Source organism: Dendrobates tinctorius, unplaced genomic scaffold (genome assembly GCF_039654945.1).
Source record: "Dendrobates tinctorius isolate UK_male_01 unplaced genomic scaffold, ASM3965494v1 ptg000197l, whole genome shotgun sequence".
Taxonomy (NCBI): Eukaryota; Metazoa; Chordata; class Amphibia; order Anura; family Dendrobatidae; genus Dendrobates; species Dendrobates tinctorius.
Genome location: NW_027361864.1, coordinates 4,246,016 through 4,352,520, shown reverse-complemented (window position 1 = coordinate 4,352,520; position 106,505 = coordinate 4,246,016). Strand labels below are relative to the sequence as shown.

General features: G+C 45.1%; 1 protein-coding gene across 1 annotated transcript; it reads right to left on the bottom strand.

Moving 5' to 3' along the window:
• Positions 1–12,701: 12,701 nt before the first annotated feature.
• On the bottom strand, positions 12,702–73,718 carry ATOSB (atos homolog B). Its single transcript, XM_073553144.1, has 9 exons — positions 73,472–73,718; positions 34,968–35,159; positions 32,745–34,053; positions 25,228–25,280; positions 25,014–25,113; positions 24,110–24,268; positions 23,776–23,844; positions 17,454–17,671; positions 12,702–16,156 (listed from the first exon to the last, which is right to left on the bottom strand). Exons 2-9 carry the CDS (start codon positions 35,039–35,041, stop codon positions 16,003–16,005), a joined length of 2,136 nt encoding a protein of 711 aa, XP_073409245.1. The 5' UTR covers positions 35,042–35,159; positions 73,472–73,718; the 3' UTR covers positions 12,702–16,002.
• Positions 73,719–106,505: the final 32,787 nt, after the last annotated feature.

The following is a 106,505-nucleotide window of genomic DNA, read 5'->3' as shown; positions in this document are numbered from 1 at the left end:
TAATACAGGATGTAACTCAGGATCAGTAATGTAATGTATGTACACAGCGACTGCACCAGCAGAATAGTGAGTGCAGCTCTGGAGTATAATACAGGATGTAACTCAGGATCAGTAATGTAATGTATGTACACAGTGACTGCACCAGCAGAATAGTGAGTGCAGCTCTGGGGTATAATACAGGATGTAACTCAGGATCAGTAATGTAATGTATGTACACAGCGACTGCACCAGCAGAATAGTGAGTGCAGCTCTGGGGTATAATACAGGATGTAACTCAGGATCAGTACAGGATCAGTAATGTAATGTATGCACAGAGTGACTGCACCAGTAGAATAGTGAGCGCAGCTCTGGAGTATAATACAGAATGTAACTCAGGATCAGTAATGTAATGTATGTACACAGTGACTGCACCAGCAGAATAGTGAGTGCAGCTCTGGAGTATAATACAGGATGTAAGTCAGGATCAGTAATGTAATGTATGTACACAGTGACTGCACCAGTAGAATAGTGAGTGCAGCTCTGGAGTATAATACAGGATGTAAGTCAGGATCAGTAATGTAATGTATGTACACAGTGACTGCACCAGCAGAATAGTGAGTGCAGCTCTGGAGTATAATACAGGATGTAACTCAGGATCAGTAATGTATGTACACAGTGACTGCACCAGCAGAATAGTGAGTGCAGCTCTGGGGTATAATACAGGATGTAACTCAGGATCAGTAATGTAATGTATGTACACAGCGACTGCACCAGCAGAATAGTGAGTGCAGCTCTGGAGTATAATACAGGATGTAACTCAGGATCAGTAATGTATGTACACAGTGACTGCACCAGCAGAATAGTGAGTGCAGCTCTGGGGTATAATACAGGATGTAACTCAGGATCAGTAATGTAATGTATGTACACAGTGACTGCACCAGCAGAATAGTGAGTGCAGCTCTGGAGTATAATGCAGGATGTAACTCAGGAGCAGTAATGTATGTACACAGCGACTGCACCAGCAGAATAGTGAGTGCAGGTCTGGGGTATAATACAGGATGTAACTCAGGATCAGTAATGTATGTACACAGCGACTGCACCAGCAGAATAGTGAGTGCAGCTCTGGGGTATAATACAGGATGTAACTCAGGATCAGTAATGTAATGTATGTACACAGTTACTGCACCAGCAGAATAGTGAGTGCAGCTCTGGAGTATAATGCAGGATGTAACTCAGGAGCAGTAATGTATGTACACAGCGACTGCACCAGCAGTATAGTGAGTGCAGCTCTGGAGTATAATACAGGATGTAACTCAGGATCAGTAATGTATGTACACAGTGACTGCACCAGCAGAATAGTGAGTGCAGCTCTGGAGTATAATGCAGGATGTAACTCAGGATCAGTAATGTAATGTATGTACACAGTGACTGCACCAGCAGTATAGTGAGTGCAGCTCTGGAGTATAATACAGGATGTAACTCAGGATCAGTAATGTAATGTATGTACACAGTGACTGCACCAGCAGAATAGTGAGTGCAGCTCTGGGGTATAATACAGGATGTAACTCAGGATCAGTAATGTAATGTATGTACACAGTGACTGCACCAGCAGTATAGTGAGTGCAGCTCTGGAGTATATACAGGATGTAACTCAGGATCAGTAATGTAATGTACAGTATGTACACAGTGACTGCACCAGCAGAATAGTGAGTGCAGCTCTGGAGTATAATGCAGGATGTAACTCAGGATCAGTAATGTAATGTATGTACACAGTGACTGCACCAGCAGTATAGTGAGTGCAGCTCTGGAGTATAATACAGGATGTAACTCAGGATCAGTAATGTAATGTATGTACACAGTGACTGCACCAGCAGAATAGTGAGTGCAGCTCTGGGGTATAATACAGGATGTAACTCAGGATCAGTAATGTAATGTATGTACACAGTGACTGCACCAGCAGTATAGTGAGTGCAGCTCTGGAGTATATACAGGATGTAACTCAGGATCAGTAATGTAATGTACAGTATGTACACAGTGACTACACCAGCAGTATAGTGAGTGCAGCTCTGGAGTATATACAGGATGTAACTCAGGATCAGTAATGTAATGTACAGTATGTACACAGTGACTGCACCAGCAGAATAGTGAGTGCAGCTCTGGAGTATAATGCAGGATGTAACTCAGGAGCAGTAATGTAATGTATGCACACAGTGACTGCACCAGCAGAATAGTGAGTGCAGCTCTGGAGTATAATACAGGATGTAACTCAGGATCAGTAATGTAATGTATGTACACAGTGACTGCACCAGCAGTATAGTGAGTGCAGCTCTGGAGTATATACAGGATGTAACTCAGGATCAGTAATGTATGTACACAGTGACTGCACCAGCAGAATAGTGAGTGCAGCTCTGGGGTATAATACAGGATGTAACTCAGGATCAGTAATGTAATGTATGTACACAGTGACTGCACCAGCAGAATAGTGAGTGCAGCTCTGGAGTATAATACAGGATGTAACTCAGGATCAGTAATGTAATGTATGTACACAGTGACTGCACCAGCAGAATAGTGAGTGCAGCTCTGGGGTATAATACAGGATGTAACTCAGGAGCAGTAATGTATGTACACAGCGACTGCACCAGCAGAATAGTGAGTGCAGCTCTGGAGTATAATGCAGGATGTAACTCAGGAGCAGTAATGTATGTACACAGCGACTGCACCAGCAGTATAGTGAGTGCAGCTCTGGAGTATAATACAGGATGTAACTCAGGATCAGTAATGTATGTACACAGCGACTGCACCAGCAGAATAGTGAGTGCAGCTCTGGAGTATAATGCAGGATGTAACTCAGGATCAGTAATGTAATGTATGTACACAGTGACTGCACCAGCAGTATAGTGAGTGCAGCTCTGGGGTATAATACAGGATGTAACTCAGGATCAGTAATGTATGTTACACAGCGACTGCACCAGCAGAATAGTGAGTGCAGCTCTGGAGTATAATACAGGATGTAACTCAGGATCAGTAATGTAATGTATGTACACAGTGACTGCACCAGCAGAATAGTGAGTGCAGCTCTGGAGTATAATGCAGGATGTAACTCAGGAGCAGTAATGTATGTACACAGCGACTGCACCAGCAGTATAGTGAGTGCAGCTCTGGAGTATAATACAGGATGTAACTCAGGATCAGTAATGTATGTACACAGCGACTGCACCAGCAGAATAGTGAGTGCAGCTCTGGAGTATAATGCAGGATGTAACTCAGGATCAGTAATGTAATGTATGTACACAGTGACTGCACCAGCAGTATAGTGAGTGCAGCTCTGGAGTATAATACAGGATGTAACTCAGGATCAGTAATGTAATGTATGTACACAGTGACTGCACCAGCAGAATAGTGAGTGCAGCTCTGGGGTATAATACAGGATGTAACTCAGGATCAGTAATGTAATGTATGTACACAGTGACTGCACCAGCAGTATAGTGAGTGCAGCTCTGGAGTATATACAGGATGTAACTCAGGATCAGTAATGTAATGTACAGTATGTACACAGTGACTACACCAGCAGAATAGTGAGTGCAGCTCTGGAGTATAATGCAGGATGTAACTCAGGAGCAGTAATGTAATGTATGTACACAGTGACTGCACCAGCAGAATAGTGAGTGCAGCTCTGGAGTATAATACAGGATGTAACTCAGGATCAGTAATGTAATGTATGTACACAGTGACTGCACCAGCAGTATAGTGAGTGCAGCTCTGGAGTATATACAGGATGTAACTCAGGATCAGTAATGTAATGTATGTACACAGTGACTGCACCAGCAGAATAGTGAGTGCAGCTCTGGGGTATAATACAGGATGTAACTCAGGATCAGTAATGTAATGTATGTACACAGTGACTGCACCAGCAGAATAGTGAGTGCAGCTCTGGAGTATAATACAGGATGTAACTCAGGATCAGTAATGTAATGTATGTACACAGTGACTGCACCAGCAGAATAGTGAGTGCAGCTCTGGAGTATAATGCAGGATGTAACTCAGGAGCAGTAATGTATGTACACAGCGACTGCACCAGCAGTATAGTGAGTGCAGCTCTGGAGTATAATACAGGATGTAACTCAGGATCAGTAATGTATGTACACAGCGACTGCACCAGCAGAATAGTGAGTGCAGCTCTGGAGTATAATGCAGGATGTAACTCAGGATCAGTAATGTAATGTATGTACACAGTGACTGCACCAGCAGTATAGTGAGTGCAGCTCTGGGGTATAATACAGGATGTAACTCAGGATCAGTAATGTATGTACACAGCGACTGCACCAGCAGAATAGTGAGTGCAGCTCTGGAGTATAATACAGGATGTAACTCAGGGTCAGTAATGTAATGTATGTACACAGCGACTGCACCAGCAGAATAGTGAGTGCAGCTCTGGAGTATAATACAGGATGTAACTCAGGATCAGTAATGTAATGTATGTACACAGTGACTGCACCAGCAGAATAGTGAGTGCAGCTCTGGAGTATAATGCAGGATGTAACTCAGGAGCAGTAATGTATGTACACAGCGACTGCACCAGCAGTATACTGAGTGCAGCTCTGGAGTATAATACAGGATGTAACTCAGGATCAGTAATGTATGTACACAGCGACTGCACCAGCAGAATAGTGAGTGCAGCTCTGGAGTATAATGCAGGATGTAACTCAGGATCAGTAATGTAATGTATGTACACAGTGACTGCACCAGCAGTATAGTGAGTGCAGCTCTGGAGTATAATACAGGATGTAACTCAGGATCAGTAATGTAATGTATGTACACAGTGACTGCACCAGCAGAATAGTGAGTGCAGCTCTGGGGTATAATACAGGATGTAACTCAGGATCAGTAATGTAATGTATGTACACAGTGACTGCACCAGCAGTATAGTGAGTGCAGCTCTGGAGTATATACAGGATGTAACTCAGGATCAATAATGTAATGTACAGTATGTACACAGTGACTACACCAGCAGAATAGTGAGTGCAGCTCTGGAGTATAATGCAGGATGTAACTCAGGAGCAGTAATGTAATGTATGTACACAGTGACTGCACCAGCAGAATAGTGAGTGCAGCTCTGGAGTATAATACAGGATGTAACTCAGGATCAGTAATGTAATGTATGTACACAGTGACTGCACCAGCAGTATAGTGAGTGCAGCTCTGGAGTATATACAGGATGTAACTCAGGATCAGTAATGTAATGTATGTACACAGTGACTGCACCAGCAGAATAGTGAGTGCAGCTCTGGGGTATAATACAGGATGTAACTCAGGATCAGTAATGTAATGTATGTACACAGTGACTGCACCAGCAGAATAGTGAGTGCAGCTCTGGAGTATAATACAGGATGTAACTCAGGATCAGTAATGTAATGTATGTACACAGTGACTGCACCAGCAGAATAGTGAGTGCAGCTCTGGGGTATAATACAGGATGTAACTCAGGAGCAGTAATGTATGTACACAGCGACTGCACCAGCAGAATAGTGAGTGCAGCTCTGGAGTATAATGCAGGATGTAACTCAGGAGCAGTAATGTATGTACACAGCGACTGCACCAGCAGTATAGTGAGTGCAGCTCTGGAGTATAATACAGGATGTAACTCAGGATCAGTAATGTATGTACACAGCGACTGCACCAGCAGAATAGTGAGTGCAGCTCTGGAGTATAATGCAGGATGTAACTCAGGATCAGTAATGTAATGTATGTACACAGTGACTGCACCAGCAGTATAGTGAGTGCAGCTCTGGAGTATAATACAGGATGTAACTCAGGATCAGTAATGTAATGTATGTACACAGTGACTGCACCAGCAGAATAGTGAGTGCAGCTCTGGGGTATAATACAGGATGTAACTCAGGATCAGTAATGTAATGTATGTACACAGTGACTGCACCAGCAGTATAGTGAGTGCAGCTCTGGAGTATATACAGGATGTAACTCAGGATCAGTAATGTAATGTATGTACACAGTGACTGCACCAGCAGAATAGTGAGTGCAGCTCTGGGGTATAATACAGGATGTAACTCAGGATCAGTAATGTTATGTATGTACACAGTGACTGCACCAGCAGTATAGTGAGTGCAGCTCTGGAGTATATACAGGATGTAACTCAGGATCAGTAATGTAATGTATGTACACAGTGACTGCACCAGCAGAATAGTGAGTGCAGCTCTGGGGTATAATACAGGATGTAACTCAGGATCAGTAATGTAATGTATGTACACAGTGACTGCACCAGCAGAATAGTGAGTGCAGCTCTGGAGTATAATACAGGATGTAACTCAGGATCATTAATGTAATGTATGTACACAGTGACTGCACCAGCAGAATAGTGAGTGCAGCTCTGGAGTATAATACAGGATGTAACTCAGGATCAGTAATGTAATGTATGTACACAGTGACTGCACCAGCAGAATAGTGAGTGCAGCTCTGGAGTATAATACAGGATGTAACTCAGGATCAGTAATGTAATGTATGTCCACAGCGACTGCACCAGCAGAATAGTGAGTGCAGCTCTGGAGTATAATACAGGATGTAACTCAGGATCAGTAATGTAATGTATGTACACAGTGACTGCACCAGCAGAATAGTGAGTGCAGCTCTGGGGTATAATACAGGATGTAACTCAGGATCAGTAATGTATGTCCACAGCGACTGCACCAGCAGAATAGTGAGTGCAGCTCTGGAGTATAATACAGGATGTAACTCAGGATCAGTAATGTAATGTATGTACACAGTGACTGCACCAGCAGAATAGTGAGTGCAGCTCTGGGGTATAATACAGGATGTAACTCAGGATCAGTAATGTAATGTATGTACTGTTGTGAGCTCATCTGTTCATTCATTTTTTGTGTCCAAGGATCTCCCTCTTCTGGTGAAGGAAGGTAGTGAGGCTGATTTGGATGAAAGAAACCAAACACCTGATCAGGTGGATGGTGACTGGGTAACGGGAACTTCAGACTGGATATAAGGCAGCCGACGCCCTTCTGAGTCGCTGGTGATTTCTCTGCTGGATTCTTCAAGACCAGTCTGATTCCTGCTTCCCAAAGATAAGTTTTTGCTCTGCTATTGAACTTGTTAGTTTTGGTTTTGTTTCCTTGTTTTCTGAGTTCAGCCATCCCCGGCTGGCGGTGTGCTGGATTCTTTTTCCTTGATCAGTGTTCTCTTTTGCTCTGCTTCCAGAATATTCTGAGTGCTGATATAGGGTTTGAAGTCTAGTGACTTCAGTGTCCTTTTTGCTTATCAGTTGTGTTGGTAATATTTTTAGCAGGGTTTTCTCGGAGCAGCTTTTCTATCCTGTCCTTTTTAGTTAGCTTGGGCCCCATCGTTTGCTCAACCTATCTTTCTATCTGTGTTAGTGTTTTCATCTTGCTTCACCGTCATTATATGTTGGGGGCTGCCTATTGCTTTGGGGTCTGCTCTGGGGCCAGGGGCGTATCTAGGGGGGGGCAGCCGGGGAAGTTGCCCCGGGCGCAGCCGGCAGGGGGCGCAGTCCGGGCAGCCTAATGCAGCGGTCCGCAGTGTCCTCCCTGGCGGCTGCGTTCTGCCACCCCACCTGGCCTCAGAGTCGGCGGTTCTCTGTGTCAGCTGTCCAGCTGATAGCTGGCGCAGAGAAGGTGCGCGTGCCGGCTCCCAGGGAGCAATTGTACTGGCGTCTGTATAGACGCCAGTACAATTGCAGCTCTGACCGCCGGGCCAGAGCGACGTCAGCAGCGTGACATGTCATGTGATCACGCTGCTGACGTCACTCCCCGGCGCCCAGAGTGCTCAGTGAACGCTCAGCGCTGGTGGTAAGTGTGCTCCAATGTGGAGCTGAAGAAACCACCGAAGATGGGGGGTGTTAATGTGCGGCGATGGGGTTAATGTGTAGTGGGGTTAATGAGTGGCGATGGGGTTAATGTGTAGTGGGGTTAATGATTGGGGATGGGGTTAATGCGTGGGGGGTTAATGAGTGGAGATGAGGTTAATGTGGGGATGGGGATTAATGTGTGGGGGGGTTAAAGAGTGGGGATGGGGTTAATGTGTGGGGGGTTAATGAGTGGGGATGGGGGTTAATGTGTGGGGGGTTAATGAGTGGGGATGGGGGTTATTGAGTGGGGGGTTAATGAGTGGGGATGGGGGTTATTGAGTGGGGATGGAATTAATTTGTGGAGGGTTAATGAGTGGGGATGGAATTAATGTCTGGGGGGTTAATGAGTGGGGATGGGGGTTAATGTGTGGGGGATTTGGAGTGTGGGGGTACATAATGTGTTGGGGGATTTGGGAGTATGGATGGGGGGTTAATGAATGGGGATGGAATTAATGAGTGGGGATGGGGGTTATTGTTTGGGGGGGTTAATGAGTAGGGATGGGGTTAATATGTGGGGGATTTGGAGTGGGGGGTACATAATGTGTGGGGGGGATTTGGGAGTGAGGATGGGGGTTATTTAATGTGTGGGGGTTTTGGAGTGGGAATGGGGGTTAATGTGTGGGGGATTTGGAGTGGGGGGTACATAATGTGTGGGGGGGATTTAGGAGTGGGGATGGGGGGGTTATTTAATGTGTGGGGGGGATTTAGGAGTGGGGATGGGGGGGTTATTTAATGTGTGTGAGGGATTTGGAGTGTGGATGGGGGGTTATTTAATGTGTGTGAGGGATTTGGAGTGTGGATGCGGGGTTATTTAATGTGTGTGAGGGATTTGGAGTCGGGATGGGGGGGTATTTAATGTGTGTGGGGAGATTTGAGGACACAGTATGTATGAGGAAACAGTATGGGGGTTGGGTGCAGACATTATGGGGAGCGAACGGGTTAATGTATGTGGACACAGTATGGGTAATCAGGGGTATGTGTGAGCAGACAGTATAGAGAGTGAGGGGGTAAATATATGATGAGACAGTATGGTGAACAGAGGGAAGTTAGAGGAGGGAGGGGGAATAGTGTGAGGAGACAGTATATTGCAGATATTTGTATTTAGGGGCATTATAATGACACTTCTATCTTTAAGGGCGTCGTGTGGAGATTTGCTGCAGAAGACCGGAGAAGATGGAAGTCTGCAGAGGCCGCTGTGGATGAGAAAACTCATCATGGGGTCTGGACAAGAAGAAGTAAAGGAGAACGACTCCAGAGATGACGACATCTATAAGGTACTTGGATGTAAATGTTATTTGTGACACTGACTTGTTCTCATGTTTTTATTTGTTAGGAACATTAAATGGGTTGTCCAGGTTTGTGCTGAGTCTGCAGACATTCTATGTGACTGCAGATTTCTGAATTCTCACAGTGCTCACTGCACACTGTCAGGATTCTCTCATGCCGGTAATTTACATACATGTGGTCACATGCTGACTAGACGTGTGTGGCCTCACTCAATGAAAATGAACGGAGCGAGGCCGGGCACGTCTAGTCGGAATGTGGCCTGACGTATATAAATCACATACTTGTGCTGACATGACTGTACATCAGCAAGGGAGAATCCTAAATGTGTGCAGTGCATTAGCTGTGAGAATTCAGAAGCTGCAATGCCAGGACTCAGCTCTGCAGGTTCCAGTAGTCATCACACAGACACTTCACTCATATGCGATTTTCATACTTGACAACGAGCTTCTCTTCCTGCTTACAGTTTTTTACTGAACATTGAGAGCATTAGGGAGAGCAGCTTGTGGGTACATGGCTAAGTGTGCAAGTTGCATATGTACTTGGTGTGTGGAGGGGGCGCCGAACCAAATTCTTGCCCCGGGTGCCAGGAAGCCTAGATACGCCTCTGTCTGGGGCAGTCAGTTTTTCCCTTTTCTCTCTTTAGGCTTATGTAGATCTCCGGCTGTGACGAGGTGTCTAGGATCACCGTAGGAACACTCCACGGCTACTGCTAGTTGTGTGATAGGATTAGGGGTCTGCAATCTGCTAGTTTCCAACCTCTCTGATTTTCTGGGCTGAGCTTGTGTTTTGTTTTTTCCTCCTCGGTGGCTCAATCATAACAGAATCACCAGACATACCGCAGATTCTAGGGTACTCAAAGCAGGAAGGAATTGTTAAAAGGGAAAAAAAAAAGTGTCAGATTTTTTTTTTTTTTTGTGTGTGTGTATATTTTTTCCTCTTTTTCTCTGAGGCCGAAGGAGGAATATTTTTTCTGATGGAGTTTAAACAATTGTCTGATCGTGTGGAGCAGCTCGCTGCTGAAGTGTGAGGAATTTCCGCCTATCTTGCTCATTCACACGCTGCTGAACCAAAAATCCCCACTCCTGATGTGTTTTTTGGGGATCGGTCTAAATTTTTGAATTTTAAGAATAATTGTAAATTATTTCTTGCCTTGAAGCCTAACTCATCGGGGAGCTCTGCGCAGCAGGTTAAAATTGTCATCTCCTTGCTGCGCAGTGATCCCCAGGATTGGGCGTTTTCTTTAGTACCAGATGATCCTATTCTAACAAATGTGGACGCATTTTTTCAGGCCTTGGGGTTGTTGTATGATGAACCTAATGCGATCAAGCTGAAAAGACCCTGTTGGCATTGAGCCAGGGTCAAAATTCTGCAGAACTGTACTGTCAAAAATTCCAAAAGTGTATGTACACAGTGACTGCACCAGCAGAATAGTGAGTGCAGCTCTGGAGTATAATACAGGATGTAACTTAGGATCAGTAATGCAATGTATGTACACAGTGACTGCACCAGCAGAATAGTGCGTGCAGCTCTGGAGTATAATACAGGATGTAACTCAGGATCAGTAATGTAATGTATGTACACAGTGACTCCACCAGCAGAATAGTGAGTGCAGCTCTGGGGTAAACTTACCTATATCTCTATATAACAATAAACTGGGTAGTTTGGTTACTGAATTATGAGATGCTGCTTTTTTCTGTACAGAGTGAATCAAGTGAATTATGCCAAGTACTGCCCATACAGTGGGGAGGGGTCCAGATCTGCACTGTGGCCCACTGGGGGATTCCCCTACGGGCCAGTCCAAGCCTGAGCTCTGGGGTATAATACAAGATCAATAATGTATGCACACAGTGACTGCAGCCGCAGAATAGTGAGCGCAGCTCTGTAGTATAATACAGGATGTAACTAAGGATCAGTAATGCAATGTATGTACACAGTGACTGCACCAGCAGAATAGTGAGTGCAGCCAAATTTCTTGCTAATGTGAACACTGTCATGTGGTAATAGAAGGGCACAGTGTTCATTAATATGTCAACACTGATTAACAGGTGTACGTGTCCATAATAAAGCCACTGAGATTAACTTTTTGGACACCATCATTAAGCTAAAGAACAATGAAATAGACATCCCTGTATCAGAAGCCAATCAACCATCCAACATACCTTAAATGGGACAGTTTCCATCCAAAACACAAAGAACTCTATTATCTATAGCCAAGCCAACAGATACAATCGTATATGTTCCAACCCCATGGATAGAGATGAACACCTTGGTCGCCTCAAAAAGACCTTTTTGAATCAGGGTTACCATTCAAGAACAATTCAAAACCAAATTACAAGAGCCACCAGAATGTCAAGGAATCACCTGCTACATTGCAAAGCTAAAGAAGAAAATAACCGGGTGCCTCTAGTAGTCACCTACAATGCAAATCTGGAGGTGATAAGGGGAGCTGCACGGAAATTACAACCTTTACTACAAAAAGATGCCCGATTACAGTCCATATTTCCAGACCCCCCCCACTGCTGTGTTTTAGGCAGCCCCCAAATCTAAGAAGCAGCATTGTCAGAAGCTCTCTGTCCTTCCCAACATCTGCAGGAACCTTTCCTTGCAACCAGAAAAAATGTAAAACCTGTCCATATGTAACGACCGCGGACAAGATAAAGATCCCCCAACTCACATCAGGACTACAAGGTCCCAGGTACTTTCAGCTTCATCACATCTAATGTGGTGTACTTAATTATTTGTACTACATGTCCAACTGGGGGTCTGTATGTGAGGGACACAGGGCAAAAACTGAGAACAAGGATGAATTCTCATCATCACACAATGAGAAAAAAAAATGGATCTACCTGTGGCAAAATTTGTTTGTATGCCTGATCATAACTCCATGGACATGAAATTACTGGTATTGAAAGGTAACTTCACAGCTCAGAGAGAGAGGAGTCTGTGAGTTCAAATTCATGATGACCTTTGACACACTCAATGCAGGAATTAATGTGTCGCATGGATTTATCTCTTTTTACATTAATTAAGGAATTTGCTCCTAAGACCTTGTGGGGAGCATCACAACACATTAGGAGACTCCAATCAGAGGACAATAAAACATCCAGACTCCTTATCTATGAACTGGACCAATATTTAGGTCTATCCCTCTCCCATAATGATAATTCTGCTTCACGTCACTTGTCTCATCTATTGCATTTTTTCTGTGCTGTGTTGTGTATATATATGTGATTCTTCAGATTTTGTATTAGTCTATGCCTGATGAAGAGACCTGAGTAGTCTCGAAAGCTTGCAATGTGTTACCATCTTTTCAGTTAGCCATTAAAAGGTATCAACTACTGAGGACTCTCAATTCTGAATATTTTTCATGGTAAAGCAGCATTATGTAAGCCCGGTGGGGAGTAACAAATGTAATTCTCCGCTTCTGACTATTGCTCATTATCATACTGTATCTTGAAAGCCCATTCTTGATTTATCGATAATTCTCCACTTATTCCACAAAATACCCAAAAATAATTCACAAAGAATTAGTCATTCACAGGTATTCAGGTATTGTATATGTCCATTTTATTTTCAAGGGAGCGTGACGGCAACATCTAGGTATAAGTTGGTGACATTTGGCACATACTTTAACCCCCTTTGTGCTGCAGAGTTCAAATATAACATCTTTCCTATAGAGAAAAAAAACCTTTCAGTTTTCTACAGATAAAATTAGATTAAATATACATGGCAAGGCCTTTAAAATAATAAATAGAAAAAAAAAAAATGGTTTAGTGAACGGTTATCCTGTTAGGCAGACCAAAGGGGAGCGGTGCTTGTGGACACGGCGACTTCAGTAACCAATTAGATTGTTTCTCTTCCGTAGAATTGAGGAACAGTTTGGTTACCGTGGGAACATCAACAGACGCCAACTGTTGTAATTAAAAAAATAAATAAATAGAAGTTAACTGTCAAATAGAACCATGATCGGGACAACCACGCGATCATGACCGGGCCCATCCCGTGATCATGACCGGGCCCACCACGTGATCATGACCGGGGACCACTGAATTACGTCACAAATCTCCAGCCACCGGCTCCTCAGGAATTACTTATTGAGAATATGACATGTTGGGTGACAACCATAGGAAAAGTAATGTCCAAACTCCAGAAACATCTAGGAATCACATGAATGATCTAATAAGCAGAAGGATCAAGAACGTTACCTAAAATTATTAGAAAAAAAACATTTGACAAAACGTGGTACGCTGCCTTTTGACTTTTCTGCCACACAAAGACTCGTCACTTGTCTCCAACGTGTAATTCTTTCACTCGGCCTAAATGCCGCTGTTCTCCTGAATCCGGCAATGTTTTTCTTTTGTTTCTGCTCCCCTCCATTCATGAGATATGACCCCATCTTCACTATATGACTAGACAAGGGGGCGTGGTCGTCAAATATACTCTCAGAGAGGAGTTGTGGACCACTCCCACTTGGCTACCAAGTCTAAATTTATAGAAAGAAAAGTAGGAGTCATATGTCAGGAACGGAAGGGAGCAGGAAGAAAAGAAAGACATCGCCAGATTTAGCAGAACAGCGGCATTTTCACCAGGTAAAGAAAATTACATATTTATGGCAAGTAGCAGAGTCTTATTGAGTTTTATTAAAAAAAAAAAAAAAAATAATTCTCAGAACTCAGAGTTGTGCTCTTCCTCTTGAAAATAGTTCAATGCTTGCTCAGATATACATTTTCAGTAGGAGTAGTAGAGAAACGCAATAATTTGAAGATCTACGCAAAGATACTCCAGAAGTTTTATTTCATAGGAACTTAAGGGTTAGATCGATGGTGGCATCAGATCTTTCTAGTCAGTTGTCGATCTATTGGCCTTTGCACATGGGAGTGATTTAGTCGCATGTGATCAGCCACACGTGTAGTCTCACTTTTAGTATTTAGTTAAAGGGAACGTGCAAGGTCCCCAAATGCTGTTAACCTGCAGATATGGGGTTAATTGGTAGGTTAACAGCATTCCAAAGCTGTGCGGCCACTGTACTGAAAAGCCCGGCTACCAGCAGGAAGAGAGCTTTATTCATCCCTGCAGCCTCCGGCTTTCAGTCATAGTGGCACGGCTGCTGTCACTGCTCAGTACATAGTGAGCAGCGCCTGCAAGCACGCCCCGGTATTGACTGACAGCCATCCATGCTCTCTGTCAACCTGATAGCTGCAAGTTAATAGCATTCCAAAGCTGTACTGAAAGCCTGGCTAAGTGGAGGAAAGGAGCTTTATTCCTCCCTGCAGCCTCTGGCTTTCAGTCATAGTGGCGTCACTACCGCCACTGCTCAGTACTTAGTATGCAGTGCCCGGCAATGACTGACAGCCATCCATGCTCTCAGTCAATCCCATGTCTGCAGGTTAATAGCATTGGAGGATATGACAAGTTCCCTTTAAATAGTCAAAAGAGCAGGTCATTCTTAAACTTGATTAGGAAATGTAAAAACCAAACTTTTTCTTAAATCTAAATGTGGCGCCTGCCTTGTGGTCAAGTCACATGGAAGACAGAGAAAATCTAAAAAAAAAAAAAAAAAAAGCCTCACCTACACAACACAAGTGATCATTGTAAACTCACATATGACAAATAATAAAAATTTGAAATAAATAAAAAATAATTATGTGTAGCTGTGAAGTTATCATAAGGGATCAGGAGAGGGCTTGATCTCTGGGCCCCTAAACAGCCATTTATGCAAGGCCACATAGTTGAGCTTATGGTAGAAAAAAAATATAATATTTCAGGCAGTTGTTCCTATGTGGTTCCTGTTCTTCCAGGCAATGTAATCCCATTTGATAGATGTGATGGACATTCTGCAAATCACTTTATTAATACATTAAAAAAAACTGCAACGTTTCGGCCACTAGGGGGTCTCGTTTCTGTCTACGCCCTGGTGTCAAGTGTAATCCGTCCGTCTCTAGCAGCAAAGACATAGAGATGGATTGCAGGAGGCGAGGGTGAGGATGGAAGTTCTCGGCTTTCTATCTGTCACACAGTGCACGGGGGTGGCTTTCAGTTCAGAGCATGCAAGCCACTGAAGAATGGCAGAAGCCTTGATGGGAAGCATTAAAAAGGAAGTTCCAGCACCTATAGTGCTGGAAGAATGTTGATAAAGGGAAACCACCCCAAAAAAAGTAGATTGGGACAGCTCCTGGGCAGGTAAGTGCAGAATTGACTTGTAGTAGGGATGAGGGCAGAAAGACTAATGTTTTCCGTGAAAGGACGGGTGCTGTTCGAAATGCTAAAACAACCATGGAGGGTAACTTTGCAGACCGTCATAAAACTTTGTATCTGAGACAAAGAAGTCTTATAAAAATAAGAAGGTCAGCCTTACATCAGGATTCTATCATAGATATTGGGGGGGTTGGAGCGGTTTTCTTTTCTTTTTCCTTTTTAACATATTGATAGATTTGTCCCATTACTCCCAATTTTCTCTCTACCCACCAGCTCTGCAGACATAGGGGGCAACAAGTGACGTCAGGATTGACTACATTACCCGACGGTGTGCCGCAGCGTGGAGCGCCAGTGTTACCTGTGCCGCACTTTGCTATAATTTAACATTTTTAAAAATAAAAGCATTAAATAAAAAAATAAAATAAAACAAAACCCTAGACTTGAAATTTTCGGCTGAAAGGTTTTTAGTGGAGTCCAGATGACCGTGGGGCTGGACTATAATTCACCACCCCATGAGGGGCACAGGGGCGAGGGTGGCAATTAGGACGAGCGTTTTATCGGGTTGTGCGGTTAATAAATAAAAGGTGTGCGGAATCGGCAGGGGGGTGAGGCGAGCATGTTTTAGCACCTCGTGTCTTAGGGCTCAGTCTTTATACCCTTGGGGAATATTTAGGGTTCTTAGGGGCTTCGGTGAAGGATTTCAGTTCATAGGGAATGCCAGTGTCCATCTCTATAGATTTCCGGGAGAATAGTAAGCGAATGTCTTCGTTGAGGTATATCTTTCCAGATTTTGAGCGCTGAAACCTGAAAAAAAACAAAGACTATTGTTTAGGACATTAAAAAAAAAAAAAAATTCTAAGTAGTTTTCCAATAATCATTTGTTTATATATTTACTAGCTATTGGACGCTATTGGATGCAAGCCCCTCTCCACAGGAAGCGTGGGCGGGTCCTCGCCCCCCCCTCCACAGGAAGCGTGGGCGGGTCCTCGCCCCCCCCCTCTCTACAGGAAGCGTGGGTGGGTCCTCGCCCCCTCCCTCTCTACAGGAAGCGTGGGCGGGTCCTCGCCCCCTCCCTCTCTACAGGAAGCGTGGGCGGGTCCTCGCCCCCTCCCTCTCTACAGGAAGCGTGGGCGGGTCCTCGCCCCCTCCCTCTCTACAGGAAGCGTGGGCGGGTCCTCGCCCCCTCCCTCTCTACAGGAAGCGTGGGCGGGTCCTCGCCCCCTCCCTCTCTACAGGAAGCGTGGGCGGGTCCTCGCCCCCTCCCTCTCTACAGGAAGCGTGGGCGGGTCCTCGCCCCCCCTCTCTACAGGAAGCGTGGGCGGGTCCTCGCCCCCTCCCTCTCTACAGGAAGCGTGGGCGGGTCCTCGCCCCCTCCCTCTCTACAGGAAGCGTGGGCGGGTCCTCGCCCCCTCCCTCTCTACAGGAAGCGTGGGCGGGTCCTCACCTCTTTGCTCCTGCTCTCCTATGTCAAACTTCTAAAAGCCATAACCCCCCACTGAGAGGATGCCAGGTTACAGAAATATAAGCATGAGGCCGGGGTCAGACTTGTGAGAAGATCACACGAGTCTCGTATCTTCTTACCCAGCACTGCCTCCGGCACTCGGGACCGGAGTGTGCGGCTGCACAGGAATACATGCAGCTGAGCGCTCCGATCCCGAGTGCCGGAGGCAGTGCCGGGTATTAAGATGCGAGACTTGTGCGAGGTTCTCACAAGTGTGATCCCGGCATAAGGACAGTTCTAGAACATAATAGACTGGTATGTGCGCCAACAGTTTTGTACTTGTGGTGGAAGACGAGAGCGGAAGACTAGGTTTTCGTACATGTTTGGTGTGAAAGGACAGGTACGCATGATACAGGGGCGGGGGTGTATCAGAGCATTAACAGATTTGGATTAAAATAGGGTAAGAAACCAGAAGCCATTGAAGGCCATCACCAATCACGCCACGATCCTAATGGGTAAATTTACCCATTTATGTGGCAATAAAGGAGGAAAGTAATAATAATAATAATAAAACAACGACACTTGCTATTCTGGACTCTAGAAAAGCTGGGTGACAAGCAGTGTGAAAGTGACGATCAGCCCATTGCTGTTTGGCCATACCTCAGATGCATGAGGTAGCACAGGATCCTCTTGGCTTTCTCCTTAGCAGCAGCTCCTCCGGAGGCACAGTGCGGCCCTTCATTCTCTCCATCATCCTCTTGCACGGGAACCAGGAAGATTCGGTGGCGCAGGAAAGTCACATGGTTGACGGGCATGTCCTTAAAGTCGTAGGTGACGAGGAACATCTTCACCACGGTCTTATTGGGGTTAAATAAGGTCTGAAAAGAAGAAGTCAGAAAGAGGGACTTAAAACATACAATAAACATGAAAAGGTGGGGTTATTTCATTGCAAATATATGCATTATGATAAAAACAGGGAAAAAATAGATTTATTACTTTAACATTATATTTTAACAAAAATGATGTGTCTGGTCACAGGCCTCTCCACCTGAATCCAGTATAGAGACAGGACCAAAATCAGACCGAACCACATAACTAAAAGAAAAACGGGCATGTGACACATATGCCTAAACTGAAATAAATAATGACATACACTACTATTATATAAATATCTATACACATAGATACACACACACATATATATATATATATATATATATATATATATATATATATATATATATATATATATATATATATATGTAGCAGAGCCAGGTAGGACAGGATTTTTATATCAAAACAACAGCTCAAAAACAAGTACTGCTTTTCTCCAGTACATGTGAATTACAAACAGTCCTTTCTTCAGGCACAATAAAACAAGGTAAATGTAGCAGCCTCACCAATCTCAGTATTTCAGGCAGTATCCGCTCCAGCAGTTCAAATGTGTTCACCAAACTAACACCTCATTTCAGTTATAGCCCAAACTCCGCACTGCTGAGCTAAACCAGGTGCTGTAATTCGGCTTGTAAGCCCCCGGCTGGGTTATGGGAACAGCCTTTCCCTCCCAGACTCTCTTGGTTGCTCCTATATCCCAGACTCATATACAGACATACATACACTACTCAGGGATATTTAGGTTTTGGGTGACATTCCAGGAAGTACCTAAAATGCACTGAACCTTTTCAGATGAACTTAATGTGACGTCTCTAACCTTCCACGAGTCCAACTGTTCAGAGTTTCAGTACTTTTTGCACATCTTGCTGTTCTCTAACAAGGAGCTTAATGGTGGTAAAATTCACAACAGGTGTTTGATTCATGAATCGGCCAATAAGTTTCGGGGTTCAATCAGAATTGGTAGTAAACTGTCCTCCTCATCATGCTGGTCACATTTTGACATCTTGAGACTAAAGACGACACCTAACAATTGATTAACATTGTACTTCACCATTGCGAGGTTTCAAGCAGGATGTTCTCTGACGAAAGTGACCACGGAACGTAGAGAGTCACAGAGTCATCAGCTGGGTGCAACAGAGACCGGAAGAGTCATTGAAGAGGCAGAGAAGTGGACGTCCTTTGGCCTCATCCCACACCGATGATGCTTCAGTGTGAACCAGGGCTGTGGAGTCGGTAAGCCAAACCTGCGACTCCGACTCCTCAATTTCCCTTACACCGACTCCGACTCCAACTCCGACTCCGACTCCACGACTCCGACTCCCACACATATTGCTTATATTTAAGTGAAAAATTTATTGTAGTACAATGTGAACCTCAGACATTTAATCATTTTTATGATCCAATAATCAAGATATTTAGATAGAACAGAATATATATTGGTGTACTACCCGGTTTTCATTCTTTTTGGTACAGATACGATATGGATAGACAGATATGGATAAATGGATAGATAGAGCAGATTTCTAATCTGCTTTTGCTATTGAAAACATTATCTATGAGCTCAAAAACCTTTCAGGTGATGCGGTTTTTTAAAAAGATGATCAGCTTTTGCAGCTGAAAAACGTATCCTCAAAAAACACAGGAAAAACGCTGTGTGTGAATGTAGCCTTAGATCAGGAATAGAACAGCCATTTATAGGACATTTCATAACTTTCCCAAACTCCTATGAAAAAATATTCAGCACATCCTGCATTGAACTACCCAATTTATTATATATTTTAGGAGTCGGAGTCGGTCCATTTTATACCGACTCCAACTCCGACTCCGACTCCACCAAAATGAGCACCGACTCCGACTCCACGACTCCGACTCCACAGCCCTGGTGTGAACAATGCTCTTTGGAACCGGACGATGAATGCAACACAACTCCAGGCACATGTAAGGAAGATGAGTGCCACCCAAGTGTCACGTCAGACCATTCAAAACTGTTTTCACCAGTGTGGTATGTGTGCTAGACTACCTGCAAGGGTACCTGACCACACCACCAGGCACAGAAGTCATCGTCCTGAATGGGCCACGGAACATCTGGACGAGGAACCAGTGGGCCTCAGTGCTGGTAACTGGTGAAAGTCGATTCATGCTGAGCAGAAATGATGGCCGCCAACAAAGCTAGAGGCTTCAAGGAGGGTGCTATGCAGCCGTCACAGATATCACCAGATGAGACTTTGGTGATGGTGGTGTTACAGTGTAGGCAGGTGTGTCCAGTCATTACAGAACTGCCCTACACGTTGTCAATGGTACAGCGACAAGCCCCGACTACTGAATAACATCATGAATCCAGTGAATGTGCCTCTGCATGAACAACACAGGCCTAATTTCATCTTCATGGACGACAATGTTCCCGCTCATCAAGGTTGCATCATTAGGGAAGGGCTGCTGGAGACTGGGGGACCACACATGGAGTGGCCTGCACTTTCTCCAGACCACAATCCCATAGAAAATCTATGGGATCAGCTGAGTTGCCGTGTAGAGACACAAAACTCTCTACCCCAGAACCTCAATGACCTGAGGGTCGCCCTTCAAGAAAAGTGGGATGCCATGCCTCAGCAGACAATAAATCCACTTGTGAACAGCTCAAGACATCGTCGTCAGGCCCCCATGACGAAGGCAGGACTGAAACGCGCGTCGTGGCGAGTGCATAGTCTCTGGAGACTCCTGTCATTCTTTGCTTAGGTACTATATGATTGAATATTCATTTTAAATTGTGATACTATAATTGTTTCCTATGCAGAGGTTGACTTGTGATGTTATATATATATATATATATATATATATATATATATATATATAGTAGCAGGGTATGGGGAAGGGACAATAATACGTGTCATGTACTGAACTGTACAAAACTGGGACGCACGCAATATGGGAACAACTGCATGTATCATAGAAATGCTGAGTGGCTAAATGATAAACTACGTACAGTCCCAAAAATGTTGCTCTATATATACAGTATATATATATATATATATATATATATATATATATACTGTATATATAGAGCAACATTTTTGGGACTGTACGTAGTTTATCATTTAGCCACTCAGCATTTCTATGATACATGCAGTTGTTCCCATATTGCGTGCGTCCCAGTTTTGTACAGTTCAGTACATGACACGTATTATTGTCCCTTCCCCATACCCTGCTACTAGCCCCCTTTTATCCAATAAACATATCTTTGTTCATTATATTGGACCAGCAATCATCTTTTTTCCCGCTTTGTTCTAAATAGGGAAGAAACATAACGCTGGGTGAACCGGTCACCAGCCAGAATGTGTACAGTAAACACTAACATTAACACATATGAAAAAGTGGTGAACCCCCTTCGGCTGGTTTCACATTAGCGTTTTTTTGCGCATCGCATCGTGCGCATGCGTACCTATGTTTAACATGGCGTAAACATGGTCTTGCGTTTACATGCGTTCGTCTGCGTTTTCGCGCGCATGCATTTTTTCAAGGTGTGCGTCTAGACACGCCGGACGCAACATGTTGCATTTTTGGGTCCATCCAAAAGGCGTCAAAAAAACGCATGCGTACGCTTGCGCACGGAATGCGTCAAAACAACGCATTACAGTCTATGGGAACGTTTGCGTACACGTGCGTTTTAAGAGTAAACATGGCTAGAAACTGGTTAAAACGCATGCGCATAAAAACCGCAAACGCACGCAAAAACACATGTGCGTTTTTGCATGCATTCTACTTGCGCACAATGCACTGCGCACAAAGATGCAAATGTGAAATTAGCCTTAGTAAATAGGACACCACCCTGTTATCTGGAAGTAAAAAAAAAAGAAAAAGAAAATACATCAAATTGAATCAACATTTAAGAAAAAAAATAAGTATCCAGTTATTATTGAAAATGTCTTGATTTTTTTTTTCCATTATTTGCCTGCACCTGCTGACCTACTCATTACCATATTCTAGAGGAAAAAAAAAAGCCGACAACGATGGTGCAGAAATCAGATGCTAAGAACAATGCAGCAGCACCTAGGTTATAGTGCTAGAACAACCGGGGCCATCAGCAGGTTTTGCTCCATTGATAAAATGAAGAAAAAAAAAAAAAAATCACAGAATCCATTCATAACAAATAAGGGACAATGACGGGAACTACATGGAGGCTGAATGACAGGTATACTGCTGACACCATGTGGTGAAAATGCAAACTGCAATACACTACTCAAAATTGAAAATGCAACACAAAGAAGGAAGAGTTGTGGCATTACGGCAATCACAGGATAAATATATTAATGACATGCAAATTATGACAAAATGAAAACAAATCTTTAAACCATCTTGATTTATTCAGTATGTAGTATCAGCGTGATGTACAGAAATCCCCACACTTACAGCCTCGGCTGCTATCAGTGAGGTTATTAAAGGTTGTCTGAGGAATGTTCTGCTGCACTGAATGCACTTGAGCAAATCATCAAGATCCGCTGCTGGCAGCTCCTGTGCACATTCTGACCAATTTCGAGCACATCTGGGACACCATTGATCGGCAATTACACAGGAGCTGCCAGCAGCGGATCTTGATGATTTTCCCAAGTGCATTCAGCGTGGCCGTACATTCCTCAGACGACCATTGATACACCCTCTGCTGCCATCAGTAAGTTTTAAGTGCGGGGATTTCTATGTGTGGTGCTCGTAATACTCTGTACTGAATAAAATCAAGAGATTTTGAAGAATTTTTTTCCCATTTTATTACTTTTTTATTCTCGGTGCTGCAACGTCAAAGTGGAGTGCATAACCCTGAAAGTGATCACCAAAACTTCTTTACAGACAAAACCTAAAACTATAAATAAATTATATAAACACAAATGGAGGCAGCCCTCCAAAGTCAGATGAGGATGGTAGAAGGTCGCACAGAAGGATTTAAAAAGGATTATTACAAGCCTCCAGTACAGTGGTGACCACCTTTAGCACAGCTCTGCCCGGATACTACTACTCCTTTATACATTTTTCCACTCCTTCTGGTTCTGATTATATCACACTAAGGAGTGCCTGTGTGTTTGTATCACACCAGTTTATATAGCAAGGATAGGCTGCATCCCAGTGATGTCACCAGTCTCTAGTGAACGGATAGGCTGCATCCCAGTGATGTCACCAGTCTCTAGTGAACGGATAGGCTGCATCCCAGTGATGTCACCAGTCTCTAGTGAACGGATAGGCTGCATCCCAGTGATGTCACCAGTCTCTAGTGAACGGATAGGCTGCATCCCAGTGATGTCACCAGTCTCTAGTGAACGGATAGGCTGCATCCCAGTGATGTCACCAGTCTCTAGTGAACGGATAGGCTGCATCCCAGTGATGTCACCAGTCTCTAGTGAATGGATAGGCTACATCCCAGTGATGTCACCAGTCTCTAGTGAATGGATAGGCTGCATCCCAGTGATGTCACCAGTCTCTAGTGTATGGATAGGTTACATCCCAGTGATGTCACCAGTCTCTAGTGAATGGATAGGCTACATCCCAGTGATGTCACCAGTCTCTAGTGAATGGATAGGCTGCATCCCAGTGATGTCACCAGTCTCTAGTGAATAGATAGGCTACATCCCAGTGATGTCACCAGTCTCTAGTGTATGGATAGGCTACATCCCAGTGATGTCACCAGTCTCTAGTGAATGGATAGGCTACATCCCAGTGATGTCACCAGTCTCTAGTGAATGGATAGGCTACATCCCAGTGATGTCACCAGTCTCTAGTGAATGGATAGGCTACATCCCAGTGATGTCACCAGTCTCTAGTGAATGGATAGGCTGCATCCCAGTGATGTCACCAGTCTCTAGTGTATGGATAGGTTACATCCCAGTGATGTCACCAGTCTCTAGTGAATGGATAGGCTACATCCCAGTGATGTCACCAGTCTCTAGTGTATGGATCGGCTGTATTCTCTGATGACAGGGAAAGGCAGATGAATGGCATAACTTGTGTGATGTCATTGCTCTCTAATACATGTATCAGCTGCATTCCCATGACGTTCTCCGTGGGGTTCTTGCCTTAACCCCCTGAATTGCGTGTTGATGCCACTTACCACTTGTATGGTTCCTGTGTTGGGGACACTGTATCCCTTCCTGCCGACGCCATCAAGATCAATCACTCCCTGCAGAAAATGAAGGACAGAAATTACTCTAACGACGAAGCATGACAACGGACACACAATGGAGGATGATGAGAGTCCATTGTAGCGCGGATGATTTAGAATTGAACTTCCTTCATCACCATGGACTCTACATGTTTCCATAAGACTGAAGATTTTGTGGAGTCCCCCGGCCTCCTCCACACCCCAATAATCTGCCCAAGTCTTCTCCGAACCCGGTGCAAGGAGCTATATACATCACGTCTAAAATGAAATTCACCATTCTTACCAGGAAGGGCGAGGGGGCGCTGTGCTCGGAGATATGGAAGTAAGTGACCTCAACTGGAAGCGTGACGTGCTGAGGACAGTATGAACCGCTGGCGCCAATTTCTGCTGTGAAACCTTCAATCTGACCGGATGGAGCAAATCTTCCCCGAAGGATGGACTCCTGGGTGAGAAGTGAAGCCGCGTTAACACTTCTGCCTTTCCCCACGGCACACACAACAGAAGCTGAGTCCACCCCACAGCAGCACAGAGCATTTCAGAAGAAGCACGCTGCCAGAGGTCACAGACTAAACGGTGCGTAGTGGAAAGAGTCAAAAACCCCAGCAGCGCAGAGTATTTCAGGAGAACAGCGTGCTGATCTTCTAGGTGGAGGTGACCGGTCCAATCTTATGGCCATGATGTTGTGTATATAGGGAGAGGACCAGGGTATGAGAGGTCACAGACTGAAGGTTTCATACAGAGACACCAGCAGCACAGAGTATTTCAGAAGAGAAGTGTGATCTCTTGACAGTGACAGGTCCAAAGCCACGATGATGATGATGATGGAGGACAGGGCAGTATAGGGGCAATACCAGGATATGAGAGGTCACAGACTGAATGTTACATACTAAAAAGGAGCAGAGACACCAGCAGCACAGAGTATTTAGGTGGCGCAATATGCTGATCTCAGCTCCATGTTAGGATGATATTGCTGAGGACAGGGTGGTATGGGGGGCTCCAGGATACTAGAGGTCACAGACTAAGTATTAAATAATGGAAGGCGCAGAGTCTCCAGCAGCACAGAGTATTTCAGGAGAGGAGTCTGCTGCCCATCTCTGGGCATCGACCTGTCCAAGCTTGTGATAATGGTGAGGACATGGCTGTGCAGGGCTGGTGCCATGATTTAGGAGGTCCCAGACTGGAAATACCTCAAAGGTCCCAAGCAGCGATCGACTGACACAAGGTTTTGCCCAGTTTCCAGCGCAGCTCCTTCCCGCTTGTCCTTTCCTTAAATTCCGTAACGTACGACTAAACGAAAAAACAGAAAAAGAAAAGATGAATATTCTAAATGGTTAGATAAATTAGGGAGCCGCAGAGCTGACAATCTACGGGGCCCGTCCGGAGAGAAGGCGCCCAACTTACGATTTCAGGCGCAGCTCTCGCTTCGTCCTGCGGCTCGTACAGTCCGTCGGGCTCTGATTGGGGGAAATTGGGAACATCAGACAAGAGATATCAGGCGGCGCTGCCAGCAGTCACTGACGTCAGTCCATCACTACAAATCAGTGATGTCACAATCGGAATGGTCACAACCCAGCTGTGGTCACACGGTCACCAGGTGTCTCACTCTAGTCACAGCCAAAGCTGCATTTAGACAAAGTTAAAAAAAAATTAAAATCGTAAAATAAGATTAATTTGATATCTCATAGATAAAACCACAAAGCTCATCTTCAGGGGTGTAGTCGCACCCGGGCCCTGGAGCCTTGGGCTCATCCACCTAACAGGTCACTTTGGCCCCATATGAGTAGACCAAAAGTCACAGGTCGTCCTATAAAAAGGAACAAAAAGGCATAAAATGGTTGGCAGGAGACATTTTTTGGGGCGAAAAAATTAAAATTCCTCTTGATATTAATTAGGGCAGAGGTATATTATAGGAACACATATATGGGGTCATCCCTACCATAGCCAGGTCCATAGCACCACGCTCTTCAAGTCTCTCCCCCAAGCAGCCTCTGCAGCCCCCGCACCGTCCTCGTAGACAGGGTCACATCCCAGGAGCCTTGTGTGCTCTGTGCCATGCCCCAAATCCCCCCATCCTGTGACCCCGCTGTTCTGCATTCTACGCCCTACCTGCCTGCCACACACCTGTCACTCATGGGAATATTCCAGGTGGAGAGGCACAATAAGCGGAGGCTATAAAGGGCCTCCCTCACCAGCCCAAACCCTATAAAAGGGGATTTTTATACATAGGGGATGTCTGTGGTGCCTCATGTTAGGAAGCGAGAGACGCAACGCCGGTGTCCGGACATAGACTCTCGGGGAAAGGTTAGGTCCAAACACGACGATAATATAAAATATTAAAACCATAAACTTGAAAACTAAAACCATGAAATGAATGAGACGCCCTGGATGTGAAACCAGGAACAGAAGTTCAGCCAAAAGCCAGGAGAAAACTACAACCAGATGTGACGGGGGGGGGGGATCCTGGGCTGATGAGGGGAGACGCTGGATTTGTGGGAGCGCGGTCTAGTGACCGGGAGGGAGTAAGGAAGTAATTCATTACTATAGTAAAAGGGAGAGCGACGCGGACAGGAGAGGACGATGAGGATTACACAGGATTATCCTACACCCGCAGGAGCTGAGAGGACACACTGTATCCGGGATGTGCGATCCAGCCCATGGGATGAGGAGAATGGGGCCACATGTGATACCGGCAGGGTAAAAGAGAGCAGCTTCTAGAGTCCATGCATAGGAGAGAGGGGAAAAAGAGAAAACAGGGAGGGAGACCATCACCATGCACAAGAATATAACTACTATAATACTGCCCCCTATGTGCAAGAGTATAACTACTATAATACTGCCCCTATGTACAAGAATATCACTACTATAATACTGCCCCCTATGTACAAGAATATAACTACTATATTACTGCTCCTATGTACAAGAATATAACTACTATAATACTGCCCCTATGTACAAGAATGTAACTACTATAATACTGCTCCTATGTACAAGAATGTAACTACTATAATACTGCTCCTATGTACAAGAATATAACTACTATAATACTGCCCCTATGTACAAGAATATAACTACTATAATACTGCCCCTATGTACAAGAATGTAACTACTATAATACTGCTCCTATGTACAAGAATATAACTACTATAATACTGCCCCTATGTACAAGAATATAACTACTATAATACTGCCCCTATGTACAAGAATGTAACTACTATAATACTGCTCCTATGTACAAGAATATAACTACTATAATACTGCCCCTATGTACAAGAATATAACTACTATAATACTGCCCCTATGTACAAGAATATAACGACTATAATACTGCCCCTATGTACAACAATATAATGACTATAATACTGCTCCTATGTACAAGAATATAACTATAATACTGCCCCTATGTACAAGAATATAACTACTATAATACTGCCCCTATGTACAAGAATATAACTACTATAATACTGCCCCTATGTACAACAATATAATGACTATAATACTGCTCCTATGTACAAGAATATAACTACTATAATACTGCCCCTATGTACAAGAATATCACTACTATAATACTGCCCCTATGTACAAGAATATAACTACTATAATACTGCCCCCTATTTACAAGAATATATATAACTACTATAATACTGCTCCTATGTACAAGAATATAACTACTATAATACTGCCCCTATGTACAACAATATAATGACTATAATACTGCTCCTAGGTACAAGAATATAACTACTATAATACTGCTCCTATGTACAAGAATATAACTACTATAATACTGCCCCTATGTACGAGAATATAACTACTATAATACTGCCCCCTATGTGCAAGAATATAACTACTATAATACTGCCCCCTATGTGCAAGAATATAACTACTATAATACTGCCCCTATGTACGAGAATATAACTACTATAATACTGCCCCCATGTGCAAGAATATAACTACTATAATACTGCCCCCCTATGTGCAAGAATATAACTACTATAACACTACCCCTATGTACAAGAATATCACTACTATAATACTGCTCCAATGTACGAGAATATAACTACTATAATACTGCTCCAATGTACAATATAACTACTATAATACTGCCCCCTATGTACAAGAATATAACTGCTATAATACTGCTCCTATGTACAAGAATATAACTATCATATTTGATCCATATTGGCTGCCCACGTGGCCACTATTGGGCCCATGAGTTGGGGGGGGGGGGGGGGGGGAGTAAGTAATTGTGGGGCCAATCATATGAAACGGAGGGATGGAGGAGGCCAATCATACTGAGTGGATGGTTGGTAGGGCACAATCATACCAAGTGGGCCATTGTAATGAGTGGCGGGCTGGTAGGGGACTAGTGGGGGCCACTGATGGGAATCTGTGGGAACCATAATACTGTGTGAAGGGATGTGGGGAACTGTGAGGGCCCCATACAGAGTTGGGGAACGGTGGGGGTCCTCATTCTGTGTGGGGGGCTGCGGTTGCTCTAATACTGTTTGAGGATGTGTGGTCATTCTTATGCGTAGTGGTGGGCTGTGAGGGCCATCATATTGAGTAGGGGGCTGTAGGCACCCTCATACTGTGAGGGGGCCCATGATACTGTGTATGGGAATATCATACTATAGGGGGCACACTGTTTTTGGCACAGTGGAGACTTCAGACCTTGCTGGAGGAACTGTTCTACACTGTACATGTGGTTAAATCTGACAATACAGGTCCTTCTGGTTTATAAAAGTTAGGAGATATGACACCGCCAAATACATATATTACTATATATATATATATATATATATCCATCACTATATATATATATATATATATATATATATATATATATATATATATATATATATATATATATATATATATATATATATATATACACACACACACATACACTCACTGGCCACTTTATTAGGTACACCTGTCCAACTGTGTGTTAAGACTTAATTTCTAATCAGCCAATCACATGGCGGCAACTCAGTGCATTTAGGCATGTAGACATGGTCAAGACAATCTCCTGCAGTTCAAACCGATCATCAGTATGGGGAAGAAAGGTGATTTGAGTGCCTTTGAACGTGGCATGATTGTTGGTGCCAGAAGGGCTGGTCTGAGAATTTCAGAAACTGCTGATCTACTGGGATTTTCACGCACAACCATCTCTAGGGTTTACAGAGAATGGTCCGAAAAAGAAAAAAAATCCAGTAAGCGGCAGTTCTGTGGCCAGAAATGCCATGTTGATGCCAGAGGTCAGAGGAGAATGGGCAGACTGGTTCGAGCTGATAGAACGGCAACAGTGACTCAAATTGCCACCCGTTACAACCAAGGTAGGCAGAAGAGCATCTCTGAACGCACAGTGCGTCGAACTTTGAGGCAGATGGGCTACAGCAGCAGAAGACCACACTGGGTACCACTCCTCTCAGCTAAGAACAGGAAACTGAGGCTACAATTTGCACAAGCTCATCGAAATTGGACAGTAGAAGATTGGAAAAACGTTGCCTGGTCTGATGAGTCTCGATTTCTGCTGCGACATTCGGATGGTAGGGTCAGAATTTGGCGTAAACAACATGAAAGCATGGATCCATCCTGCCTTGTATCAACGGTTCAGGCTGGTGGTGGTGGTGTCATGGTGTGGGGAATTTTTTCTGGGCACTCTTTGGGCCCCTTGGTACCAATTGAGCATCGTTGCAACGCCACAGCCTACCTGAGTATTGTTGCTGACCATGTCCATCCCTTTATGACCACAATGTACCCAACATCTGATGGCTACTTTCAGCAGGATAATGCGCCATGTCATAAAGCTCGAATCATCTCAGATTGGTTTCTTGAACATGACAATGAGTTTACTGTACTCAAATGGCCTCCTCAGTCACCAGATCTCAATCCAATAGAGCATCTTTGGGATGTGGTGGAACGGGAGATTCGCATCAGGGATGTGCAGCCGACAAATCTGCGCCAACTGTGTGATGCCATCATGTCAATATGGTCCAAAATCTCTGAGGAATGCTTCCAGCACCTTGTTGAATCTCTGCCACGAAGAATTGAGGCAGTTCTGAAGGCAAAAGGGGGTCCAACCCCTTACTAGCATGGTGTACCTAATAAAGTGGCCAGTGAGTGTATATACACACACACATACATACATACATACACACACACATCCTCTAATTGGGTGGGGTCCCAATTAGAACTGATTGTGGGGCCCTGTGATTTCTACATCCGCCCCTGATAACTACCATAATACTGCTCTTCTGTACAGGACTGGACGCCTTCCTTGGTCTTGCAGCTCCTCCTGCCATCTACAGACATAATCTAGGCCCATTTGAAAGCAAATACCAACAATGAAGGAGTTAAGAGCATGGAGCCTACGTTGTGTATGTGTACACCCCCATGACAGCAGAGGATTAGCCGACATTGTCCTCTGGTGTCCCAGAACCTCCCAGTCACAGAGTGGAGGGCATTACTGTGCGTCCTATAGCTCTCCGGCACTGACCGGTATCGGGGGATTGCTGCTGGTGTCGGTGGATTATTCAGGGGCCTGGGACAGAATGGGGACAATGGCGAGAGGGTACATCATAGGACAACTCTCACTGCGTGCTTAGGTGTATGTGCTCTTTTGGCGTTTAGGTAAGATGGGGGATCTTTTTAGTAGCTTGGCCTAGAACCATACTTTCCCAGATTCACAAAATCAGGAAGAAAAAAAAAAGCGAATAAATAGAAGCAGAAACAAAAAAAAAAAAAAAAAAACTTTTAGAAGCTTTTTTTCTTGATGCAAATGTTTCAGCTAGAAAAATCCACATTAAGCACATTAAAAAAAAAAGAAGTTTTGATTGGAGCGTTGGACAAGTTTCTGCTCTGAAAAATCAGCAAAAATAAGTGTGTGAATGTAGGAGTATGCCAGGGACAATCAGGGTCTTTCTCCTCTCTAATAAAACGGTGCATAGACTATCACAGCCACTAATGTGAACAAATTTATTTTGGTGATAGAAGTTATGTAATGTTTAGGAACAGTTAAGTGTTTGGGACCAGCCCAGCCAAAGGGAGGGGGCCAAGTTATAAAAAGAGGAACACTTCCTGCTTTAGGGAGATGAGAAGATTAGATAGAAAACGTGATAAGTATAGTACAAGTCCGGAGGGCTGAAAAAGCACAATAAGAGTACGAACTTTGGGCAGCATGCAGACAGCCGCCACTATTGCGGACCTTTCCAAAACATCCGGGGCCTAGAGCCCAAGTTAGGTACAGAGGAGCATGCCTTTATCACTTTCCAGAAGAGAAAACCGGACAGGGAACCGTATCAGAAAGGCGGGTAGGAAACCATGAGAGCTGCGGACCCGGACAGGGTATCTCAGGGGTCAGGGAAGCCAGACAAAGAAGGGATAGCTCAGGCCGAAAGAGACAGGAATGTAACATTGCACTGTGCTGCAACAGCAGAAAAAGCATAAGAAGACTTATAAAAAAAACAAAAAACAGTATCTTAATAATTCAATGGAGAATTAAAAAAAAAAAAAAAATCACAAAAAACACATCCAAAAAACCCCAACGGGAAAACATGTTCAAGAAATGACCAAAAGAAAAAAAACAAACAAAAAAAAAAAAACGTCTTCCATGAACATAAAGCTTTGCAGTTACAGCAGATTTAGGTGGATCTCGAACCCGGCAGGACTCCTTTTAACGCTCACATGACACTTTCGTAACGGAGATTTTTGGCTTCAGCCATCTTGGTAATTTACAAGGGAAATGCAAAGGTTTCATAAGAATGAAGAAATTCCCTTTATTATTGCTTTTTTATGATCGATTTCCACCCCCCTTCGTGCTCTTCCTGTTACACAAGTGTCTGTCGGGGTGTGCCGTTATCACACACTCTGCGATATAGTCACTAATGTCTTGTGTCACCCTTATGTCCCGTACGTCATGCATCTTCTTTCTTCATCACTTTGGATTTGATGCAATGTTTGCGAAAACACCAGTTTTTGTGTGAAGCCGGTGTGTGACCACAATGCCTTAAAGGGAAACTCCACACACAGGGCCTCAATCAGATATGTCCAAAAAAGAACCATAGTGCTCATAGCAACCAATCAAATCTCAGCTTTAGTTAGCCATAAACAGCGCCACCCCCTGTGCATGGTTTGTATCTGGTATTGCAGCCCAGATCTCAGAGTGAGATAGACTGTAATACCGCATACAACCTGGGGAAGGCGTGTTATTTTTCATTTTGGAAGGAAGCAACCTTGTTTTTCTAGCCCTGGAAAATTCCTAGCCCTGCCTCTGAAAATATGTCTTTTGTACAGATGTAAACTCTACATTTTCCAGTAACACATCACCGCATGCTTCATGTAGACACTGAACCAGCAGCTAGTAAGACGTTGGGTCCTGAAAACTAACAGAGGTAAGATCCTGAGAGCTAACAGGAGACCAGCAAAAGCCTGAATGTAGCTTGGAATGTGACTAAAGAATAAAACAAAATTTAACATAAAAGAGAGAAAGTATTCCCTACATTTCACACAACTGCAAGTAGATTTTATTTAGTGGAACACCCAAGAATTATAATTTTTAACAAAAATAAAGATGACCATGCTGAAGAGGTCAGGAGATCATAAAAATATCAGCTTTCAGCTACAGAGCATAGCTACACGCAGTGACCACTGGGCGATTACAAAGTATCCCCTTAGAATAATTTATATAGCTGGAAAACCCCCTCTTAAAAAAAAAAAAAAAGTTTAAAATGGACAAAATAGCTAAAGGATTAATTCTTTCCTTACCAATCCCCTGCTCTTTCTTCTGCTGACACTTCCTAGGTTCCCCACAATTGGTTGTTGGCGCCTAAACTTGTCCCCAAAACTCAGCACCCAGAGCACCTGCCCCAATACTACACACCTGAAACAACGTAGCTTCAGATTCCTGGAGGCCGTCTTACCTTCGGAGAACTCCTTGCTGTTGGCAACAAATGGTTCCAAAAAGGTGCAGCCTTGGAATCTGTGCTTCTGCAGGACCCATGGAGTGTCTGGCAGCTCTCCCCTCCCCTCCATCTTTTGATGTGTCCTTCATCTTCAGAAAAGGAGTCTTCCATTTCAGTGGAAGGGAGGAGCTTCCTCTTGACTGCTGTGCTGCAACTTGCCGGGGAGCAGAGGCGGGCATGCCCAGGAGGAGTCCTCTCTAATGAACCAGGGTATTCTACATCTGCAGTCTGTGGCTGTTGATCTTGCATACAAAGTACAGAGGTTTCCATGGATGTGTCTAAAGGTGACAGACCCGCGATGGAGTTGCCATTGGCACTGCTGTGACTGCCACCCAGGCTACCTGCCTCCATGTTTTCTGTAAATGTCTCTGGATGGGCAGTGTTGTGCAAAACATTATCAAGTATGTGCTGGTTGCTGGTGGACTCCTCAGAAGTCCTAGGGTCAATGGAGACGTTTGATCCGTTGGTTTCAGAGGCAGTGGACAATCCTTCGGAGTCCTTCAGCTGAGTCTCTTTCAGGCTCCTTTTGTGCAAATTGGTGCAGGGTGAAGGAGAAGGGGAGTAAGTCTTTCTACAAGCAATTTTAGGGTAAGACTGCATGGTTACTCGCCTTCCTTGAGGCTCCTGGGAAGAAAACCCTTCAGCTCTGTGTTCAACGACTCTCAGCCCGCTATGGGAAAAATGCTGAGCAGAACTACATGTTGGGATTTCTTCTGTAAGCAATCCGTCCTCAAAAGTGTCATCATCATCATCGGCTAGTGGGCAGCTCAGAAAGTCCCCATCAGACTGGTAATTCCCAGGTGGACACTCGCTTTTCATGTGACCCCAGAAAGCTCTCCTTGGGCTCCTTGGTGGCTCAGGAAGCTGCTCTGCTGGTCCCCTCTTCAAGGCTTGTCGGCAAATGGCTTTAGGCCCAGGGCTATCAGATGTTATGGAGACGTGATAGACTTTTTGGAGTTTGTGCTCATTCTCAGGATAGTCCACCAATACCCTGCAATCCTGACTAGCATTAAGAACACCAGTCTGGCCTGTAGAAGTTATATCCACAGATGTAGACCGGCTGTTCTCGCCACCATTCTCCTCCTGCTTGGGTGGTGGATCCATGTGGATATGCCTCATCGGTCCAGCACAATGGAGACTCCGAAGAGTTGGATAGGCTATGGAAATGGGCAACCTCCAGTGAAGTCTTCTGTGTATAGATGGGCCAAGGGAAGAGCTTTTCTCCAGTGGATTACTCAAACCCCGGTGATTCCAGACAGCTCTGCATCTAAAAAAAGAGAAGACAAGACCTCAAAACAAGGACCAATGCTCAATATTTTTGCGCTTTTGAGGCATAGGCAATAATTAAGGAGAAAAATGCTAGGTCACAGATGGTTAAGGGGTTAAAGCCACATTGCCACATTTATCACTGCCCAACTGTTGGCACATAAGAGGTACCAGGTCATTCAACATAGGAAAACACAGTAAGTCCTTATTAGTTCATGAGGATATGGTTCCAAAGTTTGGAACTTTGTTGTTTTCTTCTGAGCTCCTTTTTGCCGATTTATGACCACATCAGAGTTCAGCTGAACTTTGATGTTGTCTGTGGTCACAAAGGCATGTACAGTAATGCTATACAGATTCAAGAAAAATGCAATTTCTTAATAGATGTGTCCTTTAATTACTTAAAATGAGCAGTTTCTCTAATTGATGCTACTCTACTGATTATGGAACATTGTTTTCAGTTTCTCCTGTACCTCTCTTCTCCAAAGTTATGCACCCCAATAATAATGGAGCAAAATTTTCCCTACAACCAACTAGGGCGTGTACCACAAAACTTCCTTGTAGACATTTTACTTTTTCTCCTCGGATGCTGGCCAATCAAAACACGGCTGCACCATCAGAGAAGTTCCGTGGTATACGCCCAGTTGGCTGTAGGGAAAATTTGCTTATTTTTTATCAGAGGGTCAAAAAAAAGAAAAAGTACAACTGTTCCATAATCATTGGCGCAGCGGAAATAAAAGTGAAAGGTCCTTTTAAAAAAATTCTTGATTGTGACTTCACTGGTACATGAAAATCAATCCTTGAAAAAAATTCACCGAGAGTAAAGAAGAAAAAACAAAAAACACTTTCAGCTGCTGAAATATAAAGTATTAGTCATTTTCTTACATTTTTGGTTACAACTGGTCAACAAGCTCTTACCCCTGTGTGTCTGTGTGCTGCCTGTGGCAGGACGACCCCTCCGCTATGGCAGCCGATACTCCAAGCTGGCACATCTAGCTGGTGAGTGCGATCATACTGGCATCTAGAGCTGCGAGAGAGGTGCAGGGTGGGAGCGATACCCAACAGCATACCGGAGAGGAACTCCGCCTGGAACCAATCCTGCTCCGAGGGCTGGAAGAGAAGGAGGAAACCCCAAGATAATTATAGATTATATATGGATTTTAATTGCTAACAGTGCGTGTGTGAAGGAAAAAATATATACCTATCAGAAAACAAGGCGGCACAAGCAAAGGCAAAATGTAGGTGGCAGGACTCATATATATCCATTATATATTACATGCACACTATATGGATGTATTACTATACTATGTGTAGATATATGTGCACACGAATATATACGATACATGTATTCTTATTGTATGTGCTAAATATATAAACACAAATATATATACATACACACATATACAGTATATTACATCACATACATACACACACTATATACATACATATTACATACACACACATTATATGTACATACATACACTATACACACACACTCTATATACATTACATATACACACAAACACACAGTATATACATACACACTATATATTACACACATTATACACACACACACACTCTATATACATTACATATATACACACACACACACACACACACACACACACACACACACACACACACACAGTATATACATACATATTAAGAATCATAGAATCGTAGAGTTGGAAGGGACCTCCTGGGCCATCTGGTCCAACCCCCTGCTCAAAGCAGGATTCGCTAAATCATCCCAGTCAGATGTCTGTCCAGCCTCTGTTTGAAGACTTCCATTGAAGGAGAACTCACCACCTCTCGTGGCAGTCTGTTCCACTCATTGATCACTCTGTCAAAAAGTTTTTTCTAATATCTAATCTGTGTCTCCTCCCATTCAGTTTCATCCCATTGCTTCTAGTCTTTCCTTGTGCAAATGAGAATAAAGTTGATCCTTCTACAATGTGACAGCCCTTTAGATATTTGTAGACAGCTATTAAGTCTCCTCTCAGTCTTCTCTTTTGCAAACTAAACATTCTCAAATCCTGCAACCTTTCCTCATAAGACAGGGTTTGCAGACCGGTCACTATTCTGGTTGCTCTTTTCTGAACTTGCTCCAGTTTGTTGATGTCTTTTTTAAAATGTGGCGCACAAACCCCAACACAATATTCCAGATGAGGTCTGACCAAAGAGGAGTAGAGGGAAATAATGACTTCACGTTATCTAGACTGTATGCTTCTGTTAATACATCCTAGAATTGCATTTGCCTTTTTTGCTGCTGCATCACACTGTTGACTCATTCAGTCTGTGATCTATTAGTATACCCAAGTCTTTTTCACATGTGCTGTTGCTTAGCCCTATTCCTCCCATTCTGTATATGCTTTTTTCATTTTTATTGCCCAGATGTAGTACTTTGCATTTCTCCCTGTTAAAAAACATTCTGTTAGTTGCTGCCCACTTCTCCAGTTTATTTATATCTTTTTGAACCCTCTCTCTCTCTTCTCTAGTATTAGCTATCCCTCCTAGCTTTGTGTCATCAGCATACACACACATTATATTATATATGCACACACACATTATATATACATACATACATACATACACTATACACACACACACTCTATATATACATTACATACACAGAGTATACAGTGGGGCAAAAAAGTATTTAGTCAGTCAGCAATAGTGCAAGTTCCACCACTTAAAAAGATGAGAGGCGTCTGTAATTTACATCATAGGTAGACCTCAACTATGGGAGACAAACTGAGAAAAAAAAATCCAGAAAATCACATTGTCTGTTTTTTTTTCATTTTATTTGCATATTATGGTGGAAAATAAGTATTTGGTCAGAAACAAGCAATCAAGATTTCTGGCTCTCACAGACCTGTAACTTCTTCTTTAAGAGTCTCCTCTTTCCTCCACTCATTACCTGTAGTAATGGCACCTGTTTAAACTTGTTATCAGTATAAAAAACACCTGTGCACACCCTCAAACAGTCTGACTCCAAACTCCACTATGGTGAAGACCAAAGAGCTGTCAAAGGACACCAGAAACAAAATTGTAGCCCTGCACCAGGCTGGGAAGACTGAATCTGCAATAGCCAACCAGCTTGGAGTGAAGAAATCAACTGTGGGAGCAATAATTAGAAAATGGAAGACATACAAGACCACTGATAATCTCCCTCGATCTGGTGCTCCACGCAAAATCCCACCCCGTGGGGTCAGAATGATCACAAGAACGGTGAGCAAAAATCCCAGAACCACGCGGGGGGACCTAGTGAATGAACTGCAGAGAGCTGGGACCAATGTAACAAGGCCTACCATAAGTAACACACTACGCCACCATGGACTCAGATCCTGCAGTGCCAGACGTGTCCCACTGCTTAAGCCTGTACATGTCCGGGCCCGTCTGAAGTTTGCTAGAGAGCATTTGGATGATCCAGAGGAGTTTTGGGAGAATGTCCTATGGTCTGATGAAACCAAACTGGAACTGTTTGGTAGAAACACAACTTGTCGTGTTTGGAGGAAAAAGAATACTGAGTTGCATCCATCAAACACCATACCTACTGTAAAGCATGGTGGTGGAAACATCATGCTTTGGGGCTGTTTCTCTGCAAAGGGGCCAGGACGACTGATCCGGGTACATGAAAAAATGAATGGGGCCATGTATAGTGAGATTTTGAGTGCAAACCTCCTTCCATCAGCAAGGGCATTGAATATGAAACGTGGCTGGGTCTTTCAACATGACAATGATCCAAAGCACACCGCCAGGGCAACGAAGGAGTGGCTTCGTAAGAAGCATTTCAAGGTCCTGGAGTGGCCTAGCCAGTCTCCAGATCTCAACCCTATAGAAAACCTTTGGAGGGAGTTGAAAGTCCGTGTTGCCAAGCGAAAAGCCAAAAACATCACTGCTCTAGAGGAGATCTGCATGGAGGAATGGGCCAACATACCAACAACAGTGTGTGGCAACCTTGTGAAGACTTACAGAAAACGTTTGACCTCTGTCATTGCCAACAAAGGATATATCACAAAGTATTGAGATGAAATTTTGTTTCTGACCAAATACTTATTTTCCACCATAATATGCAAATAAAATGAAAAAAAAACAGACAATGTGATTTTCTGGATTTTTTTTTCTCAGTTTGTCTCCCATAGTTGAGGTCTACCTATGATGTAAATTACAGACGCCTCTCATCTTTTTAAGTGGTGGAACTTGCACTATTGCTGACTGACTAAATACTTTTTTGCCCCACTGTATATACACATACTACATTATATATACACACATTATACACACACACACACACACTCTATATACATTACATATACACACACACAGTATACACATACATACACGCACATACATACACACACGCTATATACATACATATTACATACACACACACATTATATATACATACATACATATATACACTATACACACTCTATATACATTACATATACACACACACAGTATACACATACATACACGCACATACATACACACACGCTATATACATACATATTACATACACACACACATTATATATACATACATACATATATACACTATACACACACACTATATACATTACATATACACACACACAGTATACACATACATACACGCACATACATACACACACGCTATATACATACATATTACATACACACACCTATTATATATGCACACACACATTATATATACATACATATATACACTATACACACACACACTCTATATACATTACATATACACACACACACGCAGTATATACATACACACTATATATATTACATACACACGCAAAATTATTAGAGCTCAGTAGACGACCTATATATTGGGCTCCAACCTGGAAGGGAACCTCTCTTCCAAGACTAAGATGGAGAGATCTGTCAGGCTCTTCGGTAAGGCGAAGTGGGGGGATGCATGGTCAGACAAGGCCTGGGGTCAGCACTTGTGCCCACAATTCAGTGGTAGTGAAAGGACCCCCCGACATTGCTACAGCTTCCCAGGCACCGCTGGCGTTAGGTTACTGGTCAGGGCCCAGATACCATTTCTGGGGGCCCATAATTCAAGCAGACTTGTCAAGCTGAGCCCCCCGGCCACCACCGGCCTGTAATGTGGCCTCATATTACCCAGGGCTGGCACAAAACCACCTGATAGAAAAATACTCCCCCTTCCTAAGACAACTATAGGGGGAGTATAGGAATGAGGGGGGCTACCACTGATTTTTCAGGGCCTTCAGGTATGAGATTAGGAATTTGCAGGCAGGAATGAAGAATATTCATGAAGAATGTAAGAAGCTGGCAGCCCGATTATTATTATCTGCAGGCTGCACAGGAGGGGCCGCTCTGCCGCTCGCATGATAGAGAATTCCCAGCTCATGAGATAACCACAGACAAGCAGCAGAAATAGCTTCATATATAAAAAGAGAGGGCGACACGCCCAGGGACTCTGCGGGTGTTACTCATTACATAGGAAGTGTCACCAGAGAGCAGCGCGACACAATGACACAGCCGCAGCACAGATAGGGCAATCCGGGGGAGTGCAAGCTCTGGGGGCAAGAAAAACAAAAAATCATAAGGAATAAAATAGGCAAAAATAAATTAAGAATTGTACTGTATTGGTACATAACATAAGCATTAAGGGAAATCGAGGACACGATGTCCCACAGATATGTGCTGGGATTACCCATCTTGTCCTAAAGGAGCTTATATTATACTCCACAGACACATTTCACCATTCTCCTCTTTGTTAATAGAGAAAGCCAGCAAGGCTGAATACAGATACCTCTCTAAATGCAGCTCTGGAGTATAATACGGGATCAGTAATGTAATGTATGTACACGGTGACTGCACCAGCAGAATAGTGAGTGCAGCTCTGGAGTACAATACAAGATGTAACTCAGGATCAGTAATGTAATGTATGTACACAGTGACTGCACCAGCAGAATAGTGAGTGCAGCTCTGGAGTATAATACAGGATGTAACTAAGGATCAGTAATGTATGTACACAGTGACTGCACCAGCAGAATAGTGAGTGCAGCTCAGGAGTATAATACAGGATGTAACTAAGGATCAGTAATATAATGTATGTACACAGTGACTGCACCAGCAGAATAGTTAGTGCAGCTCTGGGATATAATACAGGATGTAACTCAGGATCAGTAATGTATGTACACAGTGACTGCACCAGCAGAATAGTGAGTGCAGCTCTGGGATATAATACAGGATGTAACTCAGGATCAGTAATGTATGTACACAGTGACTGCACCAGCAGAATAGTGAGTGCAGCTCTGGAGTATAATACAGGATGGAACTCAGGATCAGTAATGTAATGTATGTACACAGTGACTGCACCAGCAGAATAGTGAGTGCAGCTCTGGAGTATAATACAGGATGGAACTCAGGAACAGTACAAGATCAGTAATGTATGTACACAGTGACTACACCAGCAGAATAGTGAGTGCAGCTCTGGAGTATAATACAGGATGTAACTCAGGAACAGTACAGGATCAGTAACGTATGTACACAGTGACTGCGCCAGCAGAATAGTGAGTGCAGCTCTGGAGTATAATACAGGATGTAACTCAGGATCAGTAATGTATGTACACAGTGACTGCACCAGCAGAATAGGGAGTGCAGCTCTGGAGTATAATACAGGATGTAACTAAGGATCAGTAATGTATGTACACAGTGACTGCACCAGCAGAATAGTGAGTGCAGCTCTGGAGTATAATACAGGATGTAACTCAGGATCAGCAATGTATGTACACAGTGACTGCACCAGCAGAATAGTGAGTGCAGCTCTGGAGTATAATACAGGATGTAACTAAGGATCAGTAATGTATGTACACAGTGACTCCACCAGCAGAATAGTGAGTGCAGCTCTGGAGTATAATACAGGATGTAACTCAGGATCAGTAATGTAATGTATGTCCACAGCGACTGCACCAGCAGAATAGTGAGTGCAGCTCTGGAGTATAATACAGGATGTAACTCAGGATCAGTAATGTAATGTATGTACACAGTGACTGCACCAGCAGAATAGTGAGTGCAGCTCTGGAGTATAATACAGGATGTAACTCAGGATCAGTAATGTAATGTATGTACACAGTGACTGCACCAGCAGAATAGTGAGTGCAGCTCTGGAGTATAATAAACTATCCGTGGTTACAACCATTGGGCACCTACAGTTCTGCAGCAGGAGGACTTTACTGGAGCAGTGTCCAATATACACATATGTAAACAATCGATTAATGTTGTCTCCCATGCTGACGTTTTGGAACGGACTGATCAGGGACAGAGGTTTGATCAGTAGGTGGAGGACTTAGCCGTCAGACCACGATTGATCTAACATTTATCACAAGTTCTGGTTTGTGTTAACAGCTGGAACGGCTCTAAGCATCGGCCATGATTCATAGCAGACAATGCCCACATGTATCATGTACACTTAGGAACAGAGATTCATATCTGTATACAACTTGTGTTACATGAATTTTGCAAAGACAACCCAGACAGAATGGACTAAAGACAGCAGCGGCCATTGTTAGCGGCTCCGATATCAGATTATCCGGTTATTGGCTACAGAGAAGAGACCTGACCGACAGACGGACGACTGGCCGTACAACCAAGAGTCAGATCAGACTACACGGGACGCCCATGAGGGTGACAAAAAATAATCCCAGCAGCCAATATACTGTATATCCCCATTTCAACCATGCCGCTTAGCGCTTTGTCACATTCATGAAATTCTAGCCAATAACTGCATAAGAGTCAAAACCCGACCACGATGTCTTGTACGGCACTGTTCCCCATTAACTGCTGCTGCTCCAGAGATTGTGGAACAGTTTCTATTTTTCTTCTGCCCCCCCTCCTATCCAAAATTATGATTCCCGGTAATAAAGGTGCACATTTTTCCCCCCTCCTTCAACCAACTGGGAGTGGACCACAGAACTTCGTGGGCGTTTGCTTTTGGCTCCTCTGATAATGACCAATTAAAACACAGCCACGCCCACAGAAGTTCGGTGGCACCCACCTAGTTGGCGGAAGGGGAAGATGCACACCTTTATTATCAGGGGACATAACTTCGGGAAGGAGGGGCACAGAAGACGAAAACGGTTCCAGAATCAGTAAAAAGCGGCAATTAGAAGAAGTACTTAGTTTACATTAAAAAAATAAAAAAAAGTCCAGTGAAAATGTTTATAGCTCTAGGCCAGTCAATGATGGCTTCTCTTACTGTGCAGAAGATTAATACAGTGCCTACAAGTAGTATTCAACCCCCTGCAGATTTAGCAGGTTTACACATTCGGAATTAACTTGGCATTGTGACATTTGGACTGTAGATCAGCCTAGAAGTGTGAAATGCACTGCAGCAAAAAAGAATGTTATTTCTTTGTTTAATTTTTTTTTAAATTGTGAAAAGTTTATTCAGAGGGTCATTTATTATTCAACCCCTCAAACCACCAGAATTCTGTTTGGTTCCCCTAAAGTATTAAGAAGTATTTCAGGCACAAAGAACAATGAGCTTCACATGTTTGGATTAATTATCTCTTTTTCCAGCCTTTTCTGACTATTTAAGACCCTCCCCAAACTTGTGAACAGCACTCATACATGGTCAACATGGGAAAGACAAAGGAGCATTCCAAGGCCATCAGAGACAAGATCGTGGAGGGTCACAAGGCTGGCAAGGGGTACAAAACCCTTTCCAAGGAGTTGGGCCTACCTGTTTCCACTGTTGGGAGCATCATCCGGAAGTGGAAGGCTTATGGAACTACTGCTAGCCTTCCACGGCCTGGACAGCCTTTGAAAGTTTCCTCCCGTGCCAAGGCCAGGCTTGTCCGAAGAGTCAAGGCTAACCCAAGGACAACAAGGAAGGAGCTCCGGGAAGATCTCATGGCAGTGGGGACATTGGTTTCAGTCAATACCATAAGTAACGTACTCCACCGCAATGGTCTCCGTTCCAGACGAGCCCGTAAGGTACCTTTACTTTCAAAGCGTCATGTCAAGGCTCGTCTACAGTTTGCTCATGATCACTTGGAGGACTCTGAGACAGACTGGTTCAAGGTTCTCTGGTCTGATGAGACCAAGATCGAGATCTTTGGTGCCAACCACACACGTGACGTTTGGAGACTGGATGGCACTGCATACGACCCCAAGAATACCATCCCTACAGTCAAGCATGGTGGTGGCAGCATCATGCTGTGGGGCTGTTTCTCAGCCAAGGGGCCTGGCCATTTGGTCCGCATCCATGGGAAGATGGATAGCACGGCCTACCTGGAGATTTTGGCCAAGAACCTCCGCTCCTCCATCAAGGATCTTAAGATGGGTCGTCATTTCATCTTCCAACAAGACAACGACCCAAAGCACACAGCCAAGAAAACCAAGGCCTGGTTCAAGAGGCAAAAAATCAAGGTGTTGGAGTGGCCTAGTCAGTCTCCTGACCTTAACCCAATTGAAAACTTGTGGAAGGAGCTCAAGATTAAAGTCCACATGAGACACCCAAAGAACCTAGATAACTTGGAGAAGATCTGCATGGAGGAGTGGGCCAAGATAACTCCAGAGACCTGTGCCGGCCTGATCAGGTCTTATAAAAGATGATTATTAGCTGTAATTGCAAACAAGGGTTATTCCACAAAATATTAAACCTAGGGGTTGAATAATAATTGACCCACACTTGTATGTTTAAAATTTATTAAAATTTAACTGAGCAACATAACTTTTTGGTTTGTAAGATTTATGCATCTGTTAATAAATCCTGCTCTTGTGTGAAGTTTGAAGGCTCTAACTTATTTGCATCTTATCAAACCTGCTAAATCTGCAGGGGGTTGAATACTACTTGTAGGCACTGTATATGGATCCAGGTCTGCAGGGTTTTACCATTAGGGTATGTGAACATGTTCTGCCGCAAATCCCGATGTGTTGACAGGAAAAACGATGCAGGTTTTTCACCCACTCGTTAGTGCGGGGGGAAATCTGCTGCAAAAGCGTAAGAATTGACATGCTGCAGATTTAAAAAACACAGTAAAAAAGCAGTGTGTGCACATACCCTTATCCGTCCAATCACGATTTGCACAAGGCACTGTTAAAACATTAGCAAATGCACCATATTCGGCATATAGAATAATTCCTCTCTGTAAAGTTAGAAAAAACAAGGGAGGGGGCGCTGACATAGGGCTTCACCTGGTATAAATCAATGAAAAAAGTACTCTGAAGTACTCACCCTTTGTGGGTTGTGTTGAGACACAACCACTCAACATTTTTTGCAGTTGTATAGCTGCTGCAGAGCTCGTGCAGGTGGAAACGTCCACTAAGAATCACAAGTTGAGGATCAAGAAAAGCACTTCTGAGCAACCGCGCTGCTATAGTGACACGAATTCTTCAGAAATCCATATAAATCTTTCAAGTTCTTTATTAAATGTACTACAAAAACTACGCGTTTCGAGGAGACAAACCGCACCTCTTCTTCAGATTACAGTACAGAGTTGTAATCGGTCTATACAAGTGATAGCTTTATATGCTGTGTGGTCATGGCCTCCCATCGTAAGAAAAGGGCGTCAACCCACACATGTTGCACATAAAGATATTTAAGAAGAAAAACAAAAACAGGCAAAATAACATATATATCAAAAAACATATATTCCAGATAGTGATAGTACTGTGTATCCCATTCAGACAATCAATATGATAACATAGACTTCTATAATAAAATAAAAAGAAATATAAGAAATATATAAAACATATATATACTTTTTGCACTCTTTATTTACACTAGTTATATCAAATGAGCAATTACTCTTTATTACTTTTCACCACTGGTAACTGATCACTTATGATGGCTCAGTGGTGAAATCGTCAGACAGTTGTCTCAAACTTACCACGATGAAATTGGTTCTTATCCTCTTTTGTTTCCTTTTTCTTTTCTTTTTTTTTTTTTTGTGTTTTATATATTTCTTTTTATTATAGAAGTCTATGTTATCATATTGATTGTCTGAATGGGATACACAGTACTATCACTATCTGGAATATATGTTTTTTGATATATATGTTATTTTGCCTGTTTTTGTTTTTCTTCTTAAATATCTTTATGTGCAACATGTGTGGGTTGACGCCCTTTTCTTACAACGGGGGGCCTTGACCACACAGCATATAAAGCTATCACTTATATTTGACCGATTACAACTTTGTACTGTAACCTGAAGAAGAGGTGCGGTTTGTCTCCTCGAAACGCGTAGTTTTTGTAGTACATTTAATAAAGAACTTGAAATATTTATATGGATTTCTGAAGAATTCGTGTCACTGTAGCAGCGCGGTTGCTCAGAAGTGCTTTTCTTGATCCTCAACTTGTGATTCTCTGTAAAGTTATTATCCTTCAGTTCGACAGGTCTCCTCCATTTATATACATGCAGAGCGATGTGCAGCCCAGAAACTCCTATATATAGAGATCAGGAGTTCAGCAGACGTGGGCATGAGGCTAGACTCACAAAGCAGGCGACAAGAGCGATATCCTCATCATCTAGGGGCGAGAGAGTCTGGAGAGATCTAATATATAAAGCTCAAGTGTGTGTATGTATGTGTGTATTGTGTATGTATGTGTGTGTGTGTGTGTGTGTGTGTGTGTGTATGTCCAGGATTGGCATCCGCGCCGTCGCAGCTACAGCCACAAAATTTGGCACAGTCACACGTCTGGACCCCGAGAGCGTCCTAGGCTATGTTGTGAGGCAAAATTTTAACCCCGTGCGTTCCAATTCACCAAACAATTTTGCCCCTATCTACATAATGGGGAAAGTGTGTGTGTATCAAGCCCCGCCCCTCATTATGATGTCATAATGGTTGCCATGGCGACGCTGATGTCATCATAGGTTGCAAGCCCCGCCACTCATTATGATGTTATAATGGTTGACTATGGGATGGAGGATGTGTGATGGGTATATATGGGCACTAGACTATGGGATGGAGGATATGTATGACGGGTATATGGGCACAGGACTATGGGATGGCAGATATGTATGATGGGTATATGGGCATGGAACTATGGGATGGAGGATATGTATGATGGGTATATGGGCATGGGACTATGAGATGAAGGATGTGTGATGGGTATATGGGCAATCGACTATGGGATAGCAAATATGTATAATGGGTATATGGGCATGGGACTAAGGGATGGAGGATGTGTGATGGGTATATGGGCATGGGACTATGGGATGGAGGATATGTATGATGGGTATATGGGCACGGGCCTATGGCGTAGTGTCCAGATGCATGAGGCGCTACCAGGAGACAGGCAAGTACACCAGGGGATGTGGAGAAGGCCGTAGGAGGGCAACAACCCAGCAGCAGAACGACTACCTCAGCCTTTGTGCAAGGAGGAACAGGAGGAGCACTGCCAGAGCCCTGCAAAATGACCTCCATTCTTGCCAAGGTACATGGTCCCGGCATCTTCACCATCAGAAGTAATCTGGGAAGCAGGGAAAGATATGACGCCCCTAGCGTTAGAGACAGGGCAGGAGCCCCTGGGTATTCAGACAACAGTTGTGACACAAAGCTGATGTTGTCCCATTAAATTCATTGGCCTCAGAGGTCAAGTTACCAAAAATAGGAAGTCACAATTTCTGCTCCAAATAGAAAACACCAGAGATGCCTGCACTGCAATGACTGGGGTTCCAATCTGGTACACATACAATAGCTTCATTATTTATACCATTACTTGGTACTAGAGTATTTTTTTATTTTAAACAACCCCTTTATCGATCAGTTTCTTTTCCACCAAATACCATTTCGAAACTATTCCTAGGCCAGTCCCTATTCCTAAAGCTATACACACCAAATCGCACTCACGAGCCCTGCTCATCTTTACCCAGGTCCTGACCATGAGGTCACGGTTTCTCTTCAATCCGGCTCTGTCTCCAACAGCCCAATTCCTTCTAAGATAGACTGGATTATAGGGCCCGTTCCACCTCATTAGGTAGTACAACGTCCAGAGATGACTGCAGTGCAAAACTGAACTATCCATCAGTGTTAGGGGGGAAAAAAGGTTGGTTTAAGTTCTGCCTGGGAAGACCCACATTTGAATTTGCTGGGACTGCATTTGAAAATTTGGGAAAGAACCTGCAAATTTGACAAGTATAACTACAGTTGCCTTGCTATCACAGAACCTGCTTTTTCTTATTATAGCTTCTCCCAATGTTGCACTCGGCACCGCGCACCCCTCCCAGAGAGAATTATCCCCACAGCACACTCCTCCAGATATAACGCCACCTGTACATCAATAGCGTTCTGCAAAGGACACTGAAAAACTCACGCTCCTCTGCAGTCAAGTCAATCAGCCAGCCACAGTATATACTGAATCTTACAGACTGCTCCCATGACACCGCATATCTTTCAAAGACTCACTCAAGTATGCCGAGTGACTCACCGGTGTTCCTCAATGCCACCTGGTTACCTGGCCTCAGCGAGTACTTAGAAAGCTAACCACTCTTAGCCTCCAGTTCTTCATAGTTTCCAACGTCCAAATCAGCTCTGGCTTCTACCCCACCTCAGCACCCAGCATTCCACCTGAAAATACCTTAAGCCTATCCCACAGGCCAACCACATGGCACAAAGCAACGTGACTACCAAATATATCTCCCTGGCACCCAGGGTTCTTCCTCTTGTAGTTGACAGCAAACTGATGCGCGCAGCGTGAGCATCTTTACTTGGCGCTGCTTCATAGTATTTACACCTGCCATTGGGGCAAATTATTGGGAGTATACCTGGTCTCTGCACCAAAATTTGGCCAATTTTGGGGCAAATTGTTGCAACTAGTTTATGCATTAAAACCTAATCACTTCTGCACCAGAATTCCCAGGTTAGTGGCATCTAAATACTGATGCCAATCATTTCAGACACATTTATTAATAATTTCAACACAAAGAAATACCAATTTGTTGGCTTGATAGACAATTTGTAAAATTGCCAAAATTTGGACATTAAAAAAAAAATTATGCATATATATAATAAAAAAAAAAAAAAAAAAAAAAAAAAAGCTTAGAGGTAGTGTGCAATATGCCAACAGAATCATTTTCAGACTGTCTAAAGCAGGGTTCCCCAACTCCAGTCCTCAAGGCCCACCAACAGATCATGTTTTCAGGATTTCCCTTGTATTTTACAGGTGATGCAATTATCACCTGGGCAATACTAAGGAAATCCTGAAAACATGACCTGTTGGTGGGCCTTGAGGACTGGAGTTGGGGAACCCTGGTCTAAAGGGCTTCATACACATTCGATTACAGACCCGCTCAACCAGTGGATTTCAGAAGGAACAGCAGACCAGCTATTCTGTATGGGAGCCCCACGACTCTCCCCCAGACATAATATGGATTGGTCAGCTGGAATTCAATTACCTAGTCCTTTTGTTCGGAGGCAAGGTAAGCCAATCTCATGAAAACACAGGAGTGCCGAGAGTGCCGAGTGCCTGTGTATGGTGGAGTCAGGAGAGATAGCTGAAGACCATACAATCGTTTGGCCAACAAGTATCTGATGTGTGTGGCCAGCTTTATTTTGCATTGTCCAAATACAGGTCAGAATTAATATCTCTACCCCCTGAAGTACAGATGAGAACAAATTACCAAACTATCCCTCTACACAGTTCACCATTATTACGTAGCAAATAGTCCAACACAGGGATGGAAGACCTACTGAGTCGCCCATGGACAAAACGGGTGTATTACTGAAATCCAAAAGGAGGAAGCGCCGATCACTCATGAATCAACATATGGGGCTAGACTCTGGCCGCGACAGATTGCTCTGTGCAGCTGATAATCACAGCACAATGCAGACAAATTGGGGTTACATTACGACCCCACAGAGTACTCCCGACAAGCAAGTTGCAAGGATCCAACTGGTTTGGACTTTTTGCAATTGCTTGTTGCAGTCAAGGCACCTATGGGTTACAATACCACCACCATTCACCTGCACAGATTGATCTTTCACCATGTAACCAGTGTCACGGTCGAAGTTGCCGTCTAGCCCCAATTACTAGTAAAAACAATTGGCTTAACATAACGATAATCTGCTAAACTGGTCACGAACCATGATGAGAGCATTATACTGCCTCTGTACAAATCTCTAGTTAGACCGCTCATGGAGTACTGTGTACAGTCTTGGGCACCGGTGATCAGGAAGGATATAATGGAACTAGAGCGGGTACAAAGGAGAGCAACAAAATTAATAAAGGGGATGGGGGAACTACAATACCCAGAGAGATTAGCAAAATTAGGATTATTTAGTCTAGAAAAAAAAAAAAGACGACTGAGGGGCGATCTAATAACCATGTATAAGTATATAAGGGGACAATACAAATATCTCTCCGAGGATCTGTTTATACCAAGGAAGGTGACGGTCACAAGGGAGCATTCTCTGCGTCTGGAGGAGAAAAGGTTTTTCCACCAACATAGAAGAGGATTCTTTACTGTTAGGGCAGTGAGAATCTGGAATTCCCTACCTGAGGAGGTGGTGATGGCGAACTCAGTCGAAGGGTTCAAGAGAGGCCTGGATGTCTTCCTGGAGCGTAACAATATTGTACCTTACAGTTATCGGTAGGTTCTTTAGAAGGACGTAGATCTGGGGATTTATTCTGACAGAATTTTATAGGCTGAACTGGATGGACTAATGTCTTTTTTCGGCCTTACTATGTTACTATGACCTTGAATGTTTACATCTGGGACATTTATGATAAAATGTTAAGAAAAAATACCTTTGAAAACAGAATTTAGAATATGAAAATGCTGATCAGATTGGGGGCAAATTGACACATAAATCATTAAGAATATCATCCAAAGCTTGACCAAAAAGGTATTTGCCTTCACAAGGAATAGAGCATAGCCTAGTTTTGGACTGAGCATTCCCGGCCAGCTTTTCAGCCATAGAGCTCTACGGGAAGCGTTAGAGAGGTTTGCTGATCTTGCTGCTAACCTGAGTCCGCTGAGGCATCGGCCAGAAAGGAAGCTGCTCCCTGCAACAGCGGAAGAGCTGCCAGAATCCCTTCCCTTGGGGTATTGTCTCTCAAATGGTCGTTTTTAGCTCCTGTAGCCACACCATTAATGATCTTGCCGTGCAGGTTGCTGCTATCACCGGTTTTAATGAACCCGCCAAAGACTCCCATACTTGCTTTAGGAAGGTCTCAGCCTTTTTGTCTCTTAGAGTCCCCAGGTCTTCAAAGGGCAATGTGGATTTCTTAACCGATTTAGCCACTGTGACGTCAATCTTTGGGTTTTTTCCCATATGCCTGCCTCCTCCTCTACAATAGGATATCTCCATTTCGAAGAAGATGGTAGTGGCCCTTTCCTCTCTTGCTTCTTCCATTCCTTGTTGATGAGCATTTTAATGTTCTCATTAACCTGAAAAGAACGTCTCTTCCTCTGACCCAAGCCCCCAAACAATGTCCTGATCTGACTTGGTTGACTTAGGATCTGAGATGCCCAGTTTGTCAGTATCCTCTGCTGTGAAGCAGGGCCTACCCCCTATATCCTCATCGGAGGAGGAAGAGGAGGATGACTCCAGGTCCGAACTCTCCCCAAGAGGCACTGATCCCTCACACTCTGATTACAGTGGCTCTGACATGCCCTTCCCTTTTTGCTCCATCAGGTCCTTTAAGGAATCCTGGACCTCAGATCTGATGATGGACTTAAGATCCAAATCAAACCTTGGTGCCTCCTCTGAGATTGTCTGCTGCATACACCCCGGGCAGAGCATTTTATGATAAGAGCTGGGTAGATCTCCCTTGCACAGGGCGCATTCCCTATTTTGTTTGGAACTGCGTTTCAGGGGTCTTCCCTATTAAGGAAACAGAGACAAGGGGTCTGTTTTAGTACAATGCACATTCACTTAGATCACTCACCATCCAGCTGATCAATCCACGGTAACGGAGACGGAGGCTGAGCTGATTCCGAAGAACGTCTTACCCTGGGGCAGTGGACTCATGACCTGCCTTTCTCTTCAGGCTGGTCCTGCTGCCTGTACGACTGCCATTGCGCCCTCTATGCTGCTGATGGCGCTGGAGGGGCTCCTGCGTTGCTTGCAGTAGAGAAGATGGTGGTATTGGTGGCGGCTCCTGCTGCGGAGGTGTCGGGCACCGCTACTGCTGTGGCTCCTCCAGCAGGAAATGCTACCATCTTCCTCGGCAGTCCCCTTTAAATATTGGGTGGCCCCGCCTCCTCCGTCTCTTGCCGTTTTGAATCTGGCACACTGTGTGCAGGGGATTCCCAAGCCCAGCGCACTCGCAGACCCGGATGGCCGCTGATGTCTCCGCTGCTCTAAGTCAGCAGGACGCGCCGGATCCCCTCCCCCAGCATCCCTGGCCATGCGCAGCCTGGCGCACATTGCTGGGACGCTCCTGCAATCCTCAGCACATGCATATCCGGGACCTGTGCAGGCAGGAGACATTTACCCAAGAGGTCTCCTCCTGCACGACACTGCACCAACCTCCTGGTCGACATTACCTCACCCGCGGACGGCATCCTGAATTCCTGGACACCCTCCTGGGCGAGTATACTGTCTGTTTCTGTAGGAAACCGAACTGATGCGGAGGAGAGGTAACGCCTTTTTATTCAGTAGGTTTCCTGTCCTAGTCATGGGACAAGAGAAAAAAAAAAAAAAAAGGATTCCTTCAAAAACAGAATTCAGTATATGAAAACGCTGATCAGATTGGGGGCAAATTGACACATAAATGATTAATCTATGATGGAAATAAAAGACTGAAATGTTTGCAGGATGGATAGGCCACCATGGGCAGAGAAGACTTGAAGTGCTCCTCGGAGGAGAGGGGACTTGAACGCTCAAACGTGTCAACTTTCTGGAATATCTTTGATACCTCTTGGAGTCTCGTAAGAGTCATCAATAGACTTAGGTCCCACTTTAACCTTGCAGCAGAGGAGAACAGGCACACAGGCCACTAACTGACATGGCCATGGTCCACTTTACATGAGACTAGCTACTTGCCGGATTACATCTTTCAAAAGTTGGCAAGTATGCTTGAGAAACATATTGGGAGGCAAACTTGTTTCTTGAATTGTGGGCATTCCAGTGGTCAGGCCGTCACCGATCTGCTAGTTATCACCTATCTTATGGATGGCTGATCATTTTAAAATGTTGGAATAACTCTTTAAAGCTCTTCTATCAAGGAATACGTAACATCAGATATGTAACTCAAAGCTTCTGAACCCCAATTTAGCGGATCAGCAATAGAGAAAAAACATAACTTTTAATAGTGTATATAATAAAAGCTACCAAAAGATAAAGTGGAGATAAAAAAGCACTAAATCAGTTGCCACAGACACACACAGTGTCTGTATATGTCTCAACAACAGATCACCCAGAGTATATACATGTGACTATTCTATGTCCAAAAATTAGAAAAGACTGCACAGAATAAAAATACTTGGTCCAAGACAATGTGAATGATGACCAAAGTCAAATCATCAATGGTTACCTTATCAGAGGTATAAACAGCCTCTACCCTGTTCAGGTTATCAAGGAATATGCCCATTCATATATAAAGAGGAGACATCAAAAAACAATAATCCATAAACATTATGAGAAAAGGAAAGATCTCACCCATGCGTATGGAAGATGTCCAAAATCAGATGTCCATCAGAGTCAAGCCAGGTCAGGAAGAAAAGGCATTACCCTAATCGAACCCTAAAGGGGCTAACAATACTGACACCCATGACTCCCGCCCTGACAAGGGCAGTCCACCTCTGACCCTCACAAAATTAGCCCTACAATGTCCCTGTGCATCCCAATGCGTTTCGTCATTTGTTGACTCTTCAGGGGACCTAATTGCACAAACTGGGCGCAAGAACACATTAACCAGGCTGCCTCCTAAGGTGACAATGGAGTGAGGCAGATTGAAACAAAGGGTACTGATATAACCTGCCAATCAGGATAAGATCACCCACCTGAAGTTCAATGGAAGCACGCTAACCGCCATTAGCCAACCTGGAGCGCAACACGTGATAAGTGACGCTAGACGCGGTAAATACCACGCCTCCTTCATTCCTGGCATGTATGTTAGCGTATCCCACGCGGTCTCGGCCACCATGTTTCCAGTTACTTAGTACGCCAGAAAGCAATATGGCCGCAGAGCTTCCGGTCATGCGCATACCTGTTAATTCAGACCGGCCCTGCAAACACCGCGGAGACAATCGCGATACTTCGGTTGTTAATACAACCATAACAAAACATGGCTCCCATACTTCCGGTCATGCGCACAGTCATCAAGCTGTGCATCGTTCATCATGACCGGTCAAGACGGGCTGTGCAACCACTAAACACTCCCGGAAATCACTAAATATAACAAGAATAGTTCCGGGGGGTCAAAACAAAAATAATACCCAAAAATACAACAGAAGGACCTAAATAAGGCGCAGCATATATGCCTCCCTTTGGAGACTTTAATACAGCTGTATACTTCACAAAGTGGATGATAGATAGACACTCCACACAGTAAAAATTAAAAATCAAAAGTAACCTCAAGGTGGAAAAAATTAAATCAAACCCTCAAACATAGAATAATGTGGTAGCCTAAAAATAAATTCAGTGGGTATTTTACAGTATATACAAAGGAAATATAATCACATAAGGGTTCACACACATATGTACATCCTAAATATAGCAGCTATAGTTAAGTTGGTCATTGAGCCCTCTAGGGGTCATGGTATCCAGACAAAATATCCATTTAGTCTCTTTTTGTAAGATGATCCGGTCCCAGTTGCCACCTCTTGGTGGTTTTTTCACCCTCTCAATCCCCAAAAATTGGATGGAATTAATATTTCCACCCTGACACTGATTGATATGGCGTGAAATGGGGGTGTCTCTTTTGTGGGTGATGTCCCCAATGTGTTCCCCCACCCTGCGTTTAAACTCCCTGATGGTTTTACCCACATATTCCTTGCCACATAAGCAAGTGGCTTTATAAATCACTCCCTTGCTGCTACAGTTAATAAATTCTCTAATTTGAAATTGTTGTCCTGTAACATTACTAACAAAGTCACTGCCGGGAGTAATGTGGGAACAGGCGACGCAGTGGTCACATCTATAGCAACCTTTCACATTGGTAGACAACCAAGTGGTGTTGGGGGGGGTCTAGTGAAATGACTGTTGACCAAACGATCTTTCAATGAACGGCCTTTTTTGTACGTGATTAAGGGTCGTGTAGAAAGTTCCCTTCCAATATGTCCATTAACAGAATGGGCCAGTGTTTGGTGAAAATAGCACGTACATCATTAGATCCATTGTCAAAAGTAGTGATTAGTCTCATTTCACCCTTGTTCTTCACACTAGATCTGGGTTTAAGGAGTTCTAATCTATTTTTACCTTTTGCATTTTTATAGGCCTGTTTCAAAACATCAAGGGGATAGCCCCTATCCAAAAATCTGTCTCTGAGTTCCTTCGCCTGTCTCTCAAAAGATTCCTCTGTAAAACAATTTCTGCGTATTCTGAGGTATTGGCCTTTAGGTACCCCACGTTTTAAGTGTACCGGATGACTACTATCCCACCTCAAAAGGGCATTAGTAGCCATGGGCTTTCTGTAGGTACATGTGGTAATAGTACCATCACTACCCCTCTCGGTCAAGATGTCCAGAAAAGATAGTGAAAATGGATCAATCACAGAGGTGAGAAATAAACCGCAATCATTATGGTTCAATATACCAACAAATTCATAAAAACTGTCAATAGAGCCCCTCCATAGTATCAGAATGTCCTCTATATATCGGACCCATAGTTCGATACATCCCATAACATCCAGACCACTCCTGAAGATCTTAGTCTCCTCCCACCAGCCCAGGAACAAATTAGCATAGGCTGGGGCACATGGACTCCCCATGGCAGTGCCCCTGAGGTGGTGGTAGATCTTGTGGTCGACAACCCCTATTTAAAATATGTTAACGGGCTCCATGTACCAGGCAACATCTGTAAGAACAGCATCTCCTTATGTTACAGCAGGGGCTTTGTGTCCCTGCATACATCAGGGCCTGTGTGCAAGTCATCCACCTCTACCTTTACACCATTGTCTGAAACCCTACTGATGTTCTGCATGAGAGATTGTAACAGAGGGGGATGGACTGAAAGCTTTGCAAAAGACGCCCTTGTACGAGAGGGTACAGTGGATGCTCTGCAAAAGACGCCCATGTACGAGAGGGTACAGCGGATGCTCTGCAAAAGACGCCCATGTACGAGAGGGTACAGCGGATGCTCTGCGAAAGACGCCCATGTACGAGAGGGTACAGCGGATGCTCTGCGAAAGACGCCCATGTACGAGAGGGTACAGCGGATGCTCTGCGAAAGACGCCCATGTACGAGAGGGTACAGCGGATGCTCTGCGAAAGACGCCCATGTACGAGAGGGTACAGCGGATGCTCTGCGAGAGACGCCCATGTACGAGAGGGTACAGCGGATGCTCTGCGAGACGCCAATGTACGAGAGGGAACAGCGGATGCTCTGCGAGACGCCCATGTACGAGAGGGAACAGCGGATGCTCTGCGAGACGCCCATGTACGAGAGGGAACAGCGGATGCTCTGCGAGACGCCCATGTACGAGAGGGAACAGCGGATGCTCTGCGAGACGCCCATGTACGAGAGGGAACAGCGGATGCTCTGTGAGACGCCCATGTACGAGAGGGAAAAGCGGCTATTCTGCGAGACGCCCATGTACGAGGTAGCAACGGCTATTCTGCGAGACGCCCATGTACGAGGGAACAGCGGCTATTCTGCGAGACGCCCATGTACGAGGGAACAGCGGCTATTCTGCGAGACGCCCATGTACGAGGGAACAGCGGCTATTCTGCGAGACGCCCATGTACGAGGGAACAGCGGCTATTCTGCGAGACGCCCATGTACGAGGGAACAGCGGCTATTCTGCGAGACGCCCATGTACGAGGGAACAGCGGCTATTCTGCGAGACGCCCATGTACGAGGGAACAGCGGCTATTCTGCGAGACGCCCATGTACGAGGGAACAGCGGCTATTCTGCGAGACGCCCATGTACGAGGGAACAGCGGCTATTCTGCGAGACGCCTATGTACGAGGGAACAGTGGCTATTCTGCGAGACGCCCATGTACGAGGTAGCAACGGCTATTCTGCGAGACGCCCATGTACGAGGGAACAGCGGCTATTCTGCGAGACGCCCATGTACGAGGGAACAGCGGCTATTCTGCGAGACGCCCATGTACGAGGGAACAGCGGCTATTCGGCGAGACGCCCATGTACGAGGGAACAGCGGCTATTCGGCGAGACGCCCATGTACGAGGGAACAGCGGCTATTCGGCGAGACACCCATGTACGAGGGAACAGCGGCTATTCTGCAAGAGAGGCCCATGTATGAAAACAGTGAATGCTCTGCGAGAAAGACAAGTATGAGGGAAGGCAGGTGCTCTGCAAGAATGAAGCAAGTACAAAAGAAAGATGTTCTGCAGGAGAGGTCCACATTTAGGCACATACTGCGCCATAAACCGAAATGGTGAGCTCTGCAGTCACAAACAGTGAGGACAGATCATCAGATGCAGACATGATGGAAGATACAAGCTCTGTGGTCAATAACTCGACAGCGTGTAACCCAGGGGGGGGGGGGGGTTCAGGCACAACTCATGAACACCTAATCCCCTGTTCAAGAACATACTAGCCTTCCTAATAAAGATCCACGTGTATTAATATATTAATATCCGAGACGTAATTCTGCAGACGCTGGCCTGGTGCCTTGGCATGCCTTTGCTCAGGAGACTGGTAGACAGGGATGCCATTCTGTGCCAGTGGCCATAACTTACAGATAAGACAAAGATTCTGAGCTTCCCACAACTTCATGAGTCATCACTAGACAATAACCCTTCCTAGTATCACCTCGCCAGTTCACTAGACTGTAATATGTAACATTACAGTGGCATGTAAAATATTGGACACCCCTGGTCAAAATTATAGTTGAGCAAGTTGAAGATGAAATGATCTCAAAAAGGGCTAAAGTTAAAGATGACATATTTCCTTTGTATTTTAGGCAATTTTTAGTATATTATTATTATTAGTATTATCTTCATTTTAAAAAAGTTGCAAAAAAGAAAATGGGCAATGCAAGAGTTTGGGCTTCCTTGGGATGTGTGTGCTCAGATAACTGACGAAGGTTTCAGACCTTAATTAACAAATTAGGGTTATGGCTTTTCACCATCAGCGTTAGGAAAGGCCAAGTGATGCAATTTTTCCAGCTTTATAAAAACTCAGCCTTCTCTAACCTTGTGCCAAAAAACAGAAGCCATGGGTTCTTCTAAGAAGCTGCCTACCACTCTGAAAATGAAAATGGTGGCGGCCCACAAAGCAGGAGAAGACTATAAGAAGATGGCAAAGCGTTTTCAAGTTGCCCTTTCTTCAGTTCGAAAAGTAATTAAGAAATGGCAGGTAACAGGAACAGTAGAGGTCAAGATAAGATCTGGAAGACCAAGCAAAATTTCAGTGAGAGCTGCTCGTAGGATTTCTAGAGAGGCAAATCAGAACCTCAACTTTACTGCAAAAAAAATTGGAAAGATTTAGCATACTGTTCAGAGACACCTGCAAAAATATGGCCTTCATGAAAGAGTCATTAGAAGAAAACCTATCCTGGATCCTCACCATAAAATTCAGCGTCAGAAGTATGCAAAAATACTTCTAAACAAGCCTATGCATTTTGGAATCAAGTCCTGTGGACCAATGAGGTTAAAAATATAACTCTTTGGCCACAATGATCAAAAGGTATGTGTTGAGAAAAAAAAGGACAGAATTTCAGGAAAAGAACATCTCGCCATTGAGGTTGTGTTGTAGCCAATGGCAGGAAGAACATTTGACGGGTAGAAGGAAAAATGGGTTCAATGAAATTTCAACAAATTCTTGATGAAAACATAACACTAGCCGTAAGAAAGCTGAAGTTGAAAAGAGGATGGCTTCTACAAATGGATAATGATCCTAAACAAATGTCAAGATCCACAAAAGACAACCTCAAAAGGCACAAGCTGAAGGTTTTACAATGGTCCTCACAGTCCCCTGATCTGAACATCATTGAAAATCTGTGGCTAAATCTCAAGACGACCCAGGAATCTCACAGAACTGGAAGAATTTTCCAAATTAGAATTACCAGTAATAAAAATCCCTCAAGCAAGGATTAAAAGACTCTTCACTGGCTACAAAAAGCGTATACAAGCTGTGATACCTGCAAAAGGGGGCGATACTAGGTACTAACCATGCAGGGGGCCCAAAATTTTGCATCAGCCCTGTAATGTAAAATGTCTGTAAGATCTGTATGTTAAAGTATGATGTTTCTAGAACTTTCTAGAATCTCCCATTGCTACACATCAAGGAGACGAGCCTGTCATGTAGCTGCAATCCCCCCTCCCTTACAGCCCCCTCCTTTTGCCCCTTATCAGCTCTGTGCTTGCTGGTAACCTGAAACCGTCCATTTCCTCTCGAAGAACAGCTAGGGGGAAAAGATCTCTTTGTTCTGAAAACACAGGCAGTATTGCCAGTATATGGAAAGTATTAAAACAAGTCATATTGAAAAAAACCATACACCTCAGAGATATAAAACCCACATTTCTGCAAAGGACACGAGGCCAGCTTTCTAAGTCCTAATTTTCACGGTTATAACCTCACCAGAACCTGAGATATGGATTGCTCCAAAATGAAGCGTCCTAGCTTGTGCATTCTTGATGTCTTCTTGTTGGATTCGTTAAATCACAAACAATGATGCCCTGTGTGGTGGTATGGGCTTTTCTCGTTTAGATATAGGTATTCTAAGTTTTGTAGCCAAACATAACTTGGAGAGAGGGAGGTGGAACCTACCCAGACCGCCCATTTCGTGAGGTCACAGACCCAAAAGGATAAGGGATTCCCTCCCCAAACTCAGGCAGTTCAGCTGAGGTCCTCATGCCAGAGAGACGTGCCGATGAGTGGGGACGTTTGGTTAAGCGCCCCTCCCCCCTCAGCCGCATGGGTTGCCTAACACCAACTGACCACATGTAAGTGTACTTTCTTCTTTCATCCACTTTGTTTTATATTTGTATTTGTACATATTTAATGTCTCAACTTTATAGCAACTTTTATCTGTATAATCACTGCCCATTTGGGAATATATCTTAAAATTATCAGTTTGTCTCCATGCTCTAAGAAACGAACTATGCGCCTCTTTTAGATAATCGCTACTGATTTCAGGGGTTTGCCACGGACCCTCTTAATTCAACTCTGTGAATTAAGAAAAGCGTGGATGGTGGCAGCGTGGTGTGTGCGATTGATTAGGCTAGTTGGCAGGACAGAAGGGTCTTATATTGCTAAAGGGGGGCTGCGGCCACAGCATTGATAATTCCCTTACTGCGGTAGCCTGATTGCCCGTGCACAACAAGCAGCCCGTCCGGCGACTAATTATCCTAGGTGCAGTTCCCTGACTGACCTGAGGGTAAGGGGGGCTCCGGAGAGCTGCGAGTTCCAAAGTGGAACTGAGAAAGTGGGATATAGATAAATCCCCGCAGTTCTTGGAACGTTGTTAGCAGTGGTGGGGCATCCAAAAATACCCCCCTGCGGTAAATTGTTAGAGCAAGATTAGCTTGCTGCATTTTTGCCACATGGTGCCAGTGGTGGGATAACTAAGATAAGCCCCCACTGTGCCTGTGTTAGCCGTGTGCCGGCAGTGTGTCGCGTCCCTCCGTCCGCTGATACACCCGTGTCCGTGGTGGGATTGTGACATATTGGTGACACAGGGTCCACTGTCCGTCGCGTTTTGGTGGCAGCGGGACCCCCGTTCGTCACAAGCCCATTCTCATTTTTGCAATTTTTAAAATGTAAATTGATGAAAATATCCTAAAATACAAAAGAAATGTGTCACCCTTAACTTTTTGCCTTTTATAGATCAGATCATTTGCAACTTGTTTAACTGTTCACAATAACCGTAATTTTGGCCAGGGGTGCCCAATCTTTTATATGCAACTGCATATATAAATTAATTACCGCAACTCTACAGTCACCGAGCAAGTGAGCCACAGTAGCCATCAATATTAAATGTGTTCTGCTGCGGTGACCTCCAGCGATCAGCTATAGGCTGTAAAAGAAGCTGTCAAAATATTCAGCAGCGCCACCACAGGTGTAAGGAAGCATTGCACAATTCTTGTTGAAATCAATGAGTTTACTCTATTGAAGACATTCCACTGGGTCCTCCCATTTAAATATTTTTTTTTCCTTTGTTTGTAGCACGGTAATTGCTAGCAAATAGGGATCCTGAATAGAAATCTCAATTTAATTACTAAGAATTTCCGAAAAGGGTATTTGAGAATGGTTTTCTAAACCAGACCACCCCTTCCATAAGAAATGCCGAGTCGCAGAGATCTATACATGAGCCATGAAATCCAGCCCTTGATGCTTTTATCCTCTTAGTTACACCACTGCTCGAGGAGCCAGGTGGGCGCGCACTCTGCTCTCCCCATAGGTGTGGGATAGTTGTTCGGTTACAGCTACCCTATAACAAAAGACACCTCTGGCATATCACACCTACAGCAGTTTTTGGGCCTCACAATCTATATCCACGGACATTAATGTGGAGTAGGTGCCCGTTTTGCACCAACAGCCTTCACTCTTGTGGGAAGGTTTTCTACAAGATTTTGAAGGAGTCAGTGGGAATTTGTACCCATTCACCCTAAAGAGCATTTGTGAGCTCAGACTCTGATGTGGGGGAGAGGCCGGGCTCACAGCTTCCCCTCCAGTTCATCAGCTGTAGGATGGGACTGAGGTTGGATCTCTGTGCGGCCAGTCATGTTCTTCCATTCCATCAAACTTCTCCCACCAAGTCTGTATGGACCTTGTGCACTGGGCGAAGTCATGGGGAACAGTAAAGGGTCTTCCCCAAACTGTTCATACAAAGTTCTTGAGCTAAAATTGTCCAATGTCTTGTGCTGATGGATTAAGGATTTCCCATCAAGGGGCCGACGGCTAGAATACAATCCCATAGCATTATCCCTCCTCCAAACTGTACCATGGGCACAATGCAGTCAGGCGGGCAACGTTCTCCTGGCAGTCACCAAACCCCAGACTCATCCAACAGATGTCAGATAGAGACGTGTGATCCGTCACTGCACAGAACATGTTTCCTCCAGAATTCAGAGATGGCAGCTTCACACCATTCCATCCAACGCTCGGCATTGTGCTTGGTGATGCAGCAGCTCGGCCATGAAGCTCCTGGTGGGCGCAGTGCGTTTCTTCTGGTGTTATTACCAGAGGCGGTCTGGATCCTGCAGTTATGAAGTCAGCAGAGCGTTGGTGACTTTTCTCCCCCCTGCTCTGTAACGTTATGGGGTCTCTACTTTGTGGAGGAGTTGTAGCAGTTTCTTCCACTTCACAATAATATCACCAACTGGTGAAGGTGGAAGATATGTTTGTAATGGACTTTCTACCACGGTGGCTCCCATTACAGGACCATGCTGGTATCAGTGATATCTTTACCACCAGCCATTTTGTCACGTTAGGACAGGCTGAAGGGATGGTGGCGGGCCAGACGTCATATATACCGGAGGGAGGTGGGGCTGGATGTGAGAAACTGATTGCAATTATAAAAATCTGAGTCCTGATACCTTTTATCAACATGGCACTAACTTGTATTGGCAACCTCAGCCGGTTTCCGCCATTAGATGTAATAGCACATCCTCTCTGGGGTCCCCATGATTGATGCGGGCGGCAGAACTGGCACTGTCCCCAGCTGTTGGCTGTATTACACAGCTGGCACATGCCTCTAACGGCAGCAAGCAGATCTGAGCTCTACCTGCTGGTATTGACCCCTTAAAGAGAGCCATCTTGGCCTTTGAATGTGTTGTCATGGCAGTGAGACCCATAAGAGGAGACCAAGATTCGTACTATACACAGCAATACTATCAAAAAACAGACTTGAGGTTTCAATTGCTTCTTGATGGCGTTGCAGCAACCAAAAAACTACAAGTTCCCCAAAATAGTATCAATAAAAAGGTTAGATCGGCGGACAAATAAAAAAAACTCCGTGTCAATGGAAGATTAGAAGCATAAATGGTTTTGTAAAAGACCAGGTCTGTTTATCACAAACTTGATTTTTTTTTTTTTTTTTAACCACAATTTCACCACACTTGGAATTTTTTTTCTAATTTTCCAATGCATTGAATAAGTAAATGAATACGGTAATTAAAAACTAGAATTCATCCCGCACAAAATAAAAAATACATACAAGCCTATATGGCCATGTGGATGTTAAAATGGAAGGAAAAAAAAAAAAAATCTAAAAAAAAAACCACTTGGTCGGGCAGAGACTATAGCTGTAGATTACTTTGACAACAGTCAAAAAGCCAATGAAAACAAAGCGATGGAAGATGTAATGAAGGCCTCATTCAGATGCCAGGTTTTCATGGCTGGAACTCGTACCCATTGTAGTCTATGGGGCTGTTCACACGTCCAAGTTGTGGACCAAATGGGCAACACCAAAACATGGAGACATGGCCAATCTTGATCCAAGTCAAGGATCAAAATTAAGTAAAATAAAGAAACAAAAACATCAGCTTTTGGGGTTTGCTTTTCCAGGGACCCATAAACTGCTCCATGGAGCTGAACCCTAGTTCTTCCCGGCTTAATCTTTATTGTATGGTAGTAAATCCCCCATTTAACCCACATCCAACAATCAAAGAAAGGGAGTCGTGGTTTCCACACTTGCCATGCTGCCTCCTCTTCCCCAAGGACTGCGTCTCCATGGTAAAGTCTCTGCACTAAGGTGAGGGGCTCATCCAGGGTGTAATGGGGGCTTCTGGTTTTTTTGGGGGGGGTTTTTTTAGGGGATCTCTCCACATAAAATCCCCCATGAGTTCTGATCAGCACACGAGCAGGGAGGAGGCTCCGACGATCCCTCATATTATATGGATGATGTTATCCCAGGCTCCGACACTGACTGACACCCACTTGCTGGCACGGGAAGGTGTGGGCCATGTAAATTAACCCTATCAGTGACGGATGGTTTCACATTGCGCCGTCACATGTCAGAAATAATTCTATGCCGCTCGTTCACCGTCAGAGGAGATTCCTCTATGATAGAAGAGTCAAGGGCGGCCATATAGTAACGCATAACGATGCCCGTAAGTTTAGATTTTGACAGATCAGACTTTTAGAGGGGCGACACTGAATAGGATAACTTTTTTAACTTTCAGTGGGGGATGCTAAAAAAATATATATATATATATATATATATAAAATCTTGCAAACATTTTTGGCACTTGGCGGTTTTGAACCTGCCTAATTACCAGTGTTATATACTGTAGAACTATAGCATGAAGACAACAGGGACGGTGGGGCTGGAGAAAAAAAAAGATGGAAGACTCGAATGAACATTCAGTGGCATGGCACTTAAATGCCGCTATCAAGTCTTCTTTTGCTGCTGTTAGAGGAAGATGCTGGCTATATAACACAGCTGACACCTCTCTGACTGGAGTAGGCCAACTCTGGAGTGCACGCCATTCTACCAGCAAAGGTACATCACAAAGCTAAAAGAGGTTTAAGAATACCATGGCTGCTTTCTTCTTGAAACAGTGCCACAGCTGTGCACTGGTTGTGTCTGGTATTGCAGCTCAGATCTATTGACGTGAATGTGGTTGAGCTGCAGCACCAGATGCTATCCGCGAGTATGGTAATGCGATTCTGAATGTTTTTTCTCCAATTATTTTTAAAAAGCAACATTCTATGGAATGCTACATACAACCAGTCGCCAAATGATGGCATAATAGCCATCCGCAATGGGTCAAAGATCAGGACGTCCACTTTGAATGTGACCTGACCTCATTCACACTTGCGGGAAAAAAATATATACTAAACCAGCCCTATACTTAGCTGGTCAGAAAATCTCTAGACACTTGCCTAATTTTACACAACCTCTTGTTTGACCTAGGCTAGGGCTCAGATGAGCATAGACTATGGTGCACATTAAACATTTCGTGCTCTTCTGCATAGTGGACAGGGGCAGGAGATGCTCCATAAATCGATCCAGACTAGCATAGGCACCGATTATTTTGTGCACAAACCTGAGGTCCATATGAACAATAGTCTATGTGCACGAGCACATATGCTACAATTGGTCTGTGTTCGTCTGTGTGGACATACCCTTAATAGAGCTTGTATACCCAAATTTTGGCACAATTTGTTGTACATTGTGGCGTTTTAACTTGTACCCTCTTTCCAGTTAAAAAGTTCCCAGTTTCTTTTTAGGCAAGCCATATCAAAGAGGTCGAAAACTAGATACAAAAACATGTGCAAAATTTTTTTTTCCAACCAAAGTCGCTCTGAGAATAATAAATGTACCCCATAGTATGGCATGAGGCCCTGCATTAAACAATTGTCTACACATACTGGGGCATATTTATCAGTGCTAACCCATTTTTAAGACCGCCATACACTTTAAATAGCTGTTGGCCGAACAACGGTTCAGCTCGAAGCCATCTCAGCCAAATGCTTGCGTTCTCTATGAGAGAGCAGTCACCAGACAGGTCTGGCTGCAGCCTACTTCCAGGATACAGTCAATCCAGAAGAAAACCAGACATACCCTACCACCATCCATGACTACAAATTGTATGGTCCTTTCATACACAAATCGTTGGCTAAACCTATCGATATCAACAGGTTTGTCTGTCGTTAATCTAGTGTGTATGGGGAATTTAGACGGTGCAAACCTCGGCCTCATCCAGATGTTCTGTCTTCTCGGATGTGCTCACCAGAGATAGACCATAATGGATATGTTCTTTGTGGCGGGTCACACGTCCGTAAGAAGGAGTGGACATCACTGTTGTCCATTTTAGAGAATATTTGGATAATATTTTTCTGCATATGAACAGATGCCACGCTAATAGTAAAAAAACGGACACAAGGAGCAAGGACGGATTAAAACCGGATCCAGCACACCGAAATAAAACACAACTCATTTTTTTCTCGTAAGCAAAAATAAAAACTGGCGTCTGAATGAGGCCTTGATTTATGACGGTAGTTATTAATGTCTTTTGAGAAATCTGGTGCTCATATGATGTAAATCGGCAGCACATCACTTTATTACAGAGGACAACATGCTGCAGAGAATGAGGATTTTTAGAGGGGTATTCTCAAGTTCGGAAGTTACCGCCTATAACTGGTATAGGGGCCAACTCCTGACCGCTGGGACCGCCACTGATCCTGAAAACAAAGGCTCTCAAGAGTCCAGTGGTGGATCATGTGCAGCGCCACTCCATACATTAATAATGGCCCCCTGACGAAGGCAGCCGCCGAAACGCGCGTCGGGGTCGGGAGTATCCTAGGGATCCTCCACCACACACACCAGGTAATTATGGGGTATTTTTGGTTTGTCCGGCTTTAATCTTTTGGCGCCATGTGCTTTAGAGATACATTTTGAGTGGTCATTGGGCCGTATATTTTTCAGGCTTGTATATGCTTCTTGTTAATAGATGATGTTCTATCAGTGGTACATATATATTTTTGAGGCATACAAGCCTTTATATGCTGTCTTATAGCACATATTACTATATTTGTAATATAATATTTTTTCTCTGGCGCTTTAAATGGTTATTGTGTTTTTATTTTATATGCCTATATATATTCTACCTTATAGCTACCATAGCACCTTATTAGTGGTATTTTCACTAACTCTACTTTAATCATGTATGCACTTTATGTACACATTTTTGCAAGTTATTGCTTTTTTCATATACCTGGTCAATTTAGCACTATGTAAATTTTCTTTATATTATTTATTTTACACTGCATCATTTTTTGTCATTTCTGCACTTATTATTCATTGTATTGTGGTGCTATATAGGTTTCTAGTGTTTGCCCTTTCCATTTTGTATTTATCCCCCATTCTAATTGTGTATTGTGAATTTTGTGAATAAAATATTTATTTTATTTATATTGGACGTTTGTTATTCAGGTGACTGTATAAATTGAACGATATCGGAATGCAGTACACGGACTGGTCGTGACAGTTTCATGTATTTCTACATGAATGGCGCGGTAGCGCACTTAAGCGACCATAGCTTCACCCACACAGGGCATTTTAGAGGCCAGGTTTTCAAGATCAGAGGTTGGAGTTTGTATGGTCGGAAAGTTATTCCCAATCCTATAGTTTTAAAGACACAGCATCCAGTGAACAAGCGTTCTGTTTAGACCGTTCCCCAATTACTAGCCCTTTGCACCAAAATGATGCCGCACGTTAGGCCACCCTACCTTTCCAAACTGGCTGTTTCTTCTTCATTGAAATCACCTCTTGCCAGACAAGGCACAGAGAGCGTATAAGGCTGCGTTCACACGTGGAGGTCAACAGGCGGCTTTTAGCCTCAACGGCCCTGTGCCGCTGAAGCCTTTTCACTCTTTACTTGCACAATTACTGAATCTTGCACTTGCAAGGCCGCACAGCCATTATGATCAGCTCGTCAGGTGACACAGCTGACTCCCTGAAAGATAAGGTAGCATGGAGACCGCGAAAAAAAGGCAGCTTTCATAACTGTCTCCATTGGAGCCCTCAATCTACATTCCCCATCAGTATGTCTTTGGAGTGTGGGGACGAAACAGAAGGACCTAGAGGAAACCCACGGGAACACGGGGAGAACATACAAACCCCTTACAGATGTTTTCCTTGGTGGGATTTTAACCCCTTGGCCCTGCTTTCTTCTCTCTGCCAGCGTCCTGACAGTCGCTCCATCACTGAACTCCATTGTATATGCGTCTGAAAGGTGAGAATACAATTGATGTCGGCGCCGCCCAGGGCAGGAGCTGGAACTCCGGCGCACGCAGAGGACACTGCATATCGTGACACAGTAAAGTCATCGTGCCATCTAGCGCCCACTGCTGTACCAGATGGAAGAGGAGGAGATGGAGCTGCGTTGGACAGGGAGCCTTGATTAGGAAAGTAACTTTTTTTTTTCCTTTTTATTCCAATATTTTCTTAATGAATGGAGGATATTATACCTAGGGCCTGTGGGGACATTCCAAGAGGGAGCGGTGCTGAACATACTGTATAGGGGCTGTGCGGGACATTATACTGTATATTGGGGGGCTGTGGTTGACATCATACTGCACGGGAGGCTGGATGGACAACAGTGTATATTGGGGGCTGTTGGTGGATATACTGTATGGACAGCTGTACTGACCATCGTACTGTGTAGGACAGTATGAGGAGGGGGGTACAGTTTGGAGAAGACACTGTGGTATGCAGGATGAGAAGAGTGTGAAAAAGGGCCACAGTATGACTTTGTAGAGAGGACAGCGTGAAATGGGGGCACAGTATGGAGAGAGGTTAGCATGTCGGGGGGGGGCAGTGTGGTAGTTATAGCTGATAACAGCAGACATTGTGACGGTTATACCTCATTGAGGCGGACAGTGTGGCCGGTGTAGCTCATGAGGGCAGACCGTGTGGAGGCCATACAAGATAGGACGCTTATTTAGGTCATAATATGGACAGATGTTTTTATACATTATTTTTAATGTATATGAACCTGGCTTGACATTATAATTGATTGCTGTACTAAGCTTGGTGGCATATTCCATGTACTGATGGCGGTTCTGGTGCTGTATTCATGCACTGATGGCAGTTCTGGTGCTGTATTCATGCACTGATGGCAGTTCTGGTGCTGTATTCATGCACTGATGGCAGTTCTGGTGCTGTATTCATGCACTGATGGCAGTTCTGGTGCTGTATTCATGCACTGATGGCAGTTCTGGTGCTGTATTCATGCACTGATGGCAGTTCTGGTGCTGTATTCATGCACTGATGGCAGTTCTGGTGCTGTATTCATGCACTGATGGCAGTTCTGGTGCTGTATTCATGCACTGATGGCAGTTCTGGTGCTGTATTCATGCACTGATGGCAGTTCTGGTGCTGTATTCATGCACTGATGGCAGTTCTGGTGCTGTATTCATGCACTGATGGCAGTTCTGGTGCTGTATTCATGCACTGATGGCAGTTCTGGTGCTGTATTCATGCACTGATGGCAGTTCTGGTGCTGTATTCATGCACTGATGGCAGTTCTGGTGCTGTATTCATGCACTGATGGCAGTTCTGGTGCTGTATTCATGCACTGATGGCAGTTCTGGTGCTGTATTCATGCACTGATGGCAGTTCTGGTGCTGTATTCATGCACTGATGGCAGTTCTGGTGCTGTATTCATGCACTGATGGCAGTTCTGGTGCTGTATTCATGCACTGATGGCAGTTCTGGTGCTGTATTCATGCACTGATGGCAGTTCTGGTGCTGTATTCATGCACTGATGGCAGTTCTGGTGCTGTATTCATGCACTGATGGCAGTTCTGGTGCTGTATTCATGCACTGATGGCAGTTCTGGTGCTGTATTCATGCACTGATGGCAGTTCTGGTGCTGTATTCATGCACTGATGGCAGTTCTGGTGCTGTATTCATGCACTGATGGCAGTTCTGGTGCTGTATTCATGCACTGATGGCAGTTCTGGTGCTGCATTCATGCACTGATGGCAGTTCTGGTGCTGCATTCATGCACTGATGGCAGTTCTGGTGCTGCATTCATGCACTGATGGCAGTTCTGGTGCTGCATTCATGCACTGATGGCAGTTCTGGTGCTGCATTCATGTACTGATGGCAGTTCTGGTGCTGCATTCATGTACTGATGGCAGTTCTGGTGCTGCATTCATGTACTGATGGCAGTTCTGGTGATGCATTCATGTACTGATGGCAGTTCTGGTGATGCATTCATGTACTGATGGCAGTTCTGGTGATGCATTCATGTACTGATGGCAGTTCTGGTGATGCATCTCTCTATTTATGGTGGTTCTAGTGATCCAATAATTTACTAATGATGGTTCTGCTGCCATTTTTAAGTACCGTTGATGGCTCTGGTGATGTATTCATTCACTGACGACTATTTTGGTTTTGTATTCATGTACGGATGAGGCATCTGGTGATGAATACAGCACTAGAACCACCATCACTACATGAACATATCAGAAAAGCCATCAACAGCACATGAATACAGCAAAGAACAACTATCACTGCCATGAAGATGTCAGCACAACCACAATCAGCAACATGAATACGTCACAAGAACCACTATCCATACAGGTATATCGCTCCAGAACCATCAGTTTTGTTTGAAACTATTTGCTGCATGAAAGATCTAAAAACCATCATATGTATCCCTTTATAATGGGGTATCCGCCAAATGCTGCACACTTTAATTTAAACCAAACATCCCCCATTATAGGTAACAGTTTTGTTTCCATAACTGTCCTTGGGTTTGACCATGCGGGGGGAGGGGGGAGGGGGGGTGCGCCATCGCCTTCATCTGCGTAGGGCACCAAGGTACCTTATCCAGCCTTGAGTACAAGCCATGAAAGACAGTTTGTAATGACTTCTGGTGGACACACATGCTCAGTCACTCTCCTCTCAGCTAGCGAGGCAGTGATCCTTTTTTTTGCCTTTCTTGTTAGGGAAGGAGCAGAACCTCTGCAGTAGCATGGTGATATAACTGAAAAGCTCTGCTCCTGATATATGATCTAACCTCACATGCGCAGTCAATATTTTATTTTTATTTTTTTAGCTTCTGAGAAGCTTCATACTGTGGATCTTAAAAACCTGCCGGAAAGGGTAGGAGGCCTATTCTACTCTGAAGGCACCTCCAGAAGTGGGAGCAAGAAGAGTGATAGACATGAAGAAAAGATAAAATCCCTTTACATGACCTGTCTTCACATTTTTAAAATATTTATATTTATCTCTTAACAGTTTGCCTACTGTGGATAACAAAACTGCCAGAGGGAGAAGGAGTCTGACTCTGCTCCATGCATATATCCTTAAGTAGAGAAAAAAGGGGAGGGAGACACAGGGAAGCAAAACTTATTTTTGTTACTTGCTAGAAAATACTTCAAACTACTGTATACAACAAGGCTATGCCAAACACATACTTTTAACTCATTCTACCTAAACTATATTTAACAAAAAAAGAAAAAAAAAAAAAGTGCAGAACACACTATAAATAGCAAAGAAAAATTCAGTTTCAAGGATTCTATGAGTCACCTTGTTACTCAGCTAGAAGCTCACAGATAATGAGAACCATCCAGGAGATGGAGAAGAATGTATCCACAACACTAAAGTCATGAGGTCCATCTGCTATTGAAAGAAATGGGTCTGAGCTGCAATACCTGCAGTAGCCAGTTGACTAAAGTGGCGCTCTTCCTATAAAAATAAGGGGAGCTAAGGCTGGTTTCACATTTGCGTTTTTTTTTCGCGGTATTTTAGCGCTAAATAGCGCATGCGTTTTTTTTTCCTATACTTTGCATGGGATGCGCTTATGTGCGCATACACATGCGTTTGTACGCGTTTTTCCGCGCATGCGTTTTTTTGCGGTATGCGCTCGGGCGCACAAAATGCAACCTGTTGCATTTTTTGGGCGTCCGACTTGCCTCAAAAAAACGCATGCGCGCGCAATGCGTTTTTTTACAGCAAGACACCCATTATAAGTCTATGGTGAGCATATGTGCGCATTGGCATGCTTATGTATGCGTTTTTTTGCACATGCGTTTTTTTTTTACCATTAGTTTAGACAATGGAATTTAGGGGTTTGGGTTAGAGTTAGGGTTAGTTAAGGGGGTTTAGGGTTAGGGTCAGGGTATGGTTTGGTTAAGGGTTAGGGTCAGGGTTAGGATCAGGGTATGGTTTGGTTAAGGGTCAGGGTTAGGGTCAGGGTTAGGGTATGGTTTGGTTAAGGGTTAGGGTTAGGGTTAGGGTATGGTTTGGTTAAGGGTTAGGGTCAGGGTTAGGGTATGGTTTGGTTAAGGGTTAGGGTTAGTAAAGTCATGGTTTGGGTTTGTGTGAGGGGCCACCTAATGTTGGAAAAAACGCAAACGCGGTAAAAACGCACTAAAAACGCATACAAACGCATAAAAACGCTGTGTTTTTTTCATGCATGCTCATAAAAATGCTTGAAAAAAACGCAGCATCTGTATGCGTTTGTATGCGTTTTTTCAATGCGTTTTTTTGCGGGAAAAACGCGCTGCAAAAAAAAGCAAGTGTGAAACTAGCCTAAGGCTTCCAAATCTCAATATTGGATAAGTAGGGTAAAAAAAAAAATAATGTGGAGTACAGTGCAACTCTGCACAGTAATTAATGTGTGTATATTCTATATATTCTTGAGATAAGGCAATCCGTGACAAGGAGAGCAGCAGGCGGCAGGTACAATGACATGTAGGTTAATGTCCCCTATCAGTAAGTATTTTGCAAGTCACTGTAGAAGACAATTAAGGTGGTAGTATGGCTGAAATCCAAGAGGACATATAAATATGCCAACTTTGCTCCTCTGGATTAAAAGGATGAAAACCCGACAAGCCCCATTATAGTTAATAGGGTCTTCCGGGCAGCGCATGTGCCTTGTTGTGTGACAGACCAACCCTAACATGACTTCCATTTGCAGGATGGATATTCACCATCTACAAGGGGCATCCCTACTTGGCAAGGGGAAGGGGGGCACATACTCATTGGGCATTCCTGCTTTGCAAGTGGGAGGGGGAAGTTTGTTACACTCGGGGGGCATCAATACTTTGCAAGCGGTGGGGGCACACACCAGCAAGGCATTCCTGCTTGGCAAGTGGTTGGTGGTGGTAGTGGGGGGACACTCTGGGGGCATCCCTACTTTGCAAGGTTGGGGGGTTACATTCATAGGGCATCCCTATTTTGCAAGGTGGGGGGTTACGTTCGTAGGGCTTCCTTACTTCCTATTGGGGAGGAATGGGGGGGGCACTTGTGGGGTAGCAAGGGTGGCGCATTCCTCATGTAGGGGGCCTGTGGACAAGTCTGAGGGCTCTTAGGGTGCTGTCTCAGACTTGTGGCCCTTCCTGCACCGTCCTCTGCAGTCTTTATAAGCCACTTAGGCCTCTGAAGTCCATTTTTTGTTTTATTTCCATCAGCTATATCAGAATTCCAGCAGCATTTAATGTTTTCATCATTTTTCTTATGTGCCAAAAAAAACTAAAACCAGCAATCGGCGAGAATCGTCCTGCACCGGGCCGCCATCAGGGCCAATGCCTCCGTTTTTCTGCACCGGGCCGCCATCAGGGCCAATGCCTCCGTTTTTCTGCACCGGGCCGCCATCAGGGCCAATGCCTCCGTTTTTCTGCACCGGGCCGCCATCAGGGCCAATGCCTCCGTTTTTCTGCACCGGGCCGCCATCAGGGCCAATGCCTCCGTTTTTCTGCACCGGGCCGCCATCAGGGCCAATGCCTCCGTTTTTCTGCACCGGGCCGCCATCAGTGCCAATGCCTCCGTTTTTCTGCACCGGGCCGCCATCAGTGCCAATGCCTCCGTTTTTCTGCACCGGGCCGCCATCAGTGCCAATGCCTCCGTTTTTCTGCACCGGGCCGCCATCAGTGCCAATGCCTCCGTTTTTCTGCACCGGGCCGCCATCAGTGCCAATGCCTCCGTTTTTCTGCACCGGGCCGCCATCAGTGCCAATGCCTCCGTTTTTCTGCACCGGGCCGCCATCAGTGCCAATGCCTCCGTTTTTCTGCACCGGGCCGCCATCAGTGTCAATGCCTCCGTTTTTCTGCACCGGGCCGCCATCAGTGCCAATGCCTCCGTTTTTTTGCATAGCAGTCCATGGTTCTTTATGGTTCAATATTTTAACTGCCCACATGTCATTGTCGCTGAGCGGTCAGCCATTTTTTCCCGATTCTGTGGTTTTACCCCACACCTTAAATATTCCGATGGGTCCATTGGGTCCATGGGCCTGTATGGTGCCACCTGCGAGGACTAAGCGTGTGGAGGAACACCCATATGACCTATGGGGGATAACAATCTGCGTCCTGCCCACTGCTCAGTCTGGAAGCTCCTGGTAAGGACAGGGCACATGTAGGCCTCTTCTGAGTGCCCTGTGGTGCCAGCTATGTGCCCGGGTGCCCTGCTGGGGCCAGGTCCTATTACATACACTGTATGGGAATACCATATGGCGGTGTAGTGCAGATCAGCTGTCAGACTATATGTGGATGTGCCTGACTAATGCCCCCCAGAGCGGGCAGAGCACTGCATGTCCCAGGCATCTGACCCACCGCTGCCTACAGGGGTATATAGGAGCAGTGGATGGTATATAGGGGGGATGTGACACTGTATACAGCACTGGGGATGGCGGCTTGGCAGCACAGACCTGTCACTGTACCTGGCAGGAAAAAGAGAAAAAACAAGTCCAACACAGAACCCCAGAGAGCCCAGGAGGGAGGGGTGCAAGGGGATTAGATTGCAAGCCTTTAGGTCAAGGCCCAGCAAGGAGAAGCAAGTCACAGAGCAGTGCTGCACAGTGCACTGACTCATCCAATCCCCTCCCAAACCCCAGGAGGATGGGGGGCTGCCCCAGACCACCCCCCTCCCACCCAGACGACAGCAAAACAACCAGACTTACCCCAAACTTTTCCAGGGAAGAGAAGGGAGGCAGTGAGCAGGGTGAGGAGGGGGCAGTGCAGGGAGGGGGCGCTGCTGTCAGTGACTGCCAGGGGCAGCTGATCCTGGGCAGGGAGGGGAGAGTGCGGGCAAAGGGGGGCGCCTGCGGGTGAGGGGGCAGAGAATGCCCTGCACACTGCTGCCCGCTGCACTCTGCTGCTCCTGCTGCTGCTCTGCCAGCTGATTGTGCTTCCCCTGCCCAGCCCCCTCACAAGCCACGCCCCCAGGCCGGGCCTGCAACCGGATTGGTGCTCCGGGCTTCATTGCCATTGGTGGGCAGGGATGTCACTGCGAAAGTGCCCCCTCCCGGCCGGACCGCCACTCTCACCTTGCAGCATTCACCCCTGCACTGCCAGGACCAGAATCAACCCCTGCACTGCCAGGACCAGCATTAACCCCTGCACTGCCAGCTCCAGCATTAACCCCTGCACTGCCAGCTTTGACTGAAACATTAACCAATGCACTGCCACGCTAACCTTGCAGCATTAACCCCTGCACTGCCAGCTCCAGCTTTAACCCCTGCACTGCCAGCTCCAGCTTTAACCCCTGCACTGCCAGCTCCAGCTTTAACCTCTGCACTGCCAGCTCCAGCATTAACCCCTGCACTGCCAGCTCCAGCATTAACCCCTGCAATGTCATCTCCATTAACCCCTGCAATGCCAGCTGCAGCATTAACCATCGCACTTCAGCTCTGACTGTCAGATCATTAACCCCTGCGCTGCCTGTAACATCATTAACCCCTGCATTGCCAGCTCAGATTGCAGAATTAGCGTGAGGGAGAGTTTCCTTGGGATCAATAAGAAAATTGAATTCTGCTTAAAACTGTAAGAATTTTCACTTCTCATGACGCGAGACTGTAGAATCCCTAGTTGTCGCTCTCCCCATCACTACACTATTTAATGTGAAGTGAAACCCATTGGATCTCAATGTAACATCTGTGGCATGGCCCCGCCAGCAGTTTATGTCGGTGTCCTTTGTCTCACAGGGGTCTTTATGCCTCCGGCCCAGATACAACTGCTGCCCCTCCACCAAATATGGCTACACCTCTCCGGCTATGGTCGGCCGGTCACTGCCTCAGCCCAAAATTCACTGTCCATTGTGTGCCGCCACACAGAAACAGTCCCGTCTCGGATTACCCTTAGGCCATGTACCCACGGATGCAGAAACTTCCTGACTGAAAACCGGACTCCTTCCCAGAAAATGCGCATTTTTTTCCGCACGTTTTCTGCGCGCTTTTTGTGCGTTTTTTCCCGGAGCTTCCCCAGTCTCATAGAAAATAGTTAGAAATGCGAATTTTTCCGTAAAATTAATGAGCATGCTGTGTTTTTTACCGCAATGCGGTTTTTTTCGCGGAGAAAAATGCATCAATATGCACAAAAAGTGCAGAATTCATTCAAATGAATGAGAAGCTTCTTGTAAGCGTTTTTCAAGCATTTTTGCGGGTAAAAGCGCTTCCGTGTGCACACAGCCTTAGGCTGTGTGCACACGCTGCGGATTTTGCTGCGGTTCCACAGCGGTTTTGGCCGCTGCGGACCCGCAGCAGTTTTTGCTGCGGTGTACAGTACCATGATTCCCTATGGGAATCAAAAACCGCAGTGCAGACGGTGCGGAATTTTCCGCGCGGATTATCTGCGGTTTTCAATCCGCAGAAAGAATTGACATGTCAATTCTTTCTGCGGATTCTCCTGCGGTTTGCCATCTCCTCCATTTGAGGAGATGGAAAACCGCAGGGCAAAACCGCAGAGCAATCCGCAGGTAAAACCGCAGGTCTTTTGACCTGCGGTTTCACCTGCGGATTTTACAAAATCCGCGCGGATGAATCCGCACCTAATCCGCAGCGTGTGCACACAGCCTTAGTGCTCCACACAGTGTACACTCCGATTGTCTGGCCTAGATGTAGTGCGTTACCCCACAGTGCCACCTTCATGCCCCCCACACGTTATAATAACTCCACAGAGCTCCCACACTGTACCCCCAACACATTATGATTCCCTTAGTGCCCCTATACACAGTATATACCAGGGGCCCTCAAACTTTTTATACAGGGGGCCAGTTCACTGTCCCTCAGACCACTGAAGGGCCAGAATATAGTTTAACCACTTAGTGACCAGGCCAATTTTTTAAATTCTGACCAATGTCACTTTATGTGGTGATAACTCTGGAATGCTTCAGCAAATCCCATTGATTTTGAGATTGTTTTTTTGTGGCATATTATAATTTATGATAATGGTAAATTTTGGTCGATATGTTTTGTGTTTATTTATAAATGTATAAAAAAATCTGAAACTTTACAAAAATGTAAAAAAAAAATTGCACTTTTCAAACGTTGAATGATTAGCCCTTTAATCCAGACAGTCATACCACAGCAAAACATTAATAAATAACATTTCCCTCATGCCTGCCTTACATCAGCACCATTTTTAAAACACTAATTTATTTTGTTAGCCTTTTAGGAGGTTTAAAAATGTAGCAGTAATTTTTCATTTTTTCAAGGAAACTTACAAAGTTTATTTTTTTGAGGGACCTCTCCAGGTTTAAAGCGACTTTGGGGGTGCTATATATTGGAAAACCCCAAACATGATACCATTTTAAAAACAGCACCCCCTGACATATTGAACACTGCTGTCAAGTACTTTATTAACCTTTCAGGTGATTTTCAGGAATTAATGCAAAGTGGTGTAGCAGGAATGAAAAAGTGTTGGTTTACCACCTAAATGTCACTATCTTCTGAACTGACCGCTATAGCCGGGAGACTCAGCCGCTATTTGGCCATGAACTGCTATGGCAAACATCAGGACCACACACACAATCATGATCTCGGTGTGTCAATTAGATTAAAGCAGAAGCCCCCACAATCTATTAACCATTTATTTGGTGTAGTCACTTTTGACAGCAGCAACTAAGGGGACGGTGGACGGTGCCAACACTGATAGCTTGTGATACAACAAGTTGTCAGCTATAGTGAACAGCCGACAGCTGCTGGATTGCCACCTGTGTGGGGATGATATTCTCTTGTATCTCAGGTCAGTAAAAAGACTTATTGGCTGTCATTAAGGGGTTAAAAAAACTATGAACAAATAACTATGCACACTGCACATATCTTACAAAAACAATATACCAGCAATAAAATTGCCCACACAGACATACAGATTGCACTGCCCATTAACCCCTTCATGACCCAGCCTATTTTGACCTTAATGACCTGGCCATTTTTTGCAATTCTGACCAGTGTCCTTTTATGAGGTAATAACTCTGGAACGCTTCAACGCATCCTAGCGATTCTGAGATTGTTTTTTCGTGACATATTGGGCTTCATGTTAGTGGTAAATTTAGATCGATAATTTTTGCGTTTATTTGTGAAAAAATCAGAAATTTGGCGAAAATTGTGAAAATTTCGCAATTTTCAAATTTTGAATTTTTATTCTGTTAAACTAGAGAGTTATGTGACACAAAATAGTTACTAAATAACATTTCCCACATGTCTACTTTACATCAGCACAATTTTGGAAGCAAAATATTTTTTTGTTAGGAAGTTATAAGGGTTAAAAGTTGACCAGCGATTTCTCATTTTTACAACAAAATTTACAAAACCATTTTTTTTAGGGACCACCTCACATTTGAAGTTACTTTGAGGGGTCTATATGGTAGAAAATACCCAAAAGTGACACCATTCTAAAAACTGCACCCCTCAAGCTACTCAAAACTACATTCAAGAAGATTATTAACCCTTTAGGTGTTTCACAGGAGCTAAAGCAACATGGAAGGAAAAAAAGGACATTTTAATTTTTCCAACAAAAATTTTCTTTCAGCATCAATTTTTTCATTTTTCACATGGGCAACAGGATAAAATGGATCCTAAAATTTGTTGGGCAATTTCCCCTGAGTACACCGATACCTCATATGTGGTCAAAAACCACTGTTTGGGCGCACGGCAGGGCTCAGAAGGGAAGGAGCGCCATTTGACTTTTTGAATGGAAAATATGCTGGAATATTTAGCGCTTGCCATGTCGCGTTTGGAGAGTCGCTGTGTGCCTAAACACTGGAGCTCCCCCACAAGTGACCCCATTTTGGAAACTAGACCCCCCAAGGAACTTATCTAGATGCATAGTGATCACTTTGAACCCCCAGGTGCTTCTCAAATTGATCCGTAAAAAAAAAAAAAGTACTTTTTTTCACAAAAATTATCTTTTAGCCTCAGTTTTTTCATTTTCACATGGGCAACAGGATAAAATGGATCCTAAAATTTGTTGGGCAATTTCTCCTGAGTACACCGATACCTCATATGTGGTCATAAACCACTGTTTGGGTGCACGGCAGGGCCCGGAAGGGAAGGAGCGCCATTTGACTTTTTGAATGGAAAATTAGCTCCAATCGTTATCGGACACCATGTCGCGTTTGGAGAGCCCCTGTGTACCTAAACATTGGAGCTCCCCCACAAGTGACACAATTTTGGAACCTAGACCCCTTAAGGAACTTATCTAGATGTGTAGTGAGCACTTTGAACCCCCAAGTGCTTCACAAAAGTTTATAACATAGAGCAGTGAAAATAAAAAATCATTTTTTTTCCTCAAAAATGATTTTTTAGCACGCTATTTTTTATTTTCACAAGGGTAACAGGAGAAATTGAACCAAAAAAGTTGTTGTCCAGATTGTCCTGAATACGCTGGTACCCCATATGTGGGGGGCCACTGTTTGGGTGCACGGCAGGGCGCAGAAGGGAATGAGCGCCATTTGACTTTTTGAAATGAAAATTAGCTCCAATCGTTAGCGGACACCATGTCGTGTTTGGAGAGCCCCTGTGTGCCTAAACTTTGGAGCTCCCCCACAAATGACCCCATTTTGGAAACTAGACCCCCTAAGGAACTTATCTAGATGCATAGTGAGCACTTTGAACCCCCAGGTGATTCACAGAAGTTTATAATGCAGAGCAGTGAAAATAAAAAATCTTTTTTTTTCCCTAAAAAAATTTTTTTTAGTTGGCAATTTTTTATTTTCACAAGGGTAACAGGATAAATTGGACCCCAAAAGTTGTTGTCCAGTTTGTCCTGAGTACGCTGGTACCCCATATGTGGGGGGGAACCACTGTTTGGGCACACGTTGGGGCTCAGCAGGGAAGTAGTGACATTTTGAAATGCTGACTTTGATGGAATGGTCTGCGGGCGTCATGTTACATTTGCTGAGCCCCTGTGTGCCTAAACAGTAGAAACCCCCCACAAGTGACCCCATTTTGGAAACTAGACCCCCCAAGGAACTTATCTAGATGTGTGGTGAGCACCTTGAACCCCCAAGTGCTTCACAGAAGTTTATAATGCAGAGCCGTGAAAATAAAAAATCATTTTTTTTCCCTCAAAAAAAATGAATTTTAGCACGCAATTTTTTTTTCACAAGGGTAACAGGAGAAATTGGACCCCAAAAGTTGTTGTCCAGTTTGTCCTGAGTACGCTGATACCCCATATGTGGGGGATGACCACTGTATGGGCACACGTCAGGGCTCGGAAGGGAAGTAGTGACGTTTTGGTATGCAGACTTTGATGGAATGGTCTGCGGGCATCATGTTACATTTGCAGAGCCCTTGATGTACCTAAACTGTGGAAACCCCCCACAAGTTACCCCATTTTGGAAACTAGACCCCCCAAGGAACTTATCTAGATGTGTGGTGAGCACCTTGAACCCCGAAGAGCTTCACAGAAGATTGTAACGCAGAGCCATGAAAATAAAAAATCTTTTTTTTTCCTCAAAAAATGAATTTTTAGCTCGCAATTTTTTATTTTCACAAGGGTAACAGGAGAAATTGGACCCCAAAAGTTGTTGTCCAGTTTGCCCTGAGTACGCTGATACCCCATATGTGGGGAGGGACCATTGTTTGGGCACACGTCGGGGCTCGGAAGGGAAGTAGTGACGTTTTGAAATACCGACTTGATCGAATGGTCTGCGGGCATCATGTTACGTTTGCAGAGCCTCTGATGTGCCTAAACAGTGGAAACCCCCCACAAGTGACCCCATTTTGGAAACTAGACCACCAAGGAACTTATCTAGATGTGTGGTGAGCAGCACTTTGAACCCCCAAGTGCTTCACAGAAGTTTATAATGCAGAACCGTGAAAATAAAAAATCTTTTTTTTACTCAAAAAATGATTTTTAGCCCGCAATTTTTTATTTTCACAAGGGTAACAGGAGAAATTGGACCCCAAAAGTTGTTGTCCAGTTTGTCCTGAGTACGCTGGTACCCCATATGTGGGGGGGAACCATTGTTTGGGCACACGTCAAGGCTCGGAATGGAAGTAGTGACGTTTTGAAATGCAGACTTTGATGGAATAGTCTGCGGTCGTCATTATGTTTGCAGAGCCCCTGATGTGCCTAAACAGTGGAAACCCCCCACAAGTGACCCCATTTTGGAAACTAGACCTTCCAAGGAACGTATGTAAGATGTGTTGTGAGCACTTTGAACCCCCAAGTGCTTCACAGAAGTTTATAATGCAGAGACGTGAAAATGAAAAAATCATTTTTTTCCACAAAAATAATTTTTTAGCCCCCAATTTTTTATTTTCCCAAGGGTAACACGAGAAATTAGTCCCCAAAAGTTGTTGTGCAATTTTTCCTGAGTACGCTGATACCTCATATGTTCGGGTAAACCACTGTTTGGGCACACGTCAGGGCTTGGAAGGGAGGGAGCACCGTTTGACTTTTTGAACGCAAAATTGGCTGGAATCAATGGTTGCACCATGTCGCGTTTAGAGACCCCCTGATGTGCCTAAACAGTGGAAACCCCTCAATTCTAACTCCAACCCTAACCCCAACACACCCCTAACCACAGCCCTAACCCTAACACATCCCTAACCACAAGCCTAACCCTAATTCCAACGCTAACCCTAATTCCAACCCTAACCCTAACCCTCTTTCCAACCCTAACCCTCTTTCCAATCCTAACCCTAACCCTCTTTCCAACCCTAACCCTCTTTCCAACCCTAACCCTCTTTCCAACCCTTACCCTCTTTCCAACCCTAACCCTCTTTCCAACCCTAACCCTAACCCTCTTTCCAACCCTAACCCTCTTTCCAACCCTAACCCTAACCCTCTTTCCAACCCTAACCCTAACCCTCTTTCCAACCCTAACCCTCTTTCCAACCCTAACCCTAACCCTCTTTTCAACCTTAACCCTAACCCTCTTTTCAACCCTAACCCTAACCCTCTTTTCAACCCTAACCCTAACCCTCTTTTCAACCCTAACCCTAACCCTAATGGAAAAATAAAAATAAAAATATTTTCTTTATTTTATTAGTGGTGCCTACCTATGGAGGTGATAATCGGGGGGTTTATTTACTTTTTCTTTCATTTTGATCACTGTGAGAGTGATCAAAATGAAAGAATTGAATCTGCAGCCGGCAGATTCGGGCGGGCGCACTGCGCATGCGCCCGCCATTTTCTAAGATGGCGGCGCCCATGAACCGGACCCGCCGGACACCGGGAGCGACGGGGGGACTTAGAAGGTGCCGGGGGAGGTGAGATGGGGTGAGGGGGGGATCGGAAGCTGGCGGGGAGCGAAGGGAATGGGAGGGGGGCAGATCATGACAGCGGCGGCAGATCGCCGCTGTCATTCAGTTGCGGGGGGGGGGCGATCGCCAGTGGGGGGGGTGGAATCGGTGTCTCCAGCCATGTCCGATGCTACAGCAGCATCGGCCATGGCTGGATTGTAATATTTCATCAATTTTCATTGATGAAATATTACTATCGCTCTGATTGGCTGTTTCACTTTTAACAGCCAATCAGAGCGATCGTAGCCACGTGGGGGCGAAGCCACGCCCCCTGTGGCGAAGAACAAAGCCCCCTGTATCTGCGGGTCGGGTGACCTTTCAGTGACCTAGGTCACCCGACCCGCAGGGGGGCTTTAAAGTCATGACGCCACATAGGCGTCATGGGTCGTTCTGGCACGACTTTTCATGACGCCTACGTGGCGTCAAAGGTCGTGAAGGGGTTAATGCAGTCTGAGCAGCCTACAACCTGCAGTAACGACCGATCCACCAAACCGCTGCACGCCCAGCTCTACCCACGCCTACTGTATCCTCACCCATCCCTTGTAGATTGTGAGCCCTCGCGGGCAGGGTCCTCTCTCCTGTACCAATTGTGACTTGTATTGTTTAAGATTACTGTACTTGTATGTATTATGTATACCCCTCCTCATATGTAAAGCGCCATGGAATAAATGGCGCTATAATAATAAATAATAATAATCAGTGCCCATCAATGCAGCCTTGCCAGTCCATATCATTTCAGCCTCACCAGTGCCCATATTGGTGGAACTCTCCTTTTACCTCAGGCTCAGACTGGTGTGGTGCGAGAGTCCCCAATAGGCAGGTAAATGTCCCAATAGGCAGCATAGTTCCCAAATAGGCAGGTAAATGTCCCCAATAAGCAGTATAGGTTCCCAATAGGCAGGTAAATGTCCCCAATAGGCAGTATAGGTCCCCAATAGGAAGGTAAATGTTCCCAATAGGCAGGTAAATGTCCCCAATAGACAGGTAAATGTCCCCAATAGGCAGGTAAATGTCCTCAATAGGCAGGTAAAAGTCCCCAATAGGCAGCATAGGTCCCCAGTAGACAGCATAAGCCCCCACTAGGCAGCATAGGCCCCCAAAAGGCAGGTAAATGTCCCAAATAGGCAGCATAGGTCCCCAATAGGCAGCATAGGTCCCCAATAGGCAGGTAAATGTCACCAATAGGTAGCATAGGTCCCCAATAGGCAGGTAAATGTCCCCAATACCCGTGTTTCCCCGAAAGTAAGACCCTGTCTTACATTAATTTTACCCCAAAAAGTCCCACCCTGTCTTACTTTCGGGGGAGGTCTTACATTAGCCGAAAAAAAATGACAATTTCTTTTTAACCAATAAATTAACATTTATTAACATGCAGTTATACCCCATAACAGTGCCGTATCCCACTGCACACAGCCCCACACCCCATAACAGTGCCGTATCCCACTGCACACAGCCCCACACCCCATAACAGTGCCGTATCCCACTGCACACAGCCCCACACCCCATAACAGTGCCGTATCCCACTGCACACAGCCCCATACCCTATACAGTACATGTTTCCCTACTTGGTTTTTAAATGCTGGACGTTTTCCTCTGCGGTGCGGCTGTGGGTGCGGAAGGCCTGTGCTGCAGGGAACGCTGTGCCAATCAGCAGGGAAACAGCTGTGACGTGGGGCTGGGGCGGCCAATTACAGCCCGAGCTGCTGGACCAATCAGTGCTCGAGCCGGGGGCCGGCGGTGACGTGGGGAACAGGGGCGGCCAATGAGCTGTTGAGCTGGGCGGATTGCGGGGTTAACACGGCGAGTTAACCCCATGAGCGCTGGACCTGCCCAGCTGCACCTGAGGACACCTCTGGAGCCTGGGAACCCAATGGGGGACAGCGGCGGCCCAAAGGTAAGGGCCTTACATTTCACAGCGGCCCCCAACCCTGCCTTACATTCAGGGGAGGCCTTACCTGAAGGACCCCCCCGTAACCCCCACCCTGTCTTACTTTCGGGGGGGTCCTACTTTCGGGGAAACACGGTAGGTAGTATAGGCAGGGCCGTCATCAGGGCATTACTCCCCTGACTGGCGTATGGGACCCGATCAGCAGAGGTGGCCCGCATCAGGCCCCGTCACCTCTACCCATCGGGCTCCACTGCCACATCCCCAGGACGCAGGTTCAGTTACTCTATTGCCGTGTGGGCCCGCACGGCAATAGTTAAAGCTGCCAGCCAATCGGAGGCTGGCAGCTGACATCAGCGCGCACGTCGCCATTGCCAGTCGCCGGCGAGTACACGCTTTCACATTGGGGAGAAGATCGCTCACCGCTGGAGCGTGGCAAGGTAAGAGGAAAGGTGTTTTGTTTTTGATTTTTAATTAGAATTGAAAGCAGCAAGCCAGGCCCGACAGGATGGAGACGGGGCAGGATTGGGGGCAGGATTGAAATGGGGCAGGATTGGGGGCAGGATGGAGACGGGGTATGACTGGAGATACGTAGGCATGATTGGAGACACAGGGGGCATGATTGGAGATACAGGGGCCATGATTGGAGACACTGGGGGCATGATTGGAGACACGGGGTCATGATTGGAGACACGGGGTATGATTGGAGACACACGGGGCATGATTGGAGACACAGGGGGCATGATTGGAGGCACAGGGGGCAGAATGGAGACACAGGGGCATGATTGGAGACACAGGGGGCAGGATTGGGGACAGTAGGGGCAGGATTGGAGACACTGAGGCAGGATTGGAGACACTGAGGGTGGGATTGGAGACACTGAGGGCAGCATTGGAGACCTGAGGGCAGGATTGGAGACATGGGGGCGGGATTGGAGACATGGGGGCAGGATGGAAACAGATGGGGCAGGATCATGGGGCAGGATTGGAGACACTGGGAGCAGGATTGGAGACACTCTGGGTAGGATTGGAGACACTGAGGGCAGGATTAGAGACACTGTGGGCAGGATTGGAGACACGGGGTGCAGGATGGAGACAGATGGGGCAGGATGGAGGCAGATGGGGCAGGATGTAGAGAGATGGGGCAGGATCATGGGGCAGGATTGGAAAACACTGGGGGTATGATTGGAGACACTGAGGGAAGGATTAGAGACACTGAGGGCAGGATTGGAGACACGGGGTGCGGGATGGAGACAGATGGGGCAGGATGGAGGTAGATGGGGCAGGAAGGAGACAGATGGGGCAGGATTGGAGACACAGGGGGCAGGATTGGAGACCCTGGGGGCAGTATTGGAGACACTGGGGGCAGTATTGGAGACACAGGGGGCAGGATTGGAGACAGTGGGGGCAGGATTGGAGACCCTGGGAGCGGGATTGGAGACACTGGGGGTGGAATTGGAGATACTGGGGGTGGGATTGGAGATACTGGGGGTGGGATAGGAGACACGAGGGGCAGGAATGGAAACACTGGGGGTGGGATTGGAGACACTGGGGGTGGGATTGGAGATACTGGGGGTGGGATTGGAGACACGAAGGGGTGGGATTGGAGACATAGGGGGCGGGATGGAGACAGATGGGGCAGGATGGAGACAGATAGGGCAGGATTGGCGACACTAGGGGCAGGATTAGCGACACAGGGGGCAGGATGGAGACAGATGGTGCAGGATCATGGGGCAGGATTGGAGACACATGTGCAGGATGAAAGACATGGGAGCAGGATTTGAGACAGATGGTGCAGGGTTGGAGACAGATGGGGCAGGGTTGGAGACAGATGGAGCAGGGTTGGGGACAGATGAGGCAGGGTTGGAGACAGGGCAGGGTTGGAGACAGATCGTGCAAGATCATGGGGCAGGATGGATACGATGGAGACAGATGGGGAGATCATATGGGGCAGAATGGATACTCATGACAGAGGAATGGGAGAACATATGGCTGAAGCCAGGAATGAGACACACAGGGGCCAGCATGGGGAATATTATTACCATATGGGCTAATTAAAGGATATTATTACGGCAGTGATGTATTTATTTTATTTTTTGAGTATACTGTTTTAAATAGGGTGGCAGTCCTGTTACTGTGCAGAGCAACACTATGTAGCCTTTTTTTCTTCATGTGGTTTAATGTGGAAGTTGGGAAAAAAATAAGTAATGTGTTCTGCAAGTGGAGCTCTAGATAACTGTGTTATTTCCTGCAGAGACGAGTCCTGGCTGGAAGAAGTGATGGCGGTCTGTGCTGAATGAAAGATGAAAAGCGAAGATGAAAGACTTCACCTAGAGATGTCACTGGTTGTTAGGAACGGCGGAATGCACTAAATAAAAATAATAATAAAGTGCGTTCGCTGCTCGGGGTCCACTGTGCAGTAGCTGATATAACCGCTGCTAAGGAGCAATAAGGCGGTAATGCGCACAGGGTTAAATATCACCCAGGTGCGCAGAGCAATCTCTGTTAAGTCACAGGAATGCCAAATAAATACAAATACAAAAGACTGAGCCTGTTGAGGTCACAGTACTCAGCAAAAACGCACACACGGTATCAGGTCACAGTAGTAGCCCAAGATGGCGGCAGTACGTCCGTCTAGACCTACCGTGTGTGCGGCGTCGCAGCTGCAGACGCAAAGGGGAGCTGCTACTGCAGCGCGGCGTGGACACTGCCGCTAAACGACAAGGCTAAGGCGCAAGCGCAATGTCGGACGCTAGCAGCTGTGGATGTTGCAGCAGAGGAGCGCTGGCGCTGATTCTAACTCAGTCCCTAACCACATACGTAATATCAGAGGGAAGGGGTTTTATAATGAGTCATTCACCAGAATCATACATCCGTCCTCATACACACAGCAGCAAGTAAGTCTATACTAGCGCATGGCGGAACAGCCATGCGCGCCTTTTATAGCAGCTGGGACCTTCTGCAAGCTTCCAGATCTCTGAGATGGACCAATGAGATCTGGAGCGGGACCTGAGCACATAACTCCCGATCTCCAATGGGAGATCGTCCCATGAGCATGCTCAGTAGGAGGACAGAAGGACTTAGCCTCAGGAGAGATTTGCTGCAAGGCAATCTCCTCTGCAGTAGATAAACAGCAGGAGACAGCAGAATGTGAGGGTCTGGATCCCTGTGGAGTAAACGCAGAAATCCGACGCCTAACACTGGTGAGTCAGTGTGTTACCTATACACTGACACTATACACTGTATACTATATACAGAGGTCCTGTGTATAATGTCACCAATGATCACTGTATTACCTATACATTATATACAGAGCTCCTGTGTATAATGTCATTGATCACTGTATTACCTGTACACAGACACTGCATACTAAGTACTGATCTCCTGTGTATAATGGCACTTATGGTATGGCGATAGTATTGTGGTTTTTTTATTACTGATCAGTATTCAGTCACTATGTGGTGGTAATATGTGGTCTGGTCATGGTGTTGTGGTATTTGTTCCTTGTATGTGATATTATTCGGTCACTGTAGTGGTAATATGTGGTCTGGACATGGTGTGGCGTTATTTGTTCTTTGTATGTCATATTATTGGTCATTTTAAAAATTGAAAAAAAAATTGAAAAAAAAACCAGTATTCACCTATGTCCCACGCTGCTCTGAAGATGCGCCCACTCGACTACCTCTTCCTCTGGCACAGGTGTAAGGGGAGGCCAGGACTATAGTCGTGGCCAGAAACACTGAAGCATCTGTGTCCCGACCTTCCCTCATAGAAAACTGTAATCCACTGTTCAGTGTACCTGCATCTCCAGGTTCGGATCCCCCTGGGCACTTACCAAGCGACGATGGCCCCTCTCCTAGGTGACTTCCAGTAATTGAGACACAGTCCATAGTAACTTGAACGGTTTCTTTACTGATAACTTCACACAATATATCCACAGTTGGAACATCACGGGATACACATTCAACTTCACTTGTTTCCTCAGCTATCTCTACTTTGCTGATGCTCCTATAAGGCACACATCCGGACTGGTCCATCTTAGACTGCTTCCCAGCTTCTTCCTGGCCTAACCTCGCCATGATGACAATTCCTTCTGCCTGTTTCGCCCCAGACTTGAAATCATCCGCCACCTGGTTTGGCTGCTGCTGGAAAAGTATCCGGCCCATCTGTACTGCTCCTAGCAAAGCTTCAGCATCTTTCTGTTCCTCACTCCAACTGACTCCTGCCCTAAAGGTGTCCACCCAGGCTATGAGTTGCCACATCTTCTCTCTACTGTTCTGGCCCACTGCAATGATGTACAGTGGCCATGGATAACGTGGGCTGTTGCTGCTTAATGTTGCGTGGCTGCCTAGTCGTCCTGGGCCTATAGCCCATGTGGACACTTCGGGCACTCTGGCCCGGTCTGAACTAACTTCCCTTCTACTCTAACCTTAATTCCCAGCAGCCCCTCCTACTCTTAACCCTATCACCCTGTTCTATATAGTACAGTGCCCCCCTCTAGTGTTCAACCAAGAGCACTACGCTTTCTCTATATTATAAGTGACAAACATGAAATGCATTAAACATTATCACAACTATGTTCAAGTAAATGCAATAATACAGTAAAACATGAAGACACAACTATGACAATACTCAGAAGGTGTAGCAGTACCATTTCATACGTGCGATAATACATGTAAACATGTCGCAGTACCTGTTAGCAAAGAGTAATAAATACAACACGGAACATTTGTACTTAACCCCTTTACACTGGCGGCGTGATGTCATCAGGCCGTGCAGGCGGCGCTATGACAATAACGTTGTCTATGCTGAATATGGAGGGCCGCATGTCTTCCGGAGTGGCAGCGCATCGTCTTTCCTCGCCACCTTGTTGTTCTGCCCGTGAGTATGTGGTAAAGCAGGTACACAGGATGCAGTGACGAGTCGCGAGACTGAGTATACTTTTGAAAATAACTTTTATAAATGAATGCCACTAGGGCTATACTAAGCAACCAGAAAAAATAACAATAAATGTCCACGCAGGGACTCAAAGCAACCAAACACTATTAAAGGGAGTACGACCACCCCGGCAGAGGCCGGCTACTATAAGGCCACGGTATGGCCGACTACGGGTCCTTAGTGTCTATATTGCCACTTATCCGTACTGTCGTCCCTCGGAGTCTCTGAAGAAGATACTTTGGTGTCGTAGTTGCTGGGCCCAGTTGTTGAGGATCTGGCATTGTCTTCGGGTGCTCCGGCACCCAGGGGAGTAGGGGCACAACAGGCCCTGAAGGGGTCCTTTGAGGTGGCGACCCCCTATGAAGAACAGCGGGGTCACGCTTAGTCACGGGTTTTAAGGAGACTCCAGTCCCCCAAAACAGGGTTGTGTCGCAGTTTCCAGGGATGGCGGTTTACAGGCCACGTGCACGGCCTGGGGCTATGCACTAACTCTCTCTGCTAGCAAGGAGCAGGCCCCAACTGCCGACTGCAGCGGGGGAATGGCAGCTGTGGGCGGTGATGAACAGGCCGCAGCCGCGGGCTGCACCTAGGCGGCAGCGTCCACGGGAGGCAGCGGTAGGCCGCAACTTTGGGCTGAAGTCGAGCGGTAGTCACCGCGAGAGGCAGCGGACAGTGCATGACAGGCTGGAGTACAGCGGCAACGGCCGAGAATTTCCGTGGGTAGGCCGCGAACTCAGACTGGAGTGAAGCGGTAGTCTCTGGTCGGTAATCCCGCCGTCTCCTAACGACAGGCCACTGTAAATGTCCCCTAAGCTGCTGGCTTCCTCTCCCTTCAGTGTCCGTTGCTCCGGCTATCTCAAACTCACACAGTCTCCTGCTCTGTCTCTGCCGTGCTGCCAACTGACTCCCCTGCGCGTTTCCTGTCCCTTTTATACTCGCCCCTCCCCTTGCTGTTCTGTCACTCTCAGCCGTCCACCTCCCTCTTTCGCTCCTCGGGTACAGTTCCCTTAGGAACCTAGATGGCGGTCCCCTTGGTTCCGGCCCAGACACTCTGCGGGGGCCCTCCTCCCCACAATTACACAGCCCGCAGGCATTGAAATGTAGTGAAGTTCAATATCGGCCAGGCCCAGGGGCCGGTGTAGCTGAGGTAGGAGGAACAGCTGCTCGGGGCTCCTTGAGGCGGGCCGGATAAATGTTCTCGACGGACCGTAGTTTGAGGACCCCTTACAACCGTCCAGTATTCAGCAGGATAGTCTCAAATTTGGGAACCCGTCCGACTGTCCAAGAAGGTGCGTGGTATGTGCCGACTTCAATGACATCTGTGCCCTCAGAAAGCAGATTCAGTTGTGTATAACAGTGGAGCGGGGAGCCGACAGGCTCTTACTCCAACATTTCGTCTGGAGGTAGTAATGTAATGCGTCACAGAGACTGACCTATGCCCCAAACATGTCCTGGTTAATTAAGGTTCTAATCTGTATATATATATATATATATATATATATATATATGTAAAAAAATAGGCAGCACTCAAATTAAATGTGAAAAAAGTGGATACTTTACTGATCCTCCAGTGGCAACGTTTCAATGGTGATCCGTCTTTATCAAGACGGGTCACCGTTGAAACGTTGCCACTGGAGGATCAGTAAAGTATCCACTTTTTTTCACATTTAATTTGAGTGCTGCCTATTTTTTTACTTTTGTTAATTTGGCTGCTTGGACACTGCTGAATAGGTTTTGCACCAACTATTAATTTTGGTAGTGCTGCCCTTTTTTTGATTTATATATATATATATATATATATATATATATATATATATATATATATATATACATTGTAATGTACCTGATGCTGCTATGTATATATATATGTTGTGTAGATAGGGAAAGTGAAGTTAAAGAGTTAGCCACTAGAGGGGGGTAGAGTAGGATAGGAATAAGAGCTTAGTATAACAGCTAGTTAAATTAGGAGGAATCTACTGTGGGTAAGACAGGCGTATTTCCTGAATGTAGTTAGTAGGGCCAGGGACAGTCCTGTAGGGCCTTAGAGCCCGGACAACATAGTGGACCCCGTAACGTTTCAAGCTAGGAGCCCAGTCATCCAGGGCCTGGTAAATGAAGGACACAGCAGCAGTGGAATGCAGGGCAGCACCAAGATGTGGCAGCTTACTACGTGGGCAGATGCCCTTATGTCTGGGGTGAAACAGACAGGGGAACTCCTGAAGGTAAAGCTCGACAGAAGGAACACTGCGGTACTGGACGAGACGGTACGACCCAGAAACATTCTAGAAGAAGTAGGGAAAAGCACAGGAATAGACAAGGATGTGTATCAATTGATCTTTATCAATGACTTAGATGAAGGAACTGAGGGTAAACTGATTAATTTTGCTGATAACACAAAGCTAGGATGGATAGCTAATACTAGAGAAGAGAGAGAGGATTCAAAAATATATAAATAAACTGGAGCTGTGGGCAGCAACTAACAGAATGATTTTTAACAGGGAAAAATGCAAAGTACTACATCTGGGTAATAAAAATGAAAAAAGTATATACAGAATGGGAGGAATAGGGCTAAGCAACAGCATGTGTGCAAAAGACTTGGGTATAGTAATAGATCACAGACTGAATATGAGTCAACAGTGTGATGCAGCAGCAAAAAAAAGGCAAATACAATTCTGGGATGCATTAACAGAAGCATACAGTCTGGATCACGTGAAGTCATTATCCCCCTCTACTCCTCTTTGGTCAGACCTCATCTGGAATACTGTGTCCAGTTTTGGGTGTAAGAGGGGAAAGCAGTTCATCTGATGCAGTGAGTAACCGGAGACAAAGAAGGGTTAACAGTTTTTTACTAAACAGTAGTTCCCAACAATACTCCTTGCAGGGAGGCAATGGAATAGGGTAACAGAGATGTACAAGATAAACAGTGCACTTATCGGTTGACGTTCTGGTAGTGGGAAGACTGAAATATCTCACGGCAGCATTACAGATGGCACACAAAGTCTCCGCCTCTGCTCCACAAGAAGGAATAGCACTGTCGCCCGACAGTGCCAAAGGATGCAGTCCTCTTTGTCTTTAATGCGCTGTGGCGTGGAAACAATCCTCTGGATGAATGTCCCAGGAATGGCGCCGGACACAGGTTGCAAGCACTTGCGCTGTCCACAACGGTTTGCGGTCTCTCGGAGTAGTCTCTAGGCTGTGCCAATGGTATCCTAGCCCAAACAACAGTACCCGATGACTTGCACGCAGACGGTAACTCAATAGCGTCAGGGGGAATCTCAAAGTCAGTGCAAGGAGGATTGGAAGCAGGGGAGTCGTCAGAAGGAGCTGGGGAGAGGGAGTCAACCGTCTCCTGTCGTCTTCCCGCCAAGTCTGCCCTGCTCCCGCGCTCAGTCCCCCTTAAGTACCCCTCGCCCCCTTGCTGTCTGACCAGATGGTTTCTCCTGCCCAGAGGAAATTTCCCCCGTTAGCAGTGGTGACATCCCCGATAGTTCAAGCCTTAAAGGCACCGCACACCGCTGATTCTTTCTAGTCTCATCTTCTTACACCGGCACCACATTTTAAAAAAGACATCAACAAACTGGAGCAAGTTCAGAGAAGAGCGACCAGAATGGCGACCGGTCTGCAAACCCTGTCTTATGAGGAAAGGTTACAGGATTTCGGAATGTTTAGCTTGCAAAAAAGAAGACTGAGAGGAGACTTAATAGCTGTCTACAAATATCTGAAGGGCTGTCACATTGCAGAAGGATCATCTTTATTCTCATTTGTACAAGGAAAGACTAGAAGCAATGGGATGAAACTGGATGGGAGGAGACACAGATTAGATATTAGAAAAAACTTTTTGACAGTTAGAGTGATCAATGAGTGGAACAAGCTGCCACGAGAAGTGGTGAGTTCTCCTGCAATAGAAGTCTTCAAACAGAGGCTGGACAGACATCTGACTGGGATGATTTAGTGAATCCTGTTTTGAGCAGGAGGTTGGACCAGATGGCCCAGGAGGTCCCTTCCAACTCTACCATTCTATAATTCTATGATTGTGTATGAAGAAATAGACAACGCACATATAGGAATAAACATAAACACAATGGTATACGATAAATAAGCAGAATAAATATTGAAGGAAAGAGATGCACAATGAAGAATCCATGTATTTCTTCCGATCCTCGATAATGTGGTTCAATGTATCCAGAATCAAACAGGCACGAAGATGGAAAAATTTCCAAAATTTCAATCTATATAAATAATAAAACAGCAAGTAATAAAATACAACATTGGAAATAAACAGATAAATAAAAATGGTTGCTATTACAAATAAATCATGCAATACTCAATTTCATTAACACCATGAGGCACCATAGTGCTAAGGCTCTGGAGCGCCCCCAGTGTCTCGCCAGGTCGGCGGGGTACTCGGAGCAGGGCCCGGTGGATTTCAATGGGAATTGTCACAGTAGCTGCGACCCGGTCTGTGGCCCTGGGGCTCCATGGCAAAAGGGGATTGTTGAGTGTGTGGATGATGATTAAAGTTTATTAGTGAATGATTCGTGATGCCACCTGTGGTGTTCGGCAATGAAGATGTTAAGCCGACGCTGCAGACAGATCCTCTGGGATAGATGGTGTGGTGCAGCAATGATGTTGTGGCCCTCCACAGGTAGGGCAGTAGTCCCAGGGCAGTGTAGGTGAAGAGATAGGGAGATGACGTAGATGGTGCGGTGTCAGGCACAGCGATGTAGCAGTGCTGAGTGTGTTGGTGCAGGAATAAGTGGAGGACACCAGGGCATGTAGTTCCAAAGCTTTATTCACAGTCTGTGATGCATACAGGTGCCCGCATCCGTGCCGTGTCCTCCAGGTCAGGGGCTCAGCCAACCACCAGGCAAGATGAAGTACTCCGTTCCAACACTCTGCCAACATAAGTGCCTTTTCTGAACGTCTCCCTTTTGCGCCTATAGTGAAGTACTCTCAATACTGAGTTACACTGGAGTTCCTCCTGTCAGATGTTCCTATGAACTCTACTTGTACAGCAGACAGCTGTAGCCTGCTTCGGGGACTCCTTGCTACCAAGTCCCGGCTATCGTTGCTGTTGTGCCCCCAAGTCTTGTGTGGGAATAAAGTGGTGACAACTTCTATTCCTCCGGTGTCTGCTGCAGGACCATTAGTATCCGTACAACCTCGGGGACCGGACCCCTGCCTTGCGCTGTGAACTTTCTGCTCTAACCCCGATCCTTAGTCCTCCTCTCCTTACGTTCCGTACTAATCCTTCCTTCTTATGGAGAGAGTCAGGCTTCCCGTCAATGTCTCTTTCCTGTGCCAGCAGACCCAGGTCACTGAGGTCGGCCGCAGCACTTCCTTCATCCATCCCACTCAGGGGATCTTCATTCCTCCACTGACTCTGTCAGACTGACTAAATCCTAAACTCATCCCACTCTTTTGGTGCAGACTAAACTCCACCCACCTCCCAGCACACTTCGTGTTCCAAGCAGGGAGCCACCAATGGGTGCTTTGCTACACTACTTTGTGGTGTGGGATGCAGGTGTTGGAGCGTGGTCAGGTGTCTCCACCTTACCTGGATGGTGGGGTACCACACCTCAGGAGGAGGTGCAGTACCTCTGTGGCGACTGAACCCTCAGGGGCGCCACAGTTCTCTATCCAACAACACTCAATTTGGACCAATAAATGTTTGAGAACAGCCTCGTTCTTAAAAATCCCTAGTACATAGCTCCCATGTAGTAAGGCCCACATAAATGTACAGGTCACATAGTATATAACATGGGAGCATCATACTGTGTATGGGAAATGTACTGTGGGGGGCATGATACTGTATGTGGGAAATGTACTGTGGGGCATCATACCGTGTGTATCGGAGCTGCAGAGGCACCATAATGTGTGGGGGGCCATGTTGACATCATATTGTTTGTGGAGGAAAGTATTGTGGGGGAATCATACTGTATGGGGGTTGTGGGGGCATCTTACTGAGTATGGGGAAATGCACTGTGGGGACATCATGCAGTGTGTGCGGAGAATATATTTTAAGGGCATCATAATGTGTGTGGGCAATCATAATGTGTGTGGAGGAATGCACTGTGCGCATCAAAATGTGTGTAGGGGGCTGTTAAGACATCATACTATGTGGGGATCCATGGTGACATCACACTGTGTGGAAGAATGTATTGTGGTGGTCTTATTACTGTGGATGGGGTCTGTGCGGTCATCATACTGTGTATGGGGAATATACTCTGGGGGCATCATTCTACAGATCTGGAAAAAATTAAGAGGTCACTTTCAAATGTTCAGTTTGTCTGATTTTTCCCCTTTATCGGTAGAATTTTGAGTAAAATGTAAATTATTCTTTTATTTTATAAACCTCTGACAACATGTCTCTGAATTTCCAAATAATAAATTTTGTATTTTTTTCTGACAAAGAAAAATGGTCAAAATTTTTTTAAAAACCCAGTGCTTTCAGACCTCAGATAATGCAAAGAAAACAAGTTCATAATCATTTAGAAACAACAATACAAATGTTTTAACTCAGGAAAAGTTCAGAAAATCAATATTTTGTGGAATAACCATGATTTTTAAAAACAGCCTTCATGTGTCTTGGCATGCGTTCCACCAGTCTTTCCCACTGCTTCTGAAGCAAAAATTTAAGCAGTCCGCCTTTGTTTGATGGCTTGTGACTAACCATCATCCTCTTGATTACATTCCAGAGGTTGTCAATGGGGTTCAGGTCTGGTGAATGGGCTACCCATGACAGGGATTTGATGTGGTGGTCTCTTAATTTTTGCCAGAGCTGTATGTGTGGGGGTTAAGGGGACATCACACTGTGTTTGGAGAAATGTACTATGGAGGCATCATATCGTGTGTGTGGGGAATATACTGTTTGGGCACCATATTATGTAGTTAGGTCCATATGTATTTGGACAGATACAACATTTTCTAATTTTGGTTCTAGACATTACCACAATGAATTTTAAACAAAACAATTCAGATGCAGTTGAAGTTCAGACTTTCAGCTTTCATTTGAGGGTATCCACATTAAAATTGGATGAAGGGTTTAGGAGTTTCAGCTCCTTAACATGTACCACCCTGTTTTTAAAGGGACCAAAAGTAATTGGACAGATTAAATAATTGTAAATAAAATGTTCATTTCTAGTACTTGGTTGAAAACCCTTTGTTGGCAATGACTGCCTGAAGTCTTGAACTCATGGACATCACCAGACGCTGTGTTTCCTCCTTTTTGATGCTCTGCCAGGCCTTCACTGCGGTGGTTTTCAGTTGCTGTGTGTTTGTGAGCCTTTCTGTCTGAAGTTTAGTCTTTAACAAGTGAAATGCATGCTCAATTGGGTTGAGATCAGGTGACTGACTTGGCCATTTAAGAATATTCCACTTCTTTGCTTTAATAAACTCCTGGGTTGCTTTGGCTTTATGTTTTGGGTCATTGTCCATCTGTAGTATGAAACGACGACCAATCAGTTTGGCTGCTTTTGGCTGGATCTGAGCACACAGTATGGCTCTGAATACCTCAGAATTCATTCGGCTGCTTCTGTCCTGTGTCACATCATCAATAAACACTAGTGACCCAGTGCCACTGGCAGCCATGCATGCCCAAGCCATCACACTGCCTCCACCGTGTTTTACAGATGATGTGGTATGCTTTGGATCATGAGCTGTAGCACGGCTTCGCCATACTTTTCTCTTTCCATCATTCTGGTAGAGGTTGATCTTGGTTTCATCTGTCCAAAGTGTTAGCAGCGGATTAATCAGCGTAACATCCAGAGTCAGCAACACAGAATGTAGATTTATTCATATCCAGGTTGAACAGCTTACAGCATGAAATGTGATCAGTCTGGTATCTGCTGTGGCTTGCAGCATGGGAGCATTACAACAACAAGAAGGGAAGAGAAGGAGGGGGCATCCTGACTGTTTTTTGTTTTTTTTGTCACTGAACTTTGTTAACAATCTCACAATATGCACAATATATAAAACAGTTCATTAGTAGTTGTTGCAATACATACAGATCAATATGCATTATTCCAACACCCCCACTCAACAACTACTTATCCTCTTAGTCCCAGTGTGGTCCTCAATTCTTGGCTCGTGGCAATGGCTTTGTCATAATGTCAGCTGCCATCTTATCAGTTTCACAACAGACGAACTGAATTATGCCACGATCTATCAAATCACGTAAATGATGATGTCTGATGTCAATGTGCTTGGTTCTAGCACTGATCTTTTCACTGCATGCAAGTTTAATGCATCCTTGGTTGTCCTCATAAATCACCGTCTGCTGAGTTGACGGTGTGCCAAGATCATCGATCAATTGTCTTAGCCAAATGACCTCCTGGCTTGCATAGGCTGCGGACACATACTCCGCTTCTGTAGATGACAAGGCAACAGACACTTGTTTCCTACTAGACCAGGAGATTAAACTTTCTCCAACTTTAAACAAGTATCCGCTTGTGGATTTACGATCATGCGAATCACCAGCCCAATCTGCATCTACATAGCCGGTGAGTTCTAGTTGATATGTATAGGAGAGCCCCCACTGCCTGACGATATTTCTCATTGTTTGGCAACAGGTCATCTTCTCCTTCCAGCTTCAGGTAGGATGGTTCCATTGGGGTTGATATACCTTTGGCTTCTGACATTCCAATCTGATTCAGAATCAAATTAATTTTTGCACTTTGGTTTAGAAGAAAACTTCCATGTTCCTCTCTCTGGATTTGGAATCCTAGATAATATGTCACATTTCCAAGGTCTTTCGTTTCAAAATGCTGGTTCAGAATTTCAGCCATTTTTCCAATTTCTGCGTCTTCCTGATGAACTACAATCACATCGTCCACATATAAGAGAATATACATCCACTTTCCATCTGTATATTTTGTGTATAAGCATGGATCCACTTGACCTCTTTTAAAACCTTCTTCTAACAAGACCTTATTCATCTTTGTATTCCATGCTCTTGCTGATTGCTTAAGACCATAAAGGGATTTTTGTAGTTTGCAAACAAGATTCTCTTCACCCCCTTTTACATAACCTTCAGGTTGAGTCATGTATAAAGTCCTCCTCAATGTCACCATTTAAAAAGGCAGTTTTTATATCCAAATGTCTGACATTCATCTTTTGTACAGCAGCTACAGCTAACAAAGCTCTGAACGTGGTCTGTTTAGCGACTGGAGCAAACGTAGCATCGTAATCTTCGCCATACTTTTGAGAATATCCTTTTGCCACCAACCTTGCTTTAAATCTGTGGACTTTACCTTCAGAGTCATATTTGGTTTTGAAGACCCACTTGCACTTGATTGCCTTTTTGCCCTGTGGCAGCTTGGTGAGCTTCCAAGTTTGAAGTTGATGAAGCGATTTGATTTCCTCATTAGCAGCATTGATCCACTTTCATGGACAGGTAGTTCTTGCATTTCATCCCATGACTGCGGCTCTGATTCAGGTACTGTCTTGACTATGTAGGATAGACGTTTAGCTGGTACGCCTCTGTTTGATCTTGAAGATCTCCTGATTTCAGATTCACCTGATTTTTCTGTTGTTCCCTCAGTGGTTGAAGAATCCAGCCAGACCTCTACATCCTCCTTGTTATTGTCTTGTAATTGTGACTTCAGTCGGACTACTGGCGTGATGTCACAAAACTTGGGGGACACAAAGTTCTCATCAATCACTACATCTCTACTTATTGTGACCTTGTTTGTTTCTGGGTGTAGAATTCTATAACCTTTCTGGGTTTCACTGTAACCTACCAGGATCCCTTCCTTAGCGTGAGATTCCCACTTAGTTCGCCTTTCTTTGGGAACATGTACAAGCGCTTTACTTCCGAATATTCTTATATGATGTAGTTTTGGCTTTCTTCTGTTCCATTGCTCAAACGGAGTTTTCTCTGTAGCTTTACCTGGTAGTCTGTTCTGAAGATAGCAAGCTGTCATGATTGCTTCACCCCAATATGCTGTGGGCAGATTTGCATCAAACAACATACTTCTTCCACTTTCACAGAGTGTTCGGTTCCTTCTTTCCGCGACACCATTTTGCTCAGGATTGTACGGTACAGTGGTCTGAAATAGGATTCCATTTTTCTTTAAAATGCTCTGTGTCTCATTACTTGTGTATTCAGTCCCATTATCTGCACGTAGAATCTTTGGCATTCTGCCAAATTTATTATATACCTCAGCTAGATATACTTCAAGTATGTATTAAATCTAGTGTCTGTTCTGTTCTTGTAGTACTTCTCTTAGGAAAAGCTTTTCTAGACATTTTCCCTTTGATGCAGCTAGTACATTTCATTATCTGGTTACATAGATCAATTGTAATGTCCTCAGCTAGTTGCTTTTGAACTAACTTCCTTATTGCTTCTGGGTCCCTGTGTGCTAGGCACCTATGCCATACATGAATGCAGTTATTGTGCCTTTCTTCCTGAGCAGTATACACACACTCTTTGCATTTAAGCTGGTAAAGTTCATTTGTGATTTTTCCTTCTGCTAGTGTGTGGCCCTCTTTTGAGATGATGCAGCTATCATGCTTAAATGTAACTTCATTTCCTTGTTTTGTGAGTTTCTTCACAGATAGTGAATTACTCTCAAGACTAGGCACATAGAGCACATCTTTTACTGGGATCTTCTTGCTTTGTGTTGGTGAGATTTGACAATAAATATAACCATCTCCTATACCTTGTGAAGTAATGTACTGACCATTAGCCATAATCACTTTCTCTGACTTACTTTGGTTAAGCTTAGAAAAGAAGTCCCTGGTATTAGTCATGTGACTAGTTGCTCCAGAGTCTATACACCATGCATGCTTTGATGTATTTACACTGACAGTAAATGCAGTTTCAGTATTCACAGAATCATTTTCTGCAGACACAGCACTTTTTACCCTTTGAAGACTGCTTTGCTTTTTCAGCTGATTCATTCTAGCTTTCCAGACTCTGCAGTCGGCTTTCAAATGTCCTGATTTCTTGCAAACAAAACATTCACGTGTTTCTTTTAGGTGCTTTCTGTTATCATTTAGATTTTGTGTCTGTAAAGCAGATTCTGCATCGCATGTCCTGCTGTTTACACCTTCCGCTTTCCGCTTATATTCATCTATGAGCTTCCCTCTGACATACTCCAATGTAAGCTCATCATCTGGGCGCGCATCTAGTGCGGTTACAAGCGTGTCATAGTTTTCTGGAAGACCACTAAGCAGTAATGTGGCTACATGAAAGTCCTTCAAATCTTCCCCAATGCCTCTCAGGCATTCTACAATCTCTAGAATGCTTGTTATGTAGTCCTGCATATCCTGGCCATTCTGTAGTTTAGACTGGTACAATTTTCTCATGAGATAAAGTTTGTTGCTTAAATTTATCCTCTCATGCACCTTTTGCAGCTGCTCCCACATTTCTCTTGCAGTTTCACTTTTACACACATGCACAATCTGATCATCATCTATACTGAGTGATATGGTACTTTGTGCTTTCTGATCCATCTCTATCCACTCCTGTGATACTGGGTCAGGTTTAGGCTCCTGTGTGTATTTCCACGTACCTTCTCTTATCAGCAGAATTTTCACTTTGAATTTCCAGGATTGATATTTCTGGTTAGTGAGACTTGGTACTGTAAACTTCATGGAGTTGCTGCTGCTGGTGGCCATCTTTGCTGTCTTCCTTTCTTTTCTCTGTGCTCTGGGGATCTGGGACTCTAGGACTCTGGGCCCATAACCTGTTAGCAGCGGATTAATCAGCGTAACATCCAGAGTCAGCAACACAGAATGTAGATTTATTCATATCCAGGTTGAACAGCTTACAGCATGAAATGTTATCAGTCTGGTATCTGCTGTGGCTTGCAGCATGGGAGCATTACAACAACAAGAAGGGAAGAGAAGGAGGGGGCATCCTGTCTGTTTTTTTTTTTTGTCACTGAACTTTGTTAACAATCTCACAATATGCACAATATATAAAACAGTACAGTAGTAGTTGTTGCAATACATACAGATCAATATGCATTATTACAACACAAAGAATGTTCTTCCAGAACTGTGCTGGCTTTTTTAGATGTGTTTTAGCAAAGTCCAGTCTAGCCTTTTGATTCTTGATGCTTATGAGTGGCTTGCACCGTGCAGTGAATCCTCTGTATTTACTTTCATGCAGTCTTCTCTTTATGGTAGATTTAGATATTGATACGCCCAGGGCCGGTTTTAGGCAAAGTGGGGCCCTAGGCAAAGTTTAAAATGGGGCCCCAAATGCTAAGATATTGCACATCATAGAAGCATTTTGATTGTATTTACATGCACTGAGTTCAGGTCGCTAAATGAGTGTGATCGACAAAATTGAAGAAGTCGTTCAACACTTTTTTCCCGGCCTCTTTCCACCATTTGAGAAAGAATGATGGGAACAGAACAATCACTAATGGATCCCTAAGGGTGTGTGCACTGCACACGTTGCGGTTTTTGCTGCGGATCCGCAGCAGTTTCCATGCGGATCCATGCAGTACCATGTAAACCATGAAAACCAAATCCGCAATGCACATGCTGCGGAAAATTCCACGCAGATTTTCTGTGGTTTATTTTCCACAACATGTTACTTCTTTTTAGCGGAACCGCAGCTGCAGTGTACGTTCCGGGACATACAAATCAATCAATCTCTCATCCGCACTGCCAAACCACACTTGAACTTGCATCAAATCCGCTGTACACATGCTAGGAATCCGCAGGAGAAACGCATGTGTTATACCCTGTGGTTTCTGCCAAGAGATATGGATTCTCTGCAGAAAAAGCCACAAACTAATCCGCAACATGTGCACACACCCTAACAGACCACCATCCTTTTTTTGTTATTTTATATAGCACTAACATATTCCACAGCGCTTTACAGTTTGCACACATTATCATCACTGTCCCCGATGGGGCTCACAATCTAAATTCCCTATCAGTATGTCTTTGCAGTGTGGGAGGAAACCGGAGTGCCCGGAGGAAACCCACACAAACAGGGGGAGAACATACAAACTCCTTGCAGATGTTGTCCTTGGTGGGATTTGAACCCAGGACCCCAGCGCTGCAAGGCTGCAGTGCTAGCCACTGAGCCACCATGCTGCCCATACGGTATCATGTTATCAGCAGCACATCTACAGTTTATACCCAACAGTGCTCAATATAATATAATGTGCCCTATAGTCTTCCATATTGTATAATACACTCCTCAGTCCTCCATATAGTATAATACACTCCTCATAGCCCTCCATATATTAAAATACACTGCTTAGTCCTCCATATAGTATAATACACTCCTCATAGTTCTCCATATAGTATAATGCACCACCATAGTCATCCATGTAGTACAATTCACTTCCCATAGCATAATGCACCCCAGAGTTCTTCATATAATGTATTCCCCATAGTCCTCGATACAGTATAATGCAGCCCACATATAGTATAATGTAGCCACCCAATAGAGCATAATGCAGCCACCCCACAGAGTATAATGCAGCCCCACCATACAATATAATGTAACCCCCATAGAATATAATGCAGCCCCCCTCTTATAGTATAATGCAGCCACCCCTTAGAGAATAATGCAGCTACCCCCAGAGTATAATGCAGCCACTCCACAGAATATAATGTAACCCCCCATAGAACATAATACAGCCCCACCCCCCATATAGTATAATGCAACCCCTCCATAGAATATATATGGCAACCATAGAATACAATGTAGACCTCCTCATATAGTATAATGCAGCCCCCATCGAATATAATAAATATAATACAGCCCCCCATAGAATATAATGCAGCCCCCCATATTATATAACACAGCCTCCCCCTATAGAATATAATGTAAAATGTACCCCCCATGGTATATAACACAGCCGCATAGTATATAGCCCAGCACCACATGGTATATACCCCAGCACCACATGGTATATACCCCAGCCCACCATGGTATACTGCCCAGCATGGTATATAGCCCACCATGATATAATACAGCCCACCATGGTATACAGGCTGTATACCATGCTGGGCTGTATAATACAGCCCAGCATTGTATTACACAGCCCAGCATGGTATAATACAGCCCAGCATGGTATATAGCCCCCCAAAATGGTAGAATACAGCCCAGCACAGTATAATACAGCCCAGCATGGTATAATACAGCCCAGCATGATATAATACAGCCCAGCATGGTACATAGCCCCCCAGAATGGCATAATACAGCCCAGCACGGAATAATACAGCCCAGCATGGTATATAGCCCCCCAGAATGGTATAATACAGCCCAGCATGGTATAATACAGCCCAGCATGGTATATAGCCCCCCCAGAATGGTATAATACAGCCCAGCATGGTATATAGCCGCCCAGAATGGTATAATACAGTCCAGCACGGTATAATACAGCCCAGCATGGTATATAGCCACCCCAAAATGGTATAATACAGCCCAGCACAGCATAATACAGCCCAGCACGGTATAATACAGCCCAGCATGGTATATAGCCCCCCAGAATGATATAATACAGCCCAGCATGGTATATAGCCCCCCCAGAATGGTATAATACAGCCCAGCATGGTATAATACAGCCCAGCATGGTATATAGCCCCCCCCAGAATGGTATAATACAGCCCAGCATGGTATATAGCCCCCCCAGAATGGTATAATACAGCCCAGCATGATATAATACAGCCCAGCATGGTATATAGCCCCCCCAGAATGGTGTAATACAGCCCAGCATGGTATAATACGGCCCAGCATGGTATATGGCCCCCCCAGCATGGTATGGTACAGCCCAGCATGGTATAATATGGCCCAGCATGGTATTTAGCTCGCCCAGCATGGTATGATACAGCTGAGCATGGTATAATACAGCCCAGCATGGTATATAGCCCCCCCAGAATGGTGTAATACAGCTCAGCATGGTATATAGCCCCCCCAGAATGGTGTAATACAGCCCAGCATGGTATATAGCCCCCCCAGAATGGTGTAATACAGCTCAGCATGGTACATAGCTCCCCCAGCATGGTATGATACAGCCGAGCATGGTATATAGTCCCTCCCCCCAGCATGGTATGATACAGCTGAGCATGGTATATAGTCCCCCCAGAGTGGCCCCACAGTCCAGAACTCACACTGATTTAAAAAAAAAAAAAAACGCTCCTCACCTTCCCCTCATGCCCACGCTGCTGGCTGCTCCTTTCTCCTCCTGCTCTGTCTAGCACACAGTGAGAGCGCGATGATGTCATCGCGCCCCCGCTGTGTCGGAGGCAGAGCGGGGAATGATGGGAGAGGGAACGTCAGCTGACGCTCTCTCCTCCATCACTGCCTCCTTCAATGCGGCGGCGGCGGGAGTCGGCGCTGGGGGCAGGCGGGCCCCCCTGCTTCACAGGAGAAGGAGCGGGGGCCCTAGGCAGCTTCCTGGTCTGCCTGCCCATAACGCCAGCCCTAGATACGCCCACCTCCTGGAGTGTTGTTCACTTGGTTGGCTGTTGTGAAGGGGTTTCTCTTCACCATGGAGATTATTCTGCGATCATCCACCACTGTTGTCTTCCGTGGGCGCCCAGGTCTTTTTGCATTGATGAGTTCACAAGTGCTTTCTTTCTTTCTCAGGATGTACCAAACTGTAGATTTTGCCCCTCCTAATGTTGTAGCAATTTCTCGGATGGGTCTTTTCTGTTTTTGCAGCTTAAGGATGGCTTGTTTCACCTGCATGGAGAGCTCCTTTGACCCCTTGTTTCCTTCACAGCAAAACCTTCCAAATGCAAGCACTACACCTCAAATCAACTCCAGGCCCTTTATCTGCTTAACTGAGAATGAGATAACGAAGGGATTGCCCACACCAGTCCATGAAATAGCCTTGGAGTCAATTGTCCAATTACTTTTGGTCCCTTTAAAAACAGGGTGGCACATGTTAAGGAGCTGAAACTCCTTAACCCTTCATCCAATTTTAATGTGGATACCCTCAAATGAAAGCTGAAAGTCTGAACTTCAACTGCATCTGAATTGTTTTGTTTAAAATTCATTGTGGTAATGTCTAGAACCAAAATTAGAAAAATGTTGTCTCTGTCCAAATATATATGGACCTAACTGTATGTGGAATGTACTGTGGTGCATCATACTGTGTGTGGGGAAATCTACTTTGGGGGATCATACCAAATGTGGGGGCTGTGGAGGCATCATACTGTGTGGGGGTTTGAGGAAACATCATACAGCATGTGGTGAATGTACTGTGGATGCATCATATTGTGTGTGGGGGTGCAACATACTGTGTGTGGAAGTTTTGAGGACATCATACTGTGTGTGGAATAATGAACTGTAGGGACAGCATGCCGCGGGGGGCGCTGGGATTGCATTACGCTATGGGGGCTATGGGGACATCATAATTTGCATGGGGCAATGTTCTGTGGGGGTGTAAGGTACAGCAGGAACGCGGGATGCAGTGACGAGCAGAAGGCAGATCAAGAGTTAAACGGTGTTTAATACAGGGAATACTCCCCGCAGGGAGAGAATAGGGAAGGTATGGGGGGTTAAGGTTCAGTAAGAGAACAAGCGTTCAAATAACGGATAAACTTATCAGTCTGATGTTTTCAGAGGATGGGAGCTTGGAGATCCCGCGGTGGCGTCATAGGAGACACGTGAAGTCTCTGGCCTGGTCCTGGAGGAATGTGAGGTACTGTCTCCTGACAGCCGCGACATATCCTGGCTCTCCTAGGAGTAGTCTTGTGGTACCGGGGTGAAGTGTCCGTGGAGGAGGCGTCTGTAGCGCCAGTGCAGTAGGATGGAGATCAGTGGTGGGGACCGGGAATATCCTGGCAGTCTCTTCGTGCTTACCCCGGTCAGGCCTACAGCGTGCACCGTCGTCAGACAGCAGTACGGTATGGGACATCTCCCCAGTGTCGGAGGTGAGAGAGCCTACAGTCACGCGCTGCACGCAGTCTGGCTGCGTGTGTCATCCGTCGGCAAAGCGGCCTTGTCTCCTGGCGTTGCGCTGTGGAGAGTGAGTCAACCTTCTCCTGCTGCGCACGTTGTCTTCCCGCCAAAGAGAGCGTTTTGGTGCACTCTGTACTTTATAATGGACCCGCCCCCGGTAGTCAAGTACAAAGGTTTGTCCAGGTCAGAAAGTGCCCCCCGGCAACAATGGTGACAGCCCCAATAGTTCCGTCCCTAATACGAGAGAGGTACCACTAGCCTGGTCCATCTCCCTACAGGGGCATGATACTGTCTGTAGGAGGAATGTACTGTGGGGGAATCACACTGTGTGTGGAGCTGTGGGTGCATCATTTTGTGTGGTGGAATCATACCGTGTGTGGGGGAACGTACTGTGGGGGCATTATACTGTGTGGGGGACTGTACTGTAGGGACATCATACTGTGTGTGCAGCTGTGGGTGCATCATTTTGTGTCGGGGAATCATACCGTGTGTGGGGGAATGTACTGTAGGGGCATCATACTGTGTGTGGGGGAATGTACTGTGGGGGTATCATACTGTGTGTGGGAAATGTACTGTGGGGGTATCATACTGTGTGTGGGGAAATGTACTGTGGGGGTATCATACTGTGTGTGGGGAAATGTACTGTGGGGGTATCATACTGTGTGTGGGGAAATGTACTGTAAGGGGGCATCATTCTGTGTGTGGGGAAATGTACTGTGAGGGGGCATCATTCTGTGTCTGGGGGAATGTACTGTAGGGGCATCATACTGTGTGTGGGGGAATGTACTGTGGGGGCATCATACTGTGTGTGGGGGAATGTACTGTGGGGGTATCATACTGTGTGTGGGGAAATGTACTGTGGGGGTATCATACTGTGTGTGGGGAAATGTACTGTGGGGGTATCATACTGTGTGTGGGGAAATGTACTGTGGGGGTATCATACCGTGTGTGGGGGAATGTACTGTAGGGGCATCATACTGTGTGTGGGGGAATGTACTGTGGGGGTATCATACTGTGTGTGGGGAAATGTACTGTGGGGGTATCATACTGTGTGTGGGGAAATGTACTGTGGGGGTATCATACTGTGTGTGGGGAAATGTACTGTGAGGGGGCATCATTCTGTGTGTGGGGGAATGTACTGTAGGGGCATCATACCGTGTGTGGGGGAATGTACTGTAGGGGCATCATACTGTGTGCGGGGGAATGTACTGTGGGGGTATCATACTGTGTGTGGGGAAATGTACTGTGAGGGGGCATCATTCTGTGTGTGGGTGGACCGTGAAAACATCATATTACTGTGTTTATAATTTTGGTATGCACACCACAGTATGTGTCCTTCCTTCCTGTCTTTTAAAGTTGACCCTATTATGATGCCCCTACACACATTATGATTGCCACAAAGTCCCCTTCACAGTATAATGCCCCCATACATACACAGTGAGATACCCCCTTCCCACTCCTTCCCTTCAGGAATGTGCCCCTCCACTGTGTGTGGTCCGATGCAGCAGTTGCGATGTGGTGACGTCCTTGCGCCTCATGTGCCAAGTTTCAGATAACACAGGTGCATGGTGGAGCGTGGAGCTGACAGCTCCCTGCTCCACCATTGTATTCAACTGTATCTGTGTCCTTAATAAAGTTGGACATGTTGCGGACCTACAGGGACAGCTCCACGAGTCTGGGAATGTCCAGATGGATCATGGACATCTGCAAGACATGGTGTTATGAGGTAACATTCATGTATTCCACTGTGAAAATGTAGG

Excerpts from the sequence above, each read along its gene's own strand:
- ATOSB (XM_073553144.1), bottom strand. The coding sequence starts at position 35,041 with ATGTGCCAGCTTGGAGTATCGGCTGCCATAGCGGAGGGGTCGTCCTGC. Across the intron at positions 34,054-34,967 it reads CAGCACACAGACACACAGGG|ATGCAGAGCTGTCTGGAATC; the intron begins GTAAGAGCTTGT and ends CTCTTTTTTTAG. Across the intron at positions 17,672-23,775 it reads ACACAGGAACCATACAAGTG|ACCTTATTTAACCCCAATAA; the intron begins GTAAGTGGCATC and ends TCTTCTTTTCAG.